Here is a 144,179-nt window from a genome sequence, read left to right on the forward strand (position 1 = left end):
TAAAGGTACAAAAGAGCATTGCTTTCCACTTAACAAAATCTAAGCACACAGTTTTACATTATAAAAGGTACATAAAAATACCCTTCCACAAACAATTTTGTGCACATTCTCTCACAAATGTACTGAATAAACATGATTAAACTAAATCTCCTTGATGTGAATATCACAGGTTTGAAAGCAAAGGGTAACTGGTACATTTCCCTAGATCTGATGCGCTCACAACAACATTTTACGGAAGGAAGGCTTTGGTAACAATAGCAATCACTATGAAAATAAACAGAGCACACTCTCCTGCCACTGTGCAGTGATTATCCCAAAACAGACTCCGAATGGAACAGCTATCCTATCAAAAGCCACCCATCTGGGGTATGTTGTACCTAGGCTACAGGATTAGTTCTTTTTGCATGCTTAAAGAAAAAAAATCTGACCAAATTGAATATACTGTATATTAAAAAACAAAACAAAACATCTGCTTCATCATAAGTGGAAAATAATGCTAAGCTTCAGTAAAAATTTAATTAAAATAAATGTCCTTTTTTTTCTTGCTCTAAACCAGTAGTTTAATTTTAAGTCAGTCAAAGCACCACTCCCTCCTCATTCCAGACTGTATTTTTGGGGGTATCACTTTAATGGGTTAACATAATGCATCCTTAGCAAATCTTCAGCTGTGCTGGCCTCCTCTCCCTCACACTAGCACAACCTCTTACAGCGCTGTCCCCCTTCCATGCAGCCATGAACTTTGACACTATGCCCTGCGCCTACCTCTCAGGGGACAGCTCCTCACTGAGGCAAAGCGACACTCTGCTGGTCCTTAGCCATACCCTTACACAGGTCCACTAACCTAGCACTACATTATCTGGAAAAAGTAGAACAAAAAAGGGTGGAAGCTTGAAATACAAAGGCAGAGTTGATTTTTAATTGAGGTTTTGATTTTTAAGGTTGACAGGCATGATGAAATGATTAGAACCTGACCACTAACATTAGCACAATAAGATGGACAGCTGTAAAATTACACAGTAGTGGTTATAATATAAATGGGCACAAATTAAATGTCAACTTACTGAAATCTATGCAATACAGTTAGACATATACTGTTTTTTTTCCAGCCTTTCAACTTTCATGTTACTTTACTTTTCAAGTGTTAAAAGTAAAGCAATTTCCATTATCCCTTTCAACATCTCATGAAATCTACATCTATCTGTATTACCAGAAAGCTGAAAGATGGATGCACACAGAGGATTTGCACATTTTTCTATTTCTTTGTATTGCTGCAATTAAACCTAAGCAAAGGGTCTGAATAAATTTTCTTAATAAATGGGATCTTTATCTTTCATGCAAATGAATGTCATCAGTTCAGGATCCTGCCACAAAGTACTAAAGTACAGTGTTTTGTATGAGATTAGCTGGAACACTGGGGAAACTGATAAGATCAAAATTCCTGGAGGGGTTCTGGTCAAAGTCCAGCCTTAACACTAAATTAAATTAAAACTCCAGCCCAACCACAGGATTTACTGTGGTTACTATGAACTGGAGATCTGGCTTAAACCTTCACTTTACCCCCAGCCTAGACCAGGAGCCTCAAACCACAGTTAAAATCCTGTTTCCTAGTTTTTGTTACAAACTTAGCAGCCAGTAACAGATTTCACCCAATTTTCTACATTAGAGACAAAGGATTTTACAGTTGATTAGAAAGGACATTCACTTGAAAGCACTAACAAGGTAAAGTTTCTATAAATCAACACACAGCCTTTTAGAAGTATTACAACAGTGCAGCTAGTTTAATAATTCTATAGTTTGGTTAGATCCTAATAAATGTGTGAGAGAGAAAGATGAAATATGCAGATTCTATTACCTCACTGTAATGGTGAGGCTGTACAGACCCTTCGTCATTGAGAGGAATGAGCCAGGGAGCTGCTGCAGGGGTATAGATAGGGTGGTGGGAGGCATTTGAGAGAGATAAGATGAGATCACTTTATTCCTATTATCAATTTCTTGTAATAAGAATTACTCTTTTCGCATACCCCAACTTACTCTCCATGAGACACACAGAGAGAATCTTGGGGTCAGAGCACAGGGTCAGCCATTTATACGGCACCCCAGGACCAGTTGGAGTTAAGGGCCTTGCACAGGGGCCCAACAGAATAGGATTGCTCTGCCAGCCGCGGGATACGAACCGGCAACCTTCCAGCCACAGGCGCAGGTCCTTAGCCATAAAGCCACTGCACCGCCCAGATGTGATACACAAAGTGGCGGTTGCGAGACTTGCATATGCAGACGAACTGAAGTGTGTACGATTAAGATCTACCATTCCTCCCGGATTCCTATTATAACTTTGTTAGAATTCCATCGAGACCAGCTATGCAACGGAGATCTCAGGTGGAACCAAAAGCAGAGGAGCAGGCCTTTCAGAAACTGAGTTTGAGAGCCCATAGATAAAAATTCTATGTACTTATTCACTTCTCCAAATCCTTTCAGGTTTTAAGAAATATGTTAATCAAACACCCAATCATTGGCACAAGCAAGACAGCTTGGTGATGGAATTCAATGAGATCTACAGTAACTGACTACTGCTTCAACCAGCTGCAAACTTTGCTCTTAGTATTTTTCCCAAAAATAGTAGTGCTGAATTCGTTGACAATGGTGCTGAATTGTTTGATGATATTGTGGCTCAGTATTACTGAAGATTTATACTTCCAAGCAAAATAATGGTCATATAGTATGACAATTCGAAATAAGTGTTTTTCACAAATTATCCAGTAGGTGTATTTTTGGATTCATAATCTTCTGAAGGTAGGTAATACATTAGATGTAATTTTTAAAGTTTAATAGTTTGGGGAACCTTGGGAACAGACCTGGGTGACAGCAATCTGTCATATAACAATGTAATAATAAGAAAAGAAATGCTGGTGCTAAAGGGAAAGATTTACAGGTCTTGGGAAAATGCTACTAATGTGCGAGTTCCTCCTGAAGAGAGGGTTCACCTCCCTGGGGGGGGGTGCACTCTGAGCTCTTGGGGGCACCTTGACCCGAGGGCACAGCCACGCCTCGTAGTCTTCTTCTGACATGTGCACGATGTGCTTCCGCACAATCTGCAAACAAAGCGGATAAAACTTCGTTTGCTCTGTCATGTTAGCATTAATCTGCACAGGTGTATCAAGATTTAGGCCAGGATTAGATCCAAATTTGGATCCACCTGTTCCTAACAAAATATGCCAGCAAACAGTATCTTTCTGTTCTCCAGCAAATTATTCAAACTGTCTTAAACAAAGCTGCCAAAGAAGGCCTGGGTGTGAAATGTGACACTGGTATTTGGAACTAATGTGGTCTTTATTCAATTGAAAATTCAATGAGACCATAAAACCAGCTTCTTAATTATAGCTATTCAATTAACTACGCAATACACTTTTGATGTGGAATTCGCATTTTTACACTGGTCTGCTTTTATATTCTCAATCAACATCTTACTAAAGCTAAGGAAATACTTAGTGTATTGCAAGAATACAGAATGAAGACACTGTTTCAGCACAGCCCCCAAAATACCGTTACATGCTTTTGTGACTCAGAGGAAGACAGGTTTGGGTAAGAAAGGGTTTAGTTACCTCAACCGCAACAGACACATCTGGAGAACAGAGCTCCCATGTGCGCAGGCTGCCCAGAACCCTGAGAAATTGGTTAGGCCGGATCCTTAGACTTGGCCCATCTGCAAAGTTTGCCAGTTTTTCCAAAACGCGGCGAATTTTTCTGTTTTCCAGAACACTTTCAGGAAGGCTTGACAGCAGTTCGGACAACCTATAAACAAACAGCTGACAACTGAAGCACATAATTTAACAATGAAAGCAACACAGATGCACAGAATTAAAGATCATGCACCTCTGTTCTAAAATGTATGGTCAAGTGCCAGTTCTCACCATGTGCAATGGGTTGGTTTCTCCTCGTTTTCCACAATATCCTTTTCTTCTGCAGGAGTTCCGATCCGATGGAGGTCACGTCGACCGTCTGACACGTGTGCCAGGGACAGGAACATGTGGACACTATTGACCCAGCGCCTCCTGCAAGACAAACAGACAGCACTGATGTTTCATTACATTGATGACAAATGTAAAGGCATGGTAGCAGTCGCAATTTCAGACGTAGATTTAAACATTTGCATAGCCTGGGAAAGGGCAGTGTTAAAATAAATAGCATTTGTAAAACCCACTCCATCACTGAATTTCTTACTGTTCACCAAGTCAGCCATTGATGAAAGAATGTGTCATGATTACTACATTACTTATTACGCATGAGTATACATGCTGAGATACGTACTTTGCTTTGGCTTCCAAATGGTCGTTTAGACTCATGGCCACTTCCTCAGCCCTCTCCAAGATCCTCGCTCTCATCTCAGATGCCATTGATGATTTGCTGGTGATGAACTGACTGGTCGCAGAGAGCTGGCGGACAGGGGAGCTCCGAGTATTTGTGAAAAAAGAATGAATTGAACTGAAACAATATATATATATACTGTATATTTTTCAGCTGCTATGAAGTTAAAATTCACACCTACCATTTTTTAATTAGTTTTAGCAACTTTTAGTCAGGCAAATGTATGAAAACTGGAAGGGTAGGTATTTATTAGCACACTGCCTAAATGTGGGGAATGAGATTGAGAGTTCTGTTAAGAGTTTCAAAAAGAAATAGAATTTTAAATCCATATCATTCGACTGCATGTTTCTAAAATAAAATACACACATCTCTCATCCTTAGCTTGAATCAAACAAAGGAGTGTTAGCCTGTTAAAGCAAACTTTATACATCTATATAGACCATACATATTTTAATTGTATACATTTTGGGGAAAAAAAGAAGGAAAGATGATTTAAAGCTTCACTTTGACTTCAGTTATCTACAGTACCGACTGAAATGAACAAGGCAACACAGGCATTGTTCTGTACCGGTAAAAATGAGGATACCTTTTAGGCCTCTGAGAATGTGTCTCAGGTCCTGATTCTTTTTGCTCATCTCTTCCAGGGATTTCTTTGGCCTGTGACAAACTTAAGGTTACAAAAATTAATCAAAGAATTTGTAGTCTTTGGTATAAGTCAGGGGTTCCCCACCGGGGGATCGTGAACCCCAAGGGGTTCGTGACGGTACTGCAGGGGGTTCGTAAGATTGTGATGGAATCGTCAATGTAAAATCAAATAGTCCTATTAATAAATAACAATGTAATAATAAGAAAAGAAAAACAACAGTAGTAATATTAATATTTTACAAAGTGAAAAGAAGCTTGTTAAGAGGGTTGCTGTAGCATATCTACATTTATTGAAAGGTTTGATTTAGTTAACATCTCAAGGGGATACTTGAGGCAAATAATTTAGGTTGAAGGGGTTCAGCTGACAGAAAAGGTTGGGAACCCCTGGTATAAGTAATACAACAGTAAAACTGCATAGAGCAGTAATTTGTGTGCTTCATAAAAACCCTCTACCATTTTAACTAGTCTTACCTGTCATTTGGATTCCCACTGTGCTGTTCAGAGTTGTGCAACTCCTTGGCCACACTCTGGTGAACAGCATCAAGCAGCTTTTGGAGGTCTGGAATAAAACAATCCCTTTCAATGTTCATTAAAAAGTATTAATACTTGTATTAGTACGTAATGCAGTGTAACTACCCACATTTTACGACACTTACTTTCTACAGAGGCTTTTATTTCTGCCATGCAAAAACAATCTCCTTTAGATGCCCACGTTCTTCAAATTATAAAAAAAATAGAATTGATTTAAACTATGACTGTCATTCATTATGGTATTAATACGTCTTACGTCTTCTGACACTTTTAAAGCTCCGAGCTCGATCTTTGAAGAAAAGTAATACAATAGCGCCCTCTGATGGTCAATGCAAGAAGAGCAATTAATTATCTAGGCACCAGTAAATGTCTAGCATGATCATTCTAATCAAGCACTTACAAATACGTCAGTGCTTAAAATTTCAAACCCCTAATACAGTACACATCTGCAGTATATTGCTTTAGTCCAAAATTATATGCAGTTCTGCATGTAGATACATCCACTAATCATAATAATTACAATTTTAAGAGTGCTATATATTTTACTGTGACGATATAAAACATTATTATTTATCAATATATTCATCTGTCATCTGAAAACTATTACCGATAGTAGAGAGGCTGTTTTCAACTCTGACTATAACTCAACTTTAAGAAATGGCTGGATAAGATCTGTGAATCAGTTACTACCAAACGGACTAATTGAGGTGAATGTTTCCCTCTTGTTGATAAACATACATGTTCATTATCCATGCCAAAGTTACAATATTGTTTGTTTATGATTGAAGAACTACTGGATTACTTTTAACTATAATAACTTAAGTGAAAATTCAAGTGAAATTTGAATCACTATTTTCAGCCTTAGTAATTAAGGCCTTAGAAATTTTAAAAAATACTAATATGTTTACCCTAAAATACTTTTAACCCTTTAAATAGTGAGTTCATTTAAAAGATATTGCTTTTAAAATTCAGTAACTCCTGGATGCAGAAAAATGAATATAAAACGATGCATTATTGTATCAGACAAATAGTAGCCTCTATTTATAAACATTTCCTAGTGTGCAGTGGTATATAAAAATATTTTTGCCTGTATAGCACTATTTTTAGATGAGGGGAACAACAAATACACTTGAGTTCTTCCCATGTGCAACATTCAGCAGTTTAAAAAACCCCACAATGCCGCACATCAGTTCCATACATCCCATTGTATAAACACATGGCCAAGCCTCCCCTTGCCTGCTTCAGAAGAGTGTTCCTATGACAACCATCTTCTGCTCTTTGGCGCATGCAGGGATGTTCCTATCCATTGGCATCCAAAATGAAAGCAAGACAGAAATCAGAGAGGTCCCATTCTTTGCTTCACCTGACTGGAACCAACTGAGACGGAGTCCATCAGTTAAAAAAAAACAACCTCTGAAGGTCACCTTGCACACCTGTACCCATACATACCTATTAGGAGACTCATAAAGATTAAGTAATTTAATGATTGTAAAAGCTTGTTTTTGGCTGGTGCTACAATGGAAAGCTGGAACACAGAATAGAAATATAAGCTTTTTGTACTTTGACACGAATGATCTGCACCTTCATTATTTTTTTTTTTTGCACCTCAGCTAGACACAGATTATGTTCACCTGCAGCCATGGCGAGTTTATGTGTTGCCAGAGACTTCTTACTTTAGCTCAACAGGAGCCAGCACTGAGAGATTGGGTTCTGATCTTGTAAGTGGGGCGGGCGCTGAAGTTCCAGTCAGGAACAGAGCCACTGATGTGATCAACACGTGCCATGATGCACTCAGACAGCCCACTTTCAAGGGAGTGGAAGTTCCAGTGTCTAGTATTAGCTGAGCTATTTGGATTTTTTTAATACAGTATTACCCTTCCTCCCTGCTGACCTCTTTTGTGTAAAGAAAATTGAGGTGAGAGCTCGCTGAAGGAGGTGCCTGTCTCCAGGCTCATGCAGTATTGAGAGAGCGACCCTGCTGCACCTACAGTCTGACACGGGCTCCTTGTCCTCGCTGTCCTGCCTGCTCTGCGCCACAGAGGCCTTGGCGGCCGACTCGCTCTCCTCGGCGGGACCGACGCCCCCTGAAATAAGAACCAGGTCCTCGGAGCCAGGGGCGAGCGATGACGCGCTCCCCATCGTAGGGGTCACAGCGGACGACACCTCGCTCAGACACGAGGAGCCAAGGAATGACGTTTTCCTCGGCTTCACAGACAGCTTGCGAAGGACCCGGGAGGGAGGCTTTTTGGACTAAAAATAAAGAGGGGTGCTAATTAATTTTTTTTTCTAACGGAGCATGACTTTGTAGGCACTCAATATTTTAACCCTATTAAGGACTCCTTGTTTCTGACATGGATGTCAGTCGAATGCTCACAGTTAAAAACAATTTGCATCCAGCGTTCTATAGCTAACAAGTTTTAATCCACACTGAGGACAGGATACTGTCGTTTCAGCATTTAATCCTTTTGTCTCCAAGGAATTGGTATAAGGAAATGCTCATTACACACTGTTTCCCCATTACCAAGCCACGTTCCTTGATTTTTGGAAATCAAGCTTAAATTAAGTTGTTTAATTACTGCTCAATTAATGTAAACTGTGGCTCTTAAAGTAAATCAAAGCAGCCGCAAAAATGGATGTGCAATGCACAAATAAATGCTGACTCTGTGCAAGAACTTCAAGGGATTTAAGAGGCAGGTGGAGTCAATTCAGCCCAGAACAGAAAGGCTTGGGTTTCAAAAGAATGTTTCTGAGCATCATAACACTTTACTGATTGCATTTCAATCATGAAATGCCCCTTTGTCACAATGCAGTTTAAAAGAGAAACGTTTTTGAAGGTCAGAAGAGACTAAAAGAATGGTCTCAATAGAAACCTTGAGTGACTTTTACAGCTTATTAAGGAAAAGAGATCGGGAATATGCGCTGCTCCTGTTTTGAACATCATACATGGAGCAGAGCGAGCAAGGTAAAAAGTAAAAGGATTAGTAAATGTGTATTTTACAGATGAGCAACATTGGGCTTAAATAATTTAAGACTAAAGGCAAAAGGACACATTCTGAACTGACATTCTGACAAGTTATGAGGTAAAAAATTCAGGTGAGAGCCTGAATTACTATTATACCTCTTTCTATTAGTAAAGACAGCTACAGCAATAAATACAGGATGGAAAATGCTTGTCTTATTTCGGAGGCAGAAAAAAATGTACCTTTGACTGTGTAATAAACTGGTCCCATTTGATCTCAATTGCCTTTTCTTTATTCAGTGTCTTTGTCATCATCTTACTTCTGCCAGGATCCCTAAGTAAAGAAAATAATGAGAATATAAGTCCAAAGTGACATGTAAATTATTTCTGTCCCTCTCACAGAGTGCTGTGTACCCCACAAGGTAGCATTTGGGCAAGAAACAAAATAGAAATGATAATTCACCGCAGAAAAGTAGAAGTAGGTTTACACCTACTATTATAACCACATCAGAGCTATAATACTGTAATAAAGGTTTACATTTCTCAATAATATCTTCAAGCTCTAATCCAGGAATATTCTCCCTTAAAGATTTAATAGAAAATTGGATATTGTGCAGGCAATACTGTATTAAAAGCTTTAGGCTGTAATATGGAGCTCATTGACTTTTCATCTTTCAAAGCCGCACCCCACCCCCTCCCCAACCTCAGCAATAAAAAATGTGTAATAAAAATGTGCTTTTTATTCCCACGATTTTGTAATGCCTATTCCATTTGAAGAACGCTAATTCATTTTAATACTGTTATTTCCCCATGTGTGTGGTTGCCCTTTCAAAAAGGTGAATATTAAATTTCTGAACTGTAAAAGTTGTAGTTAGCTGGATTCGTTTCTGGCATCAGAATATAAACTGAATAATTCATTTATACAATTGATTTGATTGTTTTACTAGCAGTCACAAAAATGTAAGTACAATCAAAAGCAATTTACCTGGTTCTTTATACAGCTCTTGGTTAGATTGTGTTAGGGCCTCATGCTATGTTGGAAATTTGTTTTCCTAAGAAGCATTTTTGGTTACTTTTTAAGTGCTTTAAAAAAACCCAATGAGAGGAAAGCACCTCACTTTTATCGCCACTCAGAGGAAACATGCACATTATCTAGAACCTTAATTTTTTAAAAACACATGATCATGCTTTCAACAATGTGTGGGTAACTGTGTACAGGGGTATCTGCAGCATGCACAGAATTTCTAAAAAGCGCATACAGCAAAGAATTAAGTGCTCATAGACGTGCCAAACCAGGTTATTTCACCTTAATACGGAATCCGTTGATTAAATGAAACGGACAGATTAAATGTCTAAAACATTTTTCATATAAATACTTCCTATAGTATATTTAAGGAAGGCATCTTTGATATGGCGAAGGTTCCTGTATCGACCTTCCAGTTAATGTATGTGCGTTTCTGGTATTTGCCAAACACCTTCTCTTTAGGACACTATTCCCATACTGGGACTGTGGTTAGAGGAAACCTAACCAGCTGGCCTCTGTAACAAAGAATGCAATACTTGATGCCGCTGTGATATTTTCAAGATTTTCATATAGAGAAGATAAATATGCGATATATATGAACGCAACCTTTCTATGTGCAGCTAGGGTTAAAAGTTCAGACTACTTGAGGCCCATTAACGTACCCACACTGTGAGGTCGCTCTTAGTATATTTCCAAGAACGGTATTTCAGTCTGGTTTCCACAAGCTCCCTCCGAGGTGCAAATCAATGAGACTTGGATTTTAAGACATGCCCTGACTTACATAACCTGCTCTTACTTCCCCGGTTGAGCAAAACAGAAAAAGAAATCTGTTGCTTACTTTATATCCCAGCAAGAAAAGACAGGCCCCATTCTTCCCAAGGGCTCCAACGTCAAAGCTTCTAGAAGCCAATTTAGACAGCACAGCTGGCGAAAAATTGTTTCCCTGTAATAAAAGAACTTGAAAAGCTGGAAACAAATCAACATTTATTTACCTTTTGTAATAGAGCTTCCTTGGTATTCAAGACTAAGCTTTTTCAATCATAAAGGTGAAACGTCCAATCACTCAGGAATGACACATTAATGGCATCTTAACTTCATCCCCTGCTATAAACAGTGGTGAGCCTAGAGGCTTTCTCGGGTAATTATTATAATAAATAAATCAATACATTTAAAGACAAAACCTTAGAGTATAAATAATAAGCAATTAAAATGATAGTTTCCTTGCAGAAGCTCTGAAACCTCATTCTGACAAAACCTCAGCAGTCAAACGCTTATTGATTTTTTTTTTTATCCTGACAAGTTATTTATTTTTGGTTTTCTGTTTTTATGTATGAAAAGAAAAAAAAACATCTTGTGGAGGTGAATGTCAGGCTGTTTTGACAGGAAGAATGAGTGGAAAGCAGAAGTACAAATAAAAGTGTATAAAATCAGATGTTGATTTATGAAGAGATGCAAGATATTTCAACTTAACAGAATATATTATATGAAGCCTTTTCAGGGTCACCTGGATATGCCCAAGAGCATCAAGAGATGTATGTTATCATTCTCATTACTATAGTACATCATATTGACTTGGGTTGAGAGAAATATAGTATTGTGGACAAATGAAAAAACAAATGCTACTGAAAAAAACAGAAAATGGAAACTGTTTATTTAAATATCTGCATTCTTAAATCTTTTTTCCACTGTAGAGTTGTAACCTTCTGACCTTTAGATGTACGCTTGCCCCCAAAGCATCTGCATTTAATAGCATCAAGGAGATATCAATCAAAGTGACACATTTTCTATCCATGTTGATCCGTGGTGAATGCATTTACTCTATTACTCTCCTCGATTAGCTTTCACATCTCAGGCTTTAGTTATCTGGAGCATTAAAATGCTAATTACGTCTTCCTGTTCAGCATGGCTATTCATATCAAATTGAGCACTTACAAAGCAGGCAGGCAAAGTCTTTCTGATTAAGACCCATCAAAACACGGATAATGACCTTTGAAATGGGTGTTATTTTCTTGTTTCTTGCCAGGGCAACAGGATTTCATTACATGGAGATAAAACATTCATTTTTTTTGACAGGAGGAATAAAGCTGTATGGCTATGAACATCTCCATGACCCTCACCAGGAAATGTGGAGTGAACAAGAATGTATGGATTCATGAACCACTTTCAGTTCGACACTGAACAGTTAATTTCGGATGGTTTTGCCATGCTTTGATCAATGTTTTGTCAAACAAATAGCTCCATACGACCTGCAGACTTAAGATGTAATAATAGATGACCCTTGCAGGAAGGATATAAACATGGCCAGATTTGAACCCAGGAAGAGGCTGTGGCCAGCAGTGCTTTTCCCGACATCTCCCACACTAAAAAGCTAAAAACCAATTCATTGCATCTGGTCCTAACACATTTGTTTTTCCTTGATGCAGTATGGCTGGGTCAATGTTTTTGGTTTATTTCTGTGTACTCCCGATCCTGATCTGTGTGGCTACTGTGTGCTTGTGGCCAGGAGATCAAGGAAACTGGAAGAGCCATTTACTGCAAGCCCATTGTTGGCCAGATGATATATGGTTCATGCATGCAAACTATATAAGGACTACACTTATAAACTTGGAGCTCAGAGATTTACATCTTTTAAGTATTTCTTCTGCTTTAAAAGATAAGGGTGATTCACATCCTAGCTGGGTGGGTGATAATATTCATAATGGTACTCAGAAAAGCCACTGACAACATGGAAGCATTGCAATGAAAACACACTCCCTGTAAAATTTCAAAATAATGTGGAAATATTGCATTAAATATCCATTATTTCGCAAGGGACGACAGAACAAATTAAAGGCTAAAATGGCTGAATTTGCAGAAAGCAACTCTCTTTAGGCCATAAATTAACCTATGACAGTCATTTGACTTGTGCTTGATTTATATTTACAAAATGTGACTTCAAATCAATGGCCTAGACAAACACAAAGAAACGAATGAGGCAGGTTGGAGTGGAACTAGAATTGATTTTAACACCCCCTGCTGGATGGGATGCTGGTCTTTTATAGAGATTATCCCCAGCAGCAGTGGTTCCCATTATAAAGCTGGGTGAACTGGAGAAATGTAATGTACCTCACTTTAGTTATAACAGCGGGAGACTTGAACCTACAGCCCATCAATCATGAGGCCAGAGACTTACCCACTAGACTAAACCATCCCCTCAAACTAACAGTGAAAGGAAGTTAATGGCCCACACTCACTGTGATGCTTCAGATGGCTGTGGAGATGTTAGTGAACAGTGCAGTGGGGTGAAAGGTCGTGCCGGTGAAGCCCTCCGTGCGTGTTTCCTGTATAACTGGCTGTGTTCTGCAGGCAATGCAGTTCTGAAAAAGCTAACCACAGTAAAAAAAATAGCTTCATGTGGTTATATTGATACAGCATCATCAATTACCATGTGACCTTTGCCGTTTTTACCAATAACCCATGCAGACATGAAGCCAACTCAATTCAGCATGATAGTATTTCATAGAGTAACAAGCTCATCTTGGCAAAATGTTCAAGGGTTCTAAACAAAATACTTAATTTTGGCCCACAGAAAAACATCTTCATCAAATTGTGAGCAAACCCAAATTATCTATTGACCTTCTTGTGATAAATTACATTTTAACAACCGCAGTTGCTCACTGACTCATCATCAACTGCAGCACACATTCACTGGCCATAAAACGGCAATTATTAATTATAATGGCGAACAGAATTATGTGGTGTGAGGACCGAAAAAATACGGAGCTAAATGAACAGCAATGATCCGATTACCCCTCTGTGGTCTCATCACTCTCCGAGTCCTCCTCCATGGAGAAGGAGGGGGGCTTGCATGCGGTGCGCCGTAACTCTGCAAGTCTCTGCTGCTCCTCCAGCTGAGCTTTCTGAAGATCCTGAGCCTCCTTCTGTAGGATGTGAAAGTAGCCCTGGCCCTGCTTGACCGCAGACACTAGACACCTGAATGTGAAGCAGAGCACCTGGGATAAGGTGAGCAATTTGTACTATACAACAGCTGCAGCTTTCAGACATCTACCTGAAGCAAATGGGGCCAAAGGCAAATATAATCATTGACTGTTTAGGACTGCTCCTTGCATAGAGAATCTGACCTTCTTCCATCTGGGCATTGATTTAGACTGCTTAGACTCAACAGCAAGAGGACATCTTTTATTCCTATAGATATTAACCCGCTCCATTTGGACAACTGACTGTATATATACTTTATATTTAGTTTCTTTCTCACAGTACATCTGTTAAACGTATTGTGTGTTAAAGGCATCGTTTCATGTGATATGGCCATTAAATGTATAATGCGTTATATGTCTTTACCTGCCTGCAAAGCAAATTTCCCCATCTGGGACAATAAAGTAGGTGAGCAAGTTCCACACCCTTTCATAGGGGAAAAGTCCAAACAGAAGTGTATAAAATCAGATGTTGATTTATAAAGAGACATTTCAACTTATCATATTGCAGTATATTGTTGCACTCAAATTTAACACATTTGGAGGCTAAGAGAAATATGGTATTGTGAAGAAGCGAGCACATCAGACCATATCTTGGTCTCAGAAACAAGAATTCACGAACAAAATACAAGAGACAAACCTTGCACTAAATAAACAGAACCAGAGGTATCCATACAAATGATGGTTTTGCAAACAGCACTGTGGAGTAGGGGCCAGGGGCTCTGGATTGTAGTGGGTTCAAACCCTGTGCTGGAAGCTGTGGTTGTTTTACTGAACAAGGTACTTCGCTCAGATTACTTCAGCAAAATACATACTGTAGCTGGGTGAAAAGGTGCAAATGTAAGTGGTGGTGGATAAAACTGTCAGTTAAATAATAGTAGGAAATAACCAGGAACCTGGGAAGTTAAATTCAAAATGTTACCTATAAAGTTTTCGGAGCCCTCTCAACACATTCAAATTACGGTGAGGAAACAATTATTACACTATAATTATTTACACAAGGCTTTCCATAGTGCTTTAAAAACTTTGAGGGAGCCCACTTCATCAACCACTGAAGCTCACCACCTACCTGGTGGATCTACACCAGCTCTGTACACATTGGGTCATGTCAACAGGCAGAAAACTGGTCAACTCAAGATGATGCTTGTAACACCACTGTATTGTTAATGTCCTCCTAAATTGTTTTCTGCATTGCTTGTAACACCAAATACAAATATTTGCTCTGTAGTTCAGTTAGCGTGGCTAACAGAGAACACAGATGATCTGATAACACTGTTGTGGCTTGCTTTTATAGCAATAATTAAAACCAACAGCTCAAGTCCTGTGTCTGATGCCCAACAACAGCAGGGTAAATTAATATTCCATCCCTTAAAAAGAGAATTACAATGAAACATTGATTATTAAGCAACCCTCTGATGGCAGTAGAATAATTACTTTATTACAGCAATTTAGCTGCAGTCAGTAGTCATCCTCAGAAATCTTGTTTGCTGACAGTCTGAGTTGCCTCTTCGAGTCAGTATGCAAATTGCTTTACACTGACATCAATATGAAAATTAAAATGCTGCACAGAGTGCTGCCGATGTGTAGCAATCACTTGACTTTGCAGTAAAATTAAGGTGATTATAAATCTTGATGAAGGTTTTTTCTTTTCGCTTTTTAAATTTCAAAATTAGTTATTTGACAGAAAAGCTGGCAGATATCTCCAGTATGTAGACTTGGCACTCTGGGTACAGAACTCATGGTCACCAACATGCTCACAACCCTGCAACATTGGAATGAGTGATAGAAGAAGGAGCTAAGGTATCAATTAAAAGCAGAGCCTTTAAGAGAAGCCGTCATCCACGGTTTAGACAATGGTTTCAAAAAAAAACTACAAGAAGGATTTAAAAACAGAAGACTTGCCACAACATTTTTCTTAATTTGTTGACGCACAGTATTTTCACTCCCTAATCCTCATTAACCAACCACATATGGCATAATAGGCCATCTCCCAAGTACCAGTGACATACACATAAAATAGTTGGCACCATCAGCTCTCTGGCAAATTGCACAGTTTGGGTCAAGCAGGGGAGTCATATTAGCATTTGAAATTAGGTTGAAAAATCTATTAAAAACATAAAAAAATCTCAAAATGATTTATTTAGTTCAAGAAAGCAATGGATGGATATAGATACATTTTAAATGAAAGGGGAAAAAATGATTCAGAAACAGAGGGAGACTTTTTTATATTTTAATATTTTAATAGGACTATTCCCTTTCCAAGCCATTCACTTATAGTTTACATTTCAGAAAAATGAAACAAAACAAGCCTAAGGCCCAGCTGTTTAAGTCATTGTTATTTATAATAACCAGCCAAAAGATGATCTTTCTAATAGAAATTCTGCCCAAAGTTAACAGAACTAATCGTGAATGATTTTTTTTCTCTCCTGCTTTGCTCATTTTGAGAGCATTGGGCGTTATTCCCTGAATAATAATTTGCCCTTTCTCTCAAAGCAGAGTACAAGACCGATTTGAGAGAAAATGTGGAGAAATGGTTAAGCCGAGGCCCTTTTGAAAAAAATTCCACCGGTTTCTGGTGTCTGCTCAAACAGCACTCAAGATGATGTAGTTTACTTTCCAAAGGTGTCTTTAATTGTTACTACATCTGTTTGCTTGCTGGGGACTCAACTCAGAAGCCTACTTCATGATCAACAGTGAAATGAGGGCTGGATTATAATCTAAGAGGGAGCGCCATTAAGACAGAGCTCAGGAATCACTTCTTTACACAGAGGGCTGTGGAAGCCCCACCATGATGTTCATGCCAGCATCCTGCATCCTTCAAATACATGTGGATCAATAAGCTACTTGGAAACAAAGGAGCATGGTGAGAAGAATGACCTTCTCATGTTTGTTTCAAAGCAAAGATTCTTTTGTTGCACACATTCAAGCTATTTATTTATCGTTACATTTATGCTACATTTAATTGTGAGAGACCTAGATTGAAACCAGTTCTCAATACTTTTAAGATGAGAAGGTCATCTCATTGTTTCTTTTGATTGTATTCAATTTAAAATGTAATGATTCTAATGTTTTAAAATTGTAATTATGTTATTTTTACTGCTTACTGAGAGAACATATTGTAACACTAGCAGACTCAGATATAATATTACAATATTAACTGCTGCTGAGAAACACCAGGTACTAAATACTTCTTGTAAACGTGGCACAGTGATTGGACGCTGGTCTCTAGGCAACAGATGGCATGTGGTGGCAACAGGAAAGAACCAACTGAAAATAAAAATGGACAGGATCTCTTCCAGAATTAAATCATGTTATCTCAGCAAATACATGTATGAACGACATTTCATATATATTTTGTATCGGCTGTCAGGGTAAGAAAACTTTATATACAACTAGAAGCTAAAATTGTAAAACAAAACTAAATAACCAATAATAAGCATATAAAGTAAAAATAAACTTAATTATAAAAATTATAGATCTGATTTTCTAATTTCTGGAAACTACCAGTATATTAAAGAGCCGGTTAGCCCATAACAGTAAATAAACACTTACTGATTAATGCTTGTACAATACTTACAAAATAAAAACATTCATACAAAAAGACAAATCCCAAGCAGAATGCTAACAGGAAGAGACCTGTTAAAAATTCAAGGCCACATGCTAAAATAGATCAACATGTAAGTCCAGATTATTACTCTTCCTCAAGATGACAGCCAGATCTTTCAAAGGGCTATCACCCAAACCTAGAATATTCAATTTAACAGTGATTAACAGTGTTTCTACTGCTTCCAGACTGCCAAATGCATTTTCTTTCATTTCTGCAAACATACTGCCAATCTACTGACAAGTCTATCATTTTGGAACATTGAGAAAATCAGTCATGTTTGTAAAGTCTTTGACCTAACTTGACACTGTGCTTTTGTGGTAAGATATTGCAGTTTATTTATGACAAAAATCTTTCTTTCTGTCATAAATTATAACGCGGGAACTTACTCAGATAAATTTAACTTAAGCAGCAGGGTTGAAATTTTGGAGACAAGTCCGTGAACTCCTCTGAACTTCGTCTTATCTCTGGTGAAACGAGCAGCAGAGGAAATAGAAGGAGAAAACCATGGCTAATCATGGAAAATGGGAACAGATGAGGTTAAACTGCTTTAATGCATTCTCATTTCAGGGGGTGGCTCTGCTGAAAATTCCCCATTTCTGTAATGTAAGAAACAAGAAGTCGCCACAATCAAAACTCTCGATCAAGTGGCTTTATGCACTTCCTTTTATGCAAAAACAGGCTGAGCAATTAGTCAATAACACTAAGTCAGAGCTTTCTTCTAACTTGGTGATCTGAACATGCTAAGGCCTGGCTTCTAACCAATACAAATTTACCATAGGACTTATTTCTTTTATATATGCTTACTTTTTGTTTTTATTGGAGTTATTAGTTTAATTTAAACACTCAGCTTGCGCCTTGTTGTTAAAATGTATAGCAAAAGGTACTCCGTTTAACTGTTAAAGCATATAGCCTCAATATTTACTACCCAACACCATATAACACATTAAAACCTTCTGTGACAAATACCATAAAAAAATCCTTTGTTCTGATAGGGACAGGAGCAGACAAATTGTGCTAATGAGAAACTGGAGCTGCATTTCTTGAAAAGTTTAACCAATTGCAAATTTGTTTTTCCAAAGGAATTACAAATATGCAACTAATAAATACACGACTAATACATTAATAACCTAGTGCGGAGTGAATTAACAAGTAAAATATGAATTGCTGTTCACAAACATCTGTCATAGCCACAAGGTAAGTGCAGAACAGTGTCCTTATTAGAATTTGGCAACATATTCAAATTTGCAAAAAGTCTTACATATTGTAGAGTGCATCAATCAAAGTCTGGTCTAGGGGGAGAGCTTATGATTTTTTTTAAAAAAAGGTCAGGGAGAAGTTTGCATTAAGAAACTGCTTGCGTTACAATTCTTTAATATAAAAGCCATAATCTCCTGATGCAGCTTGTTGTTTAGACCTAAGAGTGAAAGATCACTGGCTTGCTGAGAGCTGACAGTTGTAGTTCATCACAGTGGGGTTGATGCTGTAAATAGTTCTATAGTACAAAGGCCTCTCTGCATAGAGACAGCAGCAAGAAATAAAAACATTTCTTTAAAAAACAGTTGATGATATAATCTGTTTTAGTGTTAATATTTTACTTTAAATCGTATTAAATTATTTTCACTAATACTGCATGACTAATAAAGCTGCATTAAAGACATTAATATCAAAATATCTTTATGACAGTTGCTTGTGTGATAAATGAGGTTAAGAAACTATGCCATGGTGAAACAGAATGTTATCTGTCCTCTACAGCCAATGTTCCCATATCATGTCCAATGTCCACGTTTTAAATCAATATCTATTTGATTTCAGCCTTGTTGTTTGCCTTAATAGTATTATTCTTTCGGATAATAAAATGCCGAGCCACATGATTTCATAAAACTGCCAGCCGCTCAGTGTTTTGGTATTTCAGTCACAATTGCCAATATTATTTGAAAAAATCAGTATAAACAACCATTCAAAAAGTGTGCAATAAATACAAATATAGCCTGCTTAGGTAATGATTGCCTGATTGAATGTATTGTCCCAAAGAGAAGTTGCCCAGAGAAAAAAATGTTCTGCTTCAACAATAACGAAAATAGTTCAGAGAAACAAGGAAATGCGAAGAGCTGGCTATGTCCTAGAAGGCACAGTGTTACAGCCTTTGACCACCTAATTAATAATTTAAAAACTACAGTGGCTAAAGCGCAGGAAATTCCAAAAAGAAATAACCTGAGTATCATCAGAATGACTAACTCATCTCTGCATGAAAATGATCTGCAAGCTCAGAGACCATTCAGAGGTAACAGTGCCAGCTGAGACACAGAATTGCTGTCTTCTGCAGGCCAGAGACATCTGTCATGGTGGCAAAGGGGATGAACAGGTGATCCATTCACAGATGAAAGTCCTGGCCAAATTTCCCATTTATTTCCCATTTACCAATCATGGCCTCCTAATAATCCCCATCTATGAAGTGGCTTTATCACTCTGTTCTCCACCCCACTAATAGGTGATGTGTGGTGAGCGTTTTGGCGTACTATGGCTGCCATCCCATCATCCAGGTGGGTGTTTTATATTGGTGGTGGTGGAGGGGAGTCCGCACTACCTGTAAAGCGCTTTGAGTGGAGTGTCCAGAAAAGTGCTATATAAGTGTAAGCAATTAATTAAATAAATGAATGTTTTGCAGAAGACAGACACGACAGAAGTCTTACTGCAGCCAGCTCTTAGTCCAGATCCAAGTGCATAAGAACAATTGTGTGGCCTTCTCACCATCACCAATATCATCAACAGGAAATGACTGCAATCAGCCAACCTTCACTGACTGAAGCTGCACAGGAAGAGTGGTGGAACAGCCCACAGCTGTCTGCCTGATCAGAGTCAGATCAGGTCTGTCCACCTGTGTTGCCAGGACAGCGTTAATGCTCAGGGAGGACATACACAATATCTACTTTGTAATGGTTTTATTTTGGAAGTGTCACGTTTCATTGTGCGACCTTATGATTTTTTTTAACGTATATTTTTGTACATATAGATGTACATATTTCTGTAACTTTGTTTGATATTTATGTCTGGGATATTTGATTAAAGAAGCCAAACATTTTTAAAATCAAAATGTTTTGTTCTTCATATATTCACACTTCACTAACCCACATTACATGCATTCTAAAATGCTTACTATTTCTATTCTGCACTGAAGATAATCTGCAGTAAAAAAAAATTAAGAAGTCTTGATAGGGAGTTGATGTCCTAGGCAATTAGCAAATGTGGCTCATGCAAAGCATGAATTTTGACCTTGTGTGAGTCAGGTGTCTCCTGAGAGCTCTCCCATCATCCTCCGTCTTCTCAATGGGAAGCACTCTTGAAGGCACATTCTAAACAGAAGAATATATGAAGTATGAAAGCAAGTTTGGGGGGACTTTACAAATACTTATTTCCTGTAACAAAAACGTTTATGCATGTATGCGTAAAAGCGGCATGTGGTACATCATGGCAGAATACAAAGTGAATAAATAACCTGGAAAAAAAGAAGGAAAATTTAAAATACGAGGATGAATGACAGATTCTCACATTAAACATTTATATCGCTTCAATCCCAGTGGCTTATCTTACTTAATTGGAGTCAGGCTGCCCCATCTATATAAGTCAGACACACATGAATATGCAGTTTCTCAGGTTAGAAAAAAAAATACTCTCCATGGATCTGCTTAATTGTTTCACACAGTAAAGTAGCCATTCCTGTCTTACGTCAACCAGCTGAACTTCTTGCCTTCATGCCTTCCTTAGTTCTAGGATGACATGTAGATTCATTCACCTTTTCAATCTTTCACCTATTCTTGGCTGCTTTCTATCTCTGCATACTCATATATTCAATTCAGTAGGATATGTCATATAGAATGCAAGGATAAGAATACAATTTTAAGTTTTGCAGTGTGTATATTTTCTGTATTACATGACACTCATTAAAAGAATTAAAAAACACCTTTACCTTGCTTTCTTCAGCTGAATCCGGTTTTGCTTTGTTCAACGCACTTTCTTGGTCTTCCTTTGGTCCTCCAGAAGGTTCATCCTTACAAATCTGAAACTCAGTACATTTAAATCTCTTGAAGACCATACATTCCAGTAATAACATTTCACCCTTTCTGCGGCTGTACACCACATCTGGGAGATCCATTCTCATAAATTCTCAATTGGTTTATGCATTCCAGAAACCTTTTTTGCAACAAAAAGTCTAGAAAACAAAAGGTAAATGCAGGAATCTTGAATTCCTTTAAATGTTAAATTAATTTAAGTGGAGCTGTGGCAAACTAGTTGATGTTATTAGTTAGTTGAAAACAATCCATTCCAAGTTGTCTGTATGCTCCTTTATGCCACAGCTGATGAATGATATGAACTAAAACAATCCATGTTAAGCCTAGATATCATATAGCATCAATATAGCCTTTTTTGCTTCATTGGCTTTTTTCTCCCAAAAATCATTTTACAGGTACATTAGTTTATCTCTGGGCGACTATCCAAACTGTGTTGTATTCTTAAAATATTTCCATCATCCTCCAAAAATGGTACGCATTTAAAGTAGGCAGCATCAATTCTCACATTTGAAGAGGCACAAAATTTAACGAATAATTAATTTTTGCAATTATCTTGCACATCATAACTACCTTTTTATTGAAATACTTTCTTTCTTCCTTCGGTTAGATACTACATAAGCAAGCCTATAAGTCCTGGAGGGCAACCATGTCTTCCGATTTTCATTCCACCCAGGACTCTTAATGGCATGATTTGAATCAATTTTTCCACTTAATTAGTCCATTAATATTACCAAGGTCTCCAGTCATTGAGAATTATAAGTTACTTATAAAACCTAGTGGACTGAGGCCCTCCAGGGCCAGGAGTGAATTACTACAGCTCTATATATATAGACAAGGACAGATCTTGAAGAGTCTGTGCATCCACTCCTTTTACAGAAATAAACCAGCTTCACTTTGTCATTAAGAAGACTTTGAAGTCAGTGAAAAAGACCAAACCAGATGTAACAAGGCTGTATGAAATCCATTTTAAATGTACAAATGTGCAGACATATAAACAGTGCAGGTTCCTCCATCATTCTCCATTAATATTGTTATGGCCCACATACTAATGGCAACCTGCTTGCATCAGCCGCTTTACAACAACAATAATGATGATAAATGCAATGTCCACAGAAATAAACTGCCCATTTAACACCAAATCTTCTATGATACATTAGATGCTAAAATTCCATACATCTGCTGAAGCTATTTAAAGTCCCGAGTCATGGACCATGATCATTTTAAAATTGATACATTAACTTCTGTCGACCCCCAGGTGCATTTGCTCCTACTCTGAAGAATAAAAGATGAAACATGTGGTATATGACTGCCAGTGCCAGACCCTTCCCAGCTGCTTTCTTTCAAGTGAATGTCAGGTACCATTTGTAGTAAACTCTTTGCGGCCACATAAATGGTGAATGTCTTAAGGCTAGTGGTAATAGTTATTAAGATCCACAATCCTGTGGGCTTTTGTAGAACCTTACTATTTCAGCTGCTAAAGGTCAGAAATAAATGTTAATTTAGTGCAATCAATCTAATCATTAGTACAGAGAAGTTAAATGGGAGCCCTAAGTTATCAGCACTTTGCGGTTCTGGAGGGAAAGGGTTGACAGTGGTCTTTGCAGAACATGTTTAATCATTTTAAAATCTCCTGTGTATACAGTACATGACTAACTTTTTTCTTCTTTCTAGGGGAACATTAATGGATACTGATCATACTTTTGAAAATGATGTCATTACTATATTGCAAGGGGCAAGCAACATCCCCCAGTTCTGCTGCCACTTTAATCAAAGAGCAGTCCTACTGTTACACCTTGTACCTATAGAAGGTAGCAGGGAATGTCTTATGCCAACGTCTGAATGGGATTTTATACTTCAACACATTGCTGTTTGTAAAAACAATACACCCTGCCCCACAGGTGGGTACAAAATACAGTATTCTTCACTTGACTTTAGGCAATTGAAAGAATCAGGCTCCAGCCATGTTGTTGTGCTGGTAGTCGAGGACATGTGCACGTGCCTAATAAAACAAAATGCAATACTTTGGGAGTGAGAAGGAAACATCCTGAGCATTGCAGTGCCATACAGTAATAACAAAATGGGCTCTAGAATGAATGAAGGACTGCGACCTGTGAACTGACATTCCCTCCTGTCTCCTGTCTGGTAGGAGCAAGGCCACCTGATATAGCCTCACATTTAACACAAGTGGAGGGCCGAAACTCGCACTGCTATCTGCATTCTTTCGGACCTCAGAGGCCAGCCAGGGAAATCCAAATCTATACAATTACTTCAACTATTCAAGGATGACATGAGATGCTTATAAAAAGTTTCTTTTGACAAGCCTATCCCTTTAGTGTGTCCTACAGTTTTTTTTCTGACTTCATGAAACAAACTCAAGAACAACAAGAAAGGTTTGAGTTACAAATATCTGCCAAAGACAGATTCGTTAAAGATTAAACACATAGGTCAAATATTTTTTAAAAATGTAGTAAGATGAACATAGAATATAAAAGTGGTTTCTTCTAATGTTCTATGTTTTCTATCCTAAATAACCGAAAACGCTGAATGTTACTAGGGGAAAACACTAATTTAAGATGGATAATGTAATTATAATTGAGCTGAGTTTTGGCATGCTTACATAATAACAAAAACTAAATTACAAAAAACACAACTAAGACACATTTGAAGTCGTATAAAGCAAACGGACCAATCTGATTTAATTAATAATTATGTATCCCATTTTGAAGGTGAATTGGTCCATTTTCCTATTCATTTCATTGACATACTATGAAGACTACATCATTACTATTTGATAGTTCAAGTAAGACGTGAAGAAGCAATGCACTTCTTAGTTAACAACAGAAATCACCTGTTCAGGTTGTCCTAAAGAATGCAGAATCAGCCTCTTAGGCTCCAGGACAAGGGGTTCTCCAATCTCCTCATACGGCCGCCAATTTACTGCCCTGTAACCCTGGCGAGTCAGTTGCTTCTGTCTCCGACGGTAATTCTCCCTGAAAACTTGCTCCCGATTCGGTTCGCAGGGGTTGTACACGGTGCTACTACGAGCTTGGAGTTTTATCCCCGCGGGAGGACTTATGGGAAGTGGTTTGATAATTACAAAGTTGCGTGGGTCCAGACTTTTACTCGAACACACAGGCATAGCTGCATATTACACTCGGCCTGCTGATGTTATGTCATGAAAGTTTTTAATGCGTATGAAAAAAAAAACTAAACTCCAGAATACGCACAGAACAAGAGCTATTGTAGTGGTCTTCCTATTCCATCTTGGTTTTCTTTTTTCCCGGTATGGTGGTTCTTAGAATACAAAACGCATAATTCAGCGAAGTAATCCCTCTCGTCTCGGTCTTCTACAGTCACGCAGACACTGGCTAGCGTCTTCATTTGTTTCCCTTAGTTACAGTGCAAACAAAAGAGAGGCATAATTTAAGAGAGAAAGGATTCCTGAAAAGTGCGAACCAACCCGTCATAAATACACGTCTGTCAGAAGGCTCGTCTTTAAATAGAGAAGTTCTGCTCCTGGCCTAATTCAATACTTCTTTCGGGAATCTTTTCCAAGTTTGTATTCGGTGCAGGCATTGTGCGTTGTCTGGTTATAAATTAGCTTCTCTGAAACTGAAAGTTAATTGGTTACTGCAGTTATCCAGACGTTTTAATTAAAACGCCACATAAATTTAAGTAGAACTAATAGATCTCGCAGTTAGTATTCTAATTAGTGTCAGTTAACTAATTAGTGTCTCACCGCACCAGCCCATCAAACAATTTCACCTGTTTACAGGACAAATGTTTTATTACTACATGCTTTATAACTAAACTTTGGCAAACAGAAGCAAAAAAATAAAATATATTTTAAAGAATATTAGAAAATGTAAAATAATTAAAAACAGACATTTATTAATCTCGAGGAAATTACTTATTTACTGTGTAAATTCTGCTACTGCAACGTGTCTGATTGCCATCGAGATATTCACTGTTTGGGGAACTGGATTTATTATTGAATACGTACTGTAGAAGGACACGTTTTTAAAATCTCTTTTTAAAATGGCTTGTTCTTAAACTCTCAACTGACAAACAGATATGTATGGGGTGCAATGTCAGTTTTATTTATTTTAATTAGGATCCAGGAGCTTCCAGAATAATCACATTGCCAGGTGATTCTTACATTAGACTGTGATGCTGTAGGTTCTGTAGCCGGAGCCACACAATTGAACACCAGCTGCTAGTTCCAAAGGCAACTGTGTTATCTCATCACCAAAATACCTACCTGGCAAGTGGGGAATGCAGTTCTTTGTACTATCTGTGGTCAACAGAGACATCCAGCAGGTGGTGATCACATTGGGGAATTCAGTCTCCCCAGATGTCCACGATTACAACAATGCACCACAGTGCACACCCATAGTGGTAGGCATGTTTCAATACTGTTCATCAGACAACACCACTGAAATGCTACTTAAAACAAGCCCCTGCCCTCAGACACCAGTGTTGTATAATGGAACTGTTGTCATCAGACATGTAATTTATACAAGGACCAGTAAAGCTGCTGAAATCTTACAGCAAAAAAACTCATTCAGACCTAGCAATGCCTCAACCTTCAGGCAAAGAGATAAAACAGACCTCACTTTAAAACCTCCTACTACACTGTATATATTACAGTATGTATTGCAAAAGGACTTATGTTACAGCTTCTGTTATTCAACCTTGAATGAATACAAGAACAAGACTCAAGCCTTCTTTGGTCAGAGTAATTTTTTTTTTTGCTCAGGGATTTGAGCAAAAATCAAAGCTCACTTTATCAGCTCTTCAGATCCATTTAGCAGCTCCTTTCCCCCTTTCTCTTTGAAGGCAGCTTTTTCTTTGCAGTGTCTTTTGCAGTCCCTCACTTGCCACTGTCCCTTTTGATGTCTGTGAGGAAAAGACAGGGCAGGGACCAGAGGACAAAAAGACAAACTGAATTCTGTGGACGGGGGGGGGGGGAAGCTTTTTTTCTTAACAGCTTCAATGAGAAATGAAAAAAAATATCAAAGTGTGAAGTTATCAGGTCACAAGGTAAAACACAAGTTTGTCAGTTATTGAAATAAATCTCATTGGCTTCATGTATGCATTGCATGGTCTTGAAAGTGACATGTTTAAGTGTTTAATTTATAGATTGAATTTTGGACATTCATTTATTCTTTTATATCTGTGTGAGGAGCATGGACTACATAGATATTACTCATTACCAGCATCTCAACTACCTGTGGCTTAAAATTACTTTATTGACCCAAAGAAAATTGGGTTGAACCTTTTCTGGTAGACCTCTTCATGGAGTTTGATTTCAGAATAGTGTTCAATATGTTTTTTTTTATTTTACAGCATTAGAAACAAGAGTCTTTTCCGTATTCGGTACAGTATCATTCTGCCCGTCACAAATGTTATTTCAGTATTTTTTTTTTGCCGGCCAATTCATATTATTATTTCCCCAGGCCATTCATTTAAAAATGCCTTTTATTTGATTGCTTCTCATTACTGTTTCATAGAGAGATTTTATTAATTCCCTCTAGAATTTGTTAAGATGTGTCTAGTCCGTTAATAGCACTTGGAGGAACCAGTGACATAAACTAATTAGAAGTAAAGAAATGCAGGGGGTGGAGATGCTAAGCTCTTTCATTAGTGAAATTCCTCACAGCTCTCATAGGAGGACTTTATCAGTTTAATTAGGATTCAGGTTTTTTTTGCCACAAACACCTCCTGCTTTACTCCGTTGAAAGAAAATAACCTTTAGTTATTATCATTAACACAAAGCTTTTGACTTCCTTGTACTGTTTGTTATATTGTATGTTTGCAAAATGTATGTGGACAAAATACAAAATATATAGTTTTTTTTTTTCCTTCAATTAAAAATAAGCCTTAAAGACAGAAGCTGCTCTGGAATTTGTAAAGATACATTCCCCAGGCTTTATGGGAATGCTGTACTATGTCAGGCTAAAACGAATGAACCTTTTTAGTCCATGTGGCAGAGAAGACTGTTAGACTGTTATTCTATAAAAGGGATTGACAAAGCCAACCCAATGGATTCCTTCAGAAGCACAAGAATGTGAAGCACAGGACTTCAGAAGAAGCATTTAAAATTGGGAATATCAGACACTTCTGTATTCAAAAGGTTGTATTAGTATAAAACATGAAGCTGATACCCTGGCTTCTTTCAAGAACCAGCTTTATGGGATCCTTAGATCAATGAACTACTAACTGCCAAACGGGCTAGATGGGCCTCCTCTACAACATACCCCCTCTTATGTTCTATAAGCAAGTCATCAATATGCTTCTTCTCTGTTTTCTTAATATTTAGTCAAATCATTTATCCTGAATGAGTTTTCAGACTTTGTCAACTACACTTCCAAATCGGTCTCCGTGCTCTAAAAACAAATTTGTATTTTCCAATTTTAAGATCACCCCTCCATGACTGAACCCTGTAGCCTTGGTAGGGCTGGCTAGTGTGGGAGTGAGCACACATGTGTATACAACCTTTCCCGTTCCTGGGGTTGCTGTTACCTGCAAAAAACAGAGTATTACTAACTCCTTGTGGCCATAGCCACTGGCTGCTGCTTATTTCTTGAGCAAAAATTTCACTAGTTCCTGAAGAACCCACAGTGCTTCTTAAAGCGGTCTAGCTCACTTTAAAATGAGACCCTGTATATCTAACACACCACTTAACTTCTAGTTGGTTTCCCACCTTGATGAAAGTGCTCAGCACGGAGCAAAAAGGACCAACAAACTTCCATTGCAAAGCAGAAGACGGTGGTAACTATGGAGAAAGCAAAGAGAACGAGGATGTGACAAGATTGTTGAACAAGCCAGTGATCACAACATCACCAGTGTGCCTGCAGTCATGCTCCAACTATTTGCCATTTTCCCTCCAGAGCTATAAATACCATTAATTAGCTCCTTTCTTCCAAGCATGGTGTAACATGTAAGTAACAGCACCATCTCCCAGCCCATCACCCGATTCCTACTTTCACATCTCATAGGACAACTATTAGTGCTTAGTAAGTGTTAGAAAGGACAGTCAGGCTATATAAGGAGTGTGAGCGATGTGTTCTAACTGAGCAAAGCTTTTGTAAAAATCGGACCTTTCTAATTATTAATCAGCTCCCGAGTGCATACCTTAAAAACCTAGCTGTTTCTGTTGTCTTGCAACTATTTCTCATTCATTTTGACTTTCACGTTCTGCAACCTTCATCTCTTGACAAAGCAAGAGAGCCAAAGAAAGGCAGAAAGGGAAATACCAGCAGTTTGAAAGGCCCATTTCTTTTTTCTTCGTATTTTTTTCGTGCCTTTCCGTGAACTCTTCATAGGCTATGGCAGAGCACAGCAGACGTCTCCCTCGTCCCCTTTCCCAACGGGACCTGAACTGGGATCCTTTCCGGGACTGGGCACAGCCCAGTCGCATTTTTGACCAGGACTTTGGGTTGCCCCCTTTCCTGGAGGAAGGAGATCTGAACTGGATCGACTGGGCGAGGAGACGGCTGTCTTCTTCCTGGCCAGCTTACTTGCGCTCACCCCTGTTTGCACCTTATTCATTGTATGAGCAAGCGGCCAGCAGCCCAAGCCTTCAGAGGCAACTGTGCGGAGGAGTATCTGAAGTCAGGACTGGGCCCGACTGCTGGAAAATCAGCCTGGATGTTAATCATTTCTCTCCAGAAGAAATTACCATCAAAACAAAAGAGGGCTACCTGGAAATAGCAGGTATCACTAACAACCTAGTCACTTTCCTTTGCTGTGCTCTCTCCCTTTTTACTTAAGGTTAGATGTAACGGTTTTTGTTAACACTAGTCTGTAGTTTACATGTCAATTTGAGTATATTTTTTTAAAAAGAGGGAGTGTGTTATCTGCATTTAAAGGAACTTGTCTTTTGTGTTCCTAACTTTCAGTAGTATGGGAACTGCCCACATATTCCTTGAACACCAGTTCAAACATCAGGAGCTGACTACACTAAGGAGATTTCACAGCATTCACGCTAGCTTGGGGAGTCCAACTGCTTTACACAAAAAGTATTTGATTCTGAATTCTACTCAGAGATAATTAATTGATGACTAATTCCTAGGCAAACATGAAGAAAGACAGGATGAACATGGATTTGTCTCCAGATGTTTTACAAGGAAGTATAAGTAAGTTAAGATTACTATTTGTCATAAGTTTAATGCAATTTAAATACTGAGATTTAATACCAAATACATTTGTTTCTCAACATAAGCCTTTGCACTTTACTTCTATGATTAGCAAGGTGTGCTTCAGTTTCATTGTGAAAATCATTTCTCAGGACAGCATTATTTATTATTTATTTTTCCTTCAATAACCTCTGCACTTCATGTTGGTTTTTCCATTTGTCATTATTGGAAATGAACACACAATAAGCAAGATGAGTCATGGACAAAACAATTAAGTGTGAATTAAGATACCATACTCTGAAAAACACGCTGTGCTTTTGATTCACAAATTTGTTCTGAGTCATGGGCAAGAGTCGTGCAATCCTGATGCCAACTGATTTTTGTGTGTTCAGCCTAAAGATGTCAATTTAAAATAATTTCAAAGCAATATCACAAAATATTCTACAATGCGTCTCATATAGAAAGTGGCAGTGAGCTGGGAAAAACTAATAATTTTACCAAAGCTGTTTCGTGACATTTTTTGCTGTTTACATGAACTCCATACATTGCAAACTCCTTGTCACTAAAACAGCCTTTTGATGTGATTCACCTGCTTGGTTCTGGCTCTTCTGATCACTATAGGATCCCCTCGAGTGTGGATCCTCAGAACATCAGCTCCTCCCTATCGCCCAGTGGCATCCTTTCTGTGGAAGCCCCTCTCCCCCAGCAAGCTGATGGAGCTCCAGTCGAGATTGTCATCCCTGTTCAGGTGAGGAAAGATCAAGGCACAGAGCAGCAACAAGTATGATGAGGATTTGTAAGGATTTATTCTGAATAAAATATTTATGATCACACAGCTGGCTCATGCCTTTTCCTGAAATAATTTTTAATTATCCATTCTCAGTGATTGCATATAAACTGTAGATTAACAAATCACTTGTCTTTTTATAAGTTCTGGCTCAGAAACAGCCTCCTTATCCCTATATACACTGTATTTTTTCACATTAATATTCATCCACATTCAAACACCTTTTTATAACAGCAGAAATTCCACATGTATATTGTTCCATCTTCGACTGTTTAGCCGTAATTTGTATTCAATGCTCACTTGTCAAAATCGGCTTGACACCTTAGAAGTTAGAGTAAACAATTAGCATGCTACGAAAAATGGATTGTTTTTGCTTGTAGGAACACATCATTTGAGATCCCTTCTTGATCTGACTAATTAATTAGGCTGTGTTTAACACAGTTGGATTGTGACCTCTATGGCAAATGATGGTTAAAATTTCTGAAGGGAGTCATTTTTGAATTTATATCTTTAGAACAATGTACTAAAATCATTGTTGCTGTTTCCCTACTGCAATTGTTTCTTCCAAAGAAAAATGTACTATTTCTATTACTATTTCTTTTCAACAAATCATCTCAAGGCCGTTTGTTGATCAAGCTGACCAAAATGCTGTTTGTACGTGGAATGTAAATGAAAGACAAAGCAAATTACTGTGCAGGTGGAGAGAAAAAAGGAAGCCCAGAAAGAGGAGGATGAAGTGGAGGGAGAGGACAGAGGCCACTTGCAACCCACTGAAGAGACTGAGGCACAGCACTATGTAGACACCGTGCCTGGAGCCAGGGCGGATCTGGAGCATGAACATGAAAGTGCATTACAAGAAAATGCCAATCAGAAACCACAACCACAATCAGAGCAGCAAGTTGCACCATTTGGTTCAGAGGAGGGTGTTCCTGTGCCGAGAGAACAGGGTGCCAGGATGGACGAAACCACCAGTGAAGAACCAGGGGTGCAAACTGGACTTCAGCAAGGTGCCACTGAAGAACCTGTGATGGAAACTCCAGCAACACCCGAGGAACCTCCTATAGAAGGACCGCAGCAGGATCCTGTCAAACCACAGGATTCCCTGTGCTCTGGACAAGTGGTCTCAGAGAAACAGGACACTGAGCAGCCTGAAGAGGCTAAAGAACGCACACAACATTCCTGATTCAATTTGCACTTACTAAATAGCAATGCTCTATATACCAGGTTGTCAGTGTCCATCTGTTTTGGACCTGCAGAAGTACAGTAATAAAGAAACTACACCAAACATTGTAAGACTTGTTATTTAGGAGTACTAATAAAGAACTGCAAGCAACACTTCAGCTTTTACTTGTGATTAATCTGTAGAAGAGAGAGAGATGACATACAGTACGTGCATTCACATTCAAATTTATGGAATTAAGCCAAACTGTTTATTAAGAGAATGTGCAGAGTTCATGGACAGATCTTTTCTTATGTTAAATTATTCTGTATTTTACAATCTTGAGCAGGATATGAATCCTTAGATCAGTATCACCAAATATGTACATATTGGCAGGAAGCATAAATGAGCTGTTCATCTTACTGTACATCTAGCAAGCCCCCAACAAGTATGTCATCCAATTATTACCACTCTACTGCAGCAATACATTATTTGATGTTCTCAACAATCTTCCAAACACAGAAATAAAACAAAGACAAAACAGACTGTGCAAGAGGTGTTGGGAGGTTTTATTGCTTAAACAAAGACATTCAGTGGCATTCCATTAAAAATAACAGTCAAGTAATTAGTCTGACTTTTTTTAAAGGCATTAATTAGTTCAGAAAAAAAACAATCAGGATCTCATATACAAATAGAAAAGCAAAAAAAAAACATTTTTGTAAGACCTCTATAAAAAAATTCACATAAATTGATCAACCCATGATTCTTTAAAAAAATGAATTATATACAGTTGGCAAAACTTCAATAAAAGCAGTTCGCACACAGTGGAATTGAAAAGCAGCATAAATCGAGTTTTATATACTTAATTCGTAATTGCTTGAATGCGTCCAGATTAAAACAGAGCACTCCAATAAATGAGGCTGATTTTCATGTTAATTAATAAGAAAGAAAGCTTGTTTACCATGAATTTGACCATAAACATCTCAAGTAGCCCAAACAACCTAAAATTCTTACAATTGCCGTTTTCTAAAAAGTGCACCTTTTGTCACCTTAGAAAGACAGTAATGCTTTATTTTGAGTGTCACCTAAAAAGGTCTATAGATGTGCAGAACGAAATTAGTGAGATGCTGCACATTTATATAGAGAAAAATGAAGCAGCCTCTCTCATTCTATCGAATGTAAATACACACATCATAGAACATCAGCTTTTGAGTTAATTTTAACTAAACATATGGAAAATCCTTACAGACTCAGAATGAAGCATTACTAATAATAGATCAGGCAGAGGAAATTGGACACTCAGGATTTCTGTGTCCACCTGGAGGCGGGCACATACAGAAAGCTGGTTAAAATGTGTTTTTTTGTCAATGTCCAACCGTGTAGGGATGATCCAGTAAGTGAACTGGGTTAATGAATTCACCATAGTTTGCCTGTTACAGCTAACTGTGTGGTGGTATTTGCTAATACTGTAATGTTATAGTAATATAATAGCTAGAAATATTTTGTATAATTCCTCTAGGGGCTGAACGAAGACAAGCATACCCATAGCCAATGTGACCCCATGTTCTGATGTACTCTAAAGTTCAAGAGGTGAAAATTTGCAAAGGTCAGAAAACCATTCTGTTGCACCCAACCCTTTCCATCAGATCTCTCAGGTTGGTTGTCCGCTTATGTTTGTTGACAGGGTTTCCACATCCCTTCTGAGGCCTTCTTTTACAGACGAGGACATTAAGCCACAGTTGTTTCCTGAGTTTTAAACTCGGTTTCCTCTCCCTCGTTCCCTGTGTAATCACTGCCAAAGAGGTAGTAGGGCGGGGTCTGAGGAGCTTCAATTATGAGAACTCCCTCCGGAGACAAGGAAGCGAAAACTGTGAGGGGATCCACATCTACAGGTATCCTAGAAAAAAAGTGAAGGGAAAAGATCGTATATGGAAACATACAGTGTCATGTCACTGTATCCTCAGTCTTCAGGGTACTGATACTGTCTTCTTTATAGGAATAAGAAATATTAGAGATATATGGAGGCCATATTTCCCATCTAGTACTTTTTGGTAGTGAGTAACTGATTACCAAATTGATCTGAGCATCTTCAGGTTCAGGAAACCAGATGATGGGCTTTGATGAAAAAAAAATGATGAAAAAGCCCCTGCAGTTCTCAGCTTTAAAAGTACTTCCCTGTAGTTTCCACTTATTTCTTATGGTTTATGTTTCAGTATTTTCCTCACTTTCTTAGTCCAGTCCTTTATGGTTAGACATAAGTTGACTAAGATAATCTAACCATTTTCCCAAACTGGCCAGCCGATTAGAGGCTGATAAGATAAGATAAGATCTAAGATAAGACTCCTATCAGTGAGGCCTACAAGTGAAAGAGATCAGAGACCTCATACAGTACGTTTGATATGACTATAAAGGTTAAGAGCAGACGCCATGCAGGAGAATATTTCTCACATAATCTACAGGATTTATATTTATGCATTTTACTGCTTTAAAAGTTGCCATAGTTCCCTGATTTCCACATTGAGTGACATCTGATCCTGAAAATCAGATTCCAGCTTTTTGCTGATAAATCTAGATACAGTATTAATGTTTGAGGTGAAATCAGATGTAATGTATAACCTACACCACAACTGCTCCTAGAAAGATCTAAAACCACACTAACATAAGTTTTCTGGTATTGGATAATGACTCTACACTACACAATTTGACATATTAAATTCGAACAAGCTAAGGTTTTAACAAATACAGCTGTGTGTACCATTTGTATAAAATCTATTCTCTTTTCATTTGAGTAGATGTGCTTTTTTTAAAAAAAAAGAAGCAGAAAGCATTTTTTTTTCAAATACAGCTCCCCTAAAGAATGTCCGATGGTGTGCAGAAGGGTCCTACTTTGAAAAAGATCTTTCTAGTCGAAACAGCTGAGCAGTGTGTGCCAAGTCTTTGTCAAGTGCCATTACCTAATAAGGACTTGCTCAAGTTTCCAGAAAAGCTGCCAAGCTGTCTAGTGCTTAAACAAACTCCCAAGCCATTTCATATATCATACCAACATTCTACTTCATTAACATGGTCCCTCTAAAATCCACACTGATAGCTAATTGGCTACAAAACACAGATTCTATTTCTCTCCCTTTCGTGAGCGAAAAATAAAATAAAGATAAGCACTGCACCTTACACTGAATACTTTTTAGTTGCAAAAATACTGCAGTCAAACATCACCTTTAGAGCATCAAAGCTTCACATACCGTATCTTATTATTTCAGACACTGCTATGACCTTATATGTATCCTGCAGTAGGGTTTGTTTACTGCATGCTGCAGCTTCTCTCACTCAGATTGATTTTGTGAAATTGCCAGAAAGCATCCAAGTTTGGGGTGGGGGAATCTGATACTGTAGCAGCACGAAAACAAGTAACAGAAGCATCTAAACAATGACTGAAACGGATTTTTCTAAGCATTGCATTTTCTAAAAAAACAGAATAAAAGGTTTGAACACAAAGATCTACCTATTTAGAAGCATAACAAGTTGGGAAAACAAAATTAATACATGTCATGCATTTATATATCCCATCAGAGACACTCATTGATTCTAAAGCATCACTTTAGTTTAGTATGGACAGTAATATGAATACCAATAGCTGTTTCACTGTGTATCATTATTAATTTATCTTTCATATATCTAACTTGGTCCTCCTCAATTTGATGTTTTTTTTAAACATTTTCCCAGTCATGCTTTGCATCTCAATGTTTTAGGGATGTGTCAAACTCTGGAGGAAGCAGGATGTGCTCTGCAGATAAGCCCAGAAGACCTAGCACTACTTTGCCAAAATGAGATGTGAAATGTTCCTGACCATTGTAATATATGAAGAACTCTAGTGAGGGTCAGAAAGGTATTAATCAGTGGACAGGAAATTAACAATGTTGAGATGATACCCTAGGGCCATCCCTGTAGTACTGATTAGCATTACTTTTGTAAAGGAACGGGTAAAAGTGTATTCCATGCTGAAAAGAAAAGCGACACAATGTTTCGGCTGTGGGGCCTTCTTCAGTTTCATTCCATACTAATCTTTTCAGAATGGAATAAAACTTTACCTGTTCCCTTGCAGCCTACACATGCTGATGCAGCTCCCTACTTGAATTACTTCTGTAATGTCTGTGGACTGGTTAGAAAGTTAGTTGGTTTAATGGTTTAATGTAATTGACATTATTTTTCAAGAAAGAGATTTAAGCACCCAACTTAATCACCTCTAAAACCATTCATTGGCATCAGTACATTAAAATAATGTTACTATTTTATGTGGATTGACTAGTCAAAATCCAAAGGCAAAAGAATTGATTATGGAAAATATTGTTGTTATGATAACAAAGAGGCAGTCCAGTGCAATGAACTGATTGAACTGAAGCACATAAGCACTAGAATTGGTCTTGTGGGATATTTAAGGTCAATGCGGAATACTTACTGGATTTTCTTAGTGAAATTTTTGGAAACAATGCTCCCCTCTTCCTGCTTTTCTTCATGCTTGCCTACACACAGAAAAAAACATAATTACAAGTTAATAAAACTCGAGAGACTCCAACTTTAACATTTTAACTATTTTAAAGTCATTTTAAAGTCAAATGTAATGTTTAACATGTTAAATATAAATTAATTGTTGTTTTGGCCAGTATGTAATTATTATTTTGTTTTCCTATAGATGATTATACAGTATTGGCAATCAACAATCCTGTTTACCATTAATATGATTTTTTTCTTCCCATAATTACAATGATAATCTGCTGCTGTCTTTGACACAATGTAGCCAAGCAGTTGATTGAAAGAAGTGCAGTGTTGAGCTCATACATAATAAAATGATGTTCTCTTTTTATTACAAATTGGTTAAAGCTGAAATTTAATTAATGAATTGAATGAATAGATTTTCACATGTGTATTCTTTTTTCACATCATTTATGTTAAAACAACTATTTAATGTAATACAATAGTTTACAACGTGTTCATTCATTATGCATTTTCCAGGGCCACACAAATGAGCAGGACAAAAAAAACCTAATAAATTAATACATTTTAAAACCTTTCACTTAATCGATCCATGATGCCTCATCTTTATGGTTTCCAGTGGCTGCAGCTCATTAAAGAGAGCTCACTCAGAGACCTAATGAAAATGAGACCCATGTGTTTCACACGAATGGTGTTGGCTTGGTATGAAATAAAGTTTGGCTGAAATGGTTCTTTGAGCCCTTTGTAATGGCAGAAGAGCTCTTGGCTGGGTAGCCGTTCCTTTTGAAAAAAAAAATTCCTAACCCATTCCTGATCAACTTTCCCAATGTTCAACCTCAAGAGTGATTCTCTCTACAAAAACATCTGTTTTCTCATGCAGAGAGAATGACAAAGCCAAACAGGTTTTTAGCACTTAAATCTGCTCCATATGGGTTCTTAAAAATGAATCTGTTTTGGTCCCTAATCTGTGTCCTAATCTTTTGTCTTGTCTGTATGGTGTTTGCATATGATAGTGAGTCTAAAATTCTAGTGTATTCTACAAACACATTTTCCTTGAACTAGGTACATTTTAAATTTTTACCAAAAAATGTTGAGGTAATGAATGCTGTGCAATATTAAATTCTACATGATAAAATTCTGATATTGTTTAACATCTGCATAGGGTTTGTGTATCAATAAAGAACTCTCGTGCTTCTTCATTTATACTCTGTGTCAGGTTTTCCTAATCCAATTCCCTGATTTTTCATTTATTTAAAATATTGAATATTAAAATTATTTAAAATGTTTGTTTAGAGTAATGGGAGACTGCATTTTCCAAGAAGGTAATGTCTATAGTTCCCAAAAGCAAAAAAAAAAGCCACTACAATATTTAGGTAATTAATATTCAAACAAGCCACGAAACAGCATTATTCCTAAATTGTTCATTGCCTCAGTTACTATAACCCTCCAAGAGCATATACTGTATTCCCACTGGTTAAGGGGAATTTTGGGAATTTAAAACCAAAAGTAATCACTACTTCATTGCTGCATATACTCATATAAATTTAACCATTAAAGGAAACCATCACTCTGTTGTAACTCCAACAGATATGCATTGTTAGAAAAAACTGCACTAACACGTGGAATATGTTTTTTTATTGGCTTCTTCATATGCAACATCATTGTTGATCGCTTAGTGCCATTTCAATCCACAGTAGCCATAGATATTACTACCACTGTAGCTGCTCTTTAAATGTTGAAACAGTTGCACAAGTTCTGAAGGTCTTTACTGTACAGTGAACCAGATCAAGTCAAAAAAGATATCGCAGCTTTAGAAAGAATTCAAAATGAAAATGGGTGATTCCTCATCTTGATAGACACATAAACAAATAAAATCTCTTTGGTCTAGAACAAAGGACATTGGCATGAGAGTTGATCTATAAATATAATATCCTCAGGTTTATAGTTAGTGTCCACCTGAGGGGACAGTTTCAGACTCAGTAGTGAAGATGAGAAACGGGGTCACAAAACGAAATTAAGTAGGGGTGGATAATACAAAGCCCTTTTTTATACAAAGAGTTGGGTATATCTGAAACAGTTTTCCTGCCAGGAGGCTGAAGTCGAAGCTCTGTACTGCTCCAGGAGAAAGGCTGAAGGAAATTTGACATTTACTTGACTACTAAAGTACCACATGAGCAGAATGGACCGAATGTCTCCTCCTCTTTGCAACCTTTCTTATATAACCCAGCCTGTGACCCAGCTCATGATTTCATTCAGCAGCTGTTTGTTTTTGTCCATCTGTTGCTCCTAAATGTCAGAGCAGCCCCACCCCTCCCTTAGCCAAGTTATTTGCAATCCTAAACCCTCAGAGGCATCTTAGATCGCAGAAAGAACTAGATCAAGCTCCTAAAGAGAAAGGATTCAGGACACAAGCTGTTTTCTGTGGTGATTTCATCCCCTCACTGGCATGACATATATTAAATACCAGAACATTTTTGTCACACATTTTTCCTTTCAGTGTTTTATTAAACATTCTTTTGTAGCCACCTTATCTGCCAAGGGGAAATAGTGATCTCATAATATTTCAACCATTTTAACAACTGTGCGAATTGTGAAAAATCAGTATTTACTGTTTACAACACAGACCTTGGAGAAACACTGAATTTTGCTAATGCTTTGAAAATATTCCAAAATATTGGCATGACACAGAGTAGTTTTTCTAATGATGTTCATCTACTTTTTATGGCACTGCCACCTACTCTATGTACTTAATAGAATGAGGTCTGGTATAAGGAAGAGATTTCACCACAGAGATTTTATCTGGGATATCAAGAATATGAACTGACAACTTGCTTTGTGCTTTTGGGACTATATTTCAGACCTCCACTATAGTTTTAAAGAATTAAGCTGCAAAATCCTTCTTCTTTTAAATACACATATATACATATTTTCACCAACCTTTTCCAAACTTATTTCCAAAAATCAACAGTGAAGAGCTTTTCAAAGATAGATTAAGAAGCAAACTGTTTTAGTTTTATCATGAAAAAAACCCCCAATAAAATCCTTCAATAAAGACACAGGCCTAATGATCCTCTAACAATATTGTATTACTCAAATTTCTTTTATACGAATTGGGGTAGGGCAAAAAAAGTTATTACATTTGTATCTCGCCAGTTTCGAGCAACACAAGTATCGGACTGTAATGGCAGTGGGGCAGACAATGGATTAAGATTCGTAAAATTGTCTCCGTTTTACAATACTGCACAGCTGAGCAAGCCACCAGGAATCCTGGCAGGTGTAGCAGCGCGGGGAACTAAGTTTTTAATCGCAAATAGCGAATCACAAGTCTCAGCAATTCGCATCGTTCTGTCAAGTACGTATGGTTAAAAACATTGGCTGTAAATTAAGAAGATTAAATTTAGAGTCAATGCAAAGGGTAAGGAAAGAATAGAAAGCCACTTTATGCTTGTGCGCAAGTAGATTTGTCACTCTGATTTTACAACCTTCCCAGCAATGAACGTTACATTACTGCTATAGCAAGATTAAATAACGAAAAGCAAAAAGGCATAAATGACTATTATTAGGAAAAGCCGCAAGACTCAGCAGAACTAAAAAAAATCATTTATACAGAGAGGCAGAATATATCATGTATAGGTGCATAATTGCGCTGTAAAGTAGCGACAAAAGTACAACCTTCCTAAGGCTGTGAAGCTTTCTTTAGGGTATCTGCAGCTACTACGCTGAATTCTTTACTAGACTGTATTATTATTTAGGCAAAACAAGTCCGTCTTTATATTGAAGCATCTTTGGTATTCATTGCACATGTTTCTCAGCTTTCTGCTTACTTACCCGACACTTCTACAAATCCATCTTTGGTTTTTACGTTCAGCTCCTCGGGTTTAAAGTTGTGCACGTTGACGCACACTTTCCACGGCTCCCCTCTGGCCACAGGCGCACTGCGAGGTTCGCTGTACCTCGAGCTGTACGTGGGAGGGGTACCCGTGGATGAGCGAGAGAACCCGGACCGCAGAGTGCCCGGCCAAGCAGAGCTTAGTCGGGGTCGAACCCAGTCAGGCCAGTCCATTGACAGGTCATCCGAAAAAGGGCTCATTCCAAAATCGTCATCCAGGAACCGGGAGCTAAGCGACTGATCTCTGAATGGGTCTCTTGGAGTCCTCTGCCTGCTTCCAGTAGTATAAAAGTGTCCATCCGCCATTCTTCCCAAACTTGGTGATTGTACCAAACTCGTGAACTTTTTGCTATTTTACTTAGTTATTTAGTCTTAAACGTAAAATGGACGTTGACCAGCTACGTCTTATTGTAACCCCGTTACTTCTTTAAAAAAACTTTTCAACGTTTTACTGCTTTTATTCCTGTTTAATGTACAGCTGCACAAAAATATCAGATCAGTCAGATGACCTTTTCTATTGATCCCCTTTAACTCAAACACGGACAAAACGAAAACCTATTTTCCAACAAAACTTTTCTGCATCGAAGATCACTCTTGTGCTTTCAGAAAGTTTTCTGGAAACACCAACCCACTTCCTTCGGCTTTATATAGTGGGGTTTCCCGACTCAGATTCCCTCTGTCACCGGGGCTATGACTGGATCATGAAATATCTTTACCAGAAGGCATGTCGTGTAACAGCTGACGTTTCCTAGGGACTATGAAGTGATTACGCTCTCTGTCCAAATTTAGTTGTGCACCTTGTGTCAGGCTTCCAGAACAACCATCGCTCAGCAGATTAGCCCACCCCCATGGCATCTCATTAGCTTTTAAATAGAAATGAACTCAAGGTTGCGACAGAGAGGGCGCCGTATGAGAGAGAGAGCAACATGATGTCACTATCCCCAAAAAAGTCATCAACTCATCTGTAATACACGACGTTAGAATATACTGTATATAAATTATAGATGCTCTTAAGATCACTTTACCTCATTTAAATTTTCTTATCGAGTTGTTTTAGGATACATTGCTAAAATCTTTGGGTATGTAGGTCTTCTTCTTTCCTCAACAGTGAAATGTAGCTGTTTAAAAAGGGATCTGAATTATCAGCGCTAGTGATTCAAAGGTGCTATTCTTGACTTAGACGATTTGGCCTCACTGCTTATGTAAAATAATTGGTTTTACTGTAGGTTTTTAAATGAAAGAATTAAACACATTCTTTCTGTATGCATAACAAACCTTGAATAGATGCAAAGCTACATTGCCTTTTTGCATACAGTAGTTCCCCAGTGCTGTACCATATGCAAAAAGGTTCAGTTAATTTACAGGAGCACTCTGTGTGTATTTTCAGCAATGCACTAAAAGGAAAGCCTACTGGTTACATCAGCACTGTTTGCTAGATTCCCTGAAATCTCCGTTATGAAATGAATTTCAAATGAAACAATGGGCTTGTGCTCTCTAGGTTGTATAATTGGCTATCTGTTAAAATAGTTCACAAAAATAACCCAGGTCCTTGGATGACACTTGGAGATGTAAGTTTTCCATTTTCTTGTCATCATTTGGTCAACTGTAATCAAAACAAACTCAGGAACTCTCGCAAATGATGTGAAGGTGCAAGGCAAAGTGTTGTTTCAGATAGTCTTTATTTAGGACGTTTTGTTTTACAGGCTCACAAATTAAATCCAAGAGGAAGACTGATTTTATGAAGGGTATTTCATATGTCCAAATGAAGAATATTCAGGTTAGTGGGAGATTGGTACCAATAGGTATAAACAGTTTCAAATTGAGCTCAAAATGACATGTAATAAGTGCATTGGGAGTTTGTGACATTTTTGGTCCTCACAGGGTTTTGTTTTTGAAACATTTAGGCATTTGAAGTGTAAATGGCTATATATGTAGCCATTCTGCTTTTAGAATATGTATCAATGGGCTGTTTGGAACAACAGTTGTTGTAAGTATACAGCAGCAGTGTCCATTAGCCTAGAGATCTGGGCTTTCATAAATGACTGGAGAATACTTGATGTTTTTGGTATAATTTAACTGTACATCATTTTAAAATAAGTGGATGGATTGTTCTTTGTTAGGTTCTTACTGTTCTCCAGTCTTGACAATGATCACCATCATTTTTGTTTTTCCTTCTGTTCTTTTTGAGTTCCTAAGCATTTCAAACCTTCATAGTGAGCGAATCTTATTTCAAACGCTGAATGAATTGTTCTCTCAGAAATGTAATTTGAAGAAATTGACATTAAATCTGTTTCGTAGACAGTTGCTTGCCTTCTGCTATGAAAATGCAAGCGCAGATACTGTATCTACAGAGCTTCTAAAAAGGACGAGACTTCTCTGACAAAATAGTATGATCCTGTAGTGCAAAAAAAGATTCACAATTCAAGAGAGACATCATGACAAATAAACTTTTCAGAGGATGGCATAAGACCTATGTGGCCACACCCACAAAACAAAATTTGTTTTTCTTTTGCTTACTTAGATATATTGACGCATATTTACAGAACATTGAATATACAGTATTCCAGCAAGTTTTTTTGAATGTCAAACACTCTTGGAGAATCATAGAAAATAAACTTACACATCAAAAACAGTAGATCCCTTGACATCAATGTAGATTGTTTTCTGTTGCTTTTCCTACTACTTCTTTTAAATAGGTTACAGTAAATAACTAGAATTCCATAACAACCTCAGCCACCCCTTCATATTTACAATGCATAGAGAACATACCATTATTTCCATGCCTTTTCTGATTCTCATTCTGGTACATCTCCATTTTCAAAGTAGACCTTGCACATTCTGAGAAAAGGGAAACATTTAAAAACCATGTACAGTATTTCAGGAATGCAGATGATACATGTTTTTTTTTTCTTGAGAATGAATATCAGACAGGCTAAACCTTGTTCTTCTTCTTCACAGCCTACAGTACATAACCAGTTAAGCTTGGCAACATTCACTTATGTGCTAGGAGTGAACATCAAATATTTAAATAACATTGCTGATGGATTTCTATCAGGCTACAAAAACATGATCAGGAATACCCAAGCCTCCCTCTTCCATATATAATATTATATATGATATATAATCCACATTAGTGCATTGAAGAACACACTTGTCTACTATATAAATAACAGCAAAAATAATCAAACACAATAACATAGAAAAAATAAATAATTGCTGTAAGAAACATGAACATAAAATAAATACATAAATAAATAATTTGTAAACTTCATTGCAGCTGGAACCGAAACAGAGCCATAGCATACAAAAATATGTGCATAGTACTATTGAAAATGAACCACTAGAGCATATTTCCTTTAAAAATGTTCCCATTCTAAAATAAATGCCACCAATGCTAATTTAGAAGCATGGGACTTTGTTTTTTCTGCTCTTTAAAGATCTTAAATAAATAATTGAACACAAGAAGTATAGAACATAATACCTGAAACCAACGGTCAGTGCCAAACTGGAACCCAACACAAAAAGCTATTCATACAATAAAAATTAAATAAAAATAAAACATCACACTGATATTTGCACAGATTTTTGCACAGTTGATGTACAAAAGTATTCTCAGGAATTTAAATAAAAGATAAAACTAAAATAAAAGTAATGAATAATATGATGATTTTGTTATAATCAGTTGACAATATTATCTTAAAACAATAAAGGTACATTTCATTAAACAAGTATGCATTTAATTACATGCCATGTATTGACATTAAAATATAAGTCTTTGTCTGTAGTGTTCTTTGAAATTCATCATTATTTGCACCCTGTAGGTGCACCTGCCTTCAATCATAAATTAATTTCTTTAGCGCCATGAAACATTATACATAAGACAGTTCCCTAGGTATAGGGAACTTAGTTATAATCCTTAAAAATGGAAGCTGTGTTAATCTCACCATAAAACAACTCCTTAAACATTTTTCAATTTAAAATTTCCCACTCCATTAGTGTTTAGTAACATACAAATAGCTGTGTGACCTCTCTGCTCTTGCGTAATAGAACAGAATTCTATGATGTTTAAATCAATAAAAAATATAGGGTAATGTAATTTTACATATTCTATTTCTTGTAACTCCCAAACTGCACGTTAGTGGAATTAAGTATGCATATCTTTATTGTTGAATGCACTCTCAGAGTTCAAAGCTTATGTGCAATTTATTCTGTTTGATGTTTTCTCTGATATCATTTATCTCTATATGTAAGCTTAAACAACTGTCATATGTGGCAGTTTGCCTGCAGAGGTAAATAGAATGTTGTTTCAGCACTACGTAGTGTATATTAAATTTTTACATAACAATACATTACATGTGTTTGACAGTAACCTGTGCGTATATGCACCCAATCCCTTAATATCACGTTCATTATGATATGGATGTTACAAGCAGCTACCACCAGAGCAACCAAAATATGGCCAACATTATGTGTGGTGTCATCTCCAGCCAGCATTCAATTACCACATTTCAGGCATCTTTCCAACCTCAAGCCACACACTTCCTTCAAACAACAACTCCTTCCTGCAGGAGACATCACAAATAGGTAGTCTAGGGAGAAATGTTACCATAACAGGCTACACCTACTATGAGACCCCTTTTAGGTGCATACGTTACCCTCTGTATAGCTGCAATATAAATATAAAAAAATCCAGACTACTTTCAAAGTGTTTTAACAAATTATCATCAAATGCTGGTTGAAAGAGCTATCATTTCCAAGGAAGTGATTAAAAAAATATCATAGTTTGCTGGTGCTGTAAAAAACATTTTTAATTGATCATTTCTAGGGTTCTTATTACTGGGCTTTAAAGACGAATTAGTCTAGATTCACTATAGAAACTTTAAAAATTCAAAACTACACACAAACAGTACATTTGAGAAATGGGGAAAATGATATTCTCAAAACACCTGTGACACTACCCTTGTGTAGTTTACTTTAAAAAGATGTATGTCTGATGTATAAGATAGCAGTTTAAAACGTGTGTCTATTATTTTAAAAATCTGCACCGACTGCCCTTTTCCGGTACATATTGTAAGATTTTCAGCTCCTACAGCTCCTACAGGCTTCAGTAATAAGCATGCGCAATGCTAATTTGACAAGTGCCAAGGAGTGTTGGAGTGGATGGTTGAAAAAAGGACAAAAGACACTGACAAGAGCATCTGTGATATAGCTGTCCTAATCCGGTCTGGACCATTGCTGGATTTGGTCTCATTCCTACAAGCAGATTCACATATGTAAGGAACGGATCTGAAGTATCTCTTTTCCCATTATGAGGAGGATCTCATGAAAAGCTTGCAACCTTTTTGAAACGCAGCTGCAGATGAGTGTCAGTAGAGCAGCATGAAACTCCAGCAGTGCAGTGACCGCCTACAGTCCCTTTTTATACAGCCAATCGCATAACATTGACACCACTTTCCTAACAAGCACTCTTTGACAAGAAACTCAGGGGACTATAAAACATCAGTGTTATTCTCTGGTTGACTGTTGATTGCAGAAAGCATATGGAAAAATCGATTCTCATCCCCAGAGGCCCAGCGACATCTCTCTGAAGCTGGACCTGACATTATCCCACTTTCCCGTCAAAATGCGGGCCTGCCTAACGCGCAGGCGGGGAACTAGCGTCGCACTCTGCCATAGCTGCCCACAGAGTCGTAACTCCGGCTGCGACTGCTCCGGTGGCTCCGGCCGAGGGTACTCCAGGAAGGGCTGCGGCTGTGGCTCCTGTAGGTGGAATAGCTCCGACTCCGGCTCTTGCTTCGACTCCGGGCGCGGGAGCGGTCTCGAGAGAAGGCGCTGCGCCAGGAGGAGCAGCTGCTGGAGCGGCTGCTGGAGGAAGGGCTGGGGCGGTAGTAAGGAATGGGCCTCTTCCGGGCACTGTGGGGGGGGCAAGAGAAGCAAGAGCTGACAAGTCCTCCATTCGGGACCACACACTTCTTCCAGCATTAGATATTGTACGATTGAAGTGACGTTTTCTTTTTAAATGGAAGTGAATGAAGTGAAAGATTAGTTTTGCTGCTAGGAACCCCCCCCCCCAACAAAAATCAAAAACACCCAAAATTATACTGTATTATACTGTAGAATGACCCATTAAAATACTGTATAAAACTGAGTCTTTAACTATCAGGGCAGCAGTATTTTAAGTTATAATGGTAATGTCTTGTATTTATATAGTGCTTTTCATCCCCAAGGATCCCAAAATGTATTACCCATAGGAGGGGAAGGATTTAATTCACCAATGATATCCAGTACCCTCCTGTGGCCCAACTATGCAGCAGATCAGGTGGGGTTAGACTTTGGTTTATCAGTTTAATTCAGGGGGATTATAAGGAAGTTCAGATCGCGTACAAGCCCAGTATGGAATTTTACCAGCACGCTGGGATATTTTGTGCATGTGACGTAACCGCAAGGGATGAAGAATGTAAGCATGCAAACAGACCCGGCACAAACCTGGTGATTCTCCGTGCTTCCAAGTGGCTGGGAGAATCTCTCCTCCGTTTCCTCAGTGGCGAGTAAGATCTGCGCCTCCGTCGCTCCCTCGCCCGCTTGGACTCTTTCTCGCACGAGCTGTACTTCTTGTGCTCTCGTTCCCTTTCCCGATCCCTCGTGTGGGACACAAACAGGTGAGATTAAAACTCTTTCCTGATCATCTTATTGGAAAATTAAAACACATGCCCTGTGCTGAATGTAGTATTTTCTATTATTGCATTCTCAGCAATGCTACTTGAATGTAAATTTGCCAGTTAATTCATACAGTTGCATTGCAGGTGTTCAGTGCACTAAATAGTTTTTTTGCTACTGTAAATCCACCAATGTTTCAATGAATCTAAAGTTAGCTTTATCTACATTTATTCACAGACATGGCTCATAAAGATTTGTATACTACACATGAATAAATCACAAAATCTTGCAATAATACTATTCATCACCTAGATAGATTTTTGTCTTCCAGTAAGGGGAGTTATTTCTTCTAGTTTATATCATCTTAGTCACCAGTACATCTATGCAAGCAATAGGCCATTTATCAATCATGAAGCTTTTACATTCTACCTTGGATCTATTACAATGTCAATTTGCTAGCAGGCTGTGTTGAGAATGCCCTTTACCTGTCTGGGCTGTATCTGGAGTAGCTGGGGCTCCTGCTAGATCTGGAACTCTGTGATCTCCTCCAACTCGATTTCACAGAGTAGCTAGGTGACCGGGAATAAGACCTTCAGTGAAGGGGAAAGGGAGGAAACCGAGTAAGGCTAACACATGAAGTAAGACGTTTTAGGCAAGTAAGGTAACCCTGATTCACTGTTACTGGTTTAACAAGGTTGCACATATTGAATTGTCACACATGGAGTGTGGGTGTGGTACAAATCCCCGCTGAACTTTGTGTTATACAGTCACAAACTCACCTTTTTCCTGAGGACAGGGACCTGCTCCGGGAGTAGCGAGGTGAGGAGTGCGAGGAGTGGCTGGAACTCCGGGAGCTGCAGCTTCTGCTCCGGCTGCTTCTAGACCTCATCCTTGAGCAACCTCTGGGTAGGTGTGTCTGGGATGGGGAATTCCCCGATGGCTTGTGTTCATCCACTGCTGCTGTCCCCAAGCTTGGCGACATGAGCTCCCTGCAATGTTTGCAGCGGTATTGAAGTTAAAATATTATTGAACATGTTGTTTCACATACCTTCACAGGGTGAGACACTCCCAGTCAAATGTGTAAACTCTCTGAGCGGCAGACAATGCATGGTTGGACTGAGGAGCATGAAACAGACTTCCTTCACCTTCCATCTTATTGAAAACAGGTGGAACCAATGGAACATGCAGTTCAATCCCACACGCCATTAACCTCATCGTAACGTCAACTGAATGTAATCTTGCATGAAAAATGGAATGGGATTGGGCTGCACACATTGCAGGACCTTGTAGAATAAATGTCATTTTCCTGCTCCAGCTGTTCAGTCCCAACCTGTGGTTTGTTGGGGAATTCTAAAACTTTGACCTGTGAATATGTGTATCACTGCCATGTTAATGTAGACCTCCATCACATGGCCCGTACTAAAAGACATTTATTTGGAAACATGAATTATGCTGCTTCAGATTATACCATTGTGCAATTTTTAGTGCGATAAACAAAAGTCCAAACGATCAGCTTGCTTTCTTCCTTGATGTGGAAAAATAAGACTGACAAGATTGCACACCATAAATTTCATATGGTGAAATGTCAATGTCTTAGTATAAACAACACAAACTAGCATTGCAGCATGGTATTTTCTGTCTTGGAATGTTACAATTAGGTCATGGGATCTCTGTTTCTAAACTGGAGACAGGATGAATGAAATATACAATAATATAGTAAGTAGACTGGGATGAAAGAACTAAAAATAAATATTGCAATCCTTTATTATCAGATATTCAGGGGTGCTGAGATACGTACAGTGTTTGAAAAGTGACCAACTTCAGGTCATGGCAGGTATAAAATACTTTAACCACGAGATTGAAGACATTAAAGATACGCTTACTGTGATTGCTTGAACAAAGAAATTGTTGCAATTTCAATGTCCATACAGGACATAGCACATAACTGGTACATACTGTAGATTGTACATAGACATCTGTCTTTTAAATTAACATTTTGTCAGTAAACTACAATAGTCACACATACAAAAGTGGAATGGCATGAGTGGACTCACCTTTTAGTTTTCCCATTCACAAGACCGTTAGGTGGTGAGGTTCCCAAAGTCAATGTCTTACACACAGACGAGTAACTGGTGATAGAATTCCCTGAATCAGAGGCATTATCGGCATCAGTGAACCTCAGTTTTTTGGGGGAAGGTAACTCTACTTGATACAAGCTTTTTTTCTCTTCATCGCCCTCTGACCTTGCCAAGCCTGTTTTTGTAGATGGCGGAGAGGATGTATCATTTCCAGAGTCATAATCCTGTGGCCCTTTATTCTGATGGGACAGGATGTCATGGTTGATTTCCTTTGTGGTAAATAGGTCAGCTCCAGACCCTGACTGCGTAATCTGCAAACAGAAACACAGGACCTGTTGCTTTACTGGAAAGAGACGGTGTTCACAAGCTTAAGCATCTACCTTCATGATGCAGTGAAAACATTCTAAAAAAGGCATGTATTTCCCTACTCAACACAGAGAAAAAATTGAATTTCGGGACAGGAAAACTTGGAGAGATTAAGACATCATGCAAATTTATAGCATGCGAACAATGTAGAAAGTAAAAATATAAAAGATAACCAAAACAAATTGTAAGTCCAAATAAACCTTGAACAGAAAGAAAAGAAGGGAACAACCAAAGATTAACGTTCAAAGGAAAGAAAAAGAGTTGTGTGAATAGAACTACGTACTACTTAATTTTGAGAAAGAGAGAAAAGAAAGAAAAGCAAAGCCCCAGTAAAGCGTGGTTTTTAAAAGGACATTGAACAAACATCACAAAATGGGTATTATGTACAAATAAAAAGAATTGCAAACAAATAAATATTCCATCAGTCTAACTAAAAGCCCTCAGAAGGGTACAGCTTTTTGTGCTTTTTTTTTCCCCTGTCAGAAGAAATTTCTCTCCAGCGACCTAAGATAAATCCCTAAATCTGCGGATAGCATCGACTTACCAATCAAGATTTCCTCCTTAAGTAGGTAAGGTGTAAGAAAAAGGGAAGAGCGTGCAACGTGAGTGCATCATCAGAGTCGTAAATGACAAGAAAAAGACAATAACTCTCTCTTCAAAGCCCCTGGGTCACTTCTCTTTTAGCACTCTGCTGTTTCCTTAGGTCTGCATTTGTGTGAGCGTGTGTGGGTGTCTTTTGGTGTTTTGCGTGACTTTTTGTGGTAGGGGGAGGGGGTTGAACAGTCTGGCACTTCCAAAACTTTGTGATGGTGAAGGCTTGCCTTTTCCCTCTGGTTTACATATTCTGCTTGGTGTTTAGTGTCTGTTTGGTGTCCTGGGCTTCAAGGTTTTGGCATCATCTAGACAAGGAGCTGTTATTGGTGTCTTATCTTCAGGAATGACTTTATTTGTTCCATTCTGACAGGTCAGGACAAGGTGACTTGAATAGGGTTTTGTATCTGAGGCGGAAAGTTCAGTGTAAATCTACAGTACGTGTTCTCTAAAACCAATGGGTTCATTTTGCTGGTTAGGAACAGGATCGTACCACCGATACCTGGCCATTTTGTTGCAGCAAGAGTTTGTGCAGCTACAAGCAATTAAAAGAGCAACTAGCACAGTACTGCTATGGATTTATCAAGGTCCTGAATATGAACTTTCTTTCTCCTTAGACCTGAAACTAACACCCTCAATTGTATAGAAGACCATTCAAATCTGAAGAAAGAAACAGGCTACTTGGTTAAATTCTTGCCAAGAAACCTTTTGACCCCATTTCCCTTACTTATCCTTGAATCTAGGCATGCATTCTTCCAGGACAGGCTAAGGAAAAGATGATGTCTGTTTCTTCAATTGGTATTTTTAAGCCATTTCATTAGATTATTATTTTTCAAAGGAATTTTAGTTTAAATCAGATTTGGAGAATGAAAAATGTCAGATTAATTAACAGGAACACTTCTAATTTTCTGGTTTATCTGACTGAAAAATACTCAATTATGCCAGTGAGTATCTTTTCCTTAGTCATTTTTTAACGTTTTGCTTTCCTTGCAGTCTGCACTAACAGACCAATTAGACACCCTTGTTCTCAGATAATTAAAATGCACTTAGTTACGGTATATTTGGTATCCTAGTGGCACATAGACACAGACCACCTTAGTCCTTCTAGGGCAGTCACAACCAAAACAGCATTCTGTAACAGTCCATTTAAAAAATAAACACTTGGAAAAAATAACCCAATTAAACTAAATCTGCAGAAATGTTTCACAGCTACTGTAAGTGGGCATATTTCCACTGATGTACAAACATCTAAATTTCTAATCATACTTGCATTAAACCTGCACTTTTTATTTAATTTAGAACAATACCCACCTTTCCCTTATTCATTTGGAATGCTTTTTTAGAAAAGGAAATATAAAAAAATACCGAATTTGGATTGAACAAAAATAAAAGAAAAATGAAAACATGAACATTTAATTACTGCTACATAACAACTTAAGATTTGCTTGAAGACTTTTTAACAAACTCACATTTCTTTGAAACTTGATAATATGGGAAATAACAAGAACTGAAATCACCGATGATTTCAGTACAAATCAAGTTCTGTTGAAATAAATCTAAACATATCTTTATGGTCTGGACATCTTGAACATTCTCTACAGGGTAAGGTCAGCCATCTGAAACATATTGTAACGGCAATTGATAGACTCCTTTTGAAAAAAGTGAGGGCACCAATGTATTTCCTATCAATTATATTTATGAACAACCAATTCTAACTACTGCCTTGCATGCTGTTAATGCAGGAACGTAGGCTACATGATACAGAGAAATGTTCATGTTTTTGTTCTAGGTTATAATATCATTACATACTGGCCTGTAACTCTTTCTGTCTAAATTCAATTCACTTTGAAATATAATTTTATTCATTATAAGGGCAAGTCTGGTGTAGTGCACTGACATTAAGGGCAAACTGATTATCATATACCCTGAACCGTACATTGCTGTAAAAACTAAATTTGAAATATTGAATGCTCAGATGTATAACTAATAAGACTAAAATGAGGAACACTGTGTTTTTGATTAAAATCAAGCATCTGAAGGAAAGATTAGCATAATTCAATGATTGTTGGTAAGGAATTAAAAGTCTTTCATGCTTCACCGAGCTTATACTGAGCAATGGTTCACTGGACAGTGTCATTTCTTAATGCAGTAAAAGCCACCAAAAATAACAAAGATATTGCATCACTATTTATATTTCCATAAGTTTTTACATATTGCTTAATAACTAATTGCATATGTTTTTGAACCATTCAGCAAGTTTATTTTTTTTTACTGATATGTTCACATTATTCTATTAACAGTAGCAGTGCCTTGTGTTATTACAAGCTGGTGACAATTTTACTTTATTCAGCAGAATGTTTGGGACAAAAAGTGAGCATTACTTAAAGAGTGAACACAAATTACTATACTCAATAAAAGGTAAAATAACTAATTTGGTTCATCTAAAAATTAATCATATGCTGTGTATACTGTACTGTGTATTTTCAATGTATTTCTCCCCATAAGAAATAAAGACAATCTGTTTATTTGTTTATTTAAAATATTGAAGTTAAATAGACAAAGTAAATATTTTTTGTTAATTCCTTAATTTATGTCTGTTCAGAACAAGAAAGATAACTTATTATTTCTTTACCAATGCTGTCTTATTAAACTAGTGTTTGCAGCATGATTGCTAAAAGTTGCATTCTCTTGGAACACACACATTGACTTTATTTAAATTTTGTAGATCATATTAAAATCTTCTATTGAGTACCAAGGCTACTAAAACAATGACTAGTCCTAGTATGAGCCAGCTCACCCTGTCACCCTGATTTAAGCTTCAATATAAAATTAGGAGCGATGTCATTAACCCCTGCTTTTTAGGCATATATAGTTTATTGACAAACAAGTATTTACTCAGTTTACCCAATGGAAACAGGTAATATACAACAGAAAGGAGTAGAACAGAGGATCTTAGTTGAAAAAATAATGTAAAGGGATCAAGAAATGTGAATTAGGCTATGTAAAACTGATTAAACACCATCAAAACAGCAAGTAAATCTCCATTCAAAACCAGCGATGAAAACGTACAGTACCTTACTGTGCCCTTCCTTCCATGTTATTTCTTTCTACAGCGAATGGCAATATGTATTTTTGTGCTTTGTGTTACTGTATATCACATCATAAAAAGTATCTATTATTTGCATGATATTTCTGAATTTTAGATTCAGATTTCTGAAGCTGGTTTTAATTCTTTAGAATTACAACGGACATAATGTAGGCATTATAAGAATATGACAAGGTTTTATTTTCACCCAAAAATCACATTTAGTTCACATTGCATATACTGTAGACTAACTATTCTACTGAGCTTTGGATACGTGCATTAAAAAAGTGATTATGAGACCTTTAGAAATAATTGTTTTTCAAGTCTGGTTTGGCATTTTAGATTTTTTTTGTTCCTTACACACGTATATACTCAATTCCCTTTGCAGTCTAAATGTCTCTTAGGCAGCACTGGTGTTCAACAAGAATGCATTTTGCATTCACATTATTTAAGCTTTTTGGTTCAGAAGGAAGCCATAACAATTTAAAAATGTCTGATCACATTTTCCTTTCGGAAATTGACTGCAGAAGACAAAGAACTGTAGAACTTGTAATTTTTTGTGCCAATAGTTGACCATTAGTTCTTCTGATAATGCAATGAGGCAGTACAATGTAATATTGGGATAAACCAGTTTTGTTTAACTTGGCCTTAATAGATTCAATAAAAATGTATTATCATATTAGTGACCTATTAATAATTTAAGGGACACTTACGATGGCATCCGAAGAGATGGAGCAGTAGTTCAAAGGAGTTTTACAATCTGATTTCGCTGCCTTAATCCACTCCGACCTGCTCTGGTCTGCAGGTGTTTGTGTAGTTTGTGTAGTTTCTCTGGAGACGTGGGACCTGTCTGAAGTCCTGGATGCTGACCGCTCAGCAGATCTGTATCTATATCTACAGGAAACAACGACAACAACAACAACAAAAAAAACAACACTTTCTGTCAAAAAGATTGATTTTGTTTTTCAGTTCAGGAGATACAGTACAGATGACAGTGGCAACCTAACCATGTGGGTGAGTAGTGTGGACAAGAATATGTTTGATGAGGAAAGGAGGTTGCTGTACTGATGGCTGAGGAGAGATGATAAAAAATATACACGTGTCCTTTGAAATGCGCCCTCTCAGGCCAGCTACTCCTTTTTGACAGCAAATGCCTACAGCAGAGCTAGGGCATCAGAGGAATAGATTCAGCTCTCATCAATTCAAGCTCAGTTGCCTTGTAGGGCACTAAGATCCCATGTATAAGCTGAAGACTCCCTGGCTTACTTAATTTCACCAGCTAACCAAAATTCTAGCTATATGGCTCAGCTCTGAACAGGTCAATTTCATGGCTGTGATATTTTTGGACCCTGATCCCATTGCTGCAAAGCAATTACTGAGACATTAGAATAGTTTTTGCTTTCTAAAAAGAAAATATCTAAGCCATAGTTTGGGCCTGACTAATTATAACAATAGTAGATTCATAATGTTTTAACTTGCTTGGGATTTTAAAGATATAACTCAATATTTGTAAAATAATTTATGTCATGCATATCACGCATTGAGGATATACTGAAAATATTTCAATTTGAACTGCTCGTTCATCTTCCTCTGCAAGCTCCTCTCTTACAGTCCTTAATGTCCTCAGCCTTGGTAAAATTTTACTGCCTGTGGCAGGAACTTTGCTTCTGGACATTCTTATCTCAGTGCCTTGGTCACATTTCCATGTAAAATTAGCACTTGAATTCTCTAATTTTCAGGCTTCTAAAATCCACACCATACTGAAAATTAACTGCCTTAAAGGATTTGAAAAACCTTTATTTTATTTGTATTCTGCACCACAATTTTGTATGATCAACCAATGAAACAAGTTCCCAAGTGTTTTCAGACCTGGCTAAGCCTTTGATATTCTGAAAGAAGCCTCACAAATTTTGTCTCTTCCTATGTTTGCGACAAATGCTAAAATCATGACTGACTCCCCTATGGGAACTGTCACTCATGCTGATTTCCAGTAAATAGAATAAGAGAGTGCTACAGGGAAGAAGATTGGTCAGAACCAGCTGCTGTAGCCTTTTTTCCTAACAGCAAAGTAAAATAGATTTTGGAACAAAAAGAGCAAAGCTTTTTCACGTGCAAACTAAGGCTCGAGAAAAAAACATCAGATGTTTTCAGTGTGTGCTGCAGGCTACCAGACTGCCATAACTGTCACAAAGACTCAGCAGCCGTAACATCATGTACAAAAAGCACAATAACAATTATAAGACAAATGAGTAAAATATTTAATACACTTTGTCGGAAGATCCTGGCTTGTCTTACATTCCTCATATTTATGTTTTAACATAATGTGCATATTGGCATAGTAGCAAATTAAAAATTGTTCTAAAATCAACAATTTCCTGTCATATGTAACGTGTCCAAAAGCAAATAGATTCCTATTTTCTCTCAACAACAGGCCCTGTCAATGCAGTCCATTACTATCAGTGCAGAGTTTACAGTACATTTATATGCCAGCTGTCCCATGGAAAGTCCAAATAACAGAAAGATCATGAGGAATTTAAAAGCTATCGTCTGCAGCTTCAGCTCATTCAAATCTCTTATGAAAAACACCAATTTTTTTGTGGCAGTAAGGAGCAAGCTGCCCAGCCATGTTGTTGAAGCTGAGCCCTGGCTTCTTTCAAACAAGGACTGGATGAGATCAATTATCTCCTGAAAAAAACAAACAAGCGAGTTACAGTAGATGGTGTGAATAGTGTCCAGTCATTTGTTAGCATTTTTATGTTTTTTCTTACTCATTTGGCTAAAGGGCACACAGTTCTCCACATGAGGCAAGTAAATAGCCTTGCATTTGTCAACACAGTTTCGTGATTAATAAATTCTTAGATTTTTCTAGCTCTTTAATTGGTGAATGCCTTTCTGTGACACAGACTTATTCCAGAGCTGAGTGTGAATTAGAAATGATTCCTGCAATAATAAAAAAAACAGATTTGACGCAGTACATGCCTTTTGTTCTTCATTCACTTTAATTTCTTCCTCAACTAATCTGAGACTTCACATTTGGAACCTCAAGCAGGAACCTTTGGTGCAGCAGATTAAAAGTTATGGACGGTGTAGTACTTGTTCACATTTCACTATGTGACCTTTCCCATATCAGTCATCAGTAGAGCAGAAACAAGCTGTCTAAAGATAAAAGAGGCAGGGTTCCTTCTTCTCCTACCTGCTATCATTACTGGAGGAACGCCAAGCAGAGCTCTCCGACTCTGACCTCCGACGATGATGCCTCCGGTGTGTATGACTCCGAGACCTGGCCATGACGTAAGACACGAGAAAGAATGATGATCTGACCCGAGACCAGAGCAGGACAGGTGGCAGCAGTGAGGACATTGACTTCCAAGTCATTTCTGCACAGCTATTATGAGTAATTCAATATTGCTTCCATTGAATGTGGATATTAGCTTGAGCTCTAAAAGAATCATTGTATTTAAAAGCATCTGTGCTGTTTTTCCAAAGGTAAGCCATAACATGTTACACTGTGGCCTTTTCTTATATTTTCACATCCTTTCTGCAGAGTGAACAGTTTCTTGAAACATTGTTTACTTGAGAAAAAAGGAAATGAAATCAGATGAAGGTTGTGAGTTTTCTATACAAACAAGTAACATTAGAAACTATTAAAACTGTCTTCAGGCTTGGCTTACCTACACAATTTCCCTGTAAGGTTAGAAGCACTGCACAGTTCACCTCATGAGGATTATGAATGTTGCAGTCTTACAGTGTGAAATTGGTTTCTTTCTCAGAGTGTTCCTACAGTATATTTACCTTTTGGCTTTCTGCCATGGAGCACTGACTGTCCCTGTACTGCACAGTGTCTATCTAAGGAATGCTATCCATGTCATTAAGCCTGCCTACTGTTCACAGTTGAATCCAATATACAGTAGGTAACTTTGTCTTGCTAGACAGGGAATACTTCCCCAGCCCAGATCACCAACAGCATGTTCTGCAGCTCCTGATAGTTTGTAATGGAAATGAGGTCAATCACTCCCTTTCAGATTAGCTATACCCTTTTTTTCTATGCAGGAAGATCTTGGATCTTAATTTAAAACATTGGTAAGGCTTTTCCAACTGAGTGAAAACAAACTGAAGTCGAAATCTATACAATGGGTTAGGGTTTATATGAAAAGCTTTTAAAATACAAATACCCCTGCAAGAGGGAAACCAGCTATAGTGAGGTTTGCTTACAGATTTCCTTCACTTTTAACCATAATTAGTATCTAAATCAGAATGATAAATTTTCCAATTTCATTTCCTCTGAAACAAATAACCAAACGTACAGTATATCAAGTCACACCTTATGCTGTTTTATACTCCGTCATAGATCTTGGCCTATTACAAAGACGGATAGACAGGTTGTGTATTTTAAGGCAATCTGAGAAGCTAGGCTTGAGGACGTGAAGTTACTTGTGCGTTTGTGTAGAAAGGCAATGACAACAACAAAAAAAAAGATTAATTTAATTAAGAACAAGTTCTTTAAGCAAGAGCACACACAATTTTCTGCCTCATGTCTGCAAACAGAAAATTGCCTTTAAGGTCATCCTTCTCTTGCTTTACTTAGCTCATGTCACCTGGTGGAAAGTGTGTTTCAGCTGGAGGTTGAGACGTGAGGAGTGCTCACATACAGCAGCATTACCACCGTCTAGCTCGATCTCATTAAGTCAAAGAAGCTAAGTAAGGCTGGTTCTGGTCAGTCCTGGGATGGGAGACTTCTAAGAGAATCATTGTTGCTGCTGTAAGAAATGGTGCTGATCTAGCCTTCTTCCCTCTGGGCAAGAATTTGCAATCCAATGCCCCACAATGTTGACAGTGGATACTGTGCTAAAGATGGTGCTGTTCTCTAGACGTTCCTGGATTAAACTGAGATCCAGACTACTGGGGCATTAAAGATTCCATGGCACTTTTCATATGAGTTGGGGTGTTAACCCTGGGATCCTCGCTAACGCCCACTCTTAGCAATGCAGCATATCTCAGCAATGCGTTGCCATGCCTTTCTTAGCAGTATGGAGTAGTGGTTAAAACTCTGGTTTTCAGACTGGAGAGCCAGGGATTCAAATCTCAAGTGGGAAGCTGCTGTTGTAGGATGCCTCACTGACATTGCTCCATAGAATGAGACATAAAACTGAGGTCCTGACTCTCTGTGGTCATTAAAAACCCCTGGCCAAATTTCCCATTGGCCCTTACCAATCATGGCCTCCTAATAATCCCCGTCTATGAACTGGCTTCATCACTCTGCTCTCCTCCCCACTGATAGCTGATGTGTGGGGAGCGTTCTGGCGCACTATGGCTGCCATCCCATCATCCAGGTGGGGCTGCACACTGGTGGTGGTGGAGGGGAGTCCCCATTACCTGTAAAGCGTTCTGAGTGGAGTGTCCAGAAAAGCGCTATATAAGTAAGCAATTATTAATTATTATTATTATTATTATTATTATTATAATTGATTAACCAGGTACAATACAAATAAATACAGGAATAGATTCCTCTGTGGGCTTGTGCAATCTGACCTCCTTAAAAGTTCCTCCTCAATTCAATTGGTGAAACAATTTCTCACTGCTCCACCTGATCTGCTGTGTGCTGGTGCATAATTTGTACTGCATATCACCCACCTTATTATTATTCCTTAGGGAAAACAGCAGCAGAATAAGGCAAACCAGTGATGGAAACACTTGTTTTAGACCAAATAAAGAAGAATATATATTATGTATGATTATTAACCATGTATTTGTTTTGTCTCCAAAGTAAGTCTTCATTTAAATTAGTTTAAATGAAGTAACAAATTATAGTCTCAAAGCCATTTTTCTTTAATTGCACTGGAGGCAGTGTAATAGAGGGACCCATGTGTAATTGCTTACATGTAATCCTATTATGAGATGATTTTTCACAGCTTCTCATGAACCCAATTATCTTAGCAGGAACAGGCCGTGCATGCTCTGAATTATGGGATATTTGAAAGTAAATACATATGGGTGACAAATAATTATGAGAATCTGTAAATTGGACAAAAAATCTGTCTTTTTTCACCATTACTACAGCTGTTCATGGCATTGCAACAATTCTGATTTACACTGTCATTATATGTTAAATGAAACACAGTATGGGTTAATGAGTATTGCTATAGAAAGCCAGGCAGTTCTATAATGGAGTAGTTTATAATGAGGAGAGCAGTTATGTATTCCCAGACTACACAATTAAGCTCACGTCTTGTGAAAGGCAATAATATGGTCCTGTCGTGTTTTAGGTACCATGACCCAGGAGTTTAGCATCATTGACTGATGGAGTGTAAATGTGATTGAATGTCTCATTAGAGACTGTGTATCTGGATACATCAGTGCAGACTGAAACAAGTGTCATACACGGCAATCATTGAGAAGTCTTGTCAGGAATGAGAACAAGATGTACATGGGAAAAATATACTTTTACTGTTGGGAGTCTATATTTATGCTCCACAAACCTACACAACAATTTAACAGAATTTCAAATCATAATCTACTAAAATGTTTTTCACTGGTAATTTACACTGATACATTTGGAGTTTGTGTCTCCACTGTTCTTAACTGACAGCAAGAAAATAGTACTGTACTTACAGTTACTGAATAGCTAAGTGTGTATATTACTGTGTAATATGTATATGTATATTGATATTTACTGCAAAAAACTAGATACTTGTCTCTGTTGGCTTCTGCAAAATGTTAAGCCTAGGCATAAATAAATATTGCATACATTTTAAAGTGACCCAATGCTTATTTGTAGCATCTTTAAAAAGTCATCCACAATATAATTTTTGCATTTTAGATTTGTTTTTGTTTAACTTTCTCAATGATGTTTTTTTCTCTTCATTCTGTGCAAGTCTTCCCTTTAGTATAATACAACAATCACAATAGCCTACCTTTTCTTATGCTTTCTCTCATCTTTTCTTTTACTTTTGGGGCTTGAAGAACTGAGCAAAAAAAGAAAAAGAAATTGAGACTTTTGAATATAGAGTGGTTTGGATTCATTTATGCTTTAAAAGCATAAAATATAACACTTACTTGTGCCTTCTCTTTTTTGATGAAGACCTGCAGAATGAAAAACACAATCTCCTATTAAATACATAAATCATACTATATAAGTACACAGACATATGCACTGTGTTCACTTTTTAATAAGACGTTTTTGAAAATATACTATACTAATATATTTCAGATTTAAAAAATCTAAAAAGTAACATTAATTTAAATGCTCATATTTGTGGAAGCTTTTACATTTAAATTAGGGTTGAAAGACATAAAAAATGTAGAATACAGTGTTTTATGTCAAGTGGTACTATAGAAATGCATGGTTCAGCTATTAAGATATGATCCCTAATTGAAAACAGACAAACACTGGGTTTAAGAAATCACCTGTTCCTTTTTCTTTTCTTTGAGCTCTTCTTTTTCTTCTTCCTCACAGGTGACAGACTGTAGGATGGAGACCTAACAGGAAGAATGTTTTCATAGTAAGTGCTTTCCTTTTTTCACAGATTCATAGATTGTATGAAGTGAATTGATCCATCCCACAAAAATGTAATCCAGAACCCATTACGGATCATTTATATTTAATGTGGCTTGGAAGTCAATTTTCACTTGACAAAACAATTGTAATAGACCTAATAAATGTTTCAGTAACTGACCTCTTTCTTTTCTTTCGTTCTGATTTCTTCTTTTTCTTTTTCCCTTTGGGTGCAGGCCGAGGAGACAGATCGTCAGCAACAGGCAGGCTGAAAGAAAGCAGACTGAGTTTTGTATATCTGATGTTGTTTTTGCAATAGTTATGAATCTATGAACTGACACCCTAAGATATGATATATCTATAATATCAGAATATGGTGGTTCCCTGATAAAAACTGTGTTATTCTTCCAGGTTTAATAAGGTTAAAAAACTATATAAAAGGCAAAACTGTAAATAACTTAGCAATATAACATCAACAACCTTTTAATACATTGCGGCTCACTGACACATTTTGAATTTATCAACATTTGAATGTTTTCTCAAAATTGTTTGGAAACAGAATTTGCTTTCAGAGACAGCAGTTATGCCTCAGTTTCCAAAAAGTTTTATTTTGCTTAATGTAAATACCATTGAAACGCGTCACAGACAAAATGATTGGCTCAAGAATGAGTAAACGTATAAGCAGATATACTGTCTGCTTGACATACAGCCCCTTTATTTCACAGTTAGTTTTTTTTTCAATTACCCCATGGAATGCAAGTCGTTTCCTCTTCCTTGCGGTGGTGATGCTGAACCCTAAGGCAATGGAATCTGAACAGAAACTCCTCACATTTTGTTTTGTCATTGGGTTTGACCTGGACTCCTTGGAGGTAGTGGCTGAGAGGAGAATGAGGTCCAAACTAGAGGCCATCATGGACAACTTCTCCCATCCCCTCTTTGACAGGCTGGCAGGAATGAAGAGCACGTTCAGCAATAGACTGATTCATCCACGGTGCGACAGGGAGCGCTACAGGAGGTCATTCTTGCCGTCTGCCATAAGACTGTACAACGCATCCACCTTGCGTCTTGGCAGAGGCAACATCGACAGTGACCTGTTTCTGGACTAAACGCATCTACACATCTACTGCTACATCTGTTCTCTTTCTTTTTCTTTTTCTTTTTCCCGTTTACAACCACTTTTTGTGCAATATATGCCAGGGACCTGTGCAATACATTTATATTTATATCTATAGTTACATCTATATTTATATTCATATGTGTGATATGAGTGTGATACGATTTTCTGTGTACTGTTCTGTTCTAGTTTGTTCTTGTGCGTCCGGACTGTGAGTAACTCTTGTATTGTATTGTATGTATTGTACTATTATTATATAATTCGTTACACTGTGGCTGTGTTGTGTGTGTTAAGCTGCTGTTGCACTGCAATTTCCCTCACGGGATCAATAAAGTATCTATCTATCTATCTATCTATCTATCTATCTATCTATCTATCTATCTATCTATCTATCTATCTATCTTTGCTTTGCTGAAGAGCAGGTTGTGTGTTCTTGCTGCTGATATGCTAATTCTGTTCTGTGTATTTAAATTTGTCAATATTGAAATGAGTCTCTTGTCAAATCCCATCTGTTCCACTGGATCTGCAATCTCTAAAGGTCCACTTCATTTGCACTCCCTGAATGCCCGGTGAGGATGAAGCCCTTTGAAGCAGTTCAGCCTTATTAAATTGGCCTTTCAGGTAGCGAAGATATGCAAGAAGGGGCCTTTAACCACAATTCATTTGGACAGCATCACTCAGGCAATAATGAGGTAGAAAATGAGTGTTATCATGAAAATTGAAGAGGGTGTTTTGAAAAGATTAAATTAGATGGTCTGAATTAGGTAGGAGTCACTGAACATTTATGGAGGCACTGTGCAGTACATATATCTCTAAATGTGAAGACATCAGGAGGGGGAATTTGATTGAAGAACCAATATTAAAAACAACCACAGGGACCTCCTTATGTATAAGAATGAGTGAGAGATTTACACTGCAAAAATACACGTAGAATTTGGGCTCTATAAACTCTATATGGAAAGTATGGTAAGCACCAAATATGTAATAAGAAGGTGTTTCAGAAAGCTCTCTTTTACTTCCGTAATCGAATTGTGGTCCTTAGCATTCATTTTGCTCTATTTTTAAGCAACATAAGAATGGACATGAAAGATAAACGTTTTATTCTCTGAATGATCATCAATTTCAAGGACAACAAAAAATTCCTGTTATGTAGGTTATCTGATGTTTATTAAACAAAAAGAAAAAAAGAGATAATAGGATTACACGGAGATTATTTGGAAGCCAGAAAAGCAGCTACTTGTGGAAAAGAGTTTCATTCTATTAAATCAGGATTATTCTTTAATTGACTTATCTGCTGCTCCAGAATAAGTCTAAAATCTGTGCAATTTGTGGCATAAAGAAGGTGAGACTGTGAAGGCTTCAGACTTGTTACCTTAACTGAAGTGAAAAGAAAGAGACAAATACAGTCCTTTACAATTTTTTTCAGCTTGATCAAAAGATTTTATCCCTTTTTAATACTTCAGAATCTCCCAAGATATCCATTTTGTCATGTTCCTTGATCTCCTTCACGCAACCTTTAGAATCCATCTAACCCCCAAGAGCCTTTTCCTCCCAGACTGAAAGCTGAAAGCCCCATGCCAGATAACACTCAGTTTAGCTGATAATGATAAGAATTACCTCCAGTGCAGAAGAAACAGACAAAACTAAATGTGAACTACTCATAACTACTGCATGTTTTCTTCAAGGTCTGTGATTCATTCCTAAACCTTGTATACATTTCTCTAAACACAGCGGAACACAGTGGTCCATATTCATACAACTACACCTTTGCTTTTGATTGCGAACATATCTTTATAAATATTATTTCAAGTGCAAAAGAGGAACAATAGAAAAAACTTAACAGGCAATCAAAAACACTTCTTATGATCTCAGATGACTCAAGGACTCTACAGTAGAGCTGTTTTATTATAACCAACGTCTGAGGTTGACAATGGATCTTCTGAAGAGGCTGTGTTTTATGACGGCACAAAACTGCATTGTTCTACTATTTGAAATGTCGTCTAGATTGTTGCAGAGCTCTCTGTTTCTAAAACCAGACACGGCTATTTGAATATCATATTTGAGAGGTCAGTAAAATAACTGTGGAAAATGCGTATTGAACATTAACAGATGAAATGCATTACAGAGGTCTATTGGCAAAAATGTAGATTTGTTGTTAATGTTCATTTATTAAAGTGCTTTTTCCATTTAAGCCTTTGCATTTCTCCTGTTTTACACAGATTTTGCCATTAAATCTTCATTAAATGTTTTTTTCTACATTAAAAAATGTGATTTGGAAAAGAGGCATTGCAGTTTCCATGCCTGAGCCACACGCAATGGAAAACAAAGAGGGCAATTGTTGAAATTCCATCTCTCAGTATGATAATCAACCAATTTCTCATTTGCATTTTCAGCTTCTAAACTTTAATCTCTTATTGACTGCTGTAAAAGAGAAATGCAGAGCACAATGAAAAAATGATAAGATCATAGCCAACCCTCCATTGTAATTCAAGGGACATTCATGGTAAGCCATGGAAAATGTATGAAAATAATATACTCATTTACCATTTACCATAGTACACATTTGGGAAGGTTTCTAAAAGATGCTTGTGTTACTGTAAGTATGATATGAAATTCACACTAAACTAAAAAATGCTCTAGCTGCCTGATCCCATTTGATTTCTAATAAAGTACATTCAAAGACAAAACCCTATATTTGAAAGAAAGAACTTATTGTTGTATATTTGCTTACTATATATTAATATACAGAAAGAGGTACAGGTTGACCAAATGCTCCCTTTGATGTGTTATTTCTCATGTTATCAATACAATAATACTGAGAATTGAGTGATGTGTAATTTAGTTCGGTTTTCAGACTCAATTTAATGATGATAACGCTGGATTTACAGAATTTTGTAAACAGCAGAAGTTGCCCTTATCCTAATGATACAAGTATCATAGTGTTTGTCAACCTAAAGAAAATCTTCTTTTGTTCATAGCCTTTTTCTTTTAATGGATTAGCAAGTATTTCTCATATCCAGTAGCCAGGAGTAGAAATACCCGGAAATCCCTATTCACTTGCAGCACATTCGGGATTATTTTAATCCATTGTTTATTAGATTGCTTTATTTAAAAAATTGAGTTATAGGAGGTATAAGGGTCACTCCTGCAGCAAGCTGTTTCACAGCCATATTGAAGACATCTACAAAAAGAATGTAATGAAAATCTATAGTTATTTGCAGAAAAGCACTATGAAGGTTTAGCAAATGTTACAACGTTGTCTGCAATTATGTGTCTTCAATGAGCAACATGCTGCTAAAGGCAGGCACTCTTGTTCATTTGTTCCTTAAATATAATGGGCTTGTGTCAGAAATACTTCGACTTTGGCCTTCTGTATTCAGTGGTTTGACCTTGAGGGCAATGCTCTAGCAAACACTTTTCTAATGGATGCCATTACTTTTTCTGTCTCTGGCTGACATGTGTGGTAACACATTTCGGAAGGGTGTACTGCTTCACTGCACTCAGAGTCCTGGCTTTCAGAAACAGCCTTGTGTTGATTTCACTTCACTGTTTTCAAACAGCAGACCTGCCTAACGAATGAACCGGATGGTTTGGAAAACAACAAATTGGATGAAAAGAGCAAGTGAATTCAATACAATTATCCAGTGTAATGAAACAGAGTAAAAACATATTCAAACCACAGGCAACCACAAAAAAATGCATGCACAAATTGCAGTAAAAGCATGGTGAAAGTGTGAAATCCAACGCTAAATTTGTCACGTTTGCACACAGAACTTTCTCAAACTAAGATGGAATGCTTGTCACTGGATCTTTCCTTTCAGAACGATTGTTGTTCTCTAGACCTGCCTAGGAAACAGATGTGCTCCAAAATGTGCCTATAAAGAAGGGAAACTAGATTTGCTTCTAAATGTCCTAGGCTGAACATCAAGCTCACTTCTTTGGCTATCTCCTGAACTGCCAGCTTTTTCAAATAAAAGGAAATGATTGGAGAAGTTAGCTTCACAAAACCACTTTATTATAAACAGCGCCAACTTGTCTGTCTTGCTTCATGAACACAATTGAAAATGCTGTGTCTTTGGTCCTGTATCAGTGGTGTTAATATCAAGATCATGTTTTTATTCAAATGTGCTGCTGAAAGCTTTCTGTGTACCTCCTACATAGCATGATTTATTTTTTAAAAACATCCACCCTGAAAATGCATGTAGTGAAATAAAAGGTGACTGACTGACATTTAGGCACAATAAAGCTTATATTTTAGTTTGGGAAAGACTTAACCAAGTCATTGATTCACCTTAAGACAGAAAAAAAGTTAATGTGAGCAAAAGCAAACGATTAAAACTGATTGCTTCAGTTCTGCGTCATTGTGTTCTTTTTGTAACCAGAGAGGGACCTGCTCACCTGCGTGATCTGCGATGGCTGGTGTGCTTTCGATCCCGAGGTTTGATACATCCATTTCTGTCTGAGGTCTTCTCCGTTACATCTGTCAGCTCCATTTTCCTTTCATCTGCATTGTACGCTTGACAGCTTGAAGTATCGGCGCTAGGGAAAGTAAAAGAACTCATTTAGACATCCCAGCAGGCAAGTACAGTCAATACAATAGGTTTTCTTATGCTAAAATAAAGTACTGTTATAAGAATAGTTCATGCATAGTAGGGGTCCTGTTACTCTTTCATGTCAATATTATCATTATAATATTTGAAAAAAATATTTATAAAATTATTTCAAATTCTCAATTCACCATTTAGGAATGTAATTGCAGAGGTATTTCAACCACAGTATTTATATGCTCTGTGTAATAAAAGACGTGATGCTTACATTTTTAAAGATGTATAGCCCTTATTAACTTTCATTTCCTCCTCTTTAATTTAAGAAATTTTAGTTGGATAATGGTAAAATTACTACACGAAAGGTGAAATCCCACTTCATCTCGGTGCGCCTCTTAATTCCATGTCACAGGCATCTAAATCTCAATCTGCTCACCTTTTTCAAAAAACCTATTGCTTTAAAACTCCACAGGACAGTGTACAAAAGCCTTTTTATAATTTTCTGACAATTTCCATGCATAGTATCCTTAGATCATTTTGTCTTACACATGATCCTAAATCCATTTATAAAACTTTCTGGTCATTTTAACACTATTTTCCGGGAATTTCTAAAATCGTATTTTCTATGCAAGAAACTCCCTCCAGCTTTTAAGTATTGTACAAGGTAGTGTAGCTTTAGTACTCCATCCTGGACTGTTAGCAGATATCCTGCCAAATGCCTGATCTAAGGATCTGTGTCCCTCTTAACTGTATGCAGCTCCATGCTTTCCTTTATGATCTGTCTTTCCAGTAATTCCTTCGAGATAGTGCTAAAATCTGAAATCTATTCAAATGAGATGCCAATTTGAGAGCTGCCATTTTCATACTTCAATTGTTCTCGCATTATGTTTTGCATCCCAAGATTGTCAGGCACATCACTAGGGCTGTAAGTTTCCGAAGTGGGATGATCTGGTTCAAGAAAACAGCTTAAGTCCGCTGCTTATAAAATGCCCTTCTAAATTGCGAGCATGAAAAGAGAGTTGCCTGTCTCAGCGATCAGAGCAAAACACAAAAATTGGCCCGTCCATTTTTCCAATCCCCCCACCACCTTCTGAACAGCCATGTGAGCACTTTGCATGGGTATAGAATTTTATGTGTAGCAAAGCTTCTGTCTTTTAGAATACAAATGTTAACATAAGAATTTCAAAATCTAGAAATGACTGTTTTGTCTGTCAATGAAAGTATGTTAACCTTAATGTACTGGATTATTGCCCAGTTGTTGTCCTGTGGGATTCCAATAATTTATTGTCCTACACATTTGAAGTGCCTCTGCCTAGAAACAATGAAAAGCCAGTCAGCTAAGGAGATTAAGACCTGATTACATTTCTTGCTATATAAAAAGTTATTTATTCTAATACCTTTTTGAAATGGCAGGCATGAATTTCTAAACCTATAATTAAAGATTAAGTAGTTTAATCTCAAATACACCTCAGACCTTTCCTGACTATGGAAGATGAAAATATCATTGAGCATCAGTAAGGTGCTTAAGCACGGAGATAAATCACAGTATTTTCAACAGAAACACTTTTTCCACATAATCAGAATTTTATTAAAAAAAACACCTATTAATAATATTCACATACTCTTTACAACATTTTCACCTAAATAGCTATTAGCGGCAACGCAAAAGAAAGTTAATCTGTACTTTATGTGACCTGTTCCTAAGCAGGTGATAAATACAGTATGATTTTCTTGTTGAGCAATGAATTTTGACAGCTAAGACTAACATCACAGATTATGTCAGGGAGTCAAATACTTTTTTTTCTTAAGAAATAAAAGTTACTTTCTAAAAAGAATTGCAGCTGTTCAAACACTAACTAACATCTGGAGAAAAAAAGAGTTTTCTACTAGAATGTTATTGAGGCCAAAGACCCTATATAAAAATTAAAGAGTGCCACAGTGGGTTTTCTTTTAGTCTGATACTTTCTTTAGATGTTTTTTTCTTAATCCAAGATTTCATTCAGTAGCTAAAAACACTCATTGCACAGCTTTATGGCTCTTTGTGACTCTGTGTCAGCTTGAAAGCTCTGTTGATGAGAGTTCTAAATGAAATCGATTCTTCCATCAGAAGTGCACTTTCTCTGGATCAAACTGGGAATTTATGGTGGAACTTTCAAAGCAATAAGCACCTCAATTTATTGTAGACAGTTTATATCTGTCAGGGCTCTACAACTTTCCTAGCAGGTAAAATCTTCTGTAATTGTAATCTATAACCACAGACTTCAAGCAGGGATTGTGAGCACTAAATGGACTATTCAGGACTTAACACACCTTTCTGTAGCATGCCTGAAAAAAAGGATATACAATACGTCCACAATGAGGAAATGGATTGTCAGGGGATTGTATATGTATTGGAAACACTTTATTTTGAAAATCCCTGTTCTAAATCAAAAAAGCAAAAGCGATCCCTTAAGTCAAATTCAAAGGCAGTGTAAAATCAGACACTAAATTAAATATCAGGGGAATAAAAAAGGTCATTGATAACATACCTAAATTAAACCAACTTTTAAAAAAGCTCAGCTTGAAATGGACACTGTCAAATGTGCAAAAAGGCCTTTGGATATATTGTCAAAACCTTGGTGGTGTCATCTAATCTAGTCAGCTTTTTGCCATTAACAAATACAAGTGAATATTTTTGTACAGAGGGCTTCCTGGAGTCAGTTATAAATCCACAAACCTGCTTACATTAGTGTCAGCATGTTATTCATATCTACACACTTTATAAATGGAAAACGCCAAGTCTTTTTCTTTAGTCACAGGAAAATGCCATGACATTCTTGCCAGAGTAATGAAAAGCAAAGTCACAACTTATGATATTCATAACATGAGATGGCTAAAAAGAAAAAAAAATGTGATAATGAACTAAGTGTCACTCTCTGTCCTTTCTGCAATTTAGCATAACACATTTTCAAATACAAGACATCATTCTTCATTTAACACATTCAACCTCTAATTCTGTAAACTCACGAACCTCATTGTTGTAACCGGTGATCAATATTTTAAAATAGTTATAAATATTTTAAAATCCAATATGGAGAGGTTTGGAATTACTCTGAATTTTGTGAGTGTATTTCTGTGCCTTAGTACTCAGAGTCATGGCAGGTTACCAGAAGACATGCTGGTGTTCTTCCAGTTCTAGGTTACAGTGCAGAAAGTAATTCCAAGGTTTTTATTTTATGCTTCACATATTGACTGTAGGGTTGGCATGATAGCGTGGTGACTGGCACTGCTGCCTTTCAGTTTGTGGGTTTAAGTCCAGCTGGAGAGCCTTCTTTGTAGAGTTTGCATGTTCCCTGTGGTCGTGTGGGTTTTTGCCAACATCCCTGAATTCTTCCCACCTATCAGAAATGTGCAGGCTAGATTAACCAGTGTTTCAAAAGGTGTCTCTTTGTGTATGTGTGTGTGCTTCCTGTGATGGCCTGGCTCTCACCAAGAATCAGCAAGTTTATGATGATTGATGTTTACTGAATGAAAATGATTGCCGTGTGCAATGTCAAAGCCAAATTTCCAAATTGCAGAAGAATCATTAAAAGCCTTTATAATTAAGAAAGATAAATGTTCCATTAGAGCACAAAGTTTAAAATCTATCTAATTAGAGCCGTAACAAGTGAGCCATACATCTCACTTAGCCATCACAGAACATCAGTTTTGATTTTTCTAACACAAATATATTTTTATGTGTTGCTTTATGCTTTACGTTCCTTTTACAGTGACTCGTAACAAGCTTTCGTACAGCTGGTTTATTGGTAATTGAATGATTCGTTTTATGTTGTGATGATTCCAAAATTAGAATTTTGACGTATGGTGTAAAATACGATGGTCAAACACCAAGCTAAATGTGAAATGAATGTTTCATGGCTGGTTCCCTCAAAAACTTGCCTCTGTCTAATTTGCTGAATTTAAATTTTATGTATTCGAAAGTTATATATTAATGTGCGAGCACTATCATGAATACGAGAAGCATGAACTGACAGCACGGTAATAATCATTACTATTGCACAGGAAGACAAGTTGTGCAGCAAGTATAGCTTCTCACTGAGCTCCTGACTTCTCACTGAGCTCCTGACAGGCTCAGCTCTTCTGTACAATTTTGGGGAAGCAAGATTGCGCTCCTAAGAAGCCATCTTGGTGCCTGGCAACAGTTGCTGCCTTAAGGCCTCTTGCCACCTCAGTATATTCCTCTGGAGTCAAAACATTGACAGATGGTCTCAGATTTGTGGAGCACACAATGGGACTGCAAACGTATTTTCCATAGTCCTTCCTACACAGAAATAACTAGAATAACTAGAAAAATAAAAGAATCAACTGTGTACTCCCATTAGCAAACACATCATAATGTGTTCACATAAGTCCTGCTCAATAAATTATTTAACCCCAAACTCATCTCTTTTTAATTAGTTGACTATGCAATGGGACACAGGGAAGTTCAGTTTGAAACAACAGTGAAATAATTGTATGTCTTCTTATTTTTTATTTTGATAAAAAAGGAAGGGCCAGATGGAAGCTGTACTGCTATACCCAAGCAAATATAACATGCTCCTCAAAGACACTCCCTGTGATAGGTGCAAGATCTATAGCAAAATAGTCCAGTAGCTTTGTGATTTAGGTTCACATTATCTTGTTGAGGTGTTAAAACTTTGTGTTTCTTATGATGATTTTATGATGAATTTGTTGCTTTATAGTTCCACACTATCTGTGTTCATATAGCGTAACCCCAATAACAAAACACTCACAGAACTATTGTGGTGGTTTGATACAGTATTAAGACAAATTCGTTTCCAAAGGGGATGTCCACATCAAATATTCAGAGGGATTCAAGTACTGTTTGCAAACTTCAAAGTAAACGAATTTTAATCTGGCTTTGTGTCATTTTGAATCGTTTCCTGTTCATTCCTTGTTTGCTTGCATTTCTTGCAAAAAACAAAAAAATGTTAACCACAGAAGATTCAAATCTAAATGCGTTCTACTTAAAAAAAGATTTGATGTCTTAAACAGGGAGATTACAGAAAAGTTGAAAAGTGGGGTTTAACAGGAAGTTCCATTACTTAAAATCCCAACACTGTTCTTAAGATATTTGCCATCTGTATGTTCCAAACTCAAAATTTAATTTTAAATCTGGCAGTATAGGAGACGCAGGGAGTAGGAGGCAAGAAGCTATCACCTTTTGGGAATCAGAACATATACAGTACGTATACCGACACTATGATAAAAGCAATACAATTAAATGGAAGAAGCTTTGTTTTAGTTTCCTATAAAATTTAACATAATTGCTTCTTTTATGTTAGGTTTCCCACTATCTATAGACTTCTAAATGGTGTATTTAACCAAGATATACTGGACAGTAATAAGTTGTAGAGATTTCCATTTCAGTTTGAAGATCTTTTGTTGAGACAATAGAAGGATGAAAACTGCAGTAAAAAGCAACGACTGTGTTTCTACAACGTGGGAATTTTGAACCTTGTGTTTTAAGAAAAGATTTTTGTCATCAGGACTTTTTTCATGGGAGCACATGTTCTTACCTGAAATGTAGGGAGCAGATTCAGGAAAATTACTGCTGAGATCATATATACGTTACTTGTTTTTTAATGATAGTTGATTTTTGATTAATTTTTAGCCATGCTTAAAATGGAGAGCTGTTGAATTTGACCAAATTTTTTCTCCAGTTTTCTCCAGTTTCTTGGCCAAATCTCAGGAAAAAATATTGATTCTTCCTTAGAAACCAACAGAAAATATTTTCACTGATACAGTAGCATCACATATATATATATACACAGTAACTGTGTTTCCTTCTCTTTTCAGCATGGAATAAACCTTTAACTTGTTCCTTTATGTACAGTAACTGCAACAGGATCCTAGTAGTCCAGAGAAAACTGTTTTTAAAAACATTCTATTTTGTCTTTTAGCAGTTGAAAACCTGAATACGCCAATATGCAATCTTTAGCTTTCCATGAACACATAACCTCTTTTGCTGCCTCAGTGTCTGTGAGACAGAGGCACTGATACCAAGGGCTATGGCCACATTTTAACAAGCTCACACCAAAGCCCACGCAGTGCAGAAACAAGCTGTTATACTGTAGTTATATCTTTGTCTTTGAGATCTAATGTGTTCCATCTTAATCTCTCCCAGACTGGTGCTGAAGTGCAGTCATGAACTGTCCTCAACAAAAATACATTGCTTACAAAACTGTTTCAAGTAATCTGTCAGTGATTCAAAATTGTAATCATAAAGCACCATACATACCAAGAATCTCAAGGCGCTGTACAAGAAAACATAAAAATAAATAAAAAAAGTAAAAAAGAAAAAGTAGAAAAGACTACAAGAGAACTGAGTGGCTCTGCCAGTAACTCATAGCACTGGGGCTCTGGGTTCAATTCTGGACCCGGGGTGATATCTGTGTGGAGTTATGTTTTTCCCATGTGAGCATGGGGCTCCTCCAAAAGTCAACAGACATACAGTACTGGTAGGCTAATTGGTTAATTGGACCTGCTGTGAGTATGTGTGTCTGTGTGTGCCCTGTGATGGACTCGTGTCTTGCCCTGGATGTGCCCTGTCTTGCTCTTGTTGTATTACCCTTGACCATGAATTGGAAGAAGAGGTTAGAAAATGGATGGATGGAAGGCTATAACTTGTTATGAATGCTTACTAGCCAAGTGTTAAGGATGAGGCCACCTGAACTGCATGCTGGGATGTGTAGCACTAATTTTCTTTGCCATGCCAGCCACATGTGTACTAAGGAATATTCCCCTTTTGTAAAAAGATGAATAGAACACCATGCAACATGTCAATTAGTGCTTGGGATTAGGTTTTTCAAAGCAGAAAATATCAAAGTTAATATCAATACAGCTAATCTGGTAAATAGCAAGCAGGTAAGAACAGCAATATATACTTACAAGTGCTTACAAGTCCACCTGCACGCTACCTGTAAGTCATTTATATTGAAATGTATCTGTAGTTAAGCTGTTTGAGTCTGAGATGTAATAAAACTACTTACAGTAGAATCTCATACATGAGTATGACTTGTTCAGAAGTTTGGAGCTTCAAAGTTATTATTAATTCTTTAGAATTATTGTACAGTCTAATAAAATCATTAGGCAATGCACAGCATGGCACCAATCTGAAATGGAACAAAAAAAAGACTTTCAGCTGAATTACCTCATCTTCATCTTTGCAGTTTAAAAGTAATTCACTGCAGATAATCACTTCAGACACAGGTAAAATAATGAGAATGTTTCATATGTGTGCATTATAGTTGGTGCCTTTAGGATTATCCCAGCAGTTTTATTTTTAATAAATTAAGGTTCATTGGGACATTTTTAATATCTTGAGGATATAATGCAGTTCACGTCCAAGATATTGATTTCAGTTTCTGCATCTGGTTGTCAATACTTGACATTTACTTGCACAAGCACAGTACTTCATATTGATTATTTTTTCGAGTACCTTCAGTCAAACACTAAACTGCGCTTCTGTTGAGTTTATAACAAATGCAAACGAATGGCAAGACTAGCATAAAAAATTTTACTTAAGGATCTTAGCATAATATTTAGAAGTTTATTGTTTAGTTAAATGTCAATAGGAAGGCTTCCTTGAATTAATTATGTAAGATTCCACAGACATGAAAGAAACAAGAAGTGTTGTTTGAACATGTTTACCTCATTTTAATACTCTCTATTAACTGCTTTAATCTGTAACATTCATCAATTATAAATATTTAGCCTTCCTTTATTTTGAAGCATGTAGCGCTTGCTGAATGTCCTCACCTTAATCAGAAAAAAGTCTTGACCTGACGCTCTTCTGTATATATTATAATATATAGTATAATATATAAGTACTGTATATTCTTCCCATACATTTATAAAAAACACATCTGATCTTCTCAGTCTGAAATGGTTTAGACAATGGAAGGAAAAAATCCATGAAAAAAACAAAGACACATTGACAAGTGTCCCTTCAATACGTGATTAATACCACTGTGTGCCCAATGGTAGCTGGAATGTTATTAAAGAAAAGACAGAGGGGGAAACATAACTTATCTTGAATTCAAACCAGAAATACTCTGGATTATAAAACAATCACTACAAGCTCTTAAGCCCTGGGACTGACTGCAAGCTGATAAACATATCATCCTGTTGATATGATTAGTGACAGAGGAGTGGAGAATTATGAGAATCATCTGTCCCTGCATTCTGAAAACATGAAGAGAAGCGAAAAAAACTGATTTTTTTTTGCAAATATGCTGTATATGTGAAGAGTCCCTAGCTAATTTTCAGTGAAGAGGAGTAATATGCATATCATTATCCAAATCTGTGTCATATAACAAATAATAATATTGCTGAAGAGAAAGAGACGTCTTTTAAGCTTGTGATTAAGTATTGCAATTAGAAAAATGCCTTCTGAAGAGTTCCAAAGAACCCATTTTCTGGGGTAGGAATATTATCATCAAATCTAATGCCTCAGGTAAAATCATCTTTGCTTTTAACACTGTCTTATCATCATGTCATTAAAATTAATAGTTATACAGAAAACAGAACAGTGTTGCGTAGGTACAGTACGTGTATCTAATATTAAATGAGGAAAATGTAAATGGTGTTTCCCTAACAAATAGAAAATTAAACAGCAAAAAATTAACTGAATCAATTAGTATGGGAATGCAAAAAAGCATTTGATTTAAAAACATTTGCACAGAAAAAAGGGTGGTGTATTTATTTGTAATCACACACTGCTATATGTTGATTGACCAAAGCTAAATCGCCAGAGCTCCAAATGTGTCTATTATCCTACATTAACCATTTTGTTCTGCTGTTATCTGGATGTACCATCTCCACTGCGGTAAGAGTAGTTTTAATTTGTAATGAAAGATAAATGTTCTGCACATTGCAATTAGTCCAGGTTCAAATAAGAATTAGCATGGAGAACGCAAGACGTGCAACTCCAAGCCTCATTGCACTAATTACCAGCACTATTCTACCACGCAGAACCACATCTTTGCTTTTCAATCAACCCACATCCAGCCCAGCAGACATAAGGGATTCAAGAACTATTTAATATTTCATGGTGATTGTTCTGTGCTCATTGAATAACATCAAAATGGGACTGCCTGCTGCATGTGTCGGTATTCCTTTAATCCTCACTGCTTGTGACTTAATTAGCATGGCTGTTAGCTGCTCTTTAATGGACAAACTGACAAAATATGTTAGGTATTTTTCTTGTGGCAATTGTCACAAGCTCACCACAAACCTCTTTGTAGGAACACAAAATAAAATTATGAAGTCTTCAATAATACAGTGGCTTCCTCCCAAGACAGCCTGCCGTGCTCCCAGAAAAGCTGTTTGGAAAAAAGTCTCAACTGGAGGAAAATAAAATTCCAAATCATTGTGTTTATATCATGTAGCTCTCAGCTTTGCATTTCTCTGCATGCTCTTTATATCAGAATAGCAAGCCAGGGAGCCCCAGATCACATCTCTTTGAGACAAACATCTCCCGTTTTCAACTCTGAATTCTTCGTTACTGAATGTAATTCTTTCTTTTTTCCTAATTGGCCAGTACTCCAAACTCCAAAAGCCCTAATTGCCCATGAGTTTTAAATATCAGTGCTTTCCCCCTTAACTAGCGCATTAACTATGAAATGTTCAGCTACTTTATGCTGCATCCTTTAAGTCAAAGATTACAAAACTATTACAAATACATGTGGGTCACGTGCTCTTTAGAAATCGATTTTGGCCAAGCCTTAAGCGGGTAAAAGAAAGAAATTAAAACATCAGTTTATTACTACACACTAGATGAAGTGGGTTTAATGAATGAAGGAATTCATTAAATTATGAATTTTAACAATCTTCACTCTAATGAACCTCGGCTTTAGGCTGTTCTGCCCCCGCATTTTTTGCTGGTGAATCTAAACCACACACGCTCGGTCCTGTCTCTTTTCCTTCGTTGTATCGACCGTCCCTTCCTGCAGTGAAGCCAAGGCTGAATGAGATGCTCCCAGATTAGCAATGACTTTTGCTAAAAGCACTGGTAGGGAGAAGAGGTTATCACTGCCAGGCTGTCACACTACACCCTGTACTCTACTGTATATTAAAGCCAAAAGGCACGTCCTGCAGCTGTGAAACACCTGCGAACAAGTATCTCAGGCATACAGGTAATGATGGGAGGGCACACTGGACACTTCTAAATGTTGAGATGAAAGCCAAGTTCCATCATACTAGCTCTGACGAGGTTAATGGCAGTGTTCTGAAAAGGGACAGTGCAAATCACCCCAGCAGAGCTTATTATCATCTGATTCAACCTGTTACACGCTAGCTTGCAAGCTCAACAGTGGCACTCTGGGAGCTGGATCTTTAAGAAATCCAAGGTGGTAATGTTCTGCAATCAAGTTCTTTGTTTGTCCACTGTGTCACAACGTCCTTCTCCACAAACAAGCCCTTTATGAAACAGGTCTGCACTATACGCACAGATGCAGACTCTAATGGAATCCCCCTGCTCCCAAAACTCCAAGATCCAGTCTGCGCTTCCGAAACAGTTGCTTTTGAAATCCCAAATGGAGCTGGCTTTTAGTGACACTCATGCCTGAGCAAACTGCCCTGTAGATGCGGATATTGTTTGTCTGCTGAAGTGGCTCAGGCTTATCCATACTTCCTTGATTAGGTGGAACTGTAGCTGATTGGTTTTTTTTGTATTACTTTGTTTTTTTCTAACTAAAATGGATTTAAACAAATAAACTATGGTTATGATCTATGTTTCTTGCACACTGTTGTGAAACAAATGTTGATCCTTGTAAAAAGCTTAATAAATAATAAATAATAATCAAAGGATTTAATGGCAGTAGCCTGTAGCTTAACTTAGACTGGCAGTTCTGTCTTCTTTGGTTTTCTTCCTTTATGTTATGAAGCCTGAAACCACATTTTGTTGACTTGGGAAAGAGCATATTTGCTTTGGATTTACCATCTCTTTTTTTGTGTGTGTTCTCCTTCCAAGGACCCAAGGACTAAAATAACAGAATTTCTGAGTTTGATTTCTCTCCAAACAGCTCCAGCTGCAACTTAAGCTCATTACTGAATGTCACTCCAAAAATCTGTGAATCCCATTGAAAGGATTCCTTCTGAAACAAGAAAATAAGAATTCATCTTCTGGAGTCCACAATACCCAGCTGCTGAGACCTAATTGCAAAAGAATTCTCACCAAAAATTGCTAACAGAGAGCTGGATAGCTCTGAAGACAAGTGAGTTTGGTTTATTCAATTATTACCGCCTGATGATAAAATAGGGAGGGCATAATGGTTTGATTAATTTCCTTATCACGGAAAGCACATAGTGTAATTACAACAAAGTACACTGCTCCGTGACCCAGACATCAATCAAATTACACCCAACCACTCACTAAAGTCACCTCCATCCAACACAAAATGAATTAGCTGTGTTGCCTGGCCTTCTCATTCAGTCATGCCTGTATAATTAGGAATGGAAGTAGCAACAGAAGTCGCCGAGAACTAGGATGTGGGGCGCCATGACTGCTGAACAATTATGTTGATTCAAAGTTCAAGAAAAACAGATCCAGGATCAATATGAACACTTAGCTATAATTTATCCATTCCATAGCAACAGCTCAACTTTATTAATGAGAGCCACCCAAGTCCAGATTCTATGGTTCTTTATATTTTCAGTGTTAATGCCTCTCTGGTGAAGCCTCTTGCTTTCTAAATGCTGCTGGTCTCTCTTTTGTTCATGCCTCTGTTCATTGAGAAATAAAAAATGCACTCTGCTCTCCAATGCAGCATTGTAGATGAGGCTGCACACTTCAAAAGCTCTGACATCTCATTTACTAATTATAACGCACATTCCGCATAAGCCTTTGGCTGAATATATTGAGGGAGTATCACTAGTACTGAAATGGTAAAAGCATAAGAGCTCCCTTCAAACAGGATGGTGAAAGTTTCACCATGGGATCAGTGCTGGGAGGGAAAACTCCCACTGACCCTGACACTCAGTGGATGTCATCTCTAATGATTGGCAATTGATTAAAAATCATTTCTGAAATGAGACATGGGAAATAAATAAGGATTATTTAGCATGTGTGTAACACTAAAAACTCTTGTTTAAACAGGCCCCTTAACTCTCCAAAAAATTGAAATGTTTTGGGAATGTAGGCAAATCTGTGTGTGTGGGCAAAATTCTTTCAGCAGGATAAAAATGCGAATGTATTCATGTATAATACATACGATCAATTTGTCAGTCTCCACTGACAAGATATAAAACACATAAATTGTTTTTGCTATTGATATAAATATATTATTAAATGTTATTGTATGATTATGATATGATTACAGATTACAGATCGTAATCCTTGTATTCTTAAATTTCAACATAGGTAATGTAGTCTTGCGATTACAAGCTCAAAATATCTTTTCCACAGAAAATGAAGAAACGCTCCGATAAATAAAAAACAAATTCAGTATGTATTGTCTGATAGTATTAAAGCTCATCTTACACTATTACACTAAAATGAAGGAGGAAATGGGTATGCACTGTTGAGTAAGACCCTCTTTGATGGTTGAATGTAGGCTATACCTGAACAGAAGCAAAGTACCAGACTCCAAATTCCCTCAGGACTTCCTGTACTGTAAAGCTAGCCCTGTATAATTCTCACATTTTAAATGCGTTGCCTGAGGGTTTTGAGATGGATGCTTATAAATTCAGCACAAGCCACTGGGATGTCATGACAGAATCACAAGGCTTTCAGTACTGTCAAATACATAACACACACTTAACTGACTTTCATATTAACACTTTATAATAAAGCTAATCACAGGATTTCTGCAAATAGAGGTAGAAGACAATCCTACAGGGTCTAATGAACTCTACAGGGTGCTGCCAGCATGAGGTCTATTCCATACTGTTTACAGTACATCCTACCTTTTAGAAGAATAGTTTATTTTAATGTACAGTATGCTTCACCAAACATTGAGAACAAAAATAGGAGGATATTGTGCTGTCTGCATTTTAAGCATTAGGGAATTTTTTATTTTCTTTTGCACATATTATAAAACTATACTGCTGGTCTCAATGTCCATTAGAAGCTGTTCTTTGTCACCAGAGTGACAGCTCCACTTGAAGAAATTGCCACTTTCTTTTCATTATTCATACAGGCCTCGTTATGTGGGAACTATTTTCTGTACAGCCAGTGCATAAGGATTATTTTCCTACTTTTTCTGTTTTAATATACATCTTTCCTAAAAGACAAAAAAAAAAGTCATCTCCAATTGTCTCTGGATATCTAAATATGTTTTATTATCATTTCTAGCCTCTCACATTGTCAGGGAAAGGGGAATAATTGGTTTTTCTTTACAATTTGTCAGGGAAAGGGGAATAATTGGTTTTCCAGTTTCAAATTTTCCAGTTTCAAATTTCCTTTAAACAAGTTTACTCACTGGAGGAATCAGTGACAACATTGTCATACTGTATTTGCAGGAAGATGCTCATTAGTATGAATGGAAAGGTTAATAAATATGATTTTTTAAATAAAATATGTAATGACTTAAGGTTGATTACTGTTAAACTAAGGCTGATGAATGACGCTATAGAAACAGATTCAATGCAGACCTTGACTATTTTCTTCATGTGATAGGATACTTAAGGATATTCAATTAATTTCTGAACAAAGGAAAAAGGAATCATTTTCTTCTTGATTATGAGGCATTTTGTCTCTTCTGTTCCTTAAATGTAGGTACTGGATCAGACTGGAGTATGTTGTTATGATTTATATACATCATGACTCTTCTTGTTTTGTTCAGGAAAGTTAAAGTAAATGTGTTTGTTTTAATGGCCTGGGAGAAAAAAGTATGCTTACAGAGCATGAAGAGAATGTCACAAATTTTAAAATGCTGGGAAGAAGTTACGTTGAAAATTCTGGAGTGTTTTTTTATCAGTAAAGACAAGTAAGGCCAGGGTTTATTTGTGTAATTATACCCTCACCAGTTGGGAGATTTTGGATATTCACTTTTTACCATGTTGAAATTCTAACAGCATTTATCCCTTTTTGAAAAACTAGAACTATGCAAAACATTAAAGATAAATAGCAATTAGAAAAAGTCATTCTCAGCTTGTTTTGCTAATTGTCCTTACTGATATGCTTCTTCCAATGGAATTAATAAAGATAACCTTTACATTTTTATGGGTTGTTAATAGTTTAGAGGTTTTACAACTTAAGGGTTTCTTGTGTTATCCTAATTCTTTCGAGGGCTGCTTTGCTTCACGGTCTTTGAATCAACAGATAATGAAGAAATTAAATTCAACCAATTAAATTTGCAGATGTCAGCACACTTTTGCTTGGCTGTCCAGGCTCCACATTACTCAGAAACATCCAGACTGGTTTAAGCAAAGTACATGACTAACCTCTGGAAAAGAAAAAGCCCAGAGGTTGAACATGACTTTGCTTTCAAAGCCTAGCAGAGATTAACCTCACTGGAGCTTCAGTAATTCTCTGAAAATGGATGCTTCCTTTCCTCAGACAGTCTTTAAATTCCATTACAGCTACAAGCTGCCATGAATTATAAGCCAATTTATTTAATTTTGTCTTCCTCCTATCCAAGCTGCTTATAACAGAAGGCGAGAAAAGGAGCTGGTCAGTTAATTAAAAGTTACAATTAAACGTAAGTGACACGGAGGCTAGTAGAGACTTATGAAATCCAGCTTTTGTTTATTTAAAAGCTACATATATTTATATAAAACTAGAAGTCTTCAGGTCGGTCTAATTTTAATATGTTCCAACCAAATCACTATCGATACCTTATTTGATCGCTTATCCCTGTGTGCATTAAAGGTGCTTAAATCAGGCTGGTCATCATACATATCAGGTTGTTATGTTACACCAAGTCCATGAAGTGATTAAACAGAACAAAATGATTAAAAATGCACAACAGTGATTAGAATGGAATGATCAACATATAGGGAATCCAACATTGTGTTACAATGATCCAGACATTGGCTTCACAACTGCTCAATTGCAGTACAATATAAGGCTCTTGATCTAGCCTGTTAGAAACAGTAATCTATGGGTCTTTAAAATTTGCATCTGTGTTTGTGTTATTGCACATTGTTGGTTTGCAATTGACACTACAAAGACCTTTTTTGTTAATCAACCTAATATCTGCTAAATGTGCTTAGCTCTCCAGGGGGAGAATCTTGCGCTTTAATCAGCGGCTTTTAATAGGCTTTTCTTAATGACATTTCCTGTCTTCTCTTTCGAAAAGACCCCCTGCGTATGCTAATATATGTCAAAAATAACGAGGGCCAATCAAAGAACAGCCTAATTGTAAGGTTGTTAAATGAGAACAAGAGAGAAAAGAAAAGAGCTGGGAAATGGAATTCCATATGATTAAAGGCTGTCATCATGTAGGATGAAAAAAAAATGCCATTTTAGAATTAGCTGTCACATGTTTAAATTATTCAGCTTTTAATCGCAGAATTAATGCGGCATGTATTTAGCTGGGGGTTGATGCAATTTAGATGCAGAGCACAATTGCCTTAGTAATTGGATTGGAAGGCCTTGAATGTTTTACCTCTGTGGGTTGTGAACTTCATCTCAGCAGGGTGAGGAAGCATTCAAGCTGTGCTGCCCAGTACCTGTCTAGCTGTGATGGAAATTCTACTTCTGACACTCATCATTTAAAGGTGATTGAAGGAAGGGGTTTTTAGAGACAAGCTGCTCTGAACATCTTATTCGAAGAAGACAGAGAGAAGCTCTTGTTCAGTTAATTGTATCGCCTCAGTTGACAGTATCAAATCTTGTAATTTACTAAATCATAAGCCAGACCTCATTTTGGCTACCCAGTATGACTTGACAAAATGTAAACATACTATTGCAACGTCCCACCCAATAAACAATAACGCAACAGAATATTCTGTGCTATAAACTTATAATGTAGCACTTTCCAAGGAAAGTTCAAGCACACTCCGTTTGTTAGTTACAAATCTGAATTGTTCCTATGCTTTTTTCCTATGTTATGCTTTTGATTTGATGTCAATCCAAGGGATTTTTTCAGAATCCACAGTGAAACATGAACCAGAGGCCACAGGTGGACACTACATGAAGTGCATTTCAAACTGTGCACAGGAGGTTCACAGTTGGAATAAAGGGTTGCAGGATTATTGAATAAGCCACCCCATTATGTTGTTGAAGCTGATACCCTGGTTTCTTTCAAGAAATGGCTGGATGAAATCCTTGCATCAATTAGCTACTAACCAAACAATCTAGATAGGCCAGTTGGCCTCCATTAAATTCTAATTGGTCTTATGTTCTTAGAATTTTTTGCTAGTTTTATTTAGTTCATTTTTACTTTGTTTCCTTTCACTATCATATTTTTTTTTAATGCGCTGATGCAGCAACAGCTTCAAGCGCAATATAAAAACAAGTCACACATCGGTCATTAAATCTCAATGAGTACAGACGTGCAAATTCTTTAAAGCAGCAGAACACGTTTAAACAAAACAGAAAGAAATTCTTGCCATCACCTTGAAGACTGCACTGAGCTATAAAATTGTATCATTGCTTATGAAAAAGCCATGTACAAGCTCAATATGTCGGGGACACTTTTGCAGTAAAACCTGAATAAGAACATCAAATATCAACACATGCCTTCAACCATGTCTGTAGGTTGAAGACCTTTCCTGTGATTTTCAGGATATTACAGCAATTTGGAAAGATTTCAAAGAGGATATTATCAGTCACAGCTGTTGTTTACCATCCCCTGCGAAGCCAATCTGACCTCCATCAGGGAATGTTAGGCTGCTATAGCAGAAATATTGACAATGGCCAAGTAAGGTTGTAATTAAATAATAGATTGTTACATAGCAGAGGTTTATTTTAAAAAAAACTTATACTGTAGCTGTCTGAGCCTACACACATCAGAAAGGAAGCTGAAATGCTAGGTTCCACCTAGTTTACAGTTTGTTCAACTGTTCTTACTTGAACTCTTTCTGTTTGCATTTTTGTGTGATCTCTACAGTGTTAGAATGGGTTCATGACTTGACCCTGCTACCATGTTTGGAGTGATTTGTATGGTGTTATTTGCAGTTCTGTCTTTTATCCTTTTAAGTGGTAGTTATTAAATGAAATTCGGGAGGGACAAAACAGTCATTCTCACATGCAATAGCTGTTCCTAATCATAATCATCACAGGCATTAGCTATATACAAATCAAACACAAACACCTCTCTTTGCATTCGTCTCAAACATCCCCTTACACCATCTCCACCTTGCAGCTACTCCTTGGTTCATCCTCTCTGAATGGGGTTTGAGCCTCCTTGTCCTACAGCCAGATGGCTATCCATTAACCAAGCAGGTTAGGTCATACTGTATATCTCATCATAAATTCCAAAGATTCACAAAGCATTCAATTCTTGGATGTTGTTGTCTTTAGTAATTGATTGTGTAGACTGAAAACGAAAACAAAAGAATGAGCAGTTTTTGGAAATAGCATGTCTTCTTTTGGAACAAAAGGTGGGAAAAAGAGGCTGTAACACAGTAAAGCAAATTGTTTCCAAGCCATCTGTTCTCTGTTGCTTAATTCAGGACCAATGGCCATGTAGGCAACATTTAGCCCTAGAAGGCAAGATACAGTATTCAGTTTAGAATTTAGGTTACATTCTTAATGTCTGTGAATGTATACAATAAACTTCACCAACAGATATACTTTACTGATAAAGTATAGATATAGATTTATTTAATAAACATTTCTGGACTCAAATAGAATTGTAGAAGTACCATTTTGCAGTACTTCTACAGACTGCAAATACTTCTTTCAGACTTGGGATAAAGCAACTATACTGTATGTCAAATTACAAAAAAAATATTTTTGGTCTTTGTTAATCATAAATACTAGCATTTTATGCGAAATACATGTTTTCTGGGATTCGGTGAAATCCTAAGAGGTTTTGAAAGTGCATTTTCAACAACACAACTGTACTCAGATATTTTTAGGTTGCACTGGTGAGTACAACACTGACAATTAAAAGCAGGAAATAGTTTCTCATGTAAAAAACACATTTAGGAAAACAATGAGAAAATCTGCATTTCTCAATTCTGGATGATGACTGTAATTTTGATAAGTGATAAAAGTGTTAAGACCCATAAAAGCAACATTGTTAATGAATGTAAAGTGATGTGCTATAACCCTGAGCCCTGGTTGGCAGAGTATAGGGGGTCTGTAATTTTTTTAAATTAAATTAAAAAATTTAATTTTTCTCAGCTATTTAAAATAGTTATCAGTTTATATAACAGAACACAACTGAGAGACTGCTGAACATGTCCTCAGGCCTCCTAAACAGCATAATTTTCAGATTCTCTTCCATTGTTCCATTGTTACAATCTGTGTTAGGGTATCAGTGAAAATAGAATCTTAAGCAAGTCAAAAACCAAATAGGATCTTAATGTACAGTACATGAAGAAGCCTATCTTCTAAATTCTAATAAATAATTAAGCATATATTTCCTTTTTAAATTCAGTATTGACAAACTATTACACAAGCTGTAATGAAGAATATTAGCTGGAGGCATCTTTCAACCTTCCTCTTACAATCAGTAATGCATAATTATGCATAATTCCTTACAGAGTCCTTGACCTATCCTGCGCAGTCACAGAATTATTCACACACTCCACCTCACCGAGTGGAAGATCTGAGTTATGGGTCGAGGCCACCAGAGTCATCTGTCTTCGAGCAAGGACTTGGAAAGCTAGAGTTAAAAAGTTGTGTGCCAACAAATCATTTGTTTCCCTGAGCAAAAGTGCAAACTCAAGCTCACTCATCACTCTCCAGAAGGAGAACCGACATCCTCTTTTCCCAGCCCTGTGGGCAGTGTCTGCTGCCCTCAACAGTGATGAGTGCTGGGAAAGGTGTATCATTATCAGCTCACCACACCGCCAGGCACTTCCCTGGCTCTCCGGACTCCTTTTGTCCATCAGGGGAGCTTACTGGTGCATTAACGAAGTGCTGCTGTACCAATTCCCAGCAGATGGTTACTACAATAAACACAGCCCTATCAGAAGGGCTGTGGCTTCAATTCCATCATTGGGTTTGTATTGTTTAACCAGAATCCCAGGATTACATGGCCTGTACCATTTGTATCTCTTTAGGACAAATACAACTTATTCTCTATATACAGACACTGGTTATTCATATATTTAAAAAGGAAGTGAGAGAAAGAAGTTATTGTGAATTTTCTTTGCAGGGTAATTATAATTAATTATAACCTGTACATAAATAGCATTTCCTCCTACTGCATAACTATTCAGTAAGCACAGGAAATAAGAAGGCTTACAAAGTGCCATACAGCCCATCTGGTTCATTTGGTGATCTGAGGAGCTCAATCAGCTGTTACTTAAAAGATGCCTGGGTGTATCTTCAACAGCATGACTAGATAATGTAACTTTTTGCAGAAAGGTGCCTCTAATTCTGAGGTTAATGATTATAAACTATTGTTATTACATGTAAGGGTGTGGAAACAATGATCAGAACTAAATTAGACAATCATCTGTATATTTACAGTTTCGGATTTCGGGAAATTTAAGGATTGCATAATAACTTGTCAGAATTCAATACTGGAGACAAATAGAGCGCATGACATTTACTTACGTTTGAAATGATCAGAACACTGTTGACGTAGTTCTTCGTAAAGGTTTGAGAACTGGTTATTGGAAGTGAAACATGGAGTGCAGATAATAATGTGCCACAGGGATCTGTAGGAGGACCACTGATTCCTCCTTATTTTAGTGAAGAAGCTTTTGGTATAGTTAGTGAACAAGCCAAGTTTGGAGATGAACCAAAACAGGAGGATTAGCAAATGCTGAAGTGATTGTAAAATACATTTGCTTGTTCAAAGAACAAGAGGTTGAAGCAAGGCCCAGCTTTCCTATATCAATGTTTCTATATCAACAATGATGTTCACTTTAAAAAATAAGCGTAATTGGTTGACTGAAGCAGAATTCATAAGTGCCTTTGGAAATGTAGGCACGTAAGTGTAAAATGTGACTTATGACTAGAGTGCTCAGAAATAAGCAGGAATGCGTTAATACATTTGAAAAGAATGAAATCCAACAAACGCCTGTCTCAAAAACAGACCCCTCAAAGTATAGTATAACATACACTTTAAGAGATTAATGAAAGGATATGAATGTTCAGAAGAGTAACCTTTAATATTCAAATTTATAACATAATGTCATTCATGATCAGAAGAACAATACTTCACGAATCACATCCTGGCAAGCTTCAAGTGGTCATTAATATGTGACATTCTTCTTTACAGATATGCACATACACTTTTTACAAATTAGCGACTAATTTATCATACAGGTTCTCGAATGTATGGAATTATGCGTAACTTTTTCTTTGTCATGTTTCTTTGTAAAAGCAGAGAGGTACTTAATTTCACAGCTACGTTCAGCATTCACAGAAAGACACAAACGGTGGCAGGGCCTCTCAAAGGATTTAGCAAAAAATATTTTGTTTTTCTCACTACGATACATTGGGTCTCACTTACAAAAGGTTTTAAGGCGATTAGAAGCATGTAGGCTAGAGATAAGAGATGCATAATGAAACCCCATAGTGACAAACTAAGAAAAGAAGAGCCTGAAAACCATATAGGCTCATGAATATACATGTAAAACATAGTAGATGTTAAATTTACACCTGCTAAATGCATGCTGATGTATATAGATGATGTGGAAAAGATGTACACTTCAGCAATGATTGAAATGCAAGTTTAGTGAGCGGAGGTCTGCTTTGCAGCATAAGTGGTTCATCAGAATATGGAAGCCCTCCTTATTTGCAGAGAAAGGACCATTATCAAAGAAGACAGGTCACAAGCGTGAAAGCCAGCCACATCCAGTGTGCTTTTTTAAAAATGCATTGCATTATCATAACATATTTTGTTAACATTATTTTAAAAACATTTTTCTCATACACTCCCCTCAGCCTCTGCTCAATCGTTTATAGTCAGCTGTGCATTAGTACTGCATCATTACACTCAGATGCCCTTTATATTCAGGTGAACCTTCTGAGAACATCTTCTAATTTGACCCGTGTTTAAATTACATGTATGTTAATTAGATGCTTGAAATTGTACTAACAATGTCCCATGCACTAACAAAACACTGCTTACATGCATCTTTTGTTAATCTTAGTAAATTAGATCCTTATCCCTGCTTAGAACACGCTACATGAACAGAATTCTTAAACACTGCGGTAACAGGCATAGCAGTCAGATCTTTTTTTTTTTCACTTTTGCAGTTGCAGTCATTTTTACTCTGGTAAGTTTACTGTGGATTTTTTTAGGAAAATGTTAAACGTTGAGGGTGGATCTTGCCCAGCATTGGCTAACCTTGCATTAAGACAGATACAGTAATTTGCCTTTAATGGTTTGGAGAAGAGAAGGTCAGGACCGGGAATCATCAGAAATCTGAGTAAATATTATTTTAAATCTAGAGCTTTAAGAATTATTTGTCTTGTCGTCAAATTTGTTATGTTCCATATTTTCCTCTCATTCACTGAAATGTCATTCCTTGTCAATAAAGTAAATAGCTTCATCATAGACAGAAATAACTTTTCAGTACAGTGCATCCTTAAGCAAGTGAAGCCACCCTGCTGCTATTTTGTCATTTCAAGTTCATTGTTTGGATATTATTTGAAATGAGTATGCAGACCTTGTAACTGACGACATGAGAATGTCATCCTTTAAAGAATAGTCTTTACTGTGTTTGAATAAAACAGGAAGAAGCAGCAGCAAGATACTGTATGTTGTGCCATTTATCGGTTGAGACCAATATAACATTTAGGAGATACTGTAACTTTTGAGTTAATCTCAGCAACCTGCCAGGATCACACATTGAAATAATGTGGTACTGTTGCTATACCACATTATTTTAAAGTAAATAATGTACTGCAAAATTAATAAAAAATACTGTAAAATGTTGTAATGCTACTGTACTGTCCATAGGTTCAGTCTTTAAGTAGCTGCAAGCGTGGTTTGAACAAAAAAAAAAGATATAAAGAGCTGTGAATGAAATGTACTTTCAAGAGCAGTCACAAAGACATGAGAGCAATGGGCTTCATAAATCAGTGAACTGTGTCTGAATAGACACCCAGATCAAGGTTACATGGAGGAAGCGAAAACGTTCACCTGAAATTTCCTTTCCACAGCACCACAGTGGGGTCAGGAGTCAGAGAATTTCTTGACAAGACTTGAGCAGCAATTAGTACTGTGAGGAACTTCAAGAATGAAGGAGCAATTGCAGAGGTTGTCCATCAGTCTCCCAGGGTTTGGAAAGCCTTTACTACACAAAACAGCTCTTTGGATAATTCAAGACACGTAGTTATAGCTACAGTACAGTTTACAGTGAAGAAGACACTTCGTCTCATAGAATAATACACTCTGCACGGATTTCAGGCTTTTCATAGGAAGAATAAATGATCCAGTAACAGATTTGAGTAGCATTAATAATGTGCAAGATCATCAAATCTACTTGAAGAAGATTTGCATATTTTTAATTATATTCTCTTTCCTTTTAGTTTTACTGCTGCAACTGTGGTTAATTAAAATGAAACCTAAACCAAGAAAATAAGGCTGTATCTTGTACATACCTATTATATTGTTCATCTACCAGTCTGTGGGTCTCATTTTCTACTGTGATCTATAGTGCATAATTAAGTAGGTTACAGTAACTATAACTGTGGATCTGGCTAGCTGCGTTTTAGCAGTTTAAACAAATTGTGTCGACAAAGTGGAGCCTGGACAGAAAGAAGAAAAATAAAAACAAATACAAAATCAGTCTAAACCATAATTAGATTAATCATATTCAATACTGTGTTGATGGTTAAAAAAAAAACAACTAAAAAATAATAAAACAAAAACATACCACCGGCTTTCTTTATTAATATGATTTGAAAACATGCAGCAACTTCCAATCCATATGCGTAATTCCGTAAATTGTGTTATGCTATAAAATTTAGCAATACTTCCTAAAAAATGCATTATTCCTAGTTAAAATGCAGTTAAAAATACAGTGTCTTACTGCTATTAAATCAGCAAGGTGTTTGGCATTCACCAAATATTCTTAAGACAGTAAATGTACCAGTTTTCATCAATGCAAGGCTCTTCAATGTAAAACAGATTTATACCTAGACAATCCTTTATGAATACAGATACAGTAGGTGAAATGAGAAACAATTCTCATCAATATTGATGACCTGTGGAGAACTCGTTCCTACAGCTAGGTGTTTTACCAAACAACCTGAGTGAATGGTGCGATGGGATTTGAACCCATAGCCTTTGGATTACAATTGCAGAGTGCTAAGCATAGCTCCAAAGATGTGAAAAGTTCAACAACATCAGCAAACTGGATGACACAAACCTACTTTTCTTAAATGACAAATTTCAATGATAGTATAAGATACAGTAATCCCTCAGATATCTGTTACAAATTGAGTAAAGTTCAGTAATTGACAGTGAAGAAAACGAGAGACAACAGACAAGCTCCTGAAAGGCTTTTTGTAATTTAGTAAAGAAGTCTGTTCACCTAATTAAGTAAAATTAACATATGTGTGAGCCAGTCCGGTTAGACAAAATCTTCCTTTACAGGACAAATGCGACTGGGCTCCAGCATCACTACCTAGCGGAATTATATCACTAGTCACACCAGTGCTCTCCAAGACAGATACTCAGCATCTGTGACTTTCACTTTGGGCTTAATTTTAACCAGCTTGCCTGCACAGGTGAGCTCTCGCCAGGCACCAGATTCCCCTGGCAAACCTGATATTAATCCTGGCCTGAGGGCTACAGAATGCTTTTTGCCACCTGTTAGGCTTACAAAGGCAGGTGGAAACTCAGTTCTTGTACAGGTGGCACATAAAAGCCTGATTGAGAGGAATTTTGAATGCTGAGGCTCTGTACAGACTTCACCATATGAAAGAAAGTTCTAAGCTAGTTGGCTGTGCATTATTCCGACTATAGAGGTAAAACCTATTTAGCAAAGTACCACATTCTTATGAATTTATATCTTAATGCTTTGATTTTCACTCATCTCTCAGATGATAATAGCTGAGCCTTCTTAACATGCCAGCTCTACTGGAGCTCTGCATGAACTGTGATGAGAATGGGTTGCATGACAGCTGCACTTAGAAAACGAGGCCTTCTTTCAGTGCATTGAATGAAAAGGATCTGAACTTTCAAAAAGACAAAATCCATCTCTGCAGATTAGCTCAAACGACGAGGATTTTATGCTTGCAAAATAAGGATTATGACATGCTGGAAAGAGCAAGTACTTAAAACTAGGCAATGAAAAACAGGGGAAAAGATTGAATTCAGTAATTCAACCTGCAATGGAGCATTGTATACTGAAAACATATACAGTAGCATTTTCAGTGAAAGACAACAGAAGTGTGATTTGGAGTACAAAAAACTACACAGAGATTATTGTTCTTTTGCAATTAACCTGCCTTAAGGCAAGATCTTGCCCTAATCTTTAAGGAACTGCCTTCAACTGCAAAATGTTTCCCCCCTTTTTTCTAAAAGAGAAAATAATTTTGATGAACCACTTGCAAAAGGTCAGCAAAGACATCTCAAAATGATTGCCGTGCAAACCCAGTTAGAATTATGGGTTTGCCTTTTATAACACTCTGGCTTCTTTGTCGGTCTGGCAGGAGATGGTAACAATCACAGCCTCTGACTCCATGCTCCCTTTAATTTCTTCTTGCAGGAGAAATTGTAAGAGAGACAGTGACCTTCACCATTCAAAGACACAAAGAGCAGTGCAGCTATAATGCCTAATAAACCCAACTAGCATATCTCCCTCCCCTCACCTTCAGAATTATTTAATGCCCACTCGCACTGAGACCCATTACTTTTATGTGTAGGAGTTTTTACGAACTTGCTGGAGAGCAGAACAAAGTTTTCTTCTAAGCCAATCATTACAGCATTTCACATCAACTAATACATGAATTAAATTATTACATACAATTCCAAATGTATTTGTGTTCAGCATTATAGAGTATGTGAATATCAGAAAAATGCTGACAGCCAACATGCAGATCATTTTGAAGATAAATTTAAGCATTTTGCTTATTGCTGCTTTTCTGTTCCTTTGTTCTTTATAATGTGGAATTACCACAAGATAACATGTCAACCTTTTGCTATGGATTGAAGAGATAATACTGTTCCTCTCCAAATCTGAAGCAAGGGCAAAATAAAATGTTATTATATTTTTCTTGATTGTCCAAACGAATATGTCAGAAATATTCAGGCTGTCCGTTTGCAACTTTTTTTCCCCATGTGTGGAGCTAATTGTGTGAGATTTTGACCCAGAGCACCTAACCTTGGATTGCATCCAATTGGTTTGAGCACATACTGCCCAAGTTTGCCTTAACAAGCTTTTTCCTGTACACCTCCTGTTCTTTCACACAAAGCAAATGCTTTGCTGAATACAATACAAAAACACACTTCTGTATTGTGGGAATTCAATTAGTAGTCCTGGCCAACAGCCAACAGCCTACTCCATACACAGATTTTATATAGAATGGTCATAATAGAGGGCTTACCAAGACCAGGGACTGATCAATGCTAGCCCATATACAGTAGAGTAGGTATTGCAGGATTTATGTCAAGCGAGATGTTGGGTTATGATGTAACTCTTCTTAATAGTTTTCTTTTATGTGTTATACAGAAATGAGAATGGTAGCATACCTTTTCAGTAGCATATAGGATTTGACAAGTGACATTCCCCGTTAAATTCCTGATTTTGTTTATTTCTCCTTCTGTATTCTTTAGAGCACCCACAGGATATCTGTCCAAACAGATCATTTCATGGAGGCATGGGACTGAGTGTTCCTAACAGATCTGCACTGCTCGGGGGCACATGTCTTTTCTACAGCAGAAACAATGTGAGCAGTTAAGTGCTTCGTTTGCAATATTACTCTCAAAAGTGTATAATATCTTTTTCACACTAAGAACCGCACTGGGTGATGACATCACAGCCAAAGCAATTGTTTCTAAATGCAGGATTTTTTTCTATTTTTGATTTCTGGAAATGGGGAAAATACTGTATGCTGATGTTCGCAGTGTTCTTTACATTCAGCAAGTACAGACAGAAACCAGGTATCCTTGAAATCCTTTCAAATTCTCCTATCCGCAAGAGGCATTAGACAATTCTCCAGCCAGCTTTGGCAAAAAAAAATCTCGTGTGGGTGGCATAAGTTTGAACTTCAGACATCAGGTTTCAACACAAAGATCTGCGTGCACTGACGGGAAATGAAATCAAAGTTGAAAAAAAATCATAATATATTCTGTTTCATACAGGTAGAACACGGAAAGTGGATGAAAGGGGGAAGCTTGAGAGGGGAGGTCTGCCTTCCAGGGCTGCTGTGTGTGTAGGAGCAGATAATGAAAGAAATAACAGGTAATGAAGAGGCAATGCTTGCTCAATGAAAAGTGATAGCTGATACAGCATTCTGGGGCTCTGCCACTTTAGATTCTAAGCAGGATATCTTCATTCCATTCATGAGTAACCTTGAGTTGCAACTTGCCCATCTTTACACTCCATCACTCTGAGGTGTCAGGGACAGCACCTGAGACTGTCAACTCTGGGGAAACACAGTGGAAGTGGCAGGATGTATCTGCAAGATTAACCCTCTTTGCACCCAATAAGGCATTGCATCTGATTTAAAATATGAGCAGAATTCCCAGTAAAGACGAGGCCAATAAGAATCTAGGCAAGAAAATAAAGCACTGTGCTACTTATTCAGCTTCAATTTCATTCCAAAGTAATGCATCAGGAAATGTATTTAAGTTGTGGAAAAAAGTTATTCTTATCCTTAGCAAGGAGATGAGATTAAGATTGGAACCTGTCAATATTTTGATTAAGCAACAGTACAGAATGCTGTTGTTAATTTCTGCAGTTGCTAATTGTTAATCTCAGGTGGTTAAAAATGAGTTACAATGAATTGCATATCACGTACACAATGGTGATAAGCATCAGCACCACATAAAACAGTGCTGCCAGGAAAATTATTTAAAAAAAGAAAATCTATGTCTAAATAATACACCAAAGTCTTAGTTAAATCGAAACTCATTAAAGTAGGACAAAAGCATCAATACATTTTCTTGCAGTGATCAAAGGAATGATCATTATTCCTAAGCATTTCCACTTATCCTAATCTTCAGCTTTATTACTACTGAATTTCAGGCACAACATATTTTTAGACTCATATTGAGAGAAGAGCTCAGAACAAAGCAGTGTAGTTGAAACTGCATTTCTAATACAGACTCCACAAATATATTTCATTAATACTTTAAATTAAATTGCTTAATTATGGCACTATTCTAAAAGTTATAATGTGTGAAAAACAATGATAACACCTGCTTCACATGACACAAAAGGAAGCATATTTTGGAAATGAGAAATCCTTGTTTTTGCCCTTAAGAAATCTACAAGATATTTTAAATAAATGGTACCTTTCACATGTGAGCTGCAGTACATTAGATGAATGACTTTCTTCCAAAATGTAGCTGAAAAGCAGCAATGTTTTCTGTAGATGTCAGTATTTGCACCTTCTTTCCAGAATGGTTTACACACAGTGTGTTGCTCATGTCCATTACAATATCTTCTACTAAAATGCAGAATTAGAATCATCAGGACTTTAAAAAGTAAAGGCAGGGGAGAGACTGAGAGAATGAAAAAATTTCATTTTTGTTCCATTTTGCGATATGTTTACCATTAAGACGAGGCTTGAAAAAAGAAAATCTCCTTAAAAACCCATTAAACATACCCACAAGCAAACTAATACTTAACGAAGAGGCAGTTAATTATTACAGTATATATCCCAGCTAGGAGAAAAATTATAAGCACATAAAGATGGAAAAAAGAGGATAAGGACTTGAATCACTAAAGGAAATGGGAAGGGGCAAGCAGTCAAGTTCCATCACAGAAATCCTTTGGCTTTTTTATGATCCTTATAATGAAAAGGGAAATTTCATCTGCCTGTTTCTAGCAACAAAATTTTTATTGTGTACGTTGATTGTCTCAAACCTAGTTCAATGGGCATTCTAATGATGTCTCTGGGCGCGCAATAATCTATCCTGTGTTTCTGTACTGATAAGTTCTTAATGCGCTTGTGTGACAGGGAGCTGCCAGGGAAAGATCATTATACAACAGCTGTGAAAATCTGTAAAAAAAGCTTTCTATCCATAGTATTCCATAAAACAATGTCCTTTTCCAAATGACTATGGTTTGTGCATTCTTTTCTGCAAGCTGGGTGTAGGGGGGTCTTTGCTTACTAAGGTTGAGAGGTACGCCTTGACTATTTTATATATTCTGAGGGTGGCGGGAGGAAAATGATTGTTTCTTGGGCGAACAGTGGTATCCCTAGGGTGTCAGTGAGTGCTCAGGCCTCTCTGCCCTCCACTAGTGCCAGACTGAGTTGTGCAATATGATACATAAGAAAATCAAGAAGCAAGCAACATTTTGCATTGTGTTTTTTTAGGGCCTTACTTTCAAACCTCATACTGTATATGAACAAGTTTTACATTGCATTTTCCCTTTTGTATAAAATACAAGACCTGGAATGCTGCTGTTTTTAACCTACTATAAATCATGCAGGAAAACTACATATGTTTATATTTATTGTACTACTATACTCTTGCCCATCAAAGTACACTGTACAACTGTTACAGCCCTGTCATGTCATTCTAGATCTTTGTAATGCTGAAATGTACTTTGAAGTCCTTTGGTAATGCTACAGCTTTTCATTTGCAAACAAATTATATTTTCCAATGTTAAGTTTGTGATTGGAAGAGCATTCATGGTTAAAATGTCAGTGGAAAATAAAGTCACCACAATTGGAAAGATCTGTTGAAGAATATACCCCTAATCCAGTTTACTGTGCGTCCAGGCAGCTAGAGGAGACAGTAAATCTGTCAGCTCTGTTTTTGCTAATCAGCACTCAGCAGAACTACAGGGTACTAAAACGTCAGCCACAATAACTGTCATCCTGAAGGGTCATCACAATTTAACGCATGTCCCTGCACATTCTAAACCTGATTTCTTTTGCTCTGGAACACTAGAAAACTCTATAATATCATAGCCTGACAAATCTGTTAAGCTAATCATTGTGATCTTTTTTGGGGGGTTGTTAGGTTGGTTATTTTGTTTCCAGTTGACATATGTAAAATAGATAGTTTTTCACTTCCATGTTCTTAAATATGCTCTAATGGAAAATTAAACGCAATTAAGCCTATTCAGTCATATCCAAGCATTCAAAAGAGCAATAGCAAACAGGAAAAAAAACAGTAGAGTGCATGCAAACACTGCAGATCATGCTTTAAAATGTGCTGCCAAAGAAATTTTATACCTTGGACTTTTAAGTTTTAAACTTAGACTATTACAAATGAAACCAGAAGTTTAGCAAATTGCAGTTAAGTCATTTTTTTGCAACCTACAGAATAAGTCAATGTGTATAACCATTTCCTCAAGCTTCCTTCTGGCTTCTGTGTTTGGCTGCGATATTATTAACACCATATTTAACAGCAGAAATGCCAGCTCCTCAAATGGATTTCAGGAATAAAAAGTATTGCATATATTTGTTTTTGGAATGTAGGCTGCTTCTACAAAATAAACATGTCACACTATTTTTTTAAGTGGTAAGTAGTTAATCTATAGGACTATAAACTGGAGAACTCAAGTATAAACTACATAGAACTGAGTGATCTATATTGCTGAGATCAAGTTGATATCCTGGTTTCTTTATTTTCTCTAGATGATCAATTCCTCTAGCAAACAAACAAGCTAGATGGACAGGATAGCTTCCTGTCAAATATAAACTGTCTTATGTTCTTATGCTTTATGTTCTGTGTTAGAAGCAATCATTTGTTCTCTAAGATTAAAAATGTATCCAAACTCATACCACTGCATGCAGAATTCAGTTAAGGTCCTTGCCAGAGTATAAATAGGTTAGAGCTGTGCCTATAATTTTTGGAAGGATCAATTATTGTGTTTTATACAAGATAGATACTTTATTGTGCATATACAAGTGCATATACAGGAGATCTGCCCTTTACAGAACACCAGACATGAAACAAACTCTTGTATCGTCTCCAAATAACACCCATGTGACAGCAGGGAAGCTGAATGAAGTGTTAAGCTAGCAGTGAAAATGTTGGTGTCTCTTGCAAACATTCCCTGTCGCATACCACGATAAACAGTGAGGCACAGCGAAATCATGACACAATACAGCAAAAAAAGAAGGCATGCAAAAAATGTACAGAAAATTGAGAAACCATATGGGAAAACTGGGGGACATACTGTATGTGTATATCCTTCTCTGCTGTGCAATTTTTTTTGCTGTACCATCTACAGAAGTTTTAATGCAACATAGTGGTGGATTTCTCACCAGACAGGGAAAAGATGTCTGTCTGTTTTTTTTTTGTGAAGTAAAAGGTGCCAGGGCGTTGCGTCTAATAATTTAGTACAATATCAGCAGCCTGTCTTCCTGGCAGGCGCAGGGCAGTGCGTAAGCTCTCGGTTTGGGTCGCACCATCTGCTTGACGGCTCCCTAGTGAGTGATCAGTGAAAGCCTACCGTGACCCGTAACAGCAGGCGCTGCGATAAAAATAGTGCAGTACTGCAGCAAAGTCTGGTTATTCCATGTTTGCATTTAACAGCCTACCTCCGATATACATCTTTGCCTTTTTTTTCTTTTCAGTTCGAAGGAGGAATGTTACATTATTGCAAACGATCATCTTGTACAAGACCGCATTTCTCTTTCGAAGGTGTTTCGGTAGAAATGGTTTGTGTGTAACATTCGATTTTGTGCTTCCACCTTTAAGACATTTGCCAATTCCAATTCCAGTTCCAGCTGTGATTGTCCAGATACCAGCGCCAGTATAGGGCATCTTGCATCGCACGGATAATTGTACAGACAAGGGTCAATGAAATTCTGTGAAGATTCAGTAAACTTAAGTGAAGGTGGGGGTGCCTTACTTTAATAGCTGTATCTATTTACAGACAGTAATTGAAGACTTGTGGTTTATTTCCTACATCTTTAATCCTTATTCATGATTCATATGAATATAAAATGAGCAGAAAGCAAAAGGTTGAAGTATTAGTGAATTTAATCATCACTTTTGCAATGTGTATGTTATTTAACTTAAATTATCAAAGTGGTTGTTGTTAATAGATGTGCTAGTCATTCAGTCTTCCTGTAATAGAACAAGCAGACAGGTTTTAAATCGAAATGGTTTCTCTAGTAAGTTGTAGCAAACCATCCTGCTTTATTGTTTGAAAATAATCTCTTGCTTTTATGTTATGTGTTTTGTACCGCTGGTTAATTTCATAATATGCACCAGAAGCTCCCTTCTGCGATATTTTTGCAAAATATGCCTTCTCACACTCCACTGCCCGCTGAACATTTTTGACTTTTTGTCATGTCTAGTCTCCTAAGGGAGCTTTTAAGAATAATATTGCTGCCTGGCTTTTTTCCCTCCCTTTCCAGTGCCCACCAGCCAGAGAGCTGTACGGGCACAAATTCTTTCAAACTCTTTCAAATCCCTGTGCAACTTGCCGCCAAACAGTTCTGGTCTCCTTCCAGTTCTGGGCACATTTGGATGCATGAATTTATCCAGCAGCCGTCTTCACTAGCTTTGGTTCATTATTCTCCTTGGGAAGTCTTTAGAGTCTATAAAGTTGACATTAAACACATTGATCTCACAGCTACTATACAGTATATAAAGGTCTACTTTGCTTAGCTCTTTGGATCACCTCTCACTTCCAATTTGATTCCAATTTTAGTTAATGTGAACTGATTTCAAGAAAAACGCGCTCTTTGAATTCGCACCTTCTGATTGCTTTGTTTTGTTAAGAGACGTGTTCTGTCAGTGAGCTCCCCTGCATTATTGTCTTTCTTTGGGCATTGCAGGATTGACAGTTACATTCCAGCACTACGTGTGTAATTTGTATGCAGACCATATCTTTTAGATGATCATATAGATTTACTAAGAGCAAAACCTATGCAGATTTGCTATAATGCGGCACTAACTCTCCAAACCCCTTCCTGCAAAACCATTAGAACAGACATCATTGGGTCTGTTTCTTTGGTTTAAAGCTCTGTCACAGTACATAGAATTTGATTGGTCTGTCACTTTGCTGTTATATAGTCTCTAATCACAGGTAATTCGGCTTTTATCCACTTAATAAGGTATGTATAACATGATGCTAATTTTTCATAATCACTTGTCTGTTGAAAACAAAAACAATCTGTCTCCCCCCTAAGGAAAGAAATTACTGGAAGAAAGCAAAATGTTATGTAAATTAATCAAGCAGGTCCAACACAAGACAAAACAAGAAGTTTGCCTTCCTCATATTCTATGTAGATTTGCCCAACCATCCATTTAAACTTTAAACACACACTTTGGTTACAGTGGAAATCAGAAAAAAATTTCATATGTGCTTTCAGAAATGGGTATGTCATGTTAAACAAAATTAAGCTGTCATTTTTAGATAGTGTTTTAAGAGATGTAAAACAATTTGAATTGACTGTGAAAATAAATTAAAAAGGAAAACACCACAATTTAACCAGATGGAAAATACACAAGGTGTTACTGGATGTCCTACCTAATAGGAACAAGATGTCTGCAGTTATTTCAGCTACTTCCGACCAATTTTTTCTGTTTTCTTCCTTCTTTAAGACAAATGTACCCAGGGCTCCAGACTTTATTCTGTTATGTCCGTTATCATAATGGAAAAGATCATGTAATTATGATAAACAATCAGGGTAACAATAAGATAGGTTGGAATAACAAATTGGACAGGTAATGAATGTTAATAGGTAGAACAATATCTGAGGTGCAGATGTACCTAATTCAGATTTGTCCCAGAGACCCAAATTAGCCTCGTTTGTAAAACGAGACATTGACATTTCAAAAAAGGATCAGTGGGAATAAATGTAATTCAAAGAGTCTGGACCTAGCCATGTGTTTGCAGCTAGCTAAAATTCATAAAATGAATTGATTCAATGAATTTACAGAACGTGTTTATGTTTCTTCAGTACTTAATGGTACACATGGGAAAAATCCTTAAAAATTCACTCCTAAATGTACCAGTAATTACAAGAGTGCCAGAAAGACGAAAACTAACCCCGCCGTTTGTGCAGTTAAGACTCTCATCTCCAACTTGGAAAGTATCAGGTTTAAATTCTGTATGGGGAACAGTTAGTACACTGTTGAACTAGGTACTTTTCTCCTATTTCTCCTGTAATATGTGGTGCTGTTCAAATGTATGTTGCTTTGGATAAGCATGCCAGCCACATAAATTAATAATCCATTAAGACAGTGTGAAGGTTGGTTAAACTGCTTTAATGATTACTTTCTGCAAGGGATCTCTCTGACAAGGAAGTGAATATTTTATTGTGAATTATCTGGCCTGTTCCTGCTTTAAAAGATGCAGAAGCCTTTATGATAATTTGAAAAATAATTTGGAACACTGAATGATTCAGATGTCTAACAGCACTATTATAAATATAAGATGTAATACTGTATGCTTCTGCACTCTGTGAATATTAAGTACCGTAAATCCTGTTTTTGAAGTCTTCAGTACTGTATTCCAATAAAACTGTTAAATTACCAGAAAATCCTTCATATCCATATAATATTGAATCAGCTTTTCAATGAAATATACAGTTTGACATTTTTTGTGCTTGTCCACATCTGATAGAAATGTCATTAAGTATAGAAATGTTTAGTGAATGACTAAATCTTAGGCGGGGCTGCATAGTAGCCAACACTGCAGGAAAACAATGTCTTTAAATGTTAGTTCTTTCAAAGATCTGAAACAGAGTAATTTCGAGCTGCATATATGCAGCCTTCAATCAAATAAAAGTGAATGTAGTCCAGTAATAGATATTTAATATAAACTCAAAACAGAGATGACAGGTTTGATTAAAAAACTACAAAGAGTATAAACATAAAAGAGGAGACATTTGTCCAATTCATTTAATTGCCCATAGTAAAAGCTTAAGTAAGCTTTCCTGTCCTAGTAACTGTATTAATACAAGCAGCGTTGCTGGGCAGAAACAGTAAAGAATTCTGTAAAGAGCTTACAACCAGGCAACGGAACGCCATAACTCTTAATTAGGAAATATGCTGAAAGAGCATTTCAAGAAGTAAGAAAAAGATCTTGTGGTGTACAGTATAAACAGAGTCCAAAGGTAAAATATTAAGCACGAGTGTTCAAACGTCTTCCTCAGCTCACAAATGTTCCAAATTGTTCAAAAAAGTTCTCTAAAGTCACAAATTGTTCAAAATCTTTCATAACATGCGAAATTCCTCCCAAATTCTCCTAAATGTTCAAAAGAACTCCCACAAGTTCAAATATGTTGTGAAGTTTTCACTCAAAAAAGTTCAAAATGCCAAGTGGGACATTACTAACTCAGATTTCTTAAATAGATAACAGTTATTGCATTAGTTTAATTACATTGTTTAAATTAAATTACCAGGATAAATAAAAAAACAGATCTTACAATATAGTCATATTTTTCAGCTGTACTAATATTTCAAACAAAGGTTTCCATTTGTAACATGTTCTATAAACATGCCAACATTTCTCGTTAAATAATAAGTGTTGACATTGAGGTGAATAATAGTTTTATGAAAATGAAAAATAATCTTTGTCAATGAAATTAAATTGGAAGAATAAAATGTTGCTTCTTACTCATATACAGATGTAGATTTTGTACATTCATTTGTTAGAATTCAGCTCAATATTTTTTTTTGACTTCTTGTCTTACTGTCTGGTTGTCCAGCTCCAAGTCTGACTAGTTTTTCTGTGTTGTTGTGGTAAGGGAACTGTTCTGAACAACAGTGCAGTTACCACCCACTCTCTGAATTTCTTTGCCATTAGATTAGAGTGGAGTTATTCTTAAACCTCTGAAGGCCACTATGTCAGCCATTCAGCACTGCAATAGCAAGACACCAACAGCCAAGCTGAACTTTAATTGCTTTTCAATCTTTTTCAGCTCTGAACTGGAGAACACAGCACTACAGTCAGACAGTCAGTACATTGTACAAGAAAACAGTATTTGTGGAAAGCTTGCAGTTAGTTTAATACTGGAATAGAAAGAAAACCTACAAAATACCAAACAATAAAACATAAAATTAGATCTAGAATATTTTCACATTTATTACCCAAATCAAAAAAATGTTTACCGTTGATTTCATGGGGCACATTTTAATAATGGTGCTGGTTTGGTGAGGTGGTCTCTCCTTTGAGCCTACTTACTGTTGCAATAACGACAGACACAAACAATAACGATTGCTAAAAAATAGTTTCAATCTAATTTTTACTTATTGTACAGTACTTGTGTATTCTGTCTGCACAATAAAAATGAGTTTGTGCTTGATTCATCATTACAGTTGTAGCCACCACATTATGCTCTTCTGATATATTCTCTGGTACAACACAGTGACCATTGGATTGGTAACTGGTCCATTTTTATGTCAATTTTATTTAAATTCAATGCTGGATAAAATGCCGTGTAGGTGGAACCCAATCACTTTAAACTTAAAAGTGATTTTTCAAGGGTGGCCCAACAGCTTTTTAAAAGAGCTTTGTAATTACATTTAATAAACAGCCATAGTAACGGAATAAATTTGGAGCCAAAATGACAAAAATGTGATTTGAAAGAAGCAGTATGCCTCCAAGGCTTTCAATCAGGTACATAATAGCAGCACAGTTAATTAGACTGTGCTTGACAACATGTGCAATCAGACATTACTAGCCCTACGTCTCGTTATTCATTCAGGCTGCTGTACAGCATGTTTTCAAGACGAAGAGTTAAAAATGTGTCAAAAGCAAAGTATTTCCCAACTAGATTCTTCTACCCCAGATTTGTGAAAAGAAATATATTTCCCTTAAAACTATTGCTTGCTAAAGAATGTACATAAAAATACGCTAAATTTGTAAAATTCGTATCCCTTATTTTCAGATAGGTCACATACTGTATATTGTGACACAATATGGGACAAGGGTATAGAGAGGGTCTCTATATTTATCATTTTGCCTATTTAAATTCAGTGGCTTGGTGAGCCCATAAGCACAAACTACATTTCCCAGGTGGCCAGTGTTGATTAAGGCCAATGGTACTGTATATCTGCCCTAAGTTAACTGGGCAAAGGAGTTCTCAATGAAGGTCTGTGCTCAGGTACATAAGGGTGTGATAAACAAGAGACACCTTTTAAGAGAGGCTAGTTTGTCAGTCTGAATCTGCTTTGCTATAGTCCTATAATCAAAAGAAAGGCTTTTTGTTTAAAATAGTCAGCTGATTACCCATCAAGCCAATTTCCAAACCTGTACGGAGGGACCGTATAGAGAGGGCTTTTGGAAAAGGAGCAGCTATTCTTTTGTTTTTTCTTGTTTTGAAAGTACCAAAGTCTGTTGCTCGGAGTTGGATCATCAAAATCCCGTTAATTAAAAACAAAGCGCAAGGACAACTTCACATTTTCAGCACATGTAATCTTTTCCTTATGTTAGAGGGCTGGATAAAAAGAGCTTGGGTGAAGTGACCAGCACCCCAGTTCCTTTCGTTGCAATGCTAATGCTGGTCCTGGGGACCCACACACTGAGTGGTGTGCGTTGCAGTCGAACTCTTTATTTAAGTTAATCCTTAACTGAATCAACAAATTTCTGGGTTGAACTCATTGCTAGTTTTACTCTACAAAGCTTGGAGATCTTAAGGGACTTATATCAAAGGACATTGTGGACATTTATCAGTCTTTCTTAATAGGATCCACTTCATAAAGGGATACTGCATGTTTAGTGCATGAATCAAGCATTAATTTAATAAGCAACCAATTCTGATCGCTGTTTCCATTAAGCACTATATTTTAACAGCCTTAAAGGATATTCATGCTGAAGATTTTGTATAAAGGCACAAAAAAAACATTTGAACATCAGAACCACTCAGTTGCTTAGTTATTCTGAAAAAAAAGTAACCTTCAAATAAAGAGGAAATATATAAAACCAGAAATGCTACAGTCCAGTTCAAGATTTGCAAAGTGAAAGACAGACTCTTGGAGGAAAGTGAGGATTTTATGCAGTTTTAGAAAACATCTTTGACGCTGTAAAGTCTAACTGAGCTGAGCAATGCACATCTGCATGATGACAATTTCAGCTCAGGCACATCATTTTGATTGCACTCCGGCAATACACATCACTGTGCCTGAGCAACTGCAATTACAGGATGAACAAAAGTTCTTGCAAAGTTTTAGTGGGTAGAGTGTGGGACCGGCTAAATAGATACTCATCAGTTTAATATCCTCCGCACTACCACTAAGTACTCTAGACCACAGCATGATGTTGCATGAGTCAAGCAAGCACACACAAAGAAAAGAGATGTGCCCTATTTAGCCCTGGCTGGGTAGTAGAGTGGTATAGCAGTGAATGATACTACTGCACAACTTTTAGGTTTTTTGGGTTTTACTTCTGGGATAGGGTGCCTTTACTATGATTTACACATTCTTCCTGTGTTTCTGTGGGCTTTCTCCATGTGCTCCAGTTTCTACATCAATGTGTGTCTGTAAATAGTGTCTGTGCACTCTTTGAGGGTCTGATATCCCCTCTTGTGCCTTGTGCCTAATGCTTGCAGGTTGACTCCAGGTTTGTCACAAGTCCGAACCAGGAATAAGCAGCTTGCTGTTAATGGATGGGTGCATGCATAGCCTGGGCTAACACAATTTCCTTCATGGTGGATGTTTTTTCAATGAACACGTAATCCCTTGTCCTTTAAATCAGGCTGATACAGGAGTTTGCTTTTAATCCCCTCACTCTTTTCCTCTTCAAGCTAGCATCTGTTCAGGAAGAGGCACTCACTCTTAGCCATCCCCTCTTCTCCCTTCCCATCTCCCTGCTTGCCATCTGCTTCAACTCCGGTTAGGTCTCCTCCCTCCCCCACCTTCTCTCCCCCTCCGAAACTGCTTGCATTTTTAATGAGCCTCACCCTGGTACAAAACAGCTTGCAGGATATAATGACCCAGAGAGAAACCCTCCAGCTGGAGTGTTCGTGAACACATCACCCTTTTTTCCCTCGGAGTTGAAAGAGGGTGGGGGGAGGGGTACCTCTCTAATTACCCAACAGCAGGCAGCAGGGGAGGCTACAGTCAGCTCCAGTGACGTTTGAAGAAAAGGACAATACATAGAAAATGAAAGGGCAATAATTACACATCCCCATTCTGTAGTTTCTTTTCTCTCTGCTATCAAGCATTGTCAAATGCCCAGTTCAGTGTTTATGCATTGCAGTATGTTACTTCAGCAAAGTGGAAGATTGAGGCCTGCTTACTCAATGGGGTTGAATGCTTTCAATCTACTATTACAGTACCCACAAATTCTGTTGAAAGAGATATTTCCCTTTAAACAATGAATGCCTTTGGATCTTTCCCAGCATAATTTCCTCGGGGTCTTCTCTGTGTTCTAGCATGTATTTAAGAATGGATTCAATAAAGAGAAAGAAAACCCTTCCAAAGCTAAACGGTGGCTTAGTTACATGTGATTTTTAAAAAGGATGCTGGGTTTTTAATCTGTGTGCCACCTGCTAACATCCTCCCAAACACACAAGAGGTGAGTTAGATCCAAAACAACTATCAAACAATGCAAAAGTGACAAGAATGAAGATCATTATTTTACTGGGGTATATATTGTATGATGTTTTACTATCAAACTGAATATTTTGGATTCTATTGTATTCAGACAGGATTCGTGTTTGAAATTGCTCAGTAACACTTAATGTAGAGAAATTATAGAAACCATATAGCTATAATAAGAAAATAACAGAGGGCAGACTTTATTATTGTTTTGCTTCTTCTGGAAAACCACTCACAAGTAATTAAATTTGGATTATACTATGCTATGGAATATATAATTGAAATACTAGATTAGTTTCAAAGAAAAGCCCGTATTCTGTCAGAAGGGAGTATTTCCCTTATTTCACGTTTTCTGTACAAATTGCTTATAATTCACCAGTCAGTTTTGTTAAAATAAGAAGCTTACCTAAAAAAAAACAAGTAATCATCTTCACCAAGCAAGTAAGGTATTAGCAGACTGTCATGTCTTGATATGTATTTTCTAGGAAAATATATTGACACATTCAAAGAGTAGCTAACTATATATATCAGCATAGTTAGGGAATTTTATATCATTAGTTTTTTTTGTAAACGTTTAGTGTCTCTTATGCCCCCTCTGATTCAAAACATTAAGAAGAAATACATTTATTTTACAAGCTTATTCATTTATTTACTCACATAAAAGCACACATTTCTAAAATAATGCAAGTGGTTTGAAAAAAAACAAAAAATGTTGCTTGCTTGTCATCATTTTAAAGAGAAACAGGTTTTAACTCTGAAGGGTTCGAAAAATAAAAATATCGGAAGACTTGAAAAACACTGTAATGCTCAAATGTATTATATTCTGCAGTGCTCATCTGCTAACTACACAAACTGGCTACAACTTTGTATGGCAAAGAAGCTTTCTGAAGACTTCAGTCAACATTTATGAGCCTCTCATAATGGTCTGCCCTCCCAATGACTGAATTAGGATTGGGTGAAATAAGAGTTGTCAGCACTGGATCTTTACGGAATGTAAAGACAGCAAAGCTGGGATAAGAGATACTGGCAGAGCACACAGTGGTTTGAAATGAATCACAAATCACTTTTCACTTGCCAATGCTAGCTGCTGATAATCCAACAAGTAACCTTTGTGATACTGGTGAAAAAAAGAATAAATAAGTAGTGCAGTTCATATCTGACAAAGGCAGAAGACAGTTCAGATCTTAAGGCAGAAAACCCATCAATTTTTTTTAGGTATAATGCAGTTTTTACACAGTTTACCCCTTTTTTTGCAGGTCATGCAGGCTTTTCCAACGATGTGTAATTTATTAACCATTGCCAGTTGCGAGGAAAGTTAGGTGTGGAGCCAAAAAGCTTTTAAAGGCAACCTGTTCCTCTGGGCCTTTTTCTATTTTCATATTTTGTTTATAACATGATGCACTCCACAACTCAGACAGAATCTACTCACTTAAAAAAGTAGACAAATGTATCCAAAATTAATCAAGGGAAACAAATTAATCCGAACCATGTGTCTTAAGTTCTGTTTTAAATTCAACAAATAGCCCTATTCTTCTCATAAGTTAAAGGTATAGTAAAGTGGATAGGTTTGAAATGGAGGCACTTACTTGCTCAAAGTCCTTCTGGCTGTTATACTGGCTACAATGATGCTTTCTGGTCTCGGAGTGGCCACAGCTTTGAAGGTTCCCTTCCAGAACTTTTCAAAGAGCTGCTTCTCTCCTTGCTGCACGCTGGCCATGGCTTGCTGCTCTTCAGACTGGGCTCGTGTGACCGAAGGCTGGAAGTAATGGGGGGATGTGGCTGACAAGGCTGCTGCTGAAGCTTCAGTCGCTGCCTGCTTGCTACTGCTTCTCACACACAACACTCCTGAGCAAGGGAGCTGTCCAAATACTGAAGCCCAGAGCTGCCGCAAAAGCCGTTAAGTCTCTTCAAATGCCAGGGAGCAATCAGTTACTGCCGTTTCCTGTCTTTCTGTCCATGTGATAACGCTTGCTCCACTAGAGACAATGTGATGTCACAAAGGCTGCACGACGCACCATTTATTTAAAGGTTATCATTATTTTCACCATCCCTTGCCTTCTGTTCATTTGCCCATGGCTTTCTTGCTGTCACCTGCTTTGCCTTGGTTCAAGGGAGGCAAGCCAGTGTCCAGTCCACTCACCATGAGTTCAGTCTGTGGAGGCTCTGTCCGTGCCGCTGGATGTGAGCTTCGAAGAGAAAGCCAGTGCGTAGCCAAGGACAGTGTAGTGTCGTGTGGCTGGGAGAGTGTGCGCGTGTGTGGATGTATGTGCCCAGCTGACGATCTCTTGTTTTGTCTCTTGTAGGCTCTGACGTTGAAGCTGGGGTTGGGTCACCAGAGTAGGATGTCTTTTCTCTCTCTCTCGCTCCTCTCTCTCTCCTCTTACTCTGTCTCTCGGTCTTCAACAAAAAAGCGGAGCCTGCTGGTTCCATCAGCATAACAAAAGGCAGCAGGTTTTGGAGAATAGGCATTACGTGTGCCTGACACAATGCCTCAGGAGGAATTGCCTGAAACTTCCCACAGTGCCTGTGTGTCATTTCTCTTTGACCCAGAGGTGCTCAAGGATGGAAGAGAAGCCTTTGTCTTATGATAAACCAAATTCTCAAACCACCTCATATGCTCTATGATATCCTCTGTGATAGATGTAAAAAGTTAAGGATTCATTTATCTGTTTTTGCTCAATTCCATAATTCCATGGTCAAAATGAGTATAATGTTCCAATTTAGCTTCATGCTCTTGGTATTGACTGAAAAAAGTACTGACCAATTGTGTTAAGTAAATGCACATCAGAATTATCTGGAATCTTGCAAAACCAAGGCCGAAGCATTCAGTAAAAGGATTTTAGTCTGAAACTAAAAAAATAAGCACTACTACTTTTTCTTCTTTACTGAACATAGATGTGTGATGTAAAATGCTACAAGAAAGTGTGGTGGTGAAAGTGTTATAACTGTTTTTTTTTATAAATCAAGGCATTTTAAATGTATTCAACGTATTTTTAACTTCTAGTTGCTGTCTTGTTGAAAGAACTGCAAATTGGTTTAAATACTTTACAGATGTTAGAAATAGGATTTTCTTACAGTATTTTAACACTAAAACATACAGTACACTAAATATATGCAAAAGTGAATTTCACGGAGCCAGCAATAGCAGATAGATTTTGCTTCTAAATATTTCTTACATGACCAGTGTCATCAGTAATATTCTCATTGTCTTTAGATAGTTAATTTTCTCTTTATATGGCTGGCGTTATATGTAATTACATCAATTTTTAACAAGGTTTACTACAGCTGAGTGCCCACATTTCTATTACCAACCTGGATACTGGATTACTTCAAGATCTTGTTCAGTGGTCTGCTACACAATTTTGGATTATGATCCCATTTCCAGGGCTCCTAAGGGTCCAAAGAGCACATATCCTGAGCCATGAATATGTTCGTATTTTATCTGCTAAAAACAAAGATATTGGCAGAGATACATGAAAAGCATCCAGCTCCTAAACCCAAAAGAGACAGAGATAGTCTTCTTATCCAGACTACATATCTCCATGTGGATTTTGTAGCATGTTGCCTCTTAAAATATAATATATTACAGTAGACTGTACTGTATATGTATTTATGTTTTGAATTGATACACATTTTCAACACAATCTTTGGGTCCTTTTTTCTGATTCACTCAATGCTTAGGTCTGGCACAAAATGGTAATTAGGAAATACAGAACTGAAGTGTTATTTCAAAATAACTATTTGTGTTTTTTCAGTGTTCTTTAATTGTACCACATTGCTTCCAATGGATCCCTTGAGTTATTATTTAGGTTTTGCAATTTTAGAAAGTCACTACCAAGTGTAAAATGCAGTATGGATTAGTGCGTCAAAGCTACTAACAGCAGTGTAATGTGGTTGGCTCCTGGGCGTTTAAGTTTAACTGCCTTCATTAAAATGCAAACTGTGATTAGCAGAGCATTCTATCACTCCAGTATGTCCAGTCTGAAATATGATGATAAGGTATTGCATTTACATTTGGTCATGTTTTTTGCAATTGCTTTTTTTGAACCCCTTTTTCAATCTACAAACCTCACACACCTGAGCCCAATCAGGTCTGCTCAAGGCAGAAAACCTTCCTGTCAAATCTTTCTTTCAGAGGGAACTAGGTCATAAAATGAAAACTTAATGAGATGGCAAAAAATGGGGAAACTTTACTCTTTTCCTTAGCATAAAATGGTTTCCTAAGCATTTAGGAAACAAGCCTCAATGTATACAGTGTATATATATATATTATTGAAAATAATAATATTCCAAAATGTCAAAATCGTGTACTGTTCACCTTCTAAATTTAAACGTAGAAGAAGGACACCTTTTACTGCTGGTGTTTAACCATTTAGGAAAGGGCTTTGGATAAATAACTATTTTTATTGTCGTATGTGGGTAATGGTTTTAACTTAAGCGACTAAAATTTGTATTCATTTATACAGATGAACTTTTTAGTGGAGTAGTCTGAATGAAGTACTGTACCTAGATCATGGGTACAACAGGAGGCCCCACCTGGGATCTGAATCCACAAACTAATATCGACTAATATGATTCTGCATAGATCTATAAGTAGCCAACTGTATTGTTCACACTACTACCATATTCACTTCATTGTCAGACATGCTAACGAGTTGTGGCATTTGAATAAGTGCATACATTGACACTTCAAAGTGAAGGAAGAAAGAATTCCTAAAGCAACAGCCAAGTAGATGAGTATTAAGCACTGGTGCTGACACAAGAATGTAATGCTTTTTCTTTGGATTTGTATGGATGCAGGAATCAAATCCCACTTAAGGTTTGAGATGAGTTTAATTGTAACGGAAATGGCAATTTCCTGAGAACACTGAAGGAGACATATAAGGCGTATTTGTGTTACAGTGTTACAGAGGGTTTTATCGTCTAAGTCCAGCCATGCTGTTGCTATGAATGGGGGTTTAAGAGTGATCATTTCCCTTGTGGTCTAGTGGCTCCTTCTGATTATGTTATCTCACTTTTCAGCTATTTCTGAGATATCATGTACAACAGCAGGTGTCTGTTTAAAATTCACTCAAGCCTGGTCAGGAGTTATGACCCCAGGCCAGAGTCAGATTTCTACAGATTTATATATTTTTTAGATTAGTTTTGCTTGTGTATGCTTTCTCGGTTTTCAGTCGCACTCCAAAATGAGTCCGTTAAAGTAAAGGAAATCTTTTAAATTACACCTCTTGCTGTTGCAGAGGTATTGAGCAGAGACATGTTGTGCAGTCAATCTCCCTAGGTAATTAAACTGCATACTGTAGCTCTCCACCAGTCCTCCCTCTTTCTGCTTCTTAGCTACAGAGATAGATAAGTTGTTGGGGATTTATATTAACATGTTCTCTACAGTTCTCCAACATTCATGTAGAAACATCAGTAGCTGAGCAATGCCAATCCATGATTTTTTGGTAACAAATAATTAACATTAATTTAATCTGTGAGCTGAATAAAGAAGCAAGAAGCATCTATATTTAATGTCAATAAAGTTTCTTAACAGAAAGAACAGTAAAGGTCCCATTGTAGTTCTGTAGTTGGTAAACTACTGGCTACAGAATGTCATTATATTTGGAAATTTTGTGGCATTAATAAAACATGACAATTTTTCATAGGCACTCACACTTCTCATATTGTTCAATTAGAGGGAGCTCTATTATGATTTTTCAATTCTCCTGCAATTTTGGGAGCTTCACCGAGTACCATCTGTAATCAGTGCCCTGTATCTTATTAATGTTAATAAATATTAACACAAATTAAATAAAATAAACAAAACCCAGAAACTATCAGCCGATGACCATTGACGAGAGTCTATGACCTTCATTAAAAATATTCAAAAAATTCCACTAAGTGAATTTAGGCTTGTTGGCCACATTTGGTAATTGCTGTTTGTGTATTTTTAGAGCAGCAAACTGGTTCTTGTCATAAGTTTTATTAAGGCTCAACAAAGGGGTGAAGGGGAGTATGCATAATTGTCTTTCCAAGTGCTCCTGAACCGTTGAGCTCATATCTCACAATCACTCCCTAAGTTAACACTAACTGGCATCCAATTCTGCAGACTAGGCTTAAAAAGACCCATAGAAAAAGCATGATAATACTTTTGCTGAGGCAGCGGGAACAGATATATAGATTTTGTACTGGAGATGTTTTGTGCAACAGTGATGGAGAAACCTTTCTGTAAACCCCTATTATAAAAGAGAACCAAATTAACAAACAGGTGGATTTGAAGACTTCAGTCCCTGAGCTAGTTTAAACATTTCTGACACAGCATGATTAATTGAAGGTTTCAAAAACACCTACATTGCATTTACAATGGCATAAGACATACAGTACAGTATATCTTCTTAAAAATGTCATTCCACATGCGGTTTACAAAGTGAAGACAAAATATATATGGCAACTACATACAGTATCTGTAAATCGGTTGCTTGTTTTGTTACATACAAGTGCAAGAGATAATGTACTGTATATATATATATTTATTTGTTTTTTTTTAGTATCTCTATATAAAGCACATCAGCTTAAAAAAAGAGACTCAGAGTGGGTAAATGGTAATTGAGCTGGAGTTAGACTTGACAGTGACAGCACCATTTTCGCCAGCTTCATAACGGAAAACTGAAAATATTTTCTCAGGTCCATTGCTCCAAGACAAAATGGTGAATGCTAACAGAGTGTGAAAGATTCTCCCAATTTTCAATAAAAATCAGTAGGAAGGCAAAAAAGCTCAAATTTCTGCAGGTAAGGCACTGTAAACTGAATATTTGAATAAAAATGAATATACTAATGGTCATATAGTATTTCCTTAAAAGGATAAAAACGATTTTATTCGTTGAATGCAAGAGATACTGTATTAATAGTCGCTTATCTTTGTTATTTTCATTACAGTATATGAAGTAATGTAAATTAAAGTGACATCATTTTGTGAATATATTATTTGTGCAATACCAGTGATGATCCTCAAGTTTTACTTAAAGGGTAACTGCAACACTGTTTTTATCTTTCTGGGTTAGAAAGAATCAGCATTGATGAGTGTATTTCAAACCACAATAAAAGTAAAATGTACACAGTAACTTTTACAAATCTCCAATTTACATCACAAAATAGACAATTTCAAGGTATGCGCAACACAATATTCTGCGATTCAGAACGAGACAACAAAACTTCTGATGATGTGATGCAGCCCTATAACATTGTAAATAAGCAGGCTTATGAATATCTCTTTTAATCCAATAAAAATATTGCTCGCAATTTTGAGACTGTTTTCTGGACAAATACTATTTACTTGTTAACTCTGCATACTGATCAAGTTGAAACATTTCTGTGGTGAAACGTCTGCTGCACAGCCTGTACTTATTCACTCGTACATCCAATTACATGAGTCATTATGGTGACTAGTGAGCAGGAGGGGCTGCAGCACCTTGTTTGTGACAACATACAGTAGCAACTTACAGTACTTTCACAAAGTTCACAATTTTGTGAAACCATGTCAATTAATTAACAATATTGTGTTCACGAGATTTAATAACCAATATTGAGAAATTGGGACTGCAATTCTCCTTTAATTGCATACATTATTGTATTCATTAAAGATCTGCCATTTACTCACTTACAAGCCTCAACATCTGGGTTATTTTAAAATATTATTATTTTAAAGGAGATTATTTTAAGGAGATTATTTTAGAACCCTGACATTAATACATGAGAGCACAAAATAGTTGATGAGGGACAATAATAATAATAATAATAATAATAATAATAATAATAATAATAATAATTGCTTGGACACTCCACTCAAAGCACTTTACAGGTAATGGGGACTCCCCTCCACCAGTGTGCAGCCCCACCTGGATGATGTGATGGCAGCCATAGTGCGCCAGTACACTCCCCATACACCAGCTATTAGTGGGGAGGAGAACAGAGATATGAAGCCAATTCATAGATGAAGCCATTAGAAAATACATATATGTTTGTAAGTTATATTAAATTGCCTCTTCTCTGAGGTTGTACAAGACATACAATCAATAAATTATGAAGCATGTCAAGCTAATAAAAAATACTCTGCCTAATACTGTATGTAAAAGACTTGCTGTGGCTTTAATTGAATGTTATATTTAACAGCACTGCTAAAAGCTTATAAAGTACTAGGAGTACTAGGAAAGGGTCAATATAAGTCTGTTATTTTGAGAGACATGACAGTGATAAGTAAGGGTTAGAGCGCAGTTATTTTTGTGTGCTCTTTGTACTCTTTCAAAAGCAAAAGGCGCAGCATCGGATACTGAACAAGAAAAAGGTGAGAGGTTCTTTCCCCACATATTAAATTATACTATCATCACTGTCACTCAGCTTTCACTCATAGAAAAATAAGCTTACAGCATAAGCATCACATAAGATAAACATATTGTACATTTTTTATAGTGTGGTAACAATAACTTCAATATCTCACTTTTTTAGAAGTCAATTACTTACTACTGGTTCTATATAATGCAAACGTCATTTTTACATCAGTTGAGGATGGATAAAGGAGGATTTCCATAGATAACCATATTTACAGTATTTGTTTAAAATAATTCATATTTATCTGTGTTTTGCGTGTAGCCTGTGCTTTGTTTTAAAATGTATAAAATGCATTACAGAAGATTTATTGCTGGGTGAAGAGGATCAGAGATAAGATTATTTCTTCCTGCAAGAGAAAGACTTGTACTTTACAAGGTTTTCCTCTTTTTTGGTGTTTTAGCATCAACGTTGACCACTTTCCCTTATGGCTCCTTCATTATTAAAAAGTTAGCTTCCTAATAATATCTGATGACAATCATGTGTACATTTTCCCTGTAGAAATCTTGTGCGCTGTAGAAACAGAAATCTAAAAATATGCAGCTGAAAACAAGGAGCTGGTGTGTGCGTATGATAGTTCATTTATAGACTGTCTGGCATTGTACAAACAGGTTTAAGTGAACACAGGAGACTGAATTTCACTCTTCTGAGACAGCAGGGAGAGCAAATAATTGACCCAAGGCATTCTATTTATTTTGGGTAAATTGATTCTGCCTATCACAGAAGCTTCTCCTTTCATTTCCAGACTTAGTACTTTGCAGCAGGTGGCACAGATTTAATTGGTACCCAATGCATAAAAAAACAACAGCAGCAATCAAAAAGGAAGACATAGTGAAAGTATTTGAAACTTTTTTTTTCCTAGAAGCAATGACCTGACTTTTAACGTTTAGAGTGTACGAAAGAAAACATGGAGGCCTGTTTTTCTGGCTGATTTTTTTTTGGCATTGCACAGTATGTACAGTATCTGTATGTGTGAAATAATAGGCTGAGATGAAAAATGAAACATGTACAAACCCAAGAAACACAAAAGTCAGTGCTTCTTTGGAACCTCTTAAACTCACTGTGTCAAGCTATTGATAAACATAAGAATTTAACCTGACAGTTTGCTTCATACACATCATAGGCAAGACCTTCAGTGAGGATTTGAATTTTATCGTTCAAAATTCATTTAGTAATCACATAATAGTCTGAAAAAAGAAAGACGTAAGCATGGACACAGTTAAACCTGCAGATACAAAAACAACAGACATACAGTATAGAAATAGTGAAATACTGTGTTTTCTTTCTTATTATTTCTTTAGGCTGTCATACCTCTGCATTCCTAAAGACGTTGATGACTAAGAAGGCACATGAATGAATAGACCTTGATGTAGGTTTATTCATTCGTGTGTGAAGACTGTCTAATCACACACAATGTATAGAATTTGTGTAGCTATGTTTCTGCTAGGTTATATTAATAGGTCCTTAGAAGAACTGAACCTTTTAAATAGAGAAGACTAAAAGGGGACCCCATTCAAGTATCTACATTTCCTCAAAGGTACTGAGCAAGTCCACCCAGCATACAGTACATCTATAGAATCAACAGTGACAACAACCAGAGGATACAAGTGGAAACTACCTGGAAGGTCAATAAAAATTGAAAAGAGTAGGCAGTGTGTGAGTATAAGACAAGCTACCTGGCCATGTTGTTGAATCTGTGGGTTATTTCCATGCTGAAAAGTAGAAAGAAGAAAAAATGTCACCTGCCAGCACAGATTCTATGTTAAAATCTTTGCATGTCTGACATACTGTACCCAAAAAGGCTCTAAACAAAATTTTTTTCTTCTTTCTTTTTCTCAGTGCCGAAACTATAATTGTTCCGAAGTAAAATATTGTCAGAAAAAGTGTGATTTAACCATTATTGAACCTCAGCATAATTCAAAGTCAAAGTCATAGAATTACCTGCTTCTAGCACAGATGCCTTTGCCTTATTCCCTTTTGTTTATTGTTAAGACTTCCTTTCTAATGTTCTGGGCTTGAGCAGCTGATGATGAAAAAAAAAGCATCACAGATTGATTTGCTGCCATAATCTAATCAATTAACCTGATTCATGGAACCGGTGTTGACAAACACAAATTCCCACTGTAATGACTTTTCTGTGAGTATATTTCAATCTTAATTACAGGTTATGATTTTTTTTCTTTTCTGCTTAAGGTCTTCCCTATCCTCTGAGGCTGTTGCCTGGTTACATACTCCATAATGGATTGAAATTTATTTCTATATACGCATTATCTATCTACTATGGGTATGAATATTAATGGGCTTTTCTTTCAATTACAAATCTACAGGAGATGGAACTGTCTTATGACTTATTATTCAATGTGTTTATGCATATTAAGTCAAAGATACTGTAGCAGCCACAGACAGCCGCCTATATTTGCTCATGTATTATCGCTCATAATATTGTTTAACTGCATGACATAGCTAACTTTGGCCAGTAACATATGTTAAATACTGTATGTTTTATGTTATATCTCTCTATCTCTATCTGGTACCCTCCATAAGACATCAAAGCATACTGTATATGTGCAAAAATACCCAGAAAACAATACCCAGCAAAAATTTTAACTTCACTGTCCCAGTATTTATGGAGGGCACTATATCTATATATGAATTAACGTATTTCCAGGAGAGGGTGCAAGTTAAGAACAGGTTTTGCCTATGGATAGACAATATAACACTCATCATAACCTGAAAAGGTGATCATTTTGATATCTGTTTACTACATATAAATGAATGTACAGTACAGTATTAGATTGCTGTGGTCCATCTTATAATCTTATAAGCCATTGTTGCACAAGCTCTAACTCATATAAAACACTGTTCTTTTGTTTTGTTATATGTTAATTACAATCATTATCCTCAGAGCAAATCTGTTGCCTATACTTGTTTTCATAGTGTATTGGGAACTCTGTCATTACTGATATACATCTGTTGTACATCTGTTTGCTCAGCGATACATTTTTAAATCAGAAATTGGAGGGGTATCCCTGCCAGCCATTCAGTGAAAGATACATAGAAACCTTTGGTTTGACTGATATTTAACAAAACAACTGCAGGATCCACTGGGAGCATTCAATTTAACGGCTTGATATTTTCCTGAGAAGTGGAAAGTCAGCTTGTATATGCTATTACCTTAAGGTTTCCTGCTCTCGCCCCTCTAAAATTGAATCTGACAAAGAGTGGAGAATATGACATCTACAGTAGCTAGATCTACAGAAAACAAAAAGTAATTAATCCCCAAGCTTTTACTGTAGTCTCAGGATTTGAGATGAAGGTCTGCTAATGTACAACCATTAGCTTGTTCCATGTTTAGTTTTACACCCCCCCCAAAAATGACTGTAATAATCTAATATTTCAGCTATTTATCCATCTTTCAGAAGAGCAACACACCATGTCCAATTGCGTTGTTTAGAATTTAGCCATTATTTAGAACGATTGGAATAGAAAAGTTTCTTTTTCATGTCTAGAAAAGATATAATAATTAACAATATTGTAATATTGATGTTTTGATTATATCAATTCGAGCACGAACAAAAATTGCAATGTAATTACAATATACAGTGCCCATAATTATACTGCAGTTTATACCTACAATCTGTTTTATTCAAAATGTAACCAGGGATAAAGCTAATTATTTGTTCATGTGACCAGCTTCTCGTTTTAATAATATTATATATGCTTTTTTCTAAAGCAAACAAAAAAAGGTCTTCAAAATATTTCATTTAGAGTGTCTTTACTGCAGATAAAGTAAAGAAATACATAAAGGAAAAATACCTTTGGATTCTCGCAACTGTTTATTTTGTTTATTAATATTAAGTTTTTAGAATTAATACTAATATTGTAAACAATACTATGTCAGAAATACCCATTCTTTTATAATTGTGACAGCTTATGGGCATACTTATAGTTTAATGACCTAAATTGTGTGGCACTTAATCTGAGAATGAAATTAGTACTTTAACTTAGTGAGACTTTTTAGCCTATAAATTTGAATGATCGTTTTCAACAGCACATCACACAGTCATCAATGTAATATATAGAACTCTACCAAATACAAAATGGATGCAATTTTCACAATTATAGATAATTTATTCTACTTCACTTAGTTTTATACTCCTCAAGAGAAACACAATGCAAAGACATTTTTCTTGAGACCACAGTGAAATAAATGCTAAAAAAGAGTTTTTCCTTTTTTGAATGCATTTCAAAATTAGGTGCAATTTTCTGTGTTCCCAGTTGTAATATGCAAGACCTGAGCTATTTTTGCTCCCCTCTCATTAATATATGACCAGAATGTCCTTTTAGTGCTTTCATAATAATTGCACTGGGCTCTTGGACTGGAATAGCAATTACCATTTAAATCTGGGACATTGCTTATTAATTTCAAGTAATCAACCAATTCATTTACATTCTATGATTAGCTTGATTCCATTATCTGGTAATTATGCTAAACAAAGTAATTGCTATAAAATAGATTATTACAGAAACACCTCTACAAGGGAGATTGCTTTAAAAGCCACTTGACCACTACTGAGAAAAAAAATAACCAAAACATTTATTGTAAAAAATAATGTTCTGGAATACAAAAAGCACATTAACTGGTCAGAAATGGATGTCAACAAGAATCGCCTACAGGATCTACTGTATATACAGACATATATTCTGTAAATGAGTGCAAACGTATGGATGTAATTCTATTACAAGTCACATGTCATTACACATTCACCTCTGGAGTTTTTTGTAGGTGAAAATCAGTGACCTGATTTTAAAAGTACTGAATTACGTTATTTGCATTACATGGAATGGATACATACAGTAAGATGATATCAACCTATTTTTAAAAATTCAGTATGGAAACGACAATGAACCACTTGCTTTTTATATCATTAATGAATATATACCATTTGGAGAAAAATGTTCTAGATTTTGCTTGATTTCAATTTGAATCTGACAGAAAAAAAGTGCATGGCATTCACAAAAGTGCTGATTCTGTATGGTTTGGAAAACAGCACAAATACCTAATAAATATTTAACAGAGCTGGAAACCAATTCTCCTTATTAACCAGCAGCAGCAACAGCAGCTTTCAAAAAAGTGCTGAAAGGCAGCATGTTAAAGACGTAGACAACATTTCAAAATTTATAGAAAAACACCGTGCCGAAAAATCTAGTTGTCAAATTAATTGAATTTGTTTCAATTTGGATAAATTAATAATATTTTAAAATGTCACCATACAATTCCATGAATAATTTCATATCGATTTTGTTCACACTCATTGTGTGTGTTTTGAATGATGGAAGCAAGGAAATTTGGGCAGCAAGGAAATATTATTGTGAACAACTTCAGAGACCACTGTAAAGAAGCCTATATCAGGGTTAGGGTCAAAATCCCTACTGAAACCGGTACAATCCTTTGACTTTGTTCTAAATTTCTATCAGTCATCTAAATACTTATTCAACTGGACTTATTTTACATTTTTTCAACTGATGAAGTACGAGATGCAGTACCTTTAAAACCTTCTGTTTTGGATAAAAAAAGTTAAGGCCTTATGATTAATCCAAAGTTTTGTTAATTAAGTAACTGAATCGGAGTCAGTTAATTAAAAGCATTCAGAGTCAATCTGAAAAAATAAAACAACAAAGCCATTATATTTTAATACAGTTAAAATAAGCAACATTAATTTCTTTGAAACTGAGGAATTTGTCTCTGGTCACATAATTAACTGATTAAATGAATTAAAGCATTTTAGTTCACATGCTTTTATTTCTGATTTGTCTTTAAAAGAAAGTATTCATAATTGGCTATTAAATATCTGATCTTTTTTTTATTTTTATATTTTTCTGCATCCTCAATATCTTTTGATGCCCCACAAACGGGTTGCAGAAAAAGGACATGATTTTTTTAAAATTTCACAGCATGCATGAGGATAAGTGAATTTAAGTTCATTGACAAGACCATTTGGCCTTGACCTGTAGCTTGATTTGTATCATTTAATTTGATTGGTAGCTGTTAGTTCCTTGATCGAAAGATCTCATCCAGACGTTTCTTTAGAGAAGCCAGGATACCCGGCTTTACCACGCACACAAGAATCACAAGAATCTGCACTTGGAATTTCATATCAATTAACTCCTATCCCTGCCATAACAAAAAATCTGCCTAAGCATGGAATGTCTTACAAGAAGTCTTTGTGCAGAAAGAAATCAGTTAACCTCTCTTTCACATCTTATATCTTTCGTCTTACAGTTACTCTGCTAAGTACGTCACAACAGTCCTTATCTGTGCTCATTTTAGAATCTGCTTTCTGTCCATTTTTTAGTTTCTAGTCTACATTAAATACTGTACAGTATATACACTTGAATGCTAACTGTCTGCAATTTGAGAATTAATCTTTTATGAGGAATTCTCTCAAAACCTTTGTTCTTATTATGGTTTCCCCAACATTATAATAATAATAATAATAATAATAATAATAATTGCTTACACTTATATAGCACTTTTCTGGACACTCCACTCAATGCGCTTTACAGGTAATGGGGACTCCCCTCCAGCATTACATGTAATACATGCACAATTACTTATTTCAGTTTTATTACCCTTTCAATGGATGGGTGTTATGTTAGCAATTTCTTTCTGATTCAGGGCTGTTCCTGACTGGAAAACACCTGCCTCTTTGCTAACTGTTTAAATTAATCTAGAACCTTGCCATTCTTCAGCCTGAGGTACGTTGTCAATTTCTTCCTTAGTTAACACCTCAGTGAAATATTTATTTATTACATCTGGCATTCCCATTTATTGTCTAAGGCTTGTTATTATCTCTGAGACACTTTGCTTAGCCTCGTCATGTTCTGCTGTTGTAAAACAAAAAAGAACACACTACTGTATTAAAGGTCTTACTACTATATCTGTATTTATGATTCTGAATATTATTAAAAATGTTCCTTCTTTTAACAGTACTTTTTAAAAAATAAATAAGCATTTAAGTTTTCTTTCTTCTTATATTTTTCTTAATTGATTTATGAAACCATTGGACCTCTGCTTTCTAGCCTCTGATTATTTTACTCATGGGACTAATCTGTATGTTTTACCTACACCTGATATATAAATATTTATTCTTACAGGAATCTCAAACTGAGTTTTTTAAGGCTCTCAGGAGGGTTCAGATCCATATTTTAGAAATAATTGATTTCTGAAAACAAGCAAACTAAAATTTCCCATATGCAATGGCAAAATGAATACTTGTTTTTTACCCTTAAGTTGCTGCTGGTCTGCCAAAAGTATTGGAAAATTCTTGGCCATCTCTCCTATTTATTAAGTTGAAAAAATGATGATGAAAGTATTTTTCTTTGTGTGGAACTAGATCATGCTTTGAAATAACATGGATACAGGAAGAAAAAGATATCTGAAGGTTTGTTATTGTTGTGTTTCTTTATTTATAGATTGGTGCAGAAGAAGTCAGCTTTGATTTCCCTTTTTTCTTTTATGCCATTTACCACATTAATGTTTTATACCATTTACAGACATTAGTCTTGCCGATGCTAAATGGTATTCCCATTGGAACAGCTTTCCTTGAACATCAAAGTAATTCTTTGTAATACCAGGTACTGCAAGAACATCTGAGGTCACTGATTTTATATTGCTTACATGTATCTGAAGCAATTTCATAACGTTTGCACCTATATTTTTAAAGCAAACTCAAGAAACGTCAATGCCTGTATCTTTGGGTAGGCTATGGAGCACATCATGGAATAAAAGTTATGTGATATACCCAAAGGAATTGTGCTTGTCTAACCTGGCAATATGGAAAAAACAGAATCAGCATCTCATTTTGGCACAGTGCAAGATTTCTGCCTACGAGGTAGATTTTAAGAGCTAGCCAATTACTGTTCATAAAAAAACTATACTATTCAACAGTGGTTAAAACAAAACCTTGCATCCTGCTATATTTTATGCAAGTAATGCATGTTTTTTAAGTCTGTAGTTCAAGTTAAATGTACAGGGTGAGTCAGTCCATTGTGTAACATTAGAAGGTTAGTAATTAGTAGAGAAGTATAGTCCAAATCACGGGTAGTGTAAGCAAAATGTCCCCTTTTCAGGCCATAAAGGCCCATGGGGGAATGGGGGACAAGGGCCTCTCAACCACCTGACACTGGTGGAGGTGGAGGTGATGGTCAGCAGCCTATTACCAGCCTATTACCCCTGGAAGGATTAACCCCCCATTTGGAAAGCAGGCTAAGTGGACCTGGTAGTTGTCTGGAAGTTATTAGAGTGAGCTCCATCGCTTGCCCCTACCTGGGATTAAACCTGGGACCTTCTGGTCAGGAGCTAGACGCTCCTTGCTGTCTGAGCTACCATGGCTCCGCTAACACCTAAGTGTTGGTCGCAGCCCCCGTTGCTTCATTACTGTGGTTAAGGCTCAGAGAGGAAAATAAGAAACCAGATTTTTTTCTGTGAGCCACAAACTGCTGCTGGGCAAGGAAACGCAAGCAATTCTCAGACAATATTGTCAACCAACAACTGACATGGCCACACAACCTGGCATCGAATGCTAAAGTCAGTTTTGTGACACTGGTCTGAAAGCATAGCTACTTGTCTGTAAAAGCTTGGCTTGAACTCTGGTTCCAACACCACTGCACTCAGAAACAGTTAAACATAACATTACACCAGACATGACATAACACCAGACAGAATTAGCTTATTCGTGATGTAAACGCCTCATTCAATTAAGGGACCTCTGGTGGAAAAATTTTGAACTGCAACAATTTTTGACGCTAGAAGAAAAACTGACCTTTTAATTTATTTCTTCTCATCCCTCAACATTAGTTTAAAATACATTTAAGCGCATCGTAAATATCCATTTTTTTCCCAGATTTTAAAAATATCAATCCGCATCCAGATTTTAAAAATACAAAACTTTTTAAATTTGGCATTTTCATAAAAGAAAATGGAAACAATTGTCAATTTAAAACTTCAGATTTTAGAAACTCACAAATATTTGACACCATCTGAATAAATATTGGATTGAATTGTTACCCACTCTACAGTAATACTTTTCATGTTCAAAATAGACTTTCCCTTTTTCTCTCTTAATCACTTCAGAATGTCTTTGCTGTGGCATCTGTTCAAAAATTACTGTGAATTTTTAATGCTGGGTTACAAAAAAGATGCATATCATACCAGCTGTGCCTCTTTCATAATTTAAAACAAATAATCTATAAACATGCCAATGAAACCCAGAATAACAGTTACTATATCTCTGTATTGGGAAAAAGCAGATGTAATTTTATTGATTCTAGAACTCTAAAATATGTTTATTATACCGTGTCTTTGCAGTAATTATGAATGACTATATGTTTTCTGTTTCAATGTCCTTCGTTGATATGACCTTCAAAATAAAAAAAAATAGTAGAGCCTAATTGCTGCTTTCCTTTGCCAGGCAGTAAATAATTAATAATCGCATTTGCTTTTGTTTACAACACAATGCTTCACAAACAGAATGGGACCTACAGTACTTCATCTGCCACAGAAGTACAGCACCTAGCTGGGTGACTCACTGCAGCCATTCTGAGCCAGCAGCCCCACTGCAAGCAGGTCAGGTCAGGAGAAGTGAGTAATTACTTTGCCAGTTGAACTAAGAGAGAAATCTTTAGAGATGCCAGCCTGCAATTCCAAAGTGCAATTTAGCTAGGACACCTGGGTTATACATCGTAGATGCAGTACTGCGGAATCCTTAGGGCCCATGTAGTCAGGATCATTTAAACATCTCAGAAGGGCAGTATGTCTTACAGCACAGTGTTCTATATGCAGGATCACATGATTGGCCATATACAATTTCTTGTATTGTATTCGCATACCCCAACACGCTCTCCATGAGACACACAAACAGGAAGAGAAGCTTGGGGTCAGAGCGCAGGGTCAACCATTGATATGGCGCCCCTGGAGCAGTTGGGGTTAAGGGCCTTGCTCAGGAGCTCAAACAGAGTAGGATTCCTCTGCCGGCCACCTTCCAGCCACAGGCGCAGATCCTTAGCCACAGAGCCACCGCACCTATAGGCTATAAGCATAATTTACATATTGTTTAATCAGAAGGGTATTGCAGTCTTATACATTTATTTGCCATAACACAATTTGCATATGAACCTTAAAATCCTGAAATGATCACAGAGAGTCTGGACACAATTTTGGTTTGAGATACCGTATTCAATAAGATTGCAACTATACATGAATACTTTGTCTACACACTCCATTTACAGATTGCTTTATTGTTGGATGCATCAGCAGGAAAAGATGGCAAAAGCAAAAAGAATTATACACACAGGGCAGGAATTGCTCCTTTAAGCAACATTTTTTTTTACTGTCACACCAATAGGTTCATGTTCAATAAAAACCTGCAAAGAATAAGCCAATATTAATATCTTCAGCACATATTAAAAAATGAAGACATTCTTCTGGGATTTATTGCTTTACAAACATTAAATCACAGAATGATCACTTTGCAGTGTCATTGCCCAAGACTCATTTTATAGCTGTTTACATCAAACTTTTTATTTTCCCATACATCATTTTTGTTGATTATGTTCTCTATAGATTTTGTTGAGTTAACAAATCACTTGTGGAATCACTGCTCATACCACTTTTTGCACATTAATGAAAATGCCTCTTCAAGCAATTCTTCCGTTATTAAACTATGAGACATCTGGTGGTCAGCTATCCCATGTAAAGACTGCTATATTACTTTCCTAATCACCTTATTTGTCTAGCCGTCATGAAAGCGAGCACTTAACCCGAGTGACAATGACCTAGCATGGCTTGATTTCATTAGATTCCTGGTGACCCACACAAGTTTTCAAATCTTTAACATTTTCTTTTTAGTCAACATGGGTATTCATCTTTTTGAATGACTTTTACACTTCAGACTTTACTGGCTGCAACTCCCACTGCTAATAATAGAGCCTTGCTATAACAGAAAGCGGAAGAAATTCCTATTAGTGATCCACATCATTGACTCCCTTTTCACATCTCCCAGCCCTGTGTGATGGATGCTTATGCAAGCGTTCCACTTTCTTGCTATCTGTCAAATAACTGTGCTCTTATTTTCCCTCTCTCTCTGCAGCGCTCTAGACCCTTAAAAGCACATTGGCTGATGGGTTGCTTTAATTGATGAAGCAAGTGGCCCCTGGCTTGTGTGTTTTATTTGTCCTGTGGATTCCACAATGAGCTTTAAAACTGGGAAAAAAAGCTTTGAAAAAGCCTACAGATAGAGCTTTTCAGGTCTTTATTAATATAACTGCTGCAGAACAACATCCTATTCCCTTAGCTCAATGGCCTTTTACACAAATCGCACACAGATGGTGCTTTTTTTGATTGCTTGGTGCCAGTTTTATTGGCCTTTGGAATCCATGCAGAGTGAAACAGATGACTTGTTTGCATGATAAAAGCTCTGATGTTGCAACATTGCTACAGCCATTGCTTTTAATCTGTCAGGACTCACTAAATTGACTTGTTACGTTTCCATCTGGGAGGTTTCCTGAAAATATTTGACAATAGAGTGCTGACCTTAATCAAACTTAGTTCTTAAAAACCTACAATTTTACAAAAGGCTTTGAATTGATGTTTTTATTGCCTTTTCTCTAGAGGAGGAACAAAAGTTCCAAAAGCACAGCACTTATGGATATAAAAAAAGCAAGAAGCGCATTTCACATTGTAAAAAAACAAAGTATTACCAGAATACAATCTGAAGAAAGTAAAAAATATGCAATTATACTGGAAGATGTTGTATATTTGCTCTTGTATTCACTTAAGAACTCTTAAATGTGTTATGATGGGTAGCTTTAGATTGCTGGGAAGTGTAAATGAACCATGAAGTACAGCCTGGAAGTGTATCATCAAACTACAGACTTGTTCACTACTGTCATTCCTAAACTTTTTGCACAAGCTGCTGTTTTACTGCTTATTATTGAAATACAGTAACCACATACTGACTAAACTGTCACCCTTGGCTACATTCATTAGCACAGTAAACCAGTAAATGTGTCTGACACAACAGGATAGTGTTGTCTTGATGGAGTATTAATCACAGGAGAAATGAAATATATATCACACACTGAATGCCTCATTAGAAACTCCACTGAAAATGTTTACCTTTTAAAATAAAATGTAAAAAAAATGGTTTATGTAGAGAAGAGGTAAAACAATTGAATTTAAGAAGCCTTTGAATGATCTAGTTATGAATCTTTTGCGCTCTGTATATAATAATCTATGCTGGAATAACAGAATTGTTTGGGGTGGAATGCTGATGACAATGATGATAATGGCCTTTGAATGAAAGGGTTTTAAATGCAGCATGCAACAAGTGAAATGAGTAAAACAGGCAGAGTTTCCTCCCTTTAGACTTTGATCAGCACCACATTATTACCAGACAGCTCATGTGTAGCTGGTACCCTTTTGCAGTCTCTCCAGAGAAGAGAGCTACAGGGCTGAACTGCAGGAGGTTTTGTACAGCATATGCTGGAGCTATATGCTGTACGGAGGCACAGTCGGGATATATTCTGTATATACACACAGTAACAAGTAATAGGTTTATTCCATGCTGAAAAGAGAAGAAAGAAAACAACGTTTCGGCTGTGGAGCCTTTTTCGGTGTCTTCTTCCACACCCGAAGAAGGCTCCACAGCCAAAACGTTGTGTTTTCTTTCTTCTCTTTTCAACATGGAATAAACCTTTTACTTGTTCCTTTCCAGCCTACCCGTGCTGACGCAGCTTCCCACTTATATACACAGTATACAGTATGTACTGTATGTTTGACCGGTTTTAAACTGCTTCTGAATTGTCAACTGCACACTCTTTCACGTTGGGCAAAAAAGACACATACTGTAAGTGCTCCCTCTGACATGTGCAACCAGTTTGATAAGATTCCTTCTTCACCACTCAAGAACAGAGACTGTGGAACATGGGTTTAAATCTGAGCCACCCAATTGGTCCTTCAGTGAGAGTACAGGTTGAGCCTTAAAGTGCAGTTACTGTATTGCTTATTTTCTGCCCTGAAACAAATATAATATGCTCATGAACCATACTGCAATTTGTCTGTAAAAATGGACCACCATTGCATGAAGCAGAGGGTCACCATTGCTCAGTTCTGTCTTTAAATGTGCTTCTCATGCCGATTTCTTATAATTTATTTACAATGCAAAGTAAATAGCAATGCACTGCTGTACTGGGAATACAAATTCTCCCTTAATGTGTAATCCTCCTTAGAATATTAAAGACCCTCTTTCCAAACACATACATGCAAAGGGTTCACCTGGTACAAGAGCTAGTAAATAAACAGCTTATTCAAAATTGAAAACTGCCTTTTAGGTAACCTAAATTAGTGCTTATTGGTTCTAACATTCAACTTTGATTATCAAGCTATCAATAACTAAACTAAATCCTGAATATCCTCCACAGTGCAGAAAGGGAAAATTTTTGATTGTATGGCTATCTTCCAGGCCTTCCAGACAATCTCATTTTAGACCGAATGCCAAATTAGATTCAACTCTTCCAAGCAATAAATAATAGACAGTTGTCTAAGCCCTTTATTAAATTGCTTACTTAACATTGCTTTCGATGAAGTATTAAAACTTGTTTCCTAAGTTCAAGTAAATTCATATTAAAAGCATACTAAATCTTAAATTGATTAACTGAGCATAGGCACAGATGCAGGGTCAAGATTTACAATGACATATTTATGAACTACAATATAGAAATTCCTTACAACCTCTTGACATGGAATCTTGTTAACATACAGTTTACAGCTGGCATGTGCTGCTTATGCAAATCTAGATTCAACAAGAGCACACACATTATTAAGCATTGATTTATTTCTGATTTCTGATCATTTAAGAGGAAGCATGCATATGTACAGTATCGTGGCTATTAAATATGTCATCACTGCCCAGGACTTCCCACACTGGGATACTGGGCCCTTTAGCATAGTGGAATTCCCCAGTGCTTGTCTGAGCTGTGCTGGTCATGTAGTTTGAGGTGTTTTAGAGACCGTTGGATCAAAATTCAATATGCACCAGAGATACTTGTATGTATGTCACATTGAAATATTTGATCACCACAGTAAAGAAAAATGAATATGCAGAAATTCTGTTTGAGTCCTCCTGCAGCTTCCTGAGCATTTCACTGCAGTCATGCTGAGAAGGAATTTCATCTTCCTACACTAGGTATTGTGACAGATGCTAGATTATCTCCTTATTGTGCTACTGTTCATGTCATTATTAGATATTCACAAAATCTGGCTTGACCCAATAAAACTCAGTTAAATGAGTTTCAATACAAGATACAGTATGTACAGTTTTATTTCCAGTGGCCACAATGTACAACCCTTTTGCTGTATGAGCTATATTCACGAAGTCATATTTTCATACAGCATGTTTTTAGATATAGAGGAGGTACAGTATACTGAAATCAGATGGAATGTTATTTTAAATGACTTTGAAATATCATTTTAGAAGTGACTGCTTGACTTGAGGGTAGATTTTCCATTTTACCTTTTGGCTACAATCCATACAGAATCAAATTACTGCAGTAGTCTCGGTTTGCCTTTCAGCTCCATTGACAGGAGCCTAGTGCACTTAGGGTCACCTCAGTGGAGGACCACAGTAACCATTTTTTGGAGCTGCAGCATAGGTGAAAGATCACTAGCTTCCTTGCGCCCATTTTGTCTCAATTGCTAAGGGATTAATAAATAAGATTCAAGGAATATAATCTTATATTTACATATGAATCATTATAATTTACTTCTTTCCCCAGAAGTTAAGAAATTGAGAAACAGCAGTGTAGCAATGCTGATAATGTGGCAACATTTCAGTTAGGTCATTGGTCATTTATTGCCTCATATAAAAGGAGGGTCAAGTGAAGGGTTACTTGTGACAAAAACGTTTGTTGCCATTTCATTTAAAAATTCCATGAATCATAATTTATTTGAATCAAATATTGAATAGCAAGTCTTCAAATCATGCAGTTAAGCAGAATGTATCTCCTGTAGCAAAAACTTCATTATATAGTCTGTCATTAATCATTCTAACAAGTAAAGCAAATAATATATTTTAAAGATGCCCAGGCACTTGATACTTGCCTTCTGAAGAATGGAACAATATCACTTGTACTTGACAGTTAAAATGAAGAAACGTAATTCAGATACTCAACTGCCCTGCACAAATCAATCATTTTTAATTGACGTTATCATAAATGAAAATTATAGACTTAGACATAGCACTATATTTGATTATTTTATTTAACAATTCTATAATGTCCACAAGTTCTCAGTTCCTAGAGGTATTTAAGAAAGGTCACAAGATATTGTGATATACCAATCTTTTTCTACCACTGTAACTTGGTTATAAAAATAGAAGGCTCTTCTGGATTGTAGATTGCCACTAAAACTCTCACCCAGATCATTTAAATGACCATAAAGCATGGGTTAGGGACAACTTGTCTCACACTTCCTCTCAGTAATTTCTCCCCCAAAAATAGCACGTTCTCCTGAGATTGCTGAGTAGCATCATAGAACAAAAAGATCAGGGTTAAACATACTAGATGCACTCTTCATCTACATAAGTAAATACATTCAGGACTTGAGATTTAGATGAAAATGGGCAAAAAACGCAGGCACATAATTTCCATCTTAGGAAATCGGAGATAATAATGAGCCACAATGATCTAATCTTCAAAAATATAATTCGTCACTGTGCAATTAAAGTTAGGGCTCAGACTGAATCATATCAGTCTTATCCACTGCAACAGAACCCACAGTGGATTGAAAGGTGATTGGGATTAGTAGCGTTTTTTTTATAAATATTGCAGTCAGACCAATTGTGAATGTTCAAGTGATATACAGAGAGATAAAGGTTAGATAATGTATGATGCATACATGAATTTAACAGTAAGAATGTGTATGAGAACTACCACTTTCCATTATTAAACAAATTCATTCCATACAAATGAACTATTTCTATAGCTTGCCTTCAGTTTTAACTTGTAATGTCTATTTGCATATACTGTATATATACACCTTAATTACCTTAATCACAGCCCTTGTGTGCTAAACGTGTCTGGTGAGGTCATAAACATTTACTGTATATAGGATTCACATCCTGTTATTTGTTAATAAAAGTGAGGTCAAAAATGAATTTAAAGCCATAAAGAAGTTAAACAAATTAATATTGTTCTATAATGCAGTTTCTATAAACTGAGTTTTATCTAAATATAGATTATAACCAAAATTTGGAAGGAAGGACCGATCCTAATCTCACACACTTCTGTTCACCTACTGTACAGTATGTATACACTATGCCTTGCTATGTCCTGTTCACCTAGGTATACGCTACGTCTGGCACCCACGACCTCCTTTGAGGTATCTCTCTTTCACACTCCCTGCCACCAAGGTCACTCCTCACAATAGTGAGAGGAGGTTCATGCTGCCTTTTCCTCATCACTTGGCTACCATTCCCCTGGCAAATACTCTATGTGTTTCACCCCTCTATGGCATTAGGACCTAACCGAGCTACTGAAGAAAGTAATAAGTGATTAATTTTAATTGGAAAAAAAACACTCACTGTCATGGCAATTTTGCATTGCTCTGGGATTTAAAAAACACACTGTATTCCAAATGGTTACGTAAACCTAACTGTATGAAACTTCATGCCATTTTCTCAGGAATCAGGGGCATGGACCAATTTTTCTGCTACAGTGGGTTTTCTGTGAGATTGAAGCCGTTGCACCTCAGGGGTAAGTATCTAACCTAACCGCTTTCAGAAACACACATTTTCATCTAAATATTTTTATCTCTGTCGGGTTGGTTTATGATTTACAGGCTACAGGTTAACTGGTATGCAGCTTTGACTTTAAGGACTCCTTTCTTCCCCACATGGAATTTGCTTTGCATTACCTACAGAACCACGCAGTAGCAAAACCATGCTCCGTTAAGTATGAAATCGAGACAGGCGACCAGAGCTTTTCTTAATACAATCAGGACAAAGTCACGTGATCTAAATACAACTGCCTTACTATTTTTTGACGAATGGTTACCGCTGCGAATTAAGTCTTTGTCTCCACAGACGTTAATCAACTGTGCTTATTCAGATTATTCGCTGTCAACATCAGACACAATTTCCCAATGCACCAAAAAGAAAAAAAAATCAAACCTATGCTGCAGTCATGCCTAGTTAAGGATGAGCCTACCTTCATGCTAAGTTCACTCAAAAGTTTTGCAGGAAAGCAGAACTGAAACTATTGGAATGGAGATGTATTTAACATGCAACGAAAAAAAGGTGCAGCCTGCAATTAGGATTTAACAAACTTTAAAATATTGCTCATAAGTGGCAGTCAGAAAACGTCTTTCTTTATTTTCAGATATCAACAATAAACTCAAGTGACAAGAGTTGTTCCAAATTCTTAATGTACAGTATGTCTAAAATGCCTTAGAACATACCTCTAGAAGAATTCTTGTTTGGTTGAATGATTGATTGAATGATTAGTTTTAATGGAATTCTTTGTTGCTTCAGAACTGCCTGTACTTTTAGTTTCTCTGTCAAGGGCAGTAATGGAGACTAGGTTTGTGATGCACATAGTTGCTAAGGAGATAAAGCTCAGAAAGTAATGTGTTTTTATTAAAAACCTTGAAATTTTAAAGGGATTTGGGTTTTTTTTTTCACAAAGCCTAAAATAAATTAATGAATGAGCTATATTTTAACAAAGAAATGTATTTGCAAGCTTCATTGCTTTTTTCCCCCCCACATACAGATAGGGCCAATCTATTTTGAAAAATAAATTATTTTCCAATATATGGAAACTATGTTGCAATTCAATTTGAGTATAAAATTCTCACTTTTTGCGGCACTTCAAATTTCAGCTGCTGTTATTTTTGCAGTTTTCACATGAAATACAAAAATCGTCTTCCCAGTAAATTGAAGTTTGACTTTCAGGGTATCCTTTTTCTCTGCTGGTAGTTAGGTTAGGCCATCTTCCAATTTTATCTCAAAAAGGTATTAGAGAAAATATACAGAGGATTTCTTATCTGTGTTTCCATTCACAGGAGTAACTTTCTTGCTGATGCTATCTCTTCTCTGGGACTTTCTGAACTCTCGAAGACCATGATTCACCACTATTCTCCATCTAAGAAGAGGGGCTATACTGTTGAAGTTCCCCATTTACCCTACAAAATTTCTAAATGAATGCTTTGTGTATTACTTTGTTTTTATTTTTAATTACCGAATAATCACATCCCAATGCCCCAGATACTTGACAGATATACTCTATCAGGTATCTGGAGTGTAAGTAGCTGTTAGCAGATATACTGTACTCTGTCGGTATATTTGTTAACTCCACAAAAAGTGGAAGAAAAACATTTTGGCTGTTGAGTCTTCTTTTGGTGTCTTTTTTCTACTTTCTTCAGCTGTTTTCTTCAGACATGAAGTAGGTTCAACAGCTAAAATGTTGTCCATTCTTTTATCTTTCCAGCACATAATTAACCTTTATTTGTTGATCTACCGTACTAGCATTAATACACCCTGATTTTAAATACATTTTAAATATTTCTAATTTCCTTTTTGTGAGGTAAGTCCTTAAACGAAGCAATACTTTTTAAAAATCATCTCTCAGCCTCCAGTGTAAGCCTGAGCCGAATTGAAAAGGGCACAATGTGTTTTTCCAAGTAGTCATAAGATAATTCTGCACATTCCTCCGTTATGATTTTTTCTTTTGTCTCAAAACAGATTCTGTAAGGGGTACAATGAAACCTCAGTAAAAAGGAAAGACTGAGCTATACATGACTTTGATTGGATTGGCCCTGTGGAAGAAGGGACTAAAAAGCTCTGGACACTGTTTTTTTTACAGCCTGGATGAGCATGCCTTTGGCTAAGAAACACATTACCGTGCTTCCAATCGACTCATTAATCTATTTCATTATTATTCCTGGCTGTATTGATTAAATATATTTTCTTTCACAAAAGAAGTGACCACTGGTACTGCAAATGCAACGCTGAATTATAATCACGGTTTAAAGGGAGGTAACAGGTTTTTAAATGTTAAAAAAAATGAAGTCAATATGGTGAAAAAGCAATATGCTCCATGACTGGAACAGAACATACTCTGCAGATCACTAATGATTTATTCAGTTTATAAGATTATTTTCATTAGTTGCAGATTCACAGTTGCTAAGCCTTCTGTGGCATGTGAAATAATTAAACAACAAATTCTTATTTAAAAGACCCATCAGCTGAGCACAAATGCAGTGATGGAGAAATATGCGTCTAATTTGCAAACACACTTTATTAATATTCTTTTTTTATTTATCCTGTGTGCAAGGAGACCACAATGAGTGTCAATAAAATATCTTGACATTCGTTAATACTTTGACCAATGCTTAAATGTTTGAAGGCAATAGTTTCATTTGCAATGAGTATATCAAAACAGACATTTAATTATAATAGCAGCAGGAGCTTATTGGTAGTTATTGCCTTAACCACTTCATTAAAATCAGTACGTTCTTTCACTCTGTGCTTGTCTTTAAGAACAAAATAGTATTAATACTACTAGGATGTGTCCATTGTGGCATAATTGGGTTTATTGGAGCTATTTGCTTTGGAAGTATCTTGTATGTGTAAAGTTAAAACAAAGACAAAGATAAGATTGTTTTGCTCTACTTTGTTTTGGCAGTCCATTATTTCAACAAACGAAGATGAGCAATGCAATTAAGGCCATGTTAATCTGTTTCATTGGTATCTGTAAGCAGCTAATTTTCTGTGCCATTTCACATCATCCCCTTTCTTGAGGTTCCTTAATGATAAGGTCACAGGCACAAATCTTATTATTTCCTTCGCTAGTTAGAACTGTTTTGAATTAAGCATTTCTCATTCTCACATCAAAAAGAAGTTATTAAAATTGTTGAATATAGGGTATAGTAAATAGAACCATTCGAAATGATATGTATAAATGTTTGGTTAATTATCAAGAAACAAAAGACATAGAAATGTAAGCCTGAAGTGTAATTAAACATTTTAAAGGCATTGATAACACTGTCTTGAGTACCGAAAATTGATTAATAGAATTTAAGCTAATTTATATGTCAGCCTCAAGTTGCAGAAAACAGAATATTTAAGGGCTGTTGGAATATGGCAGACTGCTCACTTCTGGGAATTAAGTTCCTGGAATACAGTGAGTCATTCTGATCTGAAGGCACATCACATAATAAACTGCTTGCAATGATCAGTCACCATTTAGGCGGCTGTCTAAAGATGTCAAGACAGATAAAAAAAGCACAGCTGAAGAAATGCGACAGTCCAGAAATTAAACCAAAAGTGTATGACCTTTCCATAGAAGAATGATACCATGCTAAGAACATTTCAATAGATGCCAATGTGATCTTAGACTTAAATTATAAGTCTGAAAGCAACAGAAAGAAGAACTGCTTGCTCTAGAATCCTGACTTTAAGAAACACTCTCTGTAATCTGTACAGTATTCTGTGTACTGTCTATGTAAAATGATGCAAGAGACCAGCACAAATAAGCTCTTCTATGGGTGTTTTTTCTATTTAGCTCAACATCATTCATTCAATTTTCATAGGTAACATCTGGCCCAGAATTAGTCATAGAATGTCTCTATCTAGGTTTTTGATACATCTAAATGATTTACAGTATTAGATATACAAAAACATACATATTCAACAACATAATATAAATTGATATCTCTAAGGTTAGACAACTCAGCATTTAATTTTATTGATATCAATATTAATTTAATAACCATTATGTACAACAGAAGTTACCATAGGATTTCAACAACAGGCAAAAGTGTGATAGAAATACTACAGATATTCTGGTAGAAAGTCACCACTCTAGCACAAAACGTACCTTTATTCCTTCTGGAATACATTTTCTTTAGTTACTGAGTATTCAGAAGATTATCACAGCAGAATATACTAAAATGTCTCATGGTGAAATTATCATTTCATCTTGATGTGAATGATACAGCTATTCCCAAAATTATCATTGACTATACAAAACGTATTGATTTGAATCAATCCAGACAATAACAATTCTTCATTGTAATTCTGCAGGGCAGGAATACTTGCACATTAGTTACAGAACCAGGTTTATAATGCATATAAAATGACATCTAAAATGTGATAATGATTTGTATTATCACAGAAAAGTACCTCAGGAATGCTACAACGGGTAGTACTGTAGTTGTTGGGGACAATTCGTCACAAGGTTAAAGAAAACCACAAGTCGTATTTTTGTTATCAACAACATTCAAAACCCAAGACAAAGTATTTCTGAGAACATTCACTTTTCATTTTTCTCCCATCTCTCATCCTTTTTGTAGCTCTCTTTGTCACACATAATGCCACAAAACCAAGTACTGTACTTGCTCAAATGTTAGAGTAAGAGCCAATTCCTGTTCAGTCCAGTAGTTCTCTCCAATAGTGTGCTCATGAGCAATCAAGGTCAAGTTACTAGGGTAATAGAATTCAATTGGCTCCTGTCAGTGTGGGACATCTGCCTTCCAGGAAGAATCGGGAACAACAGATTTTGGCTGTGTGTATCGGATCAAAAAGAACACGACAGTGAGATTGTTAGATTAGACATTCCAATGTATTTTTAAATTTTGATTTAAATAATCCTTCTCTTTTCTTCATAAGGTAAAACATACAGTACCACTGCATTGGGTTTAAAAGGAAACCATTTAGCATTTTGCTTAAAGGCACGCACTGATTTAAATTTATAGAAAAAAGTGTTAGACATAATGATTGTCATCATCATTATAATAAAACCCATTACTGATATGGTCCTAGCATCCAACTGCTAGTTTACACAGAGCCCATATACAACGTAAACTCTTCAATGAGTTGTAATGGTTTAATACAAGGAATAGTAAATTAAATGAACAATATAAGGTCTCGTCACCTCCTATAGAGCAGAGAATACTCTTCAAAAGACAATGCAAGCCAGAATAAATCAATGCCAGACACTATTTTCAGTCGTTGAAGGATGGAGGTTGAACACTGAAGCTAATGATCAGCTGTTCATTTTCCTTCTTTCTTCTGTTAAGGCAGATGGAAAAAAAAAACTAGCTGTACAGGTACCTTCATTTCATTCACGGTCCACATACTTGTCAGAATAATGCATAAAACAATAAGCTCATGTCTTTCAATTTTTTTATTGTCTTTTCCTGAGTCAACATCCTGAAGCAGAGATTCATACTTAGTTTCTTTAGTATTATTACCAATTGATTTGACTGAAACTTTTTTTTCCCCAAAACAACTTAAGGAGTTGCTTAGTCCTCCTAAAACTTAGAATCTCTGTTTTTATACATACAAATTAAACAGTTGGGTTTTCTGAAGCAATCTGGATAAAGGACCTTGCTCAGGGGTGCAGCAGCTATGTTTTCACTTGAGATTTAAATGCACAACACCTCTTAGAGCCCTAATCACTGTTCCATACTGCACGCTATTATGCATCATATCCAAATAATTAACATCCAGAATATAGACTTCATATAGCTACTTGTCTTGTCTGTAAAGTTTCTCTAACATTAAGAATTTTGAGAGAACCATTCAATCCCTCTGCTGTATGTACAGTACCATATTCTTAAAGGCAGACACTGTCTAGCCATGTGATCAGAATTCCCATGATTCCCACAGTTTGAATGAGCTGGTTTTGTAAGGCTGACTCCCAAAAACATACCTACTAAGGATTATATACTTTGTAGCAATAAAGATCTTGAAACTTGTGAGTTTACTGCAGGAAATTACGAATAGGAAAATAAACTACAGGATTCAGGCATCACGCATTGTGATCAGCTAAATTCATTGAAACAAAGATGAAACATATTGAAGAGCAGGCAACTTGATTTCTTTAGAACACAATGATTCTGGAGATGTAGTTGTTCAGCATGGGTTAATGACAGTAGTGAACACAGTATTTGAAAAGGTTACAAGGCACTAAAGCAAACCGCACATAAACAGTCAATAATTTCATTAAGACCACCTTCTAAGTTAAGGATGTTTTCATTATTTCTAGTGATATTATTCCGTTTATGTTCTGGAGGAATGTACCAATTTGTCTAAGAGGTTCACGTGCAGACTGCAAAGGAAATAAATAGAGCTAAAAATCAATCAATTTATAAATCTGATGCTGAAATTCATGTTCATCATCCAGGTGGGGCTGCACATTGGTGGTCACATTACCTGTAAAGCGCTTTGAGTAGAGTGTCCAGAAAAGTGCTATATAAGTTTAAGGAATTAATAATAATACATTTTCAGTTTTGTAGTCTATAATGGTGGGTGAAATTCAACATATAATCCTTTGACACACAGTCATTGACTACTAAAGTTTATTTGAAGACAAACATAAGCCACATTACCCGCACCAAGGAAAGAACTGCAGCCAAACTGAAGTGCTGGTCTTCTTGTTTCCTCATATCACATGGAGTAAAATGGCAAACCTGGGCAAAGCTCTCTTTGGAGGGCTGGCTGATTGAAGGGGACATGGGAAAATGAGGGAAAGAAGCCAAATTGAGAAATAAATAGTATGTCATGCAAAACTGCACACAAACTTTGACCGTTGATGGAGAAATCCATTTACACAAACCACTTCAGCAGCTGCCTCTGTAACTCTGTGCAAATTTGTTTTGGATGATTGAGGTTTTTCCATGAGAGATGATGTGACGCTTCAGCATGTGTGTTGATTTTGAAACTATTCTGCTCTGCAGGGGCTGTCTTATGCAGGTTTGTGGTCATAGTTTGTTATTCCTAAATAGAGCACTATGGATGCCAAATGAAGACGGCTCATATTCAGCTCACACAACTTTAATTAATATACTGTTATTTGAAAATTAACATTAAGTATTTTAATTGGTGCTACTTGCAATATTGAGAATATATCTGTCTGTGGAATTGTATGCAGTATATACAGCACTTATATGTTAAATGAATTCTTAGCATTGTGAAGCTCAGTCCTCCACAATGACCTCTAATATCATAATCATAGGATTATGATATTAGAATGAAAACATGCCCAATATTTTTGAATCAATGATGTTCAGGCATCTTACTTTATTTCATTTTTATATTTATTGCCTGATTTAGTTTTATTTTTGGTTTTGCAAGGTCATTTTGCTGTTATTTCGTTTAATGTTTTTACTGCTGTTATGTTTATAGCGTATTAGTGCTTCGAGTCTATTGAAAAGTGCTGAGAAATCAAATTGTAGACTCCACATCCTAAACATGTTTTCTTTCTTCTCTTTTCAGCATGGAATAAACCTATTACTTGTTCCTTTGCAGCCTACGCAGCTACCCTGAACTAATGAAATATTCACAATATAAAATGATGCTAATAATAATATGTAAAGCCTTATGTGGTCTTGCATAGTCCACTTAAACTTTATTATGGAGTGTGTGACTCAAAGATTCACATACATTTGCTTAAAGGAAACCAAATGGGGGGGAAAAAATCTATTTGTGAAAAATTTTGTCCACAATTCGTTTCAATTGCTGACCACAGTATGACCTTCCCACTTGTTCATTTTCTCCTCATAACTGCTACATGGGACAAATGCAGTTGTCCCGACATACAGTACTCTGCCAGGACCATTGGAGTACAAAATAAAAAGATTTAGAAACTAATTCATTGCCAGCAGTCAAAACAAACGGGTCAAACACATCTTGCCGTCGTGGCCTCAACTCTTTTTTTTTTCCCTTTATCCTCTTCTATTTCTGAAAGCCTAAATCAATGCGCTCAAAGCTCTAAAGGCGTAGTTCGGTTTAATTAATGATTTGAACTGCGCAAAGTCATTTATAATTAACAAACGTCCTTCCCTAAAGCCTATGGAGCCGTACAGGGCAAGCACGTTTAGAGATATTTTGTGCGACTGCTACATGTACAAAAAAATACTTTTGCCCCAGTGGCAATGAAACACTTCACACATCTTTCACTTAATTGTATGTTTTAACCACAGGGAGTTTCAGTGGTTCTCCTTTCAATCACTGTGAGCTCAGTGTAGACTGTGATCCTTCTGACCTTTAATTTATTATTTGCTTGTTAACATTTAAGTATTCTCCCAAGGAGTTCTTGAACTTGTTGACTCAGGATTTTTAATCACCCCTACTGCTCCCCCTTTTAAAGGGGCACATTGATATTTCTTAAGAGACTCTGTATTAAAATTCCAAACTGTTTATTTCTCATTAAATAAAGTAGCAAAGCTGATAATACTTGTGAATAAATTGCTTCTCAGACCAGCCTCCTGGGATGTTGTGATTGAGTGGCTGAAATCATAGATCAATAATTTATTTCTTGTCTTGCGTGCCGTTATCAGACAACAACAAATCTGTGTGAGTTCAGCAGAGTGTTCATTAATTTTAGTTTAATAGTAATGAAATCTTGCCGCAAATTCGCCTTTACTGCAATATATGCTTAAGCATTCACACAGTCATGTATCTGTATATTAGCATTTACAAATGCACAGAAACACATATATATGTATGTATAATCACAAAAGAATATGCGACATAGATAAGATGACATTTTCCTACCGGGCGATAATAAAAGCACAACCAAACAGATATAATTAGATAAACAAATCAATACCCCCTAGGTCATAATGTGGATGACAGCCCTGCAATTTAGCACAGCTTTCAGTGATTTTTTACAAGCATGAGGTTTTATTAAACAGGAAGATCTGTGAAATAACAAATGAGATAAACATCTTGCCAAAGAATCCTTAGGTCACCTGAGTGCAAGCTGCATGCAGTGCAGTATTTCTTCTATGCTTTCAAGAGATGACTTTTGGTGGAAACGAGAGATTGGTTCAGAGGCGGTGGGATGCATGATGGGCTGACAGGACTGAGGCAGCTCTAAAAGGGGCTTCATATCGACATCTGCCAATGCAAAGCATGAGAGTATTGGGCTTGGTGTCAAAAGACAGCCCCTTGCTCTAAACTGTAAAATTTAACTCCAAAAACAGCAGGCTTAGTGCAAAGTCAGAGGGCGATTTGCTGAAGCCTTTCAGCCGAGATGCTAGTGTGGCTGACCTGAACACGTGTGTAATGTAACATGTGCTTTTAATTACTTAACTTCATTTAATAACATTAACTGTACATGCCTAATTGGATTTTAATTAATTAACACTAAAACTGTACAGCCATGTCCAGCTTAATTGTGATAAGAGGACAGAAAATGTCCTTTTAATATTATATAATCAATTAATTAGGTTAATCAATTAACATGATTAACTATTATTGTTACTTTTACTATATAAAGAGGGAGGACTAGTGCACAGAAGAAGCAAAACCTTTGCTTGAAACATCACTGCCCAATAGAGCAGGTACAATCTTATGGACTCATCTTATTCCAGTAAGCATGAATCATAAAGATGTTACAGCTTAAGCTGCTTAATTTTTTATGTCAAGAAAAAACATCAGTGGAATAGAATAGAGCCCAAGAAGTCTCAGAATGGCTAGTGAACCAGTTACATTACTAGTTTAAAAACTGAACTACCTTGTTAATACAGTGGATTATAAATACGGTGTGAACTATTTGTGGAAAAAAGTAGTAATTGTTGTAATTATATTCAGGAACCAAAATAATTAACCAACATAAAAAAATAACTTATTTTAAAAAATGTATTTTGCATTATCCTGGTATTATTTGGATGTGTTCAAAGCTGTACAAACATATTACCAAGGTAGAGGCAAGAGCACCTTACCATAACAGAACTTAGGCTGTTTCAGGAATCCTAATGTCTGAATCAGTCAAGACTGGTAGTAACTGGGTCACATATTAAAACAGCCTCAGCATTCCTACATAAGGAGATGGATTAATTATTAAGGGGAGTTTTATTCAGCTTTTATATCTACCAAATCGAACTGTGAGATGTGCAGATGTTAACATTTGGAATATGTTCAGCTGTGTGTTAAATGATCAAAGCAAACAAATTAAGTCAATACTTTCTTATCCTTAATTTAACAGCATCACATTTTAAGAAGGACAATATAAATTACTAATTTAATTTGTCATGCTGTGATCATCTCTCTCGAACTCCCTCCTTGCTAACCTTGATCTAAAAACGTTTTGGTGTCCAAGAGGCCCTATGAATTCACCAGGGTATTATTTGTAGAATAGTACATTTAAAAAAATCTATTTAAAAATAACTCAGGTACAACGTATTTTGAATGCTATTATAAGCAAATCAAGAATAATTAGCATTAGGTAATAATTATGATGAATAATTATAGATTAGCATCCTAGCATCATATACAGTATTGTATACTGTACTGTATGTATCAAGGAAAATTCACCTGCTCTACTCCAGCTTTTCTTTACCTTCGTAGTTGGATAATGTGAATCTTTTACAAGTGATCCTGGCAAATCCCCTTTGCCAAGCTGTAGTTCTTAGATATCAGACTTTTATGGTTTCTCTTCCGTGTGGCACCAGTTTTTTTATGGTTTTTACAACACCTATTAAAAATCACAGCTTATTGCAAAACATATGAACATGTGACCACATATGAATTTTTCCTACATTTATTTTTCATGACTGTGAAAATCCACTGAGAAATCCTTTTAATTTACAATTGTGTCCCAGAGGCTACATCCAGGCGTAATTCCAGCAGGTTCTCCGACATTTATATATTGAAATGAGAAAAAGGCAATTAACACAGGGCAGTTACATTATTTTTGACAATTTCAAAATTTTGCGCACAAAAATAATGATAATTGTTCTCATGGGGTCTATCTATATATCAAATATTTCAAGTCTCAAATATAAAATATAGTCAAGTCTGGTGACAGAATGTATCCTGTATTCAGATATGTGAACATCAGTATAACTTCTTTATCATTTCATCATAGTTGACGATATCCATCATCATGCTTTCAGGTTGGGTTGTACAAAGCTAAATTACTCTTAAACAGCATATTAATTGTTAATAATTTCATTAGGACCACCATCTACATTAAGTATGCGTTCATTATTTTATATTTTGATATTATATTTTTTGTGTTGGAATTTATCTGTGGGTTTGTCTAAGCGTATGGAGTTGCTTCAGCATGTCTTTGTCTCCAAAAGAACAGGTAGAAGTTCTTTTTACACTGAAAGTATAAAAGAAAACTCCACATTCTGGCTACCGAATTACTCACACATGAAGAAGGTCTGGAATTAGCCTCTGTGTGTACAGTATTTATCATAAAATGGTAATTTGGTAGTCTGCAGCTATTTCATCACAAAATCTCATCCAGCCAATTATTGAAAAAGACCAAGGTATGTGCTCCAACAACATGACTGGATAGCTTGTTCTGGATTTTCACAGCTCTTTATATAAAGAGCTGCACCCTGTACCAGTTTTAATTGTACATTGCACATACTGTAACTTCACTGTTGATTCTGAAGTCCATTTTATTAACTTTGACTTTATTGATAACTTTGAGGGTTTTAAACACATCAATTTGGTTCCCACTCTTCTTCGCTCACAAGTGAAACATTTCAGTGGTTTTAGTCTGTCTGTGCAGGACATTTCTTTGAGCCTAGTACTCTATCTGGTTGCTAGTTTCTGGACTGATTCCAGAACAGTAATATCTCAGTGTATAATATTTTTCCTCTAAAGTTGAACACATTTTGAAACTAATTATATAATTACCATCACCTAGGGGTAAATGAAAGAAAAGAAACCATGACTCGGATAGTCTGTCATCCTCTTACAGCTACATAAATTCTGCACTGCAAGCTTTTGTCTCTCTTGTCCTTCATTAATTTGATGCCTTATTTATAGAAAGTGCCTTGGAAAGAAAAGAGTCAATTAAGCTCATTTTACTGGGGGGGTGGGATCATCTGAAATACTGTAATTTCTCTTCCTGAATTGTTTTCATTTTTACAGACCTACACTGAAAGCAGCTGAAATGATAGTATGAGTTTTTGAAATTGAATATTCTGTTTCTGATTTCATTATACATTTTAGTAGTCTATTAAAGTATTTGTGAGGAACTGGATATCTAGAATGCTTTTTATCAAGGTCAGAACCTTCCAAGAGTCTACCACATCTATTAATTTGTTGTTCAATATAACAATTAATCGATTTATTAAGACAGTTACTGACTGTATAAGATACCGACAGAACAAAACAGTATTTTGTTAACTTGTGCATTACTTGCAAAGGCATGTGTTCTGAAAATGTATTTTAGAAAATTGAAAGCTTTTTTGGGGGGCATATAAATATAGCTTTGAGCCATAGTATCAGTTCCACTATGGGGCAGGTGTGGGAAGAATACAGCACTGTGCTTGATATAAAGTCCCATATTGCTGATCAGACTGATGCCTCAGTACACTAATAACATACTAAATAATAATCACTAAACACTAAAAATAATGAGAAATGGACATGTTTCAGCATCATGGCATTGACGAACCTTTGCACCTGCATATTTCACATGGGTACACTGGGCTCACAGGTCACATCAGGCCGCAGAATCCCCCCCCCAGCTTCAGGGGACAGGCCTCATAAATGCCACCAGTGATCCCATTCAGACTGTCTTCCCATTTAAATGGAGAACACGCCTTATTAGATATCAATTAGTATCGTCAAGTCCCTGGGCCATGTTAAGATCGAGTCATAAATTAGCAAACCTTGTCTGTTGCAGCACTTTAATTGAATATTAGATTTTTTTTTCGGTTCAGAACAGCAGAGATCAGGGAGCCATTTTGCACCCAGTGACTGATGGTTGTGTCACAAAAGACCATGAAACTACTGAAGAGAAACCTGAACCTAAGCACTTTAAATCCACAGTATAGAATCCACTTTTATCAGTTAACTGAAGCAAAGCAGAACCTGTGCACTAGGTGCATTTTTCAGGAAACATTTACACGTTGAGCACTATTAATCACAAAAATGAATACATAAGTAAAGTTAAAGAGCAAATCAAAGGGTAGAAGGCTGCTTGTATGGGATAAAATGGTTCAGTGAAAGCTACAGATTCTTAATCCTTCAGTTTCAGAATTTCCTTCACCTAATCTCTTCTTTTCTTGATCAGATCTCTGATTTAGAATTAGCTTTTGAAGCATCATCCCAGCAAAGAGGAAGTACATTTTATGCAAGAATGACAGCAAAATATTTGCATAAAAAGGGCTCCTGGATTAATTTACTTTCCTTGCTCTGGACAGTTATCTGAACTAATCTGTCAGATAAATGAGTCTTTCATTTCCCACTTGCAGTGCTGCCACCTTTCCAGAACGTTCCTTGATACCTTGTTCCATAAATATTAACATCCTTTTACGTTACGCTCTGTAGACATTAGATGAGATTTTATATTTGTTATAACAGCTCTTCAACGGTGCATCATGCACAAGAATGTGCGTTTAAGAACGTGTCTTTGGAGGCCTGGTATGACTAACACGTTGCCAATCGAAAAGTCTCTTTAGAACAGCAGAAAAGCCACAGAACAGAGGAAGCCAGTCAGACTAATCTGTTTTCATTTTTCCATTGTCCCAGTATTAGGTGTGCCCAAACATGAATCTACTCTCTAACCGCTTATTCCAACTCAGGGTCGTAGGGCAGCTGGCAAGCAACAGGTACAAGGCAGGGTGCACCCTGGATAGGATGCCAGTCGATCACAGGGCCGACAGACACACCCACACTTGCACATGGGGCCAGTTTTCCCAGAAACCAATTAACCCACCAGTATGTTTTGGACTGTGGGAAGAAACCCACTTGAACACAGGAAAAATATACAAGCTAGCACACAGATACAGTAGCACTCCGGGTCTGGAATTGAACCCAAGTCACCAGCGCTGCAAGGCACTAATGCCAACCACTACGCCAATGTACTGCCCTGGAACAATATCAACTGGTGCCAAGCCCCCTAGAACCTTCCCTCGAAACAGACAGTGACCCTAAAGTATGTTTCTTGGAGAAAACTAGTGTGATCAGACAAACATCATAAAAGACAGGTGCTCCAGGAACAGAATCCAGGAACATGGAGCTGTGATGCAGAGGTTTTAACCGCCATACCGCCTCTAGGCATAAACATTTTTATGAAGAAGCAATTATGATATGTAAATTGTTTGAGCCTGCGTTTGTGCGTCTGCATCAGTATTCTTTTTTAAACAAATTAACCTGTTTGCTTTGCTTTCGATGCAGAAACAACATGAAATCAATATTTTAACTTGTCCTTACTCCCACTCTGTTTGGCATAACAGTGCTGACAGCACAAGGATTTGATTATTCAACATGTGAAGCCTCAAGAGCCCCTGAGTGGTCGATGGCAGACTGAGCCCAACCAATTTGGCAGGTTTATTTTCCAGTAGCATAAAATAAAGATCTTTCCCCTGCAGCTTCCACATACAAAAATGCATTTGTTCTCTTCACACAATCAGAATCATAGCATGCAGCATGTAAAAATTCAATAAACCTGCCTGAATATATTTTTTAAAATTACTCCGACCAGTTTTTCCTCTAAAGGGATTTCATGTGAAATCTGCAACA

General features: G+C 36.7%; 4 protein-coding genes across 4 annotated transcripts; 1 reads left to right on the forward strand and 3 right to left on the reverse strand.

Annotated features, from left to right (window-relative positions):
• Window positions 1–2,909: 2,909 nt before the first annotated feature.
• On the reverse strand, window positions 2,910–24,422 carry LOC148818970 (coiled-coil domain-containing protein 60-like). The gene is made up of 14 exons (XM_088935921.1): window positions 24,018–24,422; window positions 21,067–21,156; window positions 20,373–20,452; window positions 13,311–13,493; window positions 12,755–12,886; window positions 10,360–10,464; window positions 8,741–8,831; window positions 7,527–7,788; window positions 5,479–5,566; window positions 4,949–5,029; window positions 4,306–4,446; window positions 3,909–4,049; window positions 3,600–3,789; window positions 2,910–3,089 (listed from the first exon to the last, which is right to left on the reverse strand). The coding sequence occupies exons 1-14, from the start codon at window positions 24,306–24,308 to the stop codon at window positions 2,910–2,912; spliced, it is 2,055 nt and encodes a 684-aa protein (XP_088792047.1). The 5' UTR covers window positions 24,309–24,422.
• A 4,078-nt stretch (window positions 24,423–28,500) lies between these two features.
• LOC148818971 (heat shock protein beta-1) lies at window positions 28,501–31,280 on the forward strand. Its single transcript, XM_088935922.1, has 4 exons — window positions 28,501–28,888; window positions 29,247–29,310; window positions 29,932–30,058; window positions 30,795–31,280. The coding sequence occupies exons 1-4, from the start codon at window positions 28,501–28,503 to the stop codon at window positions 31,278–31,280; spliced, it is 1,065 nt and encodes a 354-aa protein (XP_088792048.1).
• Window positions 31,281–31,798: 518 nt separating this feature from the next.
• hspb8 (heat shock protein family B (small) member 8) lies at window positions 31,799–40,392 on the reverse strand. Its single transcript, XM_088935923.1, has 3 exons — window positions 39,573–40,392; window positions 35,710–35,773; window positions 31,799–33,153 (listed from the first exon to the last, which is right to left on the reverse strand). The coding sequence occupies exons 1-3, from the start codon at window positions 39,937–39,939 to the stop codon at window positions 32,985–32,987; spliced, it is 600 nt and encodes a 199-aa protein (XP_088792049.1). The 5' UTR covers window positions 39,940–40,392; the 3' UTR covers window positions 31,799–32,984.
• A 901-nt stretch (window positions 40,393–41,293) lies between these two features.
• srrm4 (serine/arginine repetitive matrix 4) lies at window positions 41,294–106,523 on the reverse strand. The gene is made up of 13 exons (XM_088935998.1): window positions 105,846–106,523; window positions 65,415–65,555; window positions 60,084–60,170; window positions 59,815–59,886; window positions 59,464–59,490; window positions 59,322–59,372; window positions 55,604–55,690; window positions 53,124–53,304; window positions 48,345–48,679; window positions 47,070–47,279; window positions 46,776–46,880; window positions 46,120–46,272; window positions 41,294–45,546 (listed from the first exon to the last, which is right to left on the reverse strand). The coding sequence occupies exons 1-13, from the start codon at window positions 105,974–105,976 to the stop codon at window positions 45,288–45,290; spliced, it is 1,839 nt and encodes a 612-aa protein (XP_088792124.1). The 5' UTR covers window positions 105,977–106,523; the 3' UTR covers window positions 41,294–45,287.
• Window positions 106,524–144,179: the final 37,656 nt, after the last annotated feature.

Source organism: Atractosteus spatula, chromosome 17, assembly GCF_055471065.1.
Source record: "Atractosteus spatula isolate fAtrSpa1 chromosome 17, fAtrSpa1.hap1, whole genome shotgun sequence".
NCBI lineage: Eukaryota > Metazoa > Chordata > Actinopteri > Semionotiformes > Lepisosteidae > Atractosteus > Atractosteus spatula.

Coding starts and splice junctions, on each gene's coding strand:
- srrm4 (XM_088935998.1), bottom strand. CDS start 105,976: ATGGCCAGCGTGCAGCAAGGAGAGAAGCAGCTCTTTGAAAAGTTCTGG. Junction 59,373..59,463: donor TCAAAAAAGAGAAGGCACAA/GTAAGTGTTATA, acceptor TTTTTTGCTCAG/TTCTTCAAGCCCCAAAAGTA. Junction 55,691..59,321: donor GAGAGAAAGCATAAGAAAAG/GTAGGCTATTGT, acceptor CGTCATGGCCAG/GTCTCGGAGTCATACACACC.
- LOC148818971 (XM_088935922.1), top strand. CDS start 28,501: ATGGCAGAGCACAGCAGACGTCTCCCTCGTCCCCTTTCCCAACGGGAC. Junction 28,889..29,246: donor GGGCTACCTGGAAATAGCAG/GTATCACTAACA, acceptor ACTAATTCCTAG/GCAAACATGAAGAAAGACAG. Junction 30,059..30,794: donor AGATTGTCATCCCTGTTCAG/GTGAGGAAAGAT, acceptor ATTACTGTGCAG/GTGGAGAGAAAAAAGGAAGC.
- LOC148818970 (XM_088935921.1), bottom strand. CDS start 24,308: ATGCCTGTGTGTTCGAGTAAAAGTCTGGACCCACGCAACTTTGTAATT. Junction 12,887..13,310: donor AGTGATGAGACCACAGAGGG/GTAATCGGATCA, acceptor TACTGTGGTTAG/CTTTTTCAGAACTGCATTGC. Junction 4,447..4,948: donor CATTCTCAGAGGCCTAAAAG/GTATCCTCATTT, acceptor AAATACTCGGAG/CTCCCCTGTCCGCCAGCTCT.
- hspb8 (XM_088935923.1), bottom strand. CDS start 39,939: ATGGCGGATGGACACTTTTATACTACTGGAAGCAGGCAGAGGACTCCA. Junction 35,774..39,572: donor TGGATTTGTAGAAGTGTCGG/GTAAGTAAGCAG, acceptor TTCTGTGTGTAG/GCAAGCATGAAGAAAAGCAG. Junction 33,154..35,709: donor AATTTCACTAAGAAAATCCA/GTAAGTATTCCG, acceptor CTTTTTTTCTAG/GATACCTGTAGATGTGGATC.